Raw genomic sequence first — 144,179 nt, forward strand, 5'->3', positions numbered from 1 at the left:
TTCCCGGGTGTCTCGGAGACCATCTCGTCCACGACATGTCATCCCGGCCCCACCCCGTGCCGTGCTGCCACCACGCCACCGAACGCCACTGACCAGCCCTAAGGTGTCGGCGGGTGTGCCTCTTTTCTACGGCCATTTTCCAGCGGCCGGCCGGAGCCAGTCGCGGGAGGCGCTGCTGATTGGTCCGTGTGTAACGCGCGAGCCGCAGAAGCGTCTGTTGATTGGTCTGTGCGTAGCGCGCGTGCCGCAGATTCTTCTGCTGATTGGTCTGCGCGTGCCGCAGTGGCGTCTGCTGATTGGCCAGCTGCCTGGGCTGCGCCGTCTTCTGGCCGCCTTGGCCGGGTCGCTCCACCTCCTGGTCAGTGGACGCGGCGCCGGCCGAGCGTAGCCGCAGGACCAGTGGCGGCCTCTGGTCCTATCTGTCCGTATAGTTCTGAGACACCAATCCGTTTTTTGTTAGCAAATCACACTACTTTGTTTGTAAGAATTACTGTTTACTACAGCAATAAAGAGTAATTTTCGCATCATTCACTTTCGCTGATGATAGGTAGTCGGGTAGAAAAGTTCATGAATTTATTACTTTTTATTTATATTCTCATAGCTATGCTCTTTGCGAGGACGATAAGAAGAATGCCTAACTAATAAATTGGCGTTCATGAAATGCATACGGCTGTTCAGTATTGAGATAGCACCAATAAAAATATTTGCACCATCTAGGTGGATAATTGTTATAATACGCAGGGGGTGCTTTTCCAGCACCTGGCGAGTGGCAGAGTCAAATCATTGCGCAGTAAAGCACATATAAGCACGCTTTTCGACAGCATCACTATTCTCGCGACTAACGCAAATCAGCTTGTGTCTCAGATGAAATGCAAGCAACTATTGGAGCATTATTACGTGGTAACTTTTGAATTTCAGGGGCGTGCTCGAGCACCCCCAAAGCCCCTATTTCTCCACCCCTGGTATGCACAGATATGGCATTTATTCATATGACTCTTCTAAGGAAAGGCGTATCTTTAGAGGCTGCATTTTATTGTTCTTGGGACCCATCCATATGAAAACAAATCGATTTTTACATGAGCATAGACGTTCTTCAAATTGCAGTGTCATACCACAACTGCGCTGTGTATCATTATGCCACAGGCAATACAGTGGGCATGTCAACTACGATCAGACGTACCGGTGAGTCCATGTACCGCTCGCTAAGCCTGTTGTATGTGAGTGAGTGGTCAGTACGGGGAGGCCGATGGCACGCCGCCGCCGGCCCGGCCTGACCAGTGGAGCGTCTGGCTATCGTCCAGCCGTGCACGGTGTGTTCCGTTTCCGGCGGGCTGAGTCCCTCGGCCGGGCCGGGCCGGCCGTGGCGCGTCTCGCTGTGGCCGCCTGTCCGATCGGCCGCGTCCCCCTCACCGCCCCCTCCGGCCGAGACGGGTCCGTCTGGCGAGACGTTCCGAGCCGTGTGTCCATGTGGAGTGAATGCACTGCTAGCCACTGCAGCTGTTTGGTGCCCGGCTGCCGGAATAGAGTGTCGGAGCGGCGGCAGAGGAGTGACGGCAGCTGTTTGTGGTGGATTCTGACGGAGCTGACCACCGGCACAATAAGACTGCAGCGGCACCAGCCACGGGGAGGGGGCTGCAGCTGGGAGTGTCACCGGACCGCTCTCCGTGCCGGCAGCTGACACTGACCGGGGGCCGGTCTGACACTGTCAGGGGCTGCAGTGTCAGTGTGTCAGTTCAGCTGACAGTCGGAGCACCAGCAGCTGGACACAGCTGACACTGTATATATATATATATATATATATATATATATATATATAAATATATATATATATATATATATATATATATATATATATATATATATATAGACCACTGTCACTCGGACACTGACACGGACTGGGACGGCACGACGGTGTGACGTCACACTGGCCTCCAACACGGCCTCCAACAGCTGCACCCGGCTGTGGGCACGGACACACCGGCTGCAGCCAGTAACGCTCGCCCCTGTGCTGGAGCCGCCCGCTGGCCACAGCAGCGACGGGGGCTGACAATCGTCCCGCACGGCAACGGAAAGGCCACACGACGGCAACGGGGGTGACTGCTGTGGTGGGATTTTCCGATAAATACGGGAATGGTTGTGAGCTGGTATTTGAAGAGAGAAGACCGGTTGATTTTGCGAGTGGGTTGATGGGCAGGCGAGGGTAATTAGTTGATTTTGTGACTGCATTTATTGACAGGCGAGGGTGATTAGTTGATTTTGTGAGTGCGTTGATGGACAGTCGAGGGTGATTAGTTGATTTTGTGAGTGCGTTGATGGACAGGCGAGGGTGATTAGTTGATTTTGTGAGTGTGTTGATGGACAGGCGAGTGCCCGTGGTTGACAGCGAGACAAGCCGGCTGCTGGATGTGCTGTGACAGTGTGTCGGTGCTTGTTGTCGGTGTCGGGTGGTGCAGCTGGCGGCGGCCCGCTGCCATACGGGAGCGGTCGGTCGGCAGGCCGCTCGGCGGCTCGTCCAGCCGGTAGTTGGTGTCAGATCTCTGAGGCCGGTGGGTCAGAGCCGGTGAGCCCGGTCAGGGCACGGCCGGAGCACGGCCACGGCCCCGGCGGCGGCACGGCGTGCTTGTCAGTGGGCCGGCCGTGACCTGGCGGTGACCGGTCGGTCTGTCTGCCGACCGACCACCGGTCGAGCCCCGACCGACAACTGGGACGGCACCGGTGGATGATCAGGGGGCGGACGGGACATTTGAGACTATTGAGTTATGGAAGACCATCGTTATTCGTTTGTCACTGCTAACGCTGCTGGCCGGCCGTGGCGGCTGGAATGGAGGGCCGGGCACGGGCCGGCCGGCTCATCCGCCGGCGGTGGGAGGCCCGGTGTCAGCTGTGGGTCACTGACCAGCACCGAACACTGCAGTTGTGAGGGGGACGGGTGCAGGCCATACAACACACACAGAACTGCAACAGGGAACTACTTACATGACACCAGTCAGAGTGGTCAAAACACATGTGCAATGTGCAGGAATCTCAGAAAAGGTATATGTGTGATCTGATCCCACGTAGTTATCCTGATCTTGGATCCGATGGGATCCTAGATCCAGCCAAATGGCTCGAGACGGCAGCTGATTTACCCGAGGCGGCTCTCAGACCTGATCCCAAATGACGGCGGGTAAAACGGTGTGTCGTATACAGGTTATCGTCCGCCCGGCACCGGGGAAGGCGGTGAAATACGGCGAGTGGCGATCCAGCCAGTCAGTGTGTGGCCGCCGGTTAACGGTGAACTGCCACGCTGGGCCTGTATTATAGATATATACGACACCTGTTGATGATGTGCACGGAACAGAAGGACCAGGCCTCGACGGCCGACGGTGTGCTCTGGAGCCGGGACCGCAGCTCGGCAGGTCACAGCAGCGGCGGCACAGCGGCGCAGAAACACCCCCCCCCCCCCTCTCTGGTGGAGCCAAACTGTACTCAGGTCACCAGGACATTACCACAAATGAGGTAAGCTCCGAAGGTAGCTGTTTTCCAGGACAAAGACTGGACATGTGTAAAATGTATTAGTCAAAGCGCAGCCGATTATCAGTATCATGGCCAAGTGATAACTAAAATCTAAAAAGCCGTTCCGGAGTCGGAGTCAAGGCAGCTTGATCGACACGGACTCCGACTCCGACTCCCAATCGGTCGGTAGCCTTATTACCCCCCTGTACGAAGCAGAGGACACAAAACATGGCGGCGCGCTCCCGGGCCGTGACGGCGTGCTTCCGTGAACCGAGTCGGACAGACGCGAGGACACTCGTTATGACCGGTGCCGTAAGAGCTCTACACAATTCAGTAGCATCCAGCTGACTATATCCGACCGTTGGATAGCCGGCTATATCATACCCAGGGTTACATTATCCACAATACCCGACCGGTAATTACCCACTACATCGCATCACTTCATCCAATTACACACAATACTCGCCCGGTAACTAATTGCCCTAGGCTACAGATGGTACAGCTGAAGCGTCTCCTCTCGTGTATTTAGTAGACATCTGCCTGACCAATCTGACTGACTGAATGAACTGACTGACCAATCAGCTGACGGACCAATCAGCTGACGGACCAATGGTCAGCTGACTGACCAATGGTCAGCTGACGGACCAATCACCTGACTGACCAATCAGCTGACTGACCAATGGTCAGCTGACGGACCGGTCGCCGCCCCGGGCCGGGTGACGGCCGCCGGCCGGGACCGGAGCGGGCGGGCGCGGCGCGGCCGGCCGCCGTCTGAACTGGCACCGCGTGTATACTGCCAGCTCGGACGGCAGCTAGCCAGTAGTCGAGTAGAGCTGTCCGTGTGGGACGTGTCACAACACGCTCAGCACGGCGCTCAGCACCGCCGAGCCGAGGTGCAGCCAGACCCGGGGGACGGTCACGTGACCGAGCCGTCCGACTCCACCGGGGGACGGTCACGTGACCGAGGCCGGCCGTGCCGCCGGGACCAGGCGCGGTGAACCGAGTCGGACGATCAGAGACGTGTGTTCTACATACAGAATAGCGTAATGCCACGATCGGTTGTCTCTCCAGCACATCACTTTTCACTGTCCAATTACCCACAATACCTGCCCGGTTATTACCCACTGCATCACATACCACCGTCCAATTACCCACAATACCTGCCCGGAAATTACCCACTACATCACATCTCCCGTCCAGCCAATTACCCACAATACCCGCCGGGTAATTACCCACTACATCACATCCGTGGGCTACTACTACATCTACACTACTACTACACTGAGAAAAAAATTATTCCCCTGGAACACCTTTAAGGGTGTGTACCAAACTGCACCTCGCTGGGGTGTCAGACGGGTGTCACTTTTGACACCAATACAGGTGTCATTGGGAATGAAACACCGGGTGTCTGACACCCTTTTAGGTGTCTGACACCCTTTTGGGTGCATATCCAGGTGTCTGACACCCTTTTGGGTGCATACCCAAAAGGGTGTCAGACACCCGGTGTTTGATCCCCAATGACACCTGTATTGGTGTCAAAAGTGACACCCGTCTGACACCCCAGCGAGGTGCAATTTGGTACACACCCTTAAAGGTGTTCCTAGAGTGTCCATTGGATGCCAAAAAAGGTGTCGACACATTCTTACATTTATTGCAAAACAGGCATATAGCATACATGCATGGCATTCCTATCTTGTATACAGCAACAAACTATTAAGTACAAAAAATATGGGCTCTATATTTATGGAAAAATCCTATGAAAACTCACCGAAACACATCGAGTCCATTCACAGTGAGAAGTTGCTCGCATTTCAACAATGATAATTAACCGTCGATTATCTCCAACCAGATGTTATTCCGCAGTTCACTTGCTTTCGTTTCCATGGTGCAATGGGCTGTGTTGTCATCCTCACTCCAGACTTCAAATTTCACCGAGTAGGTACCGCCCGCCTCGTCATTTGAATAAACACGGAGCAAGCTACAAATAAAAGCTAAACATTATCATTAACGCACAATCACTTGAAGAAGTACACTGCGAACAACGTTCGGCGCCACTATATCCACATAAATTCAAAAAAGCCCTGCCATCCATCACTCACACCGCACACGCACCACGTGGCCACTCCGCCGCAAACTGATATCTAACGGCTTTCCCGCAAGGTGGCGCTTTTTTATCTTCGCATGGTTGACGCCGTGACCACCACACAAATGACGTCACACAATGCAGCTTGCTGATTGGGTAATGATTCAAACCACTGGACCTGCTGTGGTTTCTAGCAGTGCTACGGAGTCAGAGTCGGAGTCTGATGGAGTTGGCAGTTCTGGCCGGAATAGGAGTCCATTTTGGAAGACAGAGCGGGAGTCCGAGTCACTGAAAATCCGTTAGACGACGCATCCTTGGTTCCTAACACAAGTGACGTCAGAACAATTTATGTGATGATTTGGGCTCGAATACACGACAGCTTTCAAACATTTCATGACTCTGGAATGTTCCTCAACAAATAATGACAACACACGTGAAGGTATCACAAGGGTATCAGATAACTTTTAAGGAACATTTTTTTACACCTTTTGAAGTGTTGATGGTTTAGGGTGTTTGACACCCGAATGGATGTTGGTGTAGGACATCCATTAATGTGTCTTTCTGAATCCCATTATGGTGTGTTTAAAAGCGCGTTGCACTTGAAGGTTGTCATCGCGGTGTTGTACACCTCCATGATTCCCAAAACAACATTTTTGACACCAATCTGGGTGTTATGACACTGCAATGATGTCCGACACCCGTGAGACACCCCATGGGAATATTTTCCCTCATTTTTTCACGCTGTTTTTGGTGTCAGATCCTTTTGCAAGTGTCAATGTGACACCTCTAGCAGTGTCGGACACTTTTAACATTCCGCTTCAATAAATGGCAACACCTGTGAAGGCATCATAAGGGTGTCAGATGCTTTTAAAAGAACATTTTTGACACCTTTTAGGGTGTTTGATACCTTAGAGTGTTTGATACCCGGATGGGTGTGGGTGTCGGACACCTATTAAGGTGTCATGCTGAATCCCATTAAGGTATATCTAAACGCTCGCATGCGAACGAACACTTGAAAAGGTGTCATCGTGGTGTTGTACACCTTAATGATTCCCTAAACAGCATTTTTCAATACCAATCTGGGTGTTCGATGACACCTCCAATGGTGTCTGACACCCGTAAAACACCCCCGGGGAATAATTTTTTTTTTTCTCAGTGTACTACAACTCCATCACTACACTAGAGCGGACACCGGGGCCGTGTGCCGGCTGACCGGCGCCGCTCTCAGTGCCGGCTGGTGCAGCACACACGGCAGCAGTCAGCTGGCGGCCCCGGCCGACTGGCTCGGCCTCTCTGCAGTCAGCTCATCACTGCACGGTCGGTAGTGCAGCGCATCAATCCCTCCACCAATACACTTCGACCCCATCGCCTTCCTGGCTCAACAGCTGACGGTACAGCTCCTCTGTGGACAGAGCAGAGACACGTCTGAGGTGGACACCTCACACACAGACAGACACACAGACAGCGGTACAGCCATGTCCACACACCGCCGGCCAGTGACGTCACACACAGGACAGACGGCTGACGTGACGTCACCGTCGGCCGTGGTGGCCGTGACGCGTCACGTCACCGTCCGTGACGTGGCCTGCGGCGGTGGTCGAGTGTGTGTGTCTGAGAGGCCGGTGGCGCCGTGCAGCGTCTGTTGTGAGGGACTGACTGGTCAGAGGCGCGGCGCGCGGCGCCCTCTCACCTACCGGGGACATTGAGACAGATGATACGGGACCGGCCAAAACTGTCCCGGCCCAGGTCCGTCTCCTTCAGGGCGGTCAGCACGGCCCGGGTGGTGTCTGCCGTGCAGTGAAGGTACAGAACCCACAGCTTCCGACACGACTTCACCAGTCTGTAACAGAGCAGAGCAGCAGAGCCGTCACACACAAACACAGCGGCACCAGTCGGCCGGACGTACGAGTCAGTGTCAGTGTCAGTATTTCAGTGTCGGTGTGTTGGTGTCAGTGACAATGCGTCAGTGTCAGTGTGTCACTATCAGTGTATCAGTGTGTCAGTGTGTCAGTGTGTCAGTGTGTCAGTGTGTCAGTGTGTCAGCGTGTCAGTGTGTCAGTGTGTGTCAGTGTGTCAGTGTTAGTGTCAGTGTGTCAGTGTCAGTGTGTCAGTGTCAGTGTGTCAGTATCAGTGTGTCAGTATCAGTGTGTCAGTATCAGTGTGTCAGTGTCAGTGTGTCAGTGTGTCAGTGTCAGTGTGTCAGTGTGTCAGTGTCAGTGCGTCAGTGTGTCAGTGTCAGTGTGTCAGTGTCTGACAGGACACCCCTCGCCAGTGTCTGCTGACTGACCTGGTGACCGCTGCTGCTGTGAAGGCCGTCTCTGCCGGCCGCTGGCGGTCCCCCAGTGTAAGGTACTCCAGCCCGGGGCAGCTGCTGAGACTGTCCAGCACGGCGTCAGGGACGCCGCCGGACAGGGTGAGCCACCGCAGCTCAGGGCACCTGGTGAGAGGCTCCAGGCTCACGGCGTCAGGGACGCCGCCGGATAGGGTGAGACTCTCCAGCTCAGGGCACCTGGTGAGGGGCTCCAGGCTGCCGGTCGTGAGATCAGGCCATTCTGGAAAACACACAGACACACATACAGACAGGATCAGTCGGCAGGAATATATGTAAATATACGGAAAAAACGAAACAGCTATGAATTCGCATGGTTTTATGGACACAGACGATGATATAACAATGGTAATGTATGATATGCAGTCAGTTCAACCAATGCATTGAACTGCATTGAACATTGCATTACAATCATTATGTGTACGTTCAACTAAGTCTAAACGAATATGTCACCGATTCCCTTCCCTCACTGATTCACACCATGTTGGAGCTCAATTAGCTTCATTATTTCACAAATCACATTGGCTATGCATCCAGAGGCGGATCCAGCTCAGAGTTTGGGGGGGGGGGCAAACCATAACAATTTATCGATTCTTTCCATGCATCGTCCATAGGCGTAATGTTAAAATTATGCCGTTGGGAGGGGCAAATGCCCATTCCCCCCCCCCCCTGGATCCGCCACTGTATGCATCACACCTGTCTCAATGAGGTCCGACAACGACACACCTCAATTCGGTGTCCGCCATTCCCTGAGCTCGTACATCAGCGGCATGTCCGTGCTGCCGCTGCTCACCGTATATATACAGTATTCTGACCGTCCGTCCCAGGTCAGCCAGGTGACTGATGGTGTCGGCAGTCACCCCCTGGAGCGACACTGACAGATCACCCCTGTACCATTTCGGCCACCTCGGCTCCGTCACCTCCGGCCCTGTCGGACAGAGCTGTGTCAGCTGACTGCAGTCGGACAGAGCTGCCGCCAGCTCCCCGTTGCACCACTGACACCAGAGTGTCAGACACTGACACAGCCAGCACTGACATAGCCGAGCGGCCGCACAGCAATTTTTTAGCACCAGCAGTTATATGTAGAATGTAAATATGAACATAATATCATAATATGTATATGCGATAAGTATATGCATAATACAGTAGTCTATGAAACTACTTATACTACTCTTATTGGTTGCACTATGTCTATAATCATCCCTCATTGGAAATAACTGCTCAAGTGCATAGGCGCGGGAGCCGGGGGGGCAGTGGGGGCAGCTTGCCCCCCCAACTCTAGGGCCGTGGGGGCGGTGCCCCCACAACTTTGAGACGAAATACTGCACTTTTTTTGCAAATGTTTTTCTTTTTTTGTTGAAAAAGCCAAGGGATGAAAAATAAGTGGCCTAAAACCGGTGAGAAAACTAGATTTGGGGGTACCCTAGGTTCATCTCCATTATGGTGTGCCCCCCCAGTCTGAAAGTAGTTCCCGCGCCTATGCTCAAGTGTTTACTAATTGTAGCAATGCCCATGCATTCCTTGTTGGCCGCCTTCGATCGTGGCGCCACCTATACTCTGTATAACCGCCGCGCCAGGGCCGCGGCCAGTCAGTCTCGTCAGTCTGCTCAGACTCGTCGTCAGCGAGCTCTCTCTATGTAGTCAGTCAGTGTCAGTCGTCGACCCAGACTAATCAATTTTGTTCGGAAATTTGCTGCTTGTGATATTGCAACTATAACTAGTACCTTGACTTTCTAATCACCCCGCGACATTACACTAATATTCCATGCATGCGCCACAAGCATGTGACCCTATGCAAGTGCATGCATTGACCCCCCCCCCTCCCACCACAATAATGTACACGATCAATGGTGGAAATTGCTAGTTGAGGCTGATTGGTTCGTCCATATGCCATCTTCGCTGACCATTTGCATATACCGGCATTACATGTGTGATTTGCGGTATCTCACCTCTGACATTGAGGCGCCTGAGGCCCTCCGGCAGCTGCCCCCTCAGTAGCGGGAGGTCGGCAGCGGTGACTGATAGGTCCTGCAGCCCACGGCACCTGGTGAGGGGCTCCAGGCTCACGGTGTCAGGGATGCCGCCGGACAGGGTGAGACTCGTCAGCTCAGGGCACCTGGTGAGGGGCTCCAGGCTGCCGGCCGTGAGATCAGGACAGTCTGGAAAACACACAGACACACATACAGACAGAAACAGTTAGCTGTAATATATGTCGATATATGACAAAACGAAAAAACACCTAATAATTCTCATGGTTTTATGGACACAGTAGACAATGGTAAGACAGTGCTATTATATGATACTTATATGCAATGTTAAGCAAATACATTGAACTTCATTGAACAGTGCAACACAATTGTTATGAGTATGATCAACTAACTCTGAACGAATATGTCACTGAGTGAACAGTCCTCCATTTTGGAGCTCAATTGGCTTCATTATTTCGCAAAGCACATTGGCTATGTATCACTTCTGTCTCCATTAGGTGCGACACCGGCACACCGTTACTCGGTGTCCGCCATTCGCTGAGCTGGTATATCAGCGGCCTGTCCGTGCTGCCGCTGCTCACCGTATATCTCCAGTCGTGTGACCGTCCGTCCCAGGTCAGCCAGGTGACTGATGGTGTCGGCAGTCACCCCCTGGAGCGACACTGACAGACCATGAAACCACGGTTTCCATTCCGGCCACCTCGGCTCCGTCACATCCGGCCCTGTCGGACAGAGCTGTGTCAGCTGACTGCAGTCGGACAGAGCTGCCGCCAGCTCCCCGCTGCACCACTGACACCAGAGTGTCAGACACTGACACAGCCAGCACTAACACATCCGAGCGGCTGCACAACGATATTTTTAGCAACAGCATACATACGTAAATATGCAAATATGAGCAACATAAGTAGGGGAAGTTGGGGCAATGCCGGAGTTGGGGCAAAGCCGAAATTCGAGATATTTCGAAAACCGTATGACATGGATGCCACCTGTCAGTGATGCTCTGAAGCTTAAGTGACTACCAATTATCGCATGTTTGTTACCAGTCGTCATTCGGAATACTTCGGCTGTGAGGGCGCCAAGAGCGTTTTCAAGGTACGTTTCCTTTGTACTACATGCGTCTTCGAAGCTGCATTTCCTACTCATTATGCTACCGTTTGTCTGGTCAATTCGGTCAAGTAATCTTCAGCACGTCTTTGCATAAGTGTGCTGCCTATTTGAAATTTATACAGCACGTTGAAAAGTTATGGGCCTGCAAATGAAAGTATGGCTGGCTGGGGTAATGCCGAAAACGTGCAATTACGCGCGCTAAAGCACGCTACGTGAACTTTACCGCTGTAGAATAGCAACGCGTATTTTTAGTCACACAAATTACACTTTTAACCGACACAACGGCCTGTTACCATAAGGAATGATTTAGGTACCTGGCCTTTTCTTATTATATCACACAATTATAACTTCCAGTGTGCACCAAGCGTCCTCAATAGAGGTGGCAAAAGATGAAAATTTTGGGAACCAGACTCGAACCAGACCCGGCTGGACATTTCTGGAACCAGTCGGACCCGGTATTAGTTGGGATCGGAACCAGTTGGACCCGTTCCCCAAAAGTCAATTAAGTTAATACGAACTACTTGTAGGCATTATTAGTTGCATTATGTAAAACAGCTTATGTCCCACTGGCAATACCTACTCATGAGCTACTGTGTGCAAAGAAACATTCACTTCATTCACTCCATATTTTGCAATAATGTGTAGTGTGCAAGATAAGTTTGTGGTAGGACCCGGTTGGACCCGTCAGAAAATTTCCAGGAACCGGTCTGTACCCATATGGGTCGAGACTGGTTCTTTAGACCGGGTCCTCGGGTCCACATTTTGCCACCTCTAGTCCTCAAGCTCTAAACGCGTGTCAGCTTTGACGAATTCTGGATAAAATTTGAGATAAAATAGCAAAACATCAATTTCGGCATTCCCGTAGATCATTTCTCCCATTTTCGGCTTTCCCCGCAGTCCGGGGCAACGCCGAAAAAGTCACTTCTTTGATATTTTTAGTTTGTGCGCTTAACGGTATGCGAATTCATCAAATGCGCCTGGTGTGTTTGAAAGGCAAAAGACTGGTCTCTCGAATGACGCCAACAAGAATAGCTTATGTTGTCTACCTTGCGTGCTACGGGCGTCAGTAAAAAAGTATTCGGCGTTCCCCCAACTTCCCCTATTACGATTTTTGCAAGGCACATTGGCCTAGGCACTGGGCAGCCAGTCATGGTATAGTAACGGATCAGGTTGGTAGACAGCATAAATATATGGTTCGCAGTGGTTGCAATGAAACCATTTCAAATTACCATAATTGCTACAATAATATTTCATGCATGCACTTGATGCTCACACTATATGCAAATGCATGCATTGCATCACTCTAACAATACCATGTAACACAAACAAGGCTGTAAGATGTTGGCTGAATTTGATCGGTTCGTCCATTTTCCGTCTCCCTGTCCATTTGTTTATCTATATGCATTGTCCATTATACCGGCATTACATGCATGATCCGTGGTATCTCACCTCTGATATTGAGGCGCTTGAGGCCCTCCGGCAGCTGCCCCCTCAGTCGCGGGAGGTCGGCGGCGGAGACTGACAGGCGTTTCACAGTCTCCCGTGAGCTCCGCAGCTCCGTCAGTTCGCTGTCACCGACTCCGGCCGGAAGGATGACAGTGTTTGGCTCCACCCTGATGATGGCACCACGAAGTTGACTTGGAATAGTAGTTATTTGTGCTGGAAAGGTGATTGAACCAATGTCAGGCATTAGTCTAGCTCAAACATAGTACACTTACCTACAGGTGTAGAAAACACAAAGTGAAAACTGTTCGTGGCTACAATGCTGTGATAATTCCGTGTCTGAGTGAGTATGTACTTTATCAAAACGATGTGAATTTCATAAATTACGGCGACTTTCCATAACAGAATATTCAACAAATAAAATGATAATGGGTCTTTGACATATAAAATAAAAATCGCAATTAAATTAGTAGATTATATTCCGAACTAAGACATATTTTCATGATGTCAATTGATCAATCTGACAGCTTTTGAATCCTTTTCACTTAACCCTCGCCGGCCGAGGGGGGGGGGCGGGTGCCGCCCCCTATAGGGTTTTTTCGCGATAGCTCCGAACACGCTGGCGATAGAGAGCTGAAACTTGGCATACCTGACCTTTGATCCAAGCCGGATCTTTTGACACCAACCGCATTTTTGGGTCAGGTCAGGTCACTGACCTATGACGTCATAAGTGAACCTCTGCACGGTCTTCAGATGTCGCAACTTCGCAACGCCCTCACTGCCAGAGGAGATGTCACAGGGAAATGAAACTTGCAGGATCTAGTATCCATTATGAGTCCCACAACTTGTATATCTCGGATCTTTCCTAAAGGTCATATGAGGTCAGGTCATTTTCGTGACCTCACCATTATAAGTCAATGGGGAAAAATGAAAACTGCTATTCTGGCGCCGGGAACGATCTCCAACTATCTCAAGCACACAGAATCGTGATTTGATGCACTCCTTGCAAGGTTAGATGCGTCACTTTTGCAATGTTGACCTTGCGTGACGTCATTTATGACGTCATCAAGGTCATATTAGTTTTTCGTCAATAACTCTTGATCAAATTGAGCTAGCGAGTCGGGAAAGCCACCAATGGACTCAGGAAAACCTGCCGAATCGAATGATATGCGACATGACCTCTTTCGACCAACTTCGTGACCTGGGGGCGCTGACCTGACCTTGACCTGAGGTCAACACCCCAAGTTGACCTGACCCGGACAAAAAGTATATCATTCGACGCGCCTGAGCGAGACGAACACGATGCTGCCAAAATCGGCGCTCTGCGGCCGTTTTTTGCGAAGTTATTCACCAAAAACTGAACCGTACCTTGGGGCACTTGACCTGACCTCAGAGGTCACCGGTTGACCTAGGACCTTAAAATCGGGTACCAATCTCTGCGTCTCGTAACGGCGCACACGCTCGTTTTTTCCGCGACGCGCTAGCTCCACCAGGGGCGAAACGGCGAGGGGGGGGGGTCGTACCCGCCCCCCCCCCTCGGCCGGCGCGTATGTAGAAAACCAATAGGTCCGGCGAGGGTTAACCCTATTAGTGGCAGGCTCCTGGCTACCCCTATTAGTGGCAGGGGGGCTGTTTACGACCCCCCTTGATATCTCGAGATCTAACGGGCCGATTTTCGAAATTCAAACGGCATTCGATTTCGCTCAACGTGATCTACATTTCTAAAAAATAAAAAAATAAAAATGTTAATAGGGGGTAGAGGGGGGTAAAAACGTGCAAATTGCAGATACATTTTAGACTGTTTATCACGGCCAGGTTTCTGAACCAATCTTAACGCAACTTTTGCCGATCGATAGAGAATGAACCAGGAATTCACATGGATCCTAAAAATATGCATTTTCAAAAATCATAGGCGGATACAGATCATTGAGATTGGGGGTACACAAAAAGTATAGTAAATAAGGTTTTTGTTGGTACTGTTTCTAAAAAGGGTAGTAATGGTCTTGTTATGTTACAATTTTCTTATGAGAGAACGACTTCAATTGTATTGGTCATGCATAGGCGGTGTCAGGGCACCTATGTTGGGAGGTAAAACATAACCCCCCTTTTTGGACGCCTGGATCCGCCTATTATAGCAAAAACGTGTCAAAAGAGGATGCACAATAACTGTATATGTTATAACATAATACCTTTCATTCACTGTTCGTAAAACTGGTGCAGCATCGTGATCTTCGCCCAAATGACTCGCTTCACGAATAGGACCCCCCAATTCCCAGTGCTCTGGAGCCGCCCCTGGTAAAGTTATGAACTTGAAATTTTCAGGGAATGTGCCCAATTTAGTATTAGGAAAAGTCAAAAAATTTCAGCATCGTAGCTTTAGCGGTTTCGGAGATATTCCCGAAAAACCTGAGGGGTGGATAAAAACACCCCCCTGCCACTAATAGGGTTAAGTATTTTGTTCAGCTATTATGTGTAGCTAATTATTTCAACTTTCCATCGTTATAAATTTTATAGCGTAAATATTACGTCCATGGCAGGCCCAAATTATTGACCAGCACCATTCACCACACGAATTGTCATCCTACGGCTTACCAAATACCATGGCTTATGGCTTCCGTCTTACCTTAGGATGAGGGAGGCAGCATTACCTACAGTACATGTAATATGTGTTGTATCCAGTTATTCCTGGTTTGATTTAGGCTTCAGAGTGTCGGGGATAAACTGCTTCCCCACGTTATTTATAAACATTTGCTAGAAAAAAAATAGACAGTACCTTAGAGCAAAAATCACAAGCAAGGAACGGTGCCGCCGGCCTGTTTCTCCGTTCTTCGTGTCCCCGTGTCGCCCCCTGCCCCGTTCAGGAGCGCCCGGCAGCGCCACCTGCACCTGACCAGTCCGGCAGCGTTTGGGGTCGCCGCGCACCGCCGACAATCAGCTGACGCGGCCGGCAGCGCGTCTCAAGGTCACTGGAGGTCAGCCGGGCCGCGGCCCGCCGGGGTGGCCGTGACGTCACAGCCAGAGAACGCTGAGCGCCGGAAGTCGGAACAGCTACTGTTGTTTATCCCTTCCTAGCCATTCATATATGAGTAACTTCAATCGTTGCTCACCATCCGTGACTAGTAGCGTAATCCGTGACCCCAGCTCCGTGGCCAGGTGACTGATGGTGTCGGCAGCCACCCCCTGGAGAGATACCGACAGACCACTCCCGTACCGTCCAGGCCACCTCGGCTTCGTCACCTCCGGCCCTGTCGGACAGAGCTGTGTCAGCTGACAGCAGTCGGACGGAGCTGCTGCCGGGTCGGGAGGCGGCTGACACTGTGGTGTCAAACCCTGACACAGACGACACTGACAAAGCCAAGGTCGATCGGCACTGTTGGACAGTAATTGAACATTGTGCACAATGCATGCACTACGCTTATACATGCGTCAGTTAATACAGTTCAGTACATACAGGTCATATAGTCTCAGTACAGTCTGTCTTAAAAGTACTGCGCAAAGTGACGGTGGATCCATCATGCCTGACCGATGAAAGACTGCTAAATTTGAGTCACCCCGAAGCAATGGACATCCTCGTCCCTTCCCCAGGTCAATTGGTTCGGTGACTTTCAAATTATAGCAGGCCCTTCCTCGGTCAGGCTTGGTGGATCCACTGTCACTTTGCGCGGTACTTTTAAGACAGACTGTACATACCCGAACGTTGTTTCTTCATTAGACAAACACTATTCTTTTGAATGGTGTTTTTCTATTGAAAAACAAACTGAGGGTGGTTCCTTTTCGGGAAAGGACTCTCGTTTGGTGTGGGAGATCCGGACACCTTGATAGGCTTCCAAACGAACCGATAGGTTGAGCGTGTCACACGGAGTGGTCCAGGGTTCGATCCTGGGCCCGGTCCTATTTTTGGTATTTACCAACGACTTGGCAGCCACAACATGTACCTGCTGAGAAAATCGTTATGTATGCGGACGACGCCCAGTTCCTCCACTCTGACTTACCGAACAACCTCTCTGACATGAAAATACGTTTGGAAACCAGCATGTCTGCTGCTCTAAAATGGTTTACCCAGAACAGATTAAAAATCAACCTCTCTAAAACTGAGATGATCATGGTAAAATCGCAACGATTGAAAACCGAAACTGGCTTCCATATCCAGTGGCGTAGCCAGAAATCAGCGAAAGGGGGGGCCATGGTGCTCGAGGGGGCGACTTTTTCCCTTGAGAGGGGCGCCATAGTGAGCTAGTGACAGGGGGTCAGTCTAAAATGTAGCGTCATATATTCATGCATGATTTACTAGGTGTTCCTACGGAACCGGCACGAGTATCAGAACCAGGTTTCGCTGATTTTTCATGAAATCCAATTAATGCAATTTGCAGCTCAGTGTTTTTTATCAAAAGCGATAAAAAATCTTTATGCATATTTAGCACGATATAGGAAACGAACTCAGGCTACGGACATGTTATTCTCATAATACACACCCATTCGAATTCGAAACGGTAAAATATGCGTTGATCGATTGGCACAATCTTTATTCTTTGCAAAAAAAAAAAAACATACAGGTTCACTCACTGAACCAAAATGACCTGTGGACTGCAGCCTCTCAAATATCTTCATTGAGGGCCAGTTCAATTTTGCTACCTCTCTATAAGTACCTAAAAGTTACCGATTACCTATAAGTTAACCCGCGCCGTGCTGGTGGCCTGTGCTTTCCGTGTCGTGCTGGGGGGGGGGGTGTTTTCACGTCCCCCCTCTAACTCGGCTCCTGGGCCACGTAGCGACACGCGGTAAGGGGAAATCGAAAGAGCGTCAAAAATAATGACGGAAAGACTTCGTTTCAATTTTTAGGTCAGGTCAAAGGTCAGGTCACTAGAGGTCATCAAAGGTAAAATTGAGTCCATTTCAACAATTTTGGAAACTGCCAACGGCTAACTCGGGAACCAATAGAGCTACAGCGCCGCGGAAAAGCGTATTCGATAGCCCTTTTACAGGCTTTTCTGAATATTGCTCTCGGATTTGATCTCAGGTCAATGGTTAAGCCTCCAGCCAGAGGGAAAAAATTCCAAAAATAACAGTTTTTATGAAAAGCGTTTTTCTGCAGTAACATTTGGTTCAAGACAGTGACGATATTTCTTTTGCCTGCCTCGTGTTCCTCTCGTCGAGACGCGTCGAATGAACTATACGTTGACCTTGAAAGGTTATTTTAAAAATTTGACCGCAGGTCAAGGTCATGACCTGACCGTAAAGGGCCATTCTGCAGATCAGTCGATCCGTATCGTCGAGCTGACCACATCTGACGTGTTTTCACCGCTCTAGCACGTCTCCATTTAAAGATGAAGCCAAAAAAACCGTTTATGGTGATAAAATAGGTGACCGCTTATGACCTGAGATGACCTCAAGGGCACATAAAAGGACACATGTGCATTTTTACGATTCAGTGTGCTATGTTTACCTATGAACCGATGTTTAAGGGGTTTTAAACGACATTCGTCCAAAAGAGGCGCATTTCCTTTTCTCCCACTGACTTGAGGTCCCAAAATTGACCTGACCTTAGGTCACAGACATAAAAAGTCCGAGATGAACATTTTATGCATATTGTTAGTCTTATCAATCTCTAAAAGTTTCAAAAGTGATCGTTCTGTCGGTGTAGCTATAGCGGGTCTTTTAACTTTTTTTAGGTAAGGTCACTTGACGTGCCCTAGTGACCTGACCTTGAACGACCCTCATCTGAAATTTAACAAGCTGTGTAGAAAAGATGTATGAACAGGTGTACCAAAGACAGCGGAGGCGCTGCGCGACGCCGTTTTTGAGATGTTCGCGAGGAAAAAAACCTAAGGGGGTGTACCCCCCCCCCCCTCCAGCACGGCGCGGATCAATGGGAGACAGTTGAAATGCTCTTCTTCTGAACGAAAACAACCTCAACCATCGGGATGCAGGTAAATATGACACATTTAATCAGTAAATGTCAGTCGTGATGTGACCACTTTTATGTTACTGAGGTCATCTCAGGTCATGAAAGGTCTCCAGTAGATTTTGGACAATAACTTTTGATAGAGATATGGTAGAGCAATGAAACACCCTATATAATTATTTTCCTTCTCGAAAGTATGGATCGACTAATATGCAATATGACCTTTACCGGTTAGGTTATGACCTTTACCTTAGGTCAAATTCTCAAATGCCCTTTTAATGTCAAATTCTAGTTCATTTGACTTGTCTGTCTCGAAAAATGGAACACGATGCTGGTTGAACTAATCTCATGCAGGTCTGAGCAAAATGTAAACGTCCTCCGCGAAAACGTATATTTTGAGGCTAAAACGTTTACCTTAGGTCAAATCTGAGATAATCAATAAGAGAGAGCATAAAAAAGAGCTATCGAATATGCGCTTTGCTGCGGCGCTGTAGTTCAATCTCTTTCTGAATCCTGACTTATGCGCCGCTTTGTCAAAAAATGTCAACATCGGCGAAATTTGATTTTCGGTTGTCGCTGGTGACCTGACCTTCGACCAGTTCGACCTAGCCTTAAAATGATCTAAGTAGTTTTGTAATAGTTTTTGACGCTCTTTCGAACGCCGCCTACTGCGTGTCTCGACGTGGCCCACAAGCTGAGTTAGAAGTGGGTGTTCGAACACCCCCAGCAGGTTCAATAAAAAAACGCTTACGCTGGGGGCGGCACCCCACTGCTAGGCGCTGTCGGCATCGCAATAATGGGCGGCACAGCGCTGAGGGGCGCAACTTGCATTGAGGGGTGGCATTGTACGGTGAAGGGGCAGCGTCGCGTTGAGGGGCGGTATCGCAACGAGGGTGGCACTTACAAGGCTGCCTAATAAGGAACGCTTCGCTTGGCACATCCAAGCCCAGCTCGGCGCCGCCTAGCTGCTGCATCTTGAAAAGGGCCCTTGGTGTCGATGAGAAAGCCCCATTGTCAAAAAATTGCCTAGCGTCAGTGGTTTCGGGGGGGGGGGGGGGGCGACCGAAGTATCCAATTCAGTTTCGCGTCGTGACTACTGGAGGGCGTCAACGACCTCGGATAGGGCGAATGTGATCTTCAGAAGGGCACCGGGTGCTCTAGAGGGGTGCAATGCTTGGATGGGGTCACTGCTGCCTTCAGTAGGGCATCGGACGCTCTGGAGGGGCGCCATTGATCTCGGATGGTCCGACTGGGATTTTCAGAGGAGCATCAGTGGTTTCAGAGGGGCGCCATTGATCAAGGATGGGCCGACTGAAGCCCCGGTTCAGGTGAGCGCCAGTGGCTCTTGAGGGGCGCCAGCGACCTCGGATTGATGGGGCGACTGTGATCTTTAGAACGGCGTTGAGGGGCGCCATTGGGCATGGATTGGGCCACTGTTGCCTTCAGCAGGGCGCCGCAGGGAGGCTCTGGAGGGGCTTGAGCTTGGGTGGGCCGACTGTAGTCTCCAGGGGCGTTGTCTCGGATGGGGCGAATGTGATTTTCAGAGGGGTGCCGGGTAGTCTAGAAGGGCGCCATTGGTTTCAGAGGGCTGCCATCGATCTTAAGATGGGGCAGCTGTAACCTTCGTTTAGATGGGCGTGATCTTCAGAAGCGCGCCGGACGCTCTGGAGGGGCGTCATTGGGCTTGAATGGGGCGACTTTAGTCTCAAGCGGGACGACTTCAGTCTCAAGGGGGTGGGGCGCTAGTGGCTCTTGAGGGCGCTACTGATCTCGGATAGGGCGACTGTGATCTTGAGAAGAATGCGGGTGCTTTAGAGGGGCGCCAGTGGTTTCAGGGATCGATCTTGGATGGGTCGATTGGGGCAGCTGTGAACTTCAGAGGGGCGCCGGGTGCTCTAGAGGGGCGCCATCAAGCTTTAATGGGGCGACTGTTCCGTTTAGGTGGGTGCCAGCGGCTCTTCAGGGGCGCTATCGACCCTGGAGGTTCGGAATATTCTGGTTTCCGGAGGGGCGCCCTTCAACATTTGGGGGCTCAGGTCGTATTTGGGGGTGCCCTGGAGATTATTTAGGTGTCCAGGCACCCCCAAAGAGATATTGAGTTCGATCCCTGCCTGCACATCACTTTTTAATTCATGTTCTCTCTGTAAAACGGCATCAGCCTAGTCGGCGCTAATTGGGGCGCCATTTGGGCGGCTGGGCGGAAAGGGGGGGCCATGGCCCCCATGGCCCCCCCTGTCTACGCCACTGTCCATATCCATTTTGGAAACTCTCAAATTTTCCCGGTACAGTCGGTGAGGGTGCTGGGCGTCGCCGTGGACGACGCCATGACATGGGACAAAAACATATCATACATTTTGCGCCGGTGCTATAGTGTACTGATCGGTCTGTCAAGGATTCGACACCGCGTGCCGCGCGAGACCCGTAAGCTCCTGATTGAAGCGCTAGTCTTCCCGCTAATGACGTACTGCATGTCTGTATGGGGCGGTTGCACAGTCACACAGCTCAGGAGACTGCAGAAATGCATAAACTTCTGTGTCAGAATCGTAACGAACCTCAGGCGTTGCGACCGTGTGACAGCGTCCCGCAAGGAACTGGGATGGCCTGCTGTACAGGAGCTACTGCGTGAGCATGATCTGCATGTTATATTTAAACTGATGCATGACTCGCATGCCCCTGATTCGATCCGCAGCCGCATCGTCCACCGTACTGCGGTGTCGAGCCGCAGCACTAGGGCAACCAGTGACGGTCAGCTTCATGTCCCGCGCGTGCGAACTAGAGATGTCAATCGGATACCAACTTTTTGGTATACCGATACCAAACCGAAACCAACTTGGTATTTGGCATTTCAATGTGTTTGGTATTTTGTTGGTATCGTGAACCCTCACTAATGTATAAGAGGCTAAGAAATCGGTAAAAAGTTGGTATTTCTCTCATTTTCCCAAGTTGGTTTGGTTTCGGTATTTCCCCACCGTTTTGGTTGGTATTTGGTTTGGTATCGGTATTCCGATTTTCCGTTATTGACACCATTAGTGCGAACTGAGCTTGCCCGGCGCTCATTCATTTGTCGCGCAACTCGTTCATGGAATGAGTTGCCTGCGCCTGTTCGAAGCTGCACCGGTCTGGCGGCGTTCCGTAAAAAGGCTAAGAAACGGCATGTTTAATCCGGCTGGTCAATGTGGTCAGTTTATCATGTGTGGTGTGTTTTAACCTCTATAGAATATGTCCTGTATGTATAGGTATGAGTTTTGAACTACTGAATGTATGACGTGGTTTACTGAAAACCCAATTTCTTTGGATGTAACCGAAATATATGAGTATGAGTATGAGTATGAGTATATATTTTGATGAAATTTTCAGGGCAGCTGCCCCCGTAGATTATCTACCACGAAACACCCTCAGCTAAGAATGTAATTATTTTTCTTGCACGTGGCACGTGCACGTGTTTTGGGCCCATAGGCTTCAACATTAGGTGTATTTTCGGCATCGCATTTCTCGCAGAAGGGTGCTTGTAATGCGATGGTCTTCTATGTGCTGGGTGGCCGCCCCGACATCTGCCATTAGCCGGCGGCGCCGTTTCGGGCAGCCTCGGGAAGGGGGTGCAAATTGCACATGCAGCCGTCATTGGTTTAACCCTCGCCCCGTTGGGGGGGGGCATTTTGGCCCCCCCCCCTGTGGTTTTTCCTGAATAGCAAGAAAACGGCGGCGCGCAGCGCCGCCAAATTTTCAGTACCTTCCCAGGCATCAATTTGACACCTTCACACCAAATTTCAAGTCTTAGGTCACCTTAGGTCAGGATTTATTGAGGTCAAACTGAGGTCATGTTCGAGCAAAAATGAGCAAAAAACATGCAATCTTGAAACGCTCACCAAATCTACAGTTATCAAGCAATTTCAAAGTTCTTTATATGGTCTAGTAGACAAAAAACGGCGCTACAAAACGGCTATCTCGGATTTTCAAAATTATTGGTTTTTGACCAAAAAATTTCAAAAAATTGATTTTTTTAGAAAAACTTTGAAAAAATCCAAAATTTTCCCGAATTTCGAAAAAAAAACGGAATATATGTGATAGTCCCAGCGCTCTTCTATATACATACCAAATTTCAGATCGATATCTCGTTTTTTTGCCAAGTTATAGCGAAAAAATTGTTCAAAAATGATGACGTCAAATTTTTGAACTCAATTTTTAGCAATTCTAGACCACGTACGGCAAAACAAAGACCACCATTGAACTCCCCGTGACGAGCTGCATCGATTCAATACCCATTTTATGCAAAAATATTAACTTTGAAATTTGACCTAATTTGACCTGACCTTGACCTGACTATGACCTGACCTTGACCAAAACGTGATCTAAGCTGGCCCCAAAGGCTGCCTGACCCATATAATCGCATTTGCCATGTAAAATGGACCATAAAACATGTATCACACGACTCTTTCATATTGTGACCCCCCCGTGACCTGACCTCTGTGACCTGACCTGGTATCAGTGATCTCAAATAGCAAAATATGTGTTTGAAGAACATTTTCTCATCGATGATTTTCAGTGAAATGCATTTTACTCGATTTTACAACGCATTTCTTGAAGTGCCTGTAAACGGTGAAAATTGGACCTTTGACCTGACCTGTGACGTCATCGGTTTGACCTAGGTCAATAAAATTGGGTCACAAGGTAGTTCCCCGTTGGGGCTATCCAACACCTTTTACCGCTTGTCGCTATGTTGCGTGGTTCTCGAGATCTTAGGGGGGGGGGGCCAAAATGGCCCCCCCAACCGGGCGCGTTGCTCGGCAGAGCCCAACGGGGCGCGGGTTAAAGGGACTATCCCACCTTCTAAAATGTTGTTAAAACCAGTTAAATTGTGCCCGACTTTATAGATTGGATGACCAGGAACACGGTTCTGGCATTTATTTTTCATTAAACATCTTAGGCTTCCCATATTCCAAACACAAACTTTCAAATATGTGACGTCACATCCCAAAATTACCTCCTTCCCCAGGCCACATTACTGTCATAAAGCTGATTCTTTTTACTCTGTAGGCGCCACAACAAAGTTCAGACCAAGTTTTAAGCGATTTTTCAACGAACAAACCCATTTAAATCAGAATGACTAAACGAGGTGACGTCACACTAACGGTCGCTCCATGTTGAAGATAAGGCCTTGTACAAGGCCCATTTTCAAATGAAGGGAACGAATTTCTTCAACACCAAGAGGCCGCGGGGGTTGCAACCTAGATAGATAGTGGTTTCTGAACCTCGCCGCAAACTTGGCTATCTCAACTCAAACCCCATGTTAAAGGTGGGATAGTCCCTTTAAGTCAATGGGATTTCTTGAAGAAAAAATACTTCATTAAAATACAAAAAATACCCAAAATCAGTTTTGCTCAAAATTCCCACGCTAGATTTTGAAAATGTTTCAGTATGATATGCACCCACATGTCGCCTACTGCACGTGGCATAGGCCATATATGGGGCGATTGAAATGCACGTGCACGCTCCGGTCTTGTTTGAGGGGACCACCTCCGTGAAAATTTGACCACTGCTGGTATGATAGCCTGTGCCGCGAAAACAATGCGTGCCAGCGAAACCAATCGAGGTCAGTCGTCAAGGGGATGCTCTAGGGTAGTTGTACACCTCATCACGTGGTGCGCGTGTTTTCGCACGTGCGCCACGTGGGTGTAGCACTTTGGGGTAGGGAGCAATTGGTGCATAATTATGCTCAGATGATAACCTCACTGCATGGGTTTGAGCCAGAGTTCCAAGTCGGTTGCGACAATGACCAATGGTGTTGGGTCTACTACATGTCAAGCACGTGGCCGCCCGGGGTTCTCCATTCCGGAGATATTGTGACGGATAGTGAGGTAAGCCTCAATTCAAAGGTAGTGTGCCACCTTCGAATGATTTCACATTTTATTTTTCCTAGGATAAAAAGCTTCTGTTTTTACCTAATATCGCAAAGAAAATCCAAAATGGGCCTAAAATAGTGCTTTTTTCGCCTAAAGGTTTATCGGTTTTTCGATATGTATAACAACTGTAGTGGGCTGACCTGCAAACAGGCATCGGCAACAATCACGAATGCGGCACACATGTGACAATAAGCAAAGGTCATTATAGAGTTACGACGTACGGGAATGAGTTATCAGCTGTCTAATCGTAGACAACACAATGTCGAATTTGAACTGTAAGCCTGTATTGGTATTGTTTCTTTAGTCTGTCTGTCAAACATTAATTTATGGTTTGAAATATTATTTTATGTAAAATAATTGATATGAAACAGCCGTCTCTAAAGTTATGACCCCATCTCACCACATGAAAGTGGCAGAAATGACAATGATCAGCTGACGCATTTTTCTTGGCCGAAGTCAGAGCGCGCGGCCCGACGCACCACCACCGCACCACAAAGTATGAGCAGAAGCTGCGCCCAAAGCCAGGGCCCCGGTAACGTGAGGTAGCCGAGTCGGGGCAGCGTGCACTGAACCAAGCCGGGGCCGCGGCTTTGGGCGCGGTCTACCGCATCCCCGCGGGCAGCCCCGGGCTATCACATGACACCGGGAGGACGCGCGGCCCCGGCTTGGGTCAGCGCACGCTGCCCCGACTCGGCTACCTCACGTTACCGGGGCCCTGGCTTTGGGCGCGGTCTACCGCATCACCTAACAGGCGTGTTCGAAACCGCAGGAGATGATGATGAACGGGTTTATCGAAACTTGATTGGATGAGCCTATCGGTAATAGCGATTTCAGTGTGTGCATTTATTGTTCATAGTGGTGTGAAATGTGGTTGGGGTACGACCGACAACCCGTCGGGGCGAATTTCGCAGTGGGGTACTCAAAATTTGAAGAATTTAACCCTCGCATGTGTAGGGGGGGTCGGATGGACCCCCCCAATCCGACCCCCCCATGGTTTTTCGCGAATAACTCGCGTAAAAAGCGGCCGATCGCGACGAAACTTTAAGTACCCTCGCATTGATCAATTTGACACCTACCCTGAAAATTTCATGACCCTGACCCAAATGACCTTTGACCTGTGACCTCTTTTCCGAGACCATGTTTGGCCGGAATCGCGATTCGGCGTACGTCGGCTAGCATTAGCCGCGCGTTTGCAAGCTTTTCGTGGTTTCAAACGTTCAAACATGTGATTTGATGTTGCTCCCATGCATTAGGGTGGGTGTTAAGGTCACCTGAAGGTCAGGTCAGGTCATTGACCTTTGGTGACCTCGGGTGACCTCGGTTCACTTTTTCGAGTTTTACATGTTTCTAGGCTAGTTTTTTGAGCTGAATTCGAATTTAGCAACCATTTGAACATTTAGGAAGTAGTTTTGGTGCCTTCGTAACATGTTACGAAGCTGTCAGAGGCGGTTGACACGTACTACGAATACCCGTCACGACGCCTACTGATTGACCTCACCTGACCTGACCCGACCTGGTCTAAATGCTTAAAGACATCATCTGTGATCAAAACTAACACGATATTCGTGATCAGCACCCCGAAAAACCCCTTGGCAGCAACACATTACGACTTTCTAATAGGTCCCGATTTTCCCGACTTTGGGTCATTGACCTGACCTGGAAGGTCAACCAATGACCTAGGACCTTAAAATTGGGTATCATCGGCTTCCTCTCGTCACGGGCAACACGCTCGATTTTTCCGCGAAGCTCTAGCTCGATCAGGGGCCAAACGGCAAGGGGGGTCCAACCGACCCCCCCCCCCCTACACATTAGAAGCTGGAAAACGCCGCACACATGCGAGGGTTAAGACGTTTCCATGAGTTTTTAAGGTATGGATAAGTTCTAAAAATCCGGTTCTCCTTATCTGGGCCATTAACTCCATACGGTCCAGGAAAGCTGGCACTACCTTTAAAAATTGGCCCAGTTTGATCGGCCAATGGGATGCAATGATGGCGCGCCCAAAAGTTTGCCCATGAGCACTGACGACCAGGGGCGGATCCAGCCGATCCGTTTGGGGAGGGCAAGAGTTTCCGACCTATCCGACGGCCCCTATCCACCCCGCACTGGGAGGAATGCAAGATAAATTTGGAATGGGGATGCAAAATTTTCTCAAGGGGCCCCACTGAAGGTTTTGGGCCCCTTTACTTTTTCAAGCTGCCAATCATCGATTTATGAAAACCAAAAGTTAACCCGCGCCCTGCTGGGGGGGGGGGAATGTTTGCTTTCCCTTTTCAACCATCGGTGGACAAATTGGGAATCTTTTCTGACAATCGGTGGACATGGAAGCATAGGTGGACCTGTCAGGTCCACCTAAAATAAAAGGTGCCAGAGGCGTTATCAGGGGACACAACTTCATTTAACGCGTCATTTTGCATACGTGGACCTCAAATTATGTCCACCAAAACAATTTCAGATACCACCTTCACTTTTTTGGCGAAAGTTAGTTCCGAACGTCACCACCACGTGGCGATAGCGTCGCGAAATGGCAGTCAGCTGTTGCGCGCGGGCTGTGGCATTTTCTTGCTGGAGAGGAAATTGAAGGTGTCTGCGTTCTGCTGGGTGGCTTGTGTCGTGGCTTGTGTCCTGTTTGTTTTAATATTCAAGACACAAAAAGCAACCGAGATAAAGAAAAGGAGGAGAGAGGCAGCTAAGGAGGTAAGTAAGGATGCATGCATGCTGTACATAATTGCGTGTGACCTTTATAGGCCCCTGCTACGCTACAAAGTGCCTACCTATACATGCATAGTTCTAAACAATAACATTTATAACTACATTATACATGCATAAGTACCTGGGTAGTCACCTGCATTCGCAGATAGCAAACATCATGGCTCCGTGATAATTTGTTCGGTGGCTCCGCTTTAGTTCCCCTTTTCAGACTTGTCTAAGATTATAACAATTGTATAGTGCAAAATGTAATGGCTATATCTTGAAAAGCACAAGCTCCATTGCCCATTTTTGGAAGGACCTCTACGAAGTGGCAATGTGAAAATGCGAATAAAAATGTGGTTCCTGTGGGACTTGAAGTTTCCCCCCTCCCTCTAATGCGGCTACAATTCATCATGTTTGCTTTTCTTTTAATTGTAGATGAAAAGGAATCAAATAGGTTTAAGTTCTGAAATGTTTTATGTTTAAGTTTTGAAAATCGATTTATTAGGTAGTAAACTTTCCCTTTTTCATCGGTGGACAAATTGAGCATCTTTTCGGTAATAGGTGGACGTTAAAACATAGGTGGACCTAACGTGGACCTTCCAAGTTCACTTCAAATAAAAGATACCCCTTCCCCTAATGTGCCTGCAATTCATAATGTTTCCTTTTCTTTCAGTTGGTGATAAAATGAAATCAAATAATTTTGAAGTTTTGAAAATCAATTTCATAGGTAGTAGCAATTTGTCGCCCTTTTTAAACATCTGCATGGACAAATTGAGCGTCTTTTCCGTTAAACGGTGGACGTTAGAACCAGTGGCGGTCGCAGGGGGGGGGGCCATCAGGGCCATGCCCCCCCCAAAGGCAAATCAGGGGGGCCATCATATCATTTGGCCCCCCCAAACAACCGATGGGCCCCCATGGCCGTATGGGGCCCTGGCCCGTATTCGATTGTCACGAGGCTCGAGAAACCCACGCCAGCCATTAACAGCTCCCATACCAGTCTTTGAGGGTCCTACACTGACCTCTGAGGGCCCTTCAGTGGCGGTCAAGCGTCCACATTGACCGCTGAGGACCCACATTGACCTCTGAGGGCCCTCCACTGGCCTTTGAGGGCCCTAAACCGGCCTCAGGGGCCCAACCGGCCTCTGGTGGCCTCATTTCTGTCTCTCGAGTCCCAAGACTAACCTTTAAGTGTCTCTGAGGGCCCCGCACTGGATTCTGAAGACCCGATGTCGGCCTCTGAGAGCCCGCATCGGCCTCTGGGGCCATCTTGGCCGTTGAGGGCCCTCCGCTGGTCTCTGGGGTCTAACGCCGGCCCATGCCGGCCTTTTAGGGCCCCACACTGACCTCTAAGGGCCCCATGCTGGTCTCTAAGGACCCACATTAGCCTCTAAGGGCCCCCCGCACTGGATTCTGAAGACCCAATGCCGGCCTCTAAGGGTTCGCATCGGACTCTGAGGGCCCATCTTGGCCTTTGAGGGCCCTCTGCTGGCCTCTGGGGTCCAACGCCGGCCAATGCCAGTCTTTTAGGGTCCCATTCTGACCTTTGAGGGCCCCATGCTGGCCTGTAAAGGCCCACATTAGCCTCTGATGGCCCCCGCACTGGAATCTGAAGACCCGATGCCGGCCTCTAAGGGTCAGCATCGGCTTCTGAGGGCCCATATTGGCCTTTGAGGGCCTTCTGTTGGCCTCTGGAGACCAACGCCGGCCCATGCCGATCTTTTAGGGCCCCACACTGACTTCTGAGGGCCCGTGCTGTCATGTAAGGACCCACCTTAGCCTCTGAGGGCCCCGCACGGGCTTCTGAAGACCTGATGTCGGCCTCTAAGGGCCCGCATCGGCCTCTGAGGGCCCATCTTTGCCTTTGAGGGTCCTCTACTGGCCGCTGGGGTCCAACGCCGGCCCATGTCGATCTTTTATGGCCCCACGCTAACCTCTGAGGGCTCCATGCTGGCCTGTAAAGACCCACATTAGATTAGCCTTTGAGTGCCTGCCCAATTCGATCTCTGATGGTCTCAAACTGCCCTTTGGAGGCCCTGTACTGGTCTCTGAGGGCCCTAAACTGGCCCCTAAGGACCCAAACCAGCCTCTAAAGGTCCCACACCGGCCTCTGATGGTCCCATTTCTGTCTCTGGGACCCAAACTGACCCTTATGTGCCTCTGAGGGCCCCGTACTGGTTTCTGAAGGATCGATGCCGGTTTCTGAGGACCCATAACGGTCTTTAAGTGCCTCATACCGTCACCTGAGGCCCCACACTAGCCTCTGAGGGGGCCCAAAACTGGCCTATGAGGTCTCTACACCGGCCACTGATGGCCCTATTATGTTCTCTGGGGGCTCAAGCCTTACCTTTGGACGTCACGCACTTGCTTTTGAAGGCCCACATCAGCCTCTGGGGCCCTACCTGGGGCCTTTGAGGCCCTTCGCTGACCCTTGGATCCAACGCCGGCCTCTGGGGGTCTGACACCGTACTATAAGGGCCCCATTGCAGCCTCTAGGCGATAGGTATCGCTGAAGCGCTATCGATGGGCCGAAGTAAGTGTAGGAACCATGGGTGCAGTGGGCGCAGTTGCACCAACAATAATTCTGCATAGGGTGCAGACAATGTATTCTGCATCCACAATAATCTGGAACAAACCCCCTTTTCTCAGCAACACTACTTTCCATGCAGCACGACAAATTTAGGATATTTTGCCCACTATCCATCTTTCGAAGCATTTGCTACTGTAATGGTCTTCAAAACTTACATTTGTGCTCAAGTACATAAAAAACAAAAATGAAACGGAACACGTGTGATTGAACAGTGAACAGATACCGATGACCCACTGTCAAAAGTTTTAGCACGATGATCTCAGAAAATGGCAAAGTTAGCCGTCTTTACTTTTGCGGTAGTCCATTCACATTTGCGTGAGTTATTGGCATTATCAATGCTTTAAAATGCACTTATCGGTACCTTTTCGACATGGAACATCCTCAAAGCTGCTCGGGTGCCGCTCCCTACCCCCCCCCCCCGCCCCCCCCCCCCGCTTCACCGGCCATGGCCTGGATTTCTGCACCCGTGCACTACGCCCGTGGGCCCCTTCTAGCACCGGGCCCCCCGGGTCAGCGCAGGGGCCCCTTTGCCAAGTTGGCCCCCCCCCCCAAACTCCAAGTCTGCGACCGCCCCTGGTTAGAACATAGGTGGACCTAACGTGGACCTTCCAAGTCCACTTCAAATAAAAGATACCTATGATGCTTTGTGAGGACGTACCGTTTCTTACTCCGGAGCGTTGCATAATAGCCTGGGGGAGGAGGGGAGGAGTACGTTCATGCCCCCATGCTACTAATGGGGCGGTTAGGAGTACGTCATAGATAAAGCTAAAGGCCGATCGGATAATATCAGGGGCGTAGCCAGAATTTCCTCAAGGGGTGGGGGCAAACTTACAGGGGCTCAAGGTAACCCCTTTAAAATCAAAAAAGTCAGCGTATTTCATCCACTATTTTTTTGGAAGGGGCCTAAAAAATTGAAAAATGTGTATTTAAAAAAAATGTTAGAATTGAGGGGGCAATCAGTCCATGGGCCCCTGCTAGATAGGCCCACGAATAAATAGCTTCACAGAGTCGCTCAGCCGGTTCTGAAGGCGGACTGAGGAGTGAGGGCCCCGTAGGTCGGATGAGTGTCCTTCAGACCGTCAAAGGCCCCCCGCAGCCCATGAGAGCCTCGTAAGCCGTCTGAGGGTCATGTAAGCCGTCTAAGTGCCACTCAGACTGACAAAAGCCCCCCTTGCAATTGCAGAAGGCACTGTCGGACCGACGGAGGGCCCTCTCAGACAAAGTAAGGGCCCGTTCGGGTCATTTGAGGGTCTCCTCAAACCACTAGGGGCCCCTCGGATCGACCGTGGATCCGATCTTAGATGACCCCAAACCGACACGTGGTCACACCAACAGTCGGAAACCAACAGATCAAAAGAGGGCCCCTCAAGTGAACAGAGGGCTCTCTCAGGTCGATCGAGGGCCCCATAGACCGGCAGGGGCCATCAAAGCAGCGGACGGTCTCTCCCAGGTCAGGAGAGGGCCCCTGAGACTAACAGAGGCCCCTCATATCGATAGAGGACCTCCTCAGGTGGGGAAAGCCCCTCCAGTTGATACAGGCCCCTCGGATGAAGAAAAGGCCCATCAGGCCATCGAGTGTCCCTCAGACCGACAGAGGGCCCTCTCGGTCCAAAAAGGCTCCTAACGCAACTAACGGTTTATTTAACAGAGGGTCCGTCAGATGTTCTACAATCTACAATAAAATATGCATATTATTTACACCTTGATTTTGTGTACATACCGTTAGACCCATCCCATCAACCTGGGGGCCATCAGAGGCACATAATGGTCAGTCTTGGGTCCCAGACACAGAAAGAAATGGGACCATCAGAGGCCGGTGTGGGACCTTAAGATGCCGGTTTGGGCCCTCAGAGGCCAATTTAGGGCCCTCAGAGCCCAGTACAGGGCCTTCAAAGGGCAATTTGAGACCATCAGAGGCCGACTTGGGCCCTTAACTAGGAGAATTATGTGGGTACCTAGTCCTACAGGCCAGCATGGGGCCCTCAAAGGTCAGTGTGGGGCCCTAAAAGACCGGCATGGGCCAGCGTTGGACCCAGAGTCCAACAGAGGGCCCTCAAAGGCCAAGATAGGTCCTCAGGCCAATGCGGGCCCTTAGAAGCCGGCACCGGGTCTTCAGAAGTCGGGGCCCTCAGAGGCACCTAAGTGGAACCCAAGAAACAGAAATGAGGCCAACATAGGCCAGTTTGAGGCCCTCAGACGCCGGTTGGGGCCCCCTGAGGCTGGTTTAGGGGCCCTCAAAGGCCACTGGAGGGCCCTCAGATCGATGTGGTGAATGTGGGCGCCTTACCGCTACTGAAGGGCCCTCAGAGGTCAGTATAGGACCCCAAAGACCGGGATGGGAGCTGTTAATAGCTGGCGTGGGTTCCTTGAGCCTCGTGACAATCGAAGAAGGGTCACGGCCCCGGGGGCCCATCAGTTTCTTTGGGGGGGGTGCAGATGATATGATGGCCCGCCCTGATTTGCCTTTGGAGGGGTAATGAACCTGACCCCCTCCTCCGCAGCGACCGCCACTGAGTAGGTAACTAATGACGGTTCAATTTTGCACCATTGCATAGTTTGTTTTCATATTTCATTCTACTTACGCTATTTCATTATGCCCTTTACCGTACTTTTGACAATGCAATGGGGCCCTTTTGGGCTCAAGGGTGACCATTGCCCCTGTGCCCCCCCCCCCTTGGCTACGCCCCTGAATACTATTTAGCAGCAAATACTTTACGTTCTCTCTCATTCTCTCTCTCTCTCTCTCTCTCTCTCTCTCTCTCTCTCTCTCTCTCTCTCTCTCTCTCTCTCTCTCTCTCTCTCTCCCTCTCTCTCTCTCTCTCTCCACACTGGTAACCAACTGTTTTTTTTTTTTCAGAATATGAGGAGGACTATAGTGACGTTCGACCGCCTGCTGTACTTTGGTCCACACTGTGCGGAACTCCGCCGCAAAGTCAGGCCCAGGGTAGTCCAGCTCAGGAAGTTGACAGGACGCTCGTGGGGTCTGGAGGAGCGGCAACTAAGGACGGTAGCAAAGGTTACGTCAGGAGGGGGGGGGGGCGCTCTGCAGCCGCCTGGCTGCCGTCGATCCCCCCCCCCCCCCCAGCACACGTGGAGCTCATAGCAAGAGAGTTGCGCGCCGCGGCCCGTGCTGTGGGATGGCACCGAGGGATCGAGAGAGGTGGAACTGGCTGCGCTCTCAGCGGCGGGGGCCCGAGACGTCCCAGTGGAGGCCCGCCTTCATCACTCCCTGCCGCCGTGGACCGACAGCACTCGGATTCTACCTGGACCTCGGTCCGCGGGCCAGCCGCGCGGCACCTTAGAGACCCGCCGTGCCGTGGCGGAGGAGCGCATTCGAGACCTCCCACCCGAGGCCGTATGGGTCTGGTCGGACGGCTCGGCGGAGGGTGGCGTGGAGAACTTCAGCATGGCGACGCGCTGCTGGCGGCTCTGGAGGCGGCCGCCGAGCTGCCGGGCTGCAGAGGAGTGCCTGTAGTCGCCTGTCTTGACTCGAAGGCGGCTCTGCTGCTCCTGGCGCTGCGGCCCAGGCTTCGATACTGGGCGCTAGGCTGTGAACCCAGCTCCAGCGCGTGACGGCCGACGGCAGCACGGTTACGCTGCAATGGGTCCCGGCCCACTCTGGACTCGCCGGTAATGAAAGAGCGGACGCCCTGGCCAAGGAGGCCGCCGCTGTGCTCCAGCAGTCAACCCCGGTTGATGTCCGCACCCTCACGCGGGTTGTCCCGCGGTCCACCAGGAGGAAGTGGCGGGCGGATTGGCCAGCCGACTGGTACCGCACCGTCATGGGGGGCCGCGCCCCCGCCCCGGTCCGGACCGCCACCAGGGAGGAGGCCGTCGACTTACATTACCTCCACCGGATTGGACGAAGATCATCGCCTGAGTGCGCCCAATGCAAAGACAAAGAGTGTCCAGCGGGCCGCTGACTGGTCTGCTCTGAAGCAGCGGACACCCCGGCGCACGTGCTGCTGGTGTGCCCGTGCCTGTACGGCCCCCGGCTCCGTGCGCTGGGCAACATAATCGGCGCGGCCCACGACGTCCGCCGCGACGATGTGGTGGCGGCCTTGGCCGCTGGCTACATGGACCACAAGAGCTGATTACCGACTACGCTACCGCTCCGTCGGTAGCCGGGGGGAAACACAACAACAACAACAGCTGGTTGATGAGTTGAGAGCATTGACAGACCCAGTGTCTCCACTTTGGTTGATGCGGGACCTTTAGAGTTCTGGTAAACTCAAACAAGTCGTAGATCCGCGGCATGTGGGTCTTTTGTTTTGTTCCTGTGTTTCATGCTATTGAAATAAATGGCTGACGTTCACTTCAGGGTTTATATTTGCACACACAAAAAGTCGTTTGTTATTTTAACCCTGGCACTTGACGGGGGGGGGACTGAACCTTCCGCAGTTTTTCGCGAACAACTCGCGCAAAACGCGGCAGATCACCACGAAACCTTTGACCTGCAGTACCCTACACCATATAAAGTTCACTCAGGGTCAAGGTCACACAAGGTCTGGCTTCATAGGGGCAGGTTACTAGTTTTCTGAGCATATTTGAGGTCAATTAAATAGTTGTTATCAACTTCTTTGCGAGTTTGAGCATCAAGGTGATTATTTAGAGCAAAATGGTTGCCAGAAAACCCGCCATGTGTCAAGGTTATCCGAGGTCATTTGAGATAACTGATCTAGGATGATCTTAGATTGCCGTTTTTCGCTTAAGGTCAAGTTTAGGGCAATTTTTATTGTCCTAGCTCAGTTTGACCATGATTTACCCGTTTTTATTGGCTTATAGCGTCCGCAAGAGCTCCGTCTCCAGTGACTAAGATTGGCTCGGCTTCGAATGTTTGACCTGACCTCTGAGGTCACCGGTTCACCTAAGACCCTAACATTGGGTACCATTAGTTTTCTGTCCCATTGTGGGCTGCATGCTTGTTTTTTTTCTGTGAAGCTCTAGGTCCATCAGGGACATAATGGTTGGGGGGGGGGGTCCAACGCTTCCCCTCTTACACGTCAAGTGCTGTAAAAAGCCGCACACCGGCTAATGTCCACACTACAGTCCATCCTTGACCTGAACACACTCACCACTGCGAAGGACTGTAGCATTACCACCAGTGATCAGTTTTCCGGTAGGCCTAGGACGACACCCTCGCTGAGGCGCACTCAAGACACCGAACGGGGTGAGCCCCAATAGTGGTGCGACTAGAAGGAGAGCTGCGTAGTATAATACACAGCACTCGCAGTTGCGGTATTCAGCATTTATATAGTGGTCAATATACACGCATGATACTTAGGTATCCCTTTAAAGTATAAATTATAAATGCATGTAAGTATTTGTGATACAGTGCAAGGAGCACCAGCTTAAACACCGTAACACGTGGCACGTGAAGAGCAGGGGGCGTCGAAAATAGGCCTCTTACTATACCAAGGTAACGGCTGGGCCGATCGCCATTAAACTTGACATGCATCTACTGAGAGACCCGAGAGTTAACGGTTTGGCAATAGTCTGGATAGGGATAAATCCGCACGTGCAACGTGCACACAATACACATCCTGGTACCTTCCCTTTTCAAGCATAGGTGGACAAATTGGGAATCTTTTCTGACAATCGGTGGACCTGGAAGCATAGGTGGACCTGTCAGGTCCACCTAAAATAAAATGTACCTCGTTGCTGAGATAAGAAAATAAAAGTTTTCGGATGTGTATTGTGTGCACGTTGCATGTGCGGAGTTATCCCTATCCGGACTATTGCCAAACCGTTAGCTCTTGGGTCACTTCCAGGTGATGCATGTCACGTTTTTTTTTTGACGATCGGCCCATCCGCTGCCTTGATATAGTTAGAGATTTATTTTATGAATATTATCGATACGGGCGTATCCCAGAACGCCTGTGTTGATAATATTCATGGTAAGAGAGATGAAGCTATCCAGCAAAGGAAACTACCATGGCAATCGGTGGCACGGCTGCTGAAATATAAAATCCCGGCCTGCCGCTCATACAACTATCCCCCCCTCCCCATAAGATAACGAGGAACGAACGGTTGCGACAGCACGTATTCATATTAACAAGTCCACTTATATTATGTATAGCTCAACAAAAGGTGTCCATCCAAGAGACAATCGTTTCCTTGAAATTACGTCCACTGAAAATTGTCTGAAGACCACAGATATGTGTCCCCCCAAATGTCTGGTTCAGTCCTTGAAATGTCCACCTATAGCGATTTGGATACCATTTTTTAAACGCTTATATTTTCTGAAGCATTGCACCGATAGAAGAGGTCAAAACAATATTGGTAGATGTGGCTCAAGTCTATCACCAGGCAAGATTTCAAGGCCGTAGCTCAAGCCATTAAGAAGTCCACCAAAACACAACTAGATGAAATGTCCACCGATGCTTGTTTTGGGAATATGAGTGAACACCCCCCCTTGTGGTTTTTCGCGAATATCTCAAAAACGGCGGCGCGAAGCGCCGCCGTTTTTGGTACACCTTATTATACATCAATTCTACACATGTTGTGAAAATTTCAGACCAAGGTCATTTAAGGTCAGGTCACCAGGTCACTTGAAGTGACCTCACCTCATAAAAAGTTTCAATGTCTGTCATAGCTACACCGAGTGACCGATCGCTTTGAAACTTTCAGCGATTGCTAAGAGCAATAGCATGTACAAAATGTTTATCTCAGAATTTTGATATCGATGACCTAAGGTCAGGTCAATTTTGCGACCTCCCCATTATAAGTCAATGGGAGAAAATTGAAATGCGCCTCTTTTGGACAAAAGACATTATAAACACTCCCAAACACCGAATCACAAGTGGTTTAGACACACTGAACATGAAAATGGTGTCCGTGACCCTTGTTTATGCCCTGAGGTCATCTTAGGTCACGAATGGTATCTAACAGTTTTTCGCAAATAACTTTTGATAGAGGCGTGCTAGAGCGATGAAAACGCCTTAGATGTGTTCAGCTCGACGATACGGATCGACTGATATGCAACATGACCCTTTCCGGTCAGGTCATGACCTTGACCTGAGGTCAAATTTTCAAGTTGACCTTTCAAGGTCAACTTATAGTTCATTCGATGCGTCTCGACGAGAGGAACACAATGCCGGTAAAAGTAAACTCGTACAAGTCTTGGGTCAAAAGTTATTGCAGAAAAACTGTTTCCGAAAAAATCAGCTATTTTTGCAGTTTTTGCCCCCTGCAGGCAAAACCGTTGACGTTAGGTCAAATCTGAGAGAATTACTCAGAAAGGGCTTTAATAGGGCTATCGAATGCGCTTTTCCGCGGCGCTGTAGCTCTATTGGTTCTCGAGTTATGCGTTGGCTTCTTGGAAATTTTCGACATTCGACCTGGAAATCGGCGAAATTTTGCCTTCAATGACCTCTGGTGACCTGACCTTTGACCTGACCAAAAAATTGACCGAAGTGATTTCGTCATTATTTTTGACGCTCTTTCGAACGCCGCCTTCCGCGTATCGCTACGTGGCCCAGGAGCCGAGTTACAAGGGGGGGTGTTCAAACACCCCCCCCCCCCCCAGCAGGGCGTGGAAATCCAGGACCCCCAGCCGGGCGCGGGTTAAGGAAACAATCCATACAGGAAGTTATCCAAAATGTTTGCATATTTCAGTGAACCTCACAAAATCACAGCATACCTATATAAGTGAAATGCGACAAGTTTTTTTTTTTTTACTGGGTGATTTTTCTTATGCTAACCACCACCCGCAAGCCTCAAACCACTTTTCTGGATCCGCAGTGGACCTTTGAGAGCCCTACGGGTCCGCTCTTACTTACAAGCCGTAATCGCCACGCCATATGTGGAAGGCTTTTGGTGTCAATACATGCATACATACATACATACATACATACATACATACATACATACATACATACATACATACATACAAGACCGTCAAAAACCTCTGGAAACTGAATGACTCAATGGAGGCTCCTCCAGAGACCTTCACGACTTCTCAGATTGAATGAGCCCCGACCAGGGTCGGTTCCTCAGAAGGTGCTGAAGGGTTTCAGAAAGCAGCGTAGGCTCGAGTCTTGAAAGTTCTTCATAGGGTTCTTCATAGGCCACCGTGGGCCCTTGGAGCCTTCGTTACAGGACTCTCAGAGGTCAGCATGACCCCTGCAGTCTGCCTGCATTGAGGCCCGATCAGAGGCCGTCGTGGGGCCCTCAGATGCCAGCGTGGGCATTTGAAGCTTGCGTTGGGTCCTAGAGGTCGTCGTGAGGGCCCTCAGGGACAGTCCGTCTCGGGCGGAATCAGTGTGGAAGTCGTTGTGAGGGCCCTTAGAAGCCTTCAAGAGGACCATCAGAGGTCGTCATGAAGATCCTTGGCCATCATGACGGTTTTCATAGGCCCTGGGCCCTCAGATATCTTTGCAAGGCCCTCAGAGGCTGTGGTAAGGCCATCAGAGTCCATCGTTAGGGCCATCAAGAGACCGTCACAGGTTCCTCAGATGCCAGCATAGCTCCTGCAGCCTGGTTGTGTTGGGGCCCTCAGAGGCCGTCGTGGGTCATCTAAAGCCCATGGGCACTCAGACCTGAGATGGGTCTAGGACCGTGTCACGAGGGCCCTCAGAGACCGACGTGGGGGCCCTCAGAGGCAGCGTAACCCCTGGAGTCTCCGTGGGGTCCTCAGATGCCGTCATGGGGCACCAAACGCGGTTCGGGACACTCCTAGCCGGTGAGGGCCCCAAAGACCAGCATAGGGCGCTCCTGACCAACAACTGGACGTCTGATGATCGGTGATCCCACATGATCGTTCGTTTCCCGATCACTGGTCTTTGGGAGAAAATGTATTTGGTGGTGTGACAGGCCTCTTATACGGCTTTTGGGGGGTGCAAAAAGCTATGTTTGCACTCCAATGTTTTTCCATGGGTCTGGAGCTGAAACCCCTGCACCCTCTATCCGCGGATTTCCGCTGCCCTTGAGCACCGAGATGACCAAGCGACTTTACAACGCCACACTATCTACATGCAATCAGTTCAGGGAGTTTGATCTATTTACAGCATTCTGGCATAAGTCATCAGCAGCGAACGTCCAGCTCCTTCCTTCGGAATGGCCGTCACCGAAAGTCCTGCTTTACGTCCAGATAGCCCTCGACGCCATATTCAATTTTATCATCTCTACATGCTTTGGGAGGGGCAAAAGGACAGTCTTGCCCACATGATTTAGCTTTGGGGAGGGCAAATGCCCATTTTGCCCTCCCCTGAATCCGCCACTGCTGACGACCTCTTTCATGTGGTACAAAAGGGTGGTCGTTATTTGTCCCTAGGCCGCACGTGGCAGGTGGCACGTGGCACCCCACCTCGAGTGACCACGTGCACTCTCAATGTAAGGCGTTTTGGCCATAACTTTGCCTTTTATGGGCCGATTTAGACGAAACTTGTAACATTGATGCATTAAAATGACCTGCACCACATACGGCGCAACGAATACAACAAAATGTGCGTCATTTTTGTCTCTAGTGCGCTACTTTAGCTAAAGTGGCTAAAGTTAAGGAATATTACGTCTGTATATTTCGACTGGCCGATTTCTTCGAAACTTGCAACGGTAGTGCACAAAACCAGGGTGCGCCACATATGAATCGAGGCATAAAATAGGCTGTTGTGCGCCATTATTGTCTCTATTGCGCCATTAACACGCGCACCGACGGGGGGAGGCGAATATCGGCCCCCCTTGAGGTTTTTCGCGAATAGCGGGAAAACCGCGGCGCATAGCGCCGCAAAATTTGGTACGGCTATTCTCTCATCAATTTTACACATGGTGTGCAAGTTTGAACCTCCTAACTTTTAACCCTCGCCCCGTGGGGGGGGGGGCATTTTGGCCCCCCCCCTGTGGTAGCGCCGCCAAATTTTCAGTACCTTCCCGGGCATCAATTTGACACCTTCACACCAAATTTCAAGTCTTAGGTCACCTTAGGTCAGGAGTTATCCCTCGCGGGCCCGGGGGGGCGTTTTTCGCCCCCCTGGCGAATATTTGCGATAACTCCCGAACGCTTAGGGATAGGAAGGCGAAACTTTCAGTACATTTTCTCCCATCAATTTGACATCTTCTGAAGTAAAAAATTTGGACCTAGCCCCCTTGATGACGTCACAAGGTCCATTTTTCTAGACCCCTGCACGGCAAACTTCGGCGTCACAGACGCAAAATTCAAATAGCTGCTAAAAATAGAGTTTTAGAGATAAAGACAAATTACGAGCACGGCTGTGTAGCGTTTGACCTAGAAAAAAAATAGAAAAATAGTTTTGGTGACCTGAGGTCAGAGGTCAGGTCAACGACCCCGAAATGTGGTTTTAGTTTTTCGCAAATAACTTCGACAAAAATGGTCCTAGAGCTACGGCAGTGGTACCATCGCATTCGCCTTGTCAAGCCGCGTCGAATGATATATATTTTGTTCGGAAAAGGTCAAGTTTCATGTTGACCTCATGTGACCTCGAATGACCTCTGGTTGACCTTGACACATGAAAGGTCGTTTATGATGGATTTGTACCCGCTGATCACGAATCTGGCATCTATTTTCCTCTAAGGCTTCATTTAGAGCTTCCGGATGGCAAAATTGTCTTATTTATTATTACTAACTTGAATCAGTGAAATAGCCTCTAGCAGGGATACTCTTCTGTGACCTTGACCTTTGAGCAGCCTTGTATCGTAAGATGAACCACAAATAGGGAACTGATAAGCCTCAAAACATTTCAAAACATCTTGGAACTTAGCACGCAAGATGTGCGAAAAAGTGCCAAGTTTGAGGTCATTTTTGAGCGTGACCTTGACCTTGACCTTTAATTTAGAGCACATTTTCAGAATCCTTAGATTCTCTTCTTTCGTTTGACACTCAATTTGTTCGGTTTGATGCAGCCTGCCGTCCTCTAGAAGGCTTAATTTGATATCACTACACATGTGCCGGTTTTGGCCTTTGACCTTGACCTCTAACCTTGAAAATTGACCTGAGGTCAAAAATTTTAGGTGCATTAGAATCGTCTCGTAAGGACCTTTCGTTTGGTATCGCTTTTGTTTCCGTAGCTCCCTTATTTACGGAGTTAGACAGGGGGGGGGGCGAAAACGCCCCCCCCCCCCGGGCTGCGGTGGTTGGGATTACCCCCCGGGCCCGGCCGGGTTATTGAGGTCAAACTGAGGCCATGTTCGAGCAAAAATGAGCAAAGAACATGCAATCTTGAAACGCTCACCAAATCTACAGTTATCAAGCAATTTCAAAGTTCTTTTTATGGTCTAGTGCACAAAAAGCGGCGCTACAAAACTGCTATCTCGGATTTTCAAAATTTGGGTTTTTGACCCAAAAAAAAAATAAAAATTGAGAAAAAAACGGAAAAAACGAATTTAGAAAAAAACGGAAAATATGTAATAGTCCCTGCGCTCTTCTATATACATACCAAATTTCAGATCGATATCTCGTTTTTTGGCCAAGTTATAGCGAAAAAACTGTTCAAAAATGATGACGTCAAATTTTCGAACTCAATTTTTAGCGATTCTAGACGACGTACGGCAAAACAAAGACCACCATTGAACTCCCCGTGACGAGCTGCATCGATTCGATACCCATTTTTTGCAAAAATATTAACATTGAAATTTGACCTAATTTGAACTGACCTTGACCTGACCTTGACCTGACCTTGACCTGATCTTGACCAAAACTTGACCTAAGCTGGCCCCAAAGGCTGCCTGACCCACATAATCGCATTTGCCATGTAAAATGGGACATAAAACATGTATCACACGACACTTTCATATTGTGACCCCCAGTGACCTGACCTCTTAGACCTAACCTGGTATCAGTGACCTCAAATAGCAAAATATGTGTTTGAAGAATATTTCCCCATCGATGATTTTCAATAAAATGCATTTTACTCGATTTTACAACGCATTTCTTGAAATGCCTGTAAACGGTGAAAATTCGACCTTTGACCTGACCTGTGACGTCATCGGTTTGACCTGGGTCAATAAAATTGGGTCACAAGGTAGTTCCCTGATAGGGCTATCCAACACCGTTTGCCGTTTGTCGCTAGGTTGCGTGGTTCTCGAGATCTTAGGGGGGCCAAAATGCCCCCCCCCCCCCAACGGGGCGCGTTGCTTGGCAGATCCCAACGGGGCGCGGGTTAAGGTCAGGTCACCAGGTCACATTGAATGACCCAACCTCAAGTCGCTTTTTTGCAACTTTGTCACCGTGCCAGAGCTACAGTAGATGTCGGAGGCCTTTGAAGGTCGCAAGATGTTAACCCTCGCCCCGTTGGGGGGGGGGGCCATTTTGGCCCCCCCTGTGGTTTTTCCTGAATAGCAAGAAAACGGCGGCGCGCAGCGCCGCCAAATTTTCAGTACCTTCCCGGGCATCAATTTGACACCTTCACACCAAATTTCAAGTCTTAGGTCACCTTAGGTCAGGAGTTATTGAGGTCAAACTGAGGTCATGTTCGAGCAAAAATGAGCAAAAAACATGCAATCTTGAAACGCTCACCAAATCTACAGTTATCAAGCAATTTCAAAGTTCTTTATATGGTCTAGTAGACAAAAAACGGCGCTACAAAACTGCTATCTCGGATTTTCAAAATTTTTGGTTTTTGACCAAAAAAAATTCAAAAAATTGATTTTTTTAGAAAAACTTTGAAAAAATCCAAAAATTTTCCGAATTTCGAAAAAAACCGGAATATATGTGATAGTCCCAGCGCTCTTCTATATACATACCAAATTTCAGATCGATATCTCGTTTTTTGGCCAAGTTATAGCGAAAAAACTGTTCAAAAATGATGACGTCAAATTTTTGAACTCAATTTTTAGCAATTCTAGACCACGTACGGCAAAACAAAGACCACCATTGAACTCCCCGTGACGAGCTGCATCGATTCGATACCCATTTTATGCAAAAATATTAACTTTGAAATTTGACCTAATTTGACCTGACCTTGACCTGACCTCGACCTGACCTTGACCAAAACGTGATCTAAGCTGGCCCCAAAGGCTGCCTGACCCACATAATCGCATTTGCCATGTAAAATGGGACATAAAACATGTATCACACGACACTTTCATATTGTGACCCCCAGTGACCTGACCTCTTAGACCTGACCTGGTATCAGTGACCTCAAATAGCAAAATATGTGTTTGAAGAATATTTCCCCATCGATGATTTTCAATAAAATGCATTTTACTCGATTTTACAACGCATTTCTTGAAATGCCTGTAAACGGTGAAAATTCGACCTTTGACCTGACCTGTGACGTCATCGGTTTGACCTGGGTCAATAAAATTGGGTCACAAGGTAGTTCCCTGATAGGGCTATCCAACACCGTTTGCCGTTTGTCGCTAGGTTGCGTGGTTCTCGAGATCTTAGGGGGGCCAAAATGCCCCCCCCCCCAACGGGGCGCGTTGCTTGGCAGATCCCAACGGGGCGCGGGTTAAGGTCAGGTCACCAGGTCACATTGAATGACCCAACCTCAAGTCGCTTTTTTGCAACTTTGTCACCGTGCCAGAGCTACAGTAGATGTCGGAGGCCTTTGAAGGTCGCAGGATGTTAACCCTCGCCCCGTTGGGGGGGGGGCCATTTTGGCCCCCCCTGTGGTTTTTCCTGAATAGCAAGAAAACGGCGGCGCGCAGCGCCGCCAAATTTTCAGTACCTTCCCGGGCATCAATTTGACACCTTCACACCAAATTTCAAGTCTTAGGTCACCTTAGGTCAGGAGTTATTGAGGTCAAACTGAGGTCATGTTCGAGCAAAAATGAGCAAAAAACATGCAATCTTGAAACGCTCACCAAATCTACAGTTATCAAGCAATTTCAAAGTTCTTTATATGGTCTAGTAGACAAAAAACGGCGCTACAAAACTGCTATCTCGGATTTTCAAAATTTTTGGTTTTTGACCAAAAAAAAATCAAAAAATTGATTTTTTTAGAAAAACTTTGAAAAAATCCAAAAATTTTCCGAATTTCGAAAAAAACCGGAATATATGTGATAGTCCCAGCGCTCTTCTATATACATACCAAATTTCAGATCGATATCTCGTTTTTTGGCCAAGTTATAGCGAAAAAACTGTTCAAAAATGATGACGTCAAATTTTTGAACTCAATTTTTAGCAATTCTAGACCACGTACGGCAAAACAAAGACCACCATTGAACTCCCCGTGACGAGCTGCATCGATTCGATACCCATTTTATGCAAAAATATTAACTTTGAAATTTGACCTAATTTGACCTGACCTTGACCTGACCTCGACCTGACCTTGACCAAAACGTGATCTAAGCTGGCCCCAAAGGCTGCCTGACCCATATAATCGCATTTGTCATGTAAAATGGACCATAAAACATGTATCACACGACACTTTCATATTGTGACCCCCCCCCCCCGTGACCTGACCTATGTGACCTGACCTGGTATCAGTGACCTCAGATAGCAAAATATGTGTTTGAAGAACATTTCCCCATCGATGATTTTCAATGAAATGCATTTTACTCGATTTTACAACGCATTTCTTGAAGTGCCTGTAAACGGTGAAAATTGGACCTTTGACCTGACCTGTGACGTCATCGGTTTGACCTAGGTCAATAAAATTGGGTCACAAGGTAGTTCCCCGTTGGGGCTATCCAACGCCGTTTACCGCTTGTCGCTATGTTGCGTGGTTCTCGAGATCTTAGGGGGGGGCCAAAATGGCCCCCCCCCAACCGGGCGCGTTGCTCGGCAGAGCCCAACGGGGCGCGGGTTAATAGGTAAAGTAGTAGCTACAATTTTTTTATCTCGGAATTTTGATATCGGTGACCTAAGGTCAGTCAGGTCAATTTCTCGACCTCCCCATTATAAGTCAATGGGGGAAAATCAACTCCCTGTTTTTACCACTAAAACGGGTCGGAATGGCCCCATATACCATACATGACTTCATATACGATCAACCGACACTACCTTGAGGTCTGTTTTGCTATTGGGCAGCTGTAAGGTCATGTGACGTCATCAAAGGTCACCAAAGGTTTTTTGCCAATAACTCCGTACAGGAACAAGATACAGCCGCGCAGATGGTCTCATTGTGTTCAGCTGGTCAAGACGCATCAAATGATATACATGATGACCTCGAGGTCACGTGACCTGAGGTCAACCTTTGACCTTGACCTTTCGAGATCAACGTATATATCATTCGATGCGGATTGACGAGAGGATCACGATGGTGCCCTTCGATTGTTCCTATCTTGACTAATCCGAAAGTTATTCGAGAAAAACTCTCTCCATATCTAGCGCCGCCATTTTGACTTTTTGACCCCTGTGACGTCATCTTTGACATGACCTGAAAATGACCTCAGTAAAAATTGTAGACCATTTTTAAAAATGTAGACAGGCGGTCATCCGCCCCCCCCCCTGTGTTGGTACGAAGTTGGCGCAGACCCCCGTCGGTGCGCGGGTAAGTGCCTAAATGGGCTAAAATTAAGGAATCTTTTATTAGTTTCATGTATTAATAAATTACTGTCAGGTACGCATATACATACATGTAACGCTTCGCGTCACTTTGGTCTTAATTGCGTTGGCGTTTCGGGCGTGCGTTTTGCGCGCGTTGTTTGCGTTTTGCGACGGACGGGCGTTTTTGCTGTGTTTGTGCTTAGCGGCGGCCGGGCGGTTGATGCGGGCGTTTTTGCGTCCTTTTCTATGTGAGGTTTGTTTTCTGTTTGCGGCGGCCGGGCGTTTTTTTGCTGTGTTTGCGTTTGGGGGCTGGCGGGCGATTTTTAGGCGTTTTCGGTTGGTGGTTAGCGTGCGTGCGATGCGGGCGGTTTATTTTTTGCGGCGTTTTTTTGCGTTTTTTTGCGGTTTGCGTGGGCGATTTTTTCGACGTATGCGTTGGCGTTTCGGGCGTGCGTTTTGCACGTTTTGCGGTGTTTGCGTTCTGCGGCGGGCGGGCATTTTGTGCTTTTTGCAGTGTTTGTGTTTGGCGGCGGGCGTGCGGGCGATGCGGGCGTTTTTTTGCGTCGTTTGCGGTGTTCAATTTGTTGGCGGTTGGTGGCGGTTGGGCGCTTTATAAGCGTTTTCAGTTGGCGGTTAGCGTGCGTGCGATGCGGGTGGTTTTGCGTTTTTTTGCGGTTCGCGGCTGGCGGGCATTTATTTGTTTTTTCTTGCGATATTTGCGTTGGCGTTTCCGGCGTGCGTTTTGCACGTTTTGCGGTGTTGGCGTTTTGCGGCGGGCGGACGTTTTTCGCAATTCAAAGTCCCAACCTTCGGGCCGCAGCGCTGCTCGAAAAGCGCTGCCCTCGAGTACAGTGGCTAATGTTTGTGTAGCATGTAGGTAGCATGGCACATATATGTCGGCTGAATAGTTATCATTGAAGCTGATACGTTATGTGCTATGTTTCACCATTCACCAATCACCATTCAGAAGTAATAGTACGCGTTTCCTCAACATATTCTCACCGGTAACGTATAGCGTCCTCAGTGACGTCGGCAGCAGCTGCAGCCACCGCCCCGTTCCGAAGGACGGGACCCTGACGGTCAGCTCCTCCAAGCGGGGAAGACTCTGCAGGAGCGCCGTCAGCTGATCCTCGCCAAGGGCTGACGGAGCGTCGAGCTTCGTCATGGTTACAAGGCCGAGCGCCTCTCTAAGCGTTTTAAATACACTGGCGATCGATGGCTGGGGCTCCGTCTGTACTGTGACGTCATTGACTGTCGATGATTGGGGCTCCGTCTGTACTATGACGTCACTGACTGCCGATGGCTGGGGCTCCGTCTGTACTGTGACGTCATTGACTGTCGATGATTGGGGCTCCGTCTGTACTATGACGTCATCGGCCATTTTTCTAGCTCTACTGAAAAAAAGAACAGAAGTCGATAAATCTACTGATCAGGCATAACAATTCCGCATTTATTGTCGGCTCATTTGATATTTCGATATACATTTCCATATCATCGTCGTCAGTCATGGTATCGTCAAATCTACTCGGTTGCATAAAATCGTTCAAAGTTGATTTGATACGACTCTGAACGATTTGATACGACCGATTAGATTTTGTGACACGATTGCTGATGAAGACATGTAAATACGTGCGGGATATAATGCCCCAAACTAACCAACTGTATACAGATTGCAGGACGTCTGTCGAAAACTGGAACAATACGATCGAGACTAAACCGCTGACTTGCAAAAGATAGTACGAATTCAAGACATGTTTCTTTAATTGCGCGGAAATTACAAGAACAAGTTACTCGACCTTCAAAGACCTGGTGATGTTTTATTTCTTACACCTTCTACAATGAAAGTTTACTTCTCACCATGACAGCTCTCCGAAATCTCTCAGCCCCCACAGCCACCCCTGCTGCCTCCCAGTCTCACCCCTGGGGACGGCCGGATGGCGCCGCTCGCCGGCGGACCTCCTGCCGCAGATCCTCCACCACGGTCTGGCGAGTGGTCCGCTCTTCGATAACTGCCTGCTCCAGGCGGACCACCGCACCGGCCACCACTTTGCTCAGTGAGGCCATCTCCCGGCGAAGGGCGGCCAGGTCTTCACGCACATCTGTCATCTCCATCTGGAATGCAGAATTACAGTTTTTTTTTTCGTTTCTACTCATCATATAAAGGTGACATGGTGCGTAGTGTTACGTGGCACGCATTACGTCATGTCTTGCAGCTTTGTGTCTAATCACGTCACAAAACGACATGTCGTATCGTATTACGACATGTTTTGTCATGCAACCCGCATTGTTGCATATCAGGCAAACAAGCTTGGCAGGCAGGCAGACAGGTCTTAGGTAACAATGCAGAAATTTACGATCGTTTCTAGTGTTTTGCAAAAAAAAAAAGAGATAATAAAGAAACGTTATTACTACGTATGTTTACCCTTGGACGGGCATTTTTCATAACGCGGACGGTGAGGGTAGAGGGGCTGGTACGACCCCTGGCGATTACCTCCTAATGCACTTAGAAACACCAGCTGTATAGGGTGTTTAGGATGGATAGGATGTATAGGATACAGACAGTCACACAGCAGGACTGACACAGTCACACAGCAGTACCTCGGCTAAGGAATTTCGACTGGGGAGATGGGGACAAACCCGACTCCACAATGTCATATTATACCACCTAATATACACCGTATAAGCGGACCTTTACACCACACCTAACATACATACCATATACCGTAGGTAAAGGTATACCAAAATCCTGCCTAATCAGTTATGCATACCTAAACATGTCTAAACAAACTTCTACCAAAGGTTTGGAGGCCAGCGTAGGGCCCTCAGAAGCCGAAGTCGAGCCGTCGGAGGCTAGCATGGTCATTTAGAGTCCGCTTTGGGACCTTCGTGGGGCCCAAAGAAGTCAGTGCGTAGCCCTTTTAGACCAGCGTGGGGTAATATAAGGGCAGCGTGGGTTCCTCTAAGACGAGCGGCGTGGGGTCTTCTGAGGCCAGATTGGGGCCCACTGGGAACAGCTCAGCTTGGGGCTATCTAAGGACAATGTAGGCCCTCTTAGGTTAACGTGGGGCCCAGTGGCGTAGACAGGGGGGGGCCATGGGGGCCATGGCCCCCCCTTTCCGCCCAGCCGCCCAAATGGCGCCCCAATTAGCGCCGACTAGGCTGATGCCGTTTTACAGAGAGAACATGAATTAAAAAGTGATGTGCAGGCAGGGATCGAACTCAATATCTCTTTGGGGGTGCCTGGACACCTAAATAATCTCCAGGGCACCCCCAAATACGACCTGAGCCCCCAAATGTTGAAGGGCGCCCCTCCGGAAACCAGAATATTCCGAACCTCCAGGGTCGATAGCGCCCCTGAAGAGCCGCTGGCACCCACCTAAACGGAACAGTCGCCCCATTAAAGCTTGATGGCGCCCCTCTAGAGCACCCGGCGCCCCTCTGAAGTTCACAGCTGCCCCAATCGACCCATCCAAGATCGATCCCTGAAACCACTGGCGCCCCTCTAAAGCACCCGCATTCTTCTCAAGATCACAGTCGCCCTATCCGAGATCAGTAGCGCCCTCAAGAGCCACTAGCGCCCCACCCCCTTGAGACTGAAGTCGTCCCGCTTGAGACTAAAGTCGCCCCATTCAAGCCCAATGACGCCCCTCCAGAGCGTCCGGCGCGCTTCTGAAGATCACGCCCATCTAAACGAAGGTTACAGCTGCCCCATCTTAAGATCGATGGCAGCCCTCTGAAACCAATGGCGCCCTTCTAGACTACCCGGCACCCCTCTGAAAATCACATTCGCCCCATCCGAGACAACGCCCCTGGAGACTACAGTCGGCCCACCCAAGCTCAAGCCCCTCCAGAGCCTCCCTGCGGCGCCCTGCTGAAGGCAACAGTGGCCCAATCCATGCCCAATGGCGCCCCTCAACGCCGTTCTAAAGATCACAGTCGCCCCATCAATCCGAGGTCGCTGGCGCCCCTCAAGAGCCACTGGCGCTCACCTGAACCGGGGCTTCAGTCGGCCCATCCTTGATCAATGGCGCCCCTCTGAAACCACTGATGCTCCTCTGAAAATCCCAGTCGGACCATCCGAGATCAATGGCGCCCCTCCAGAGCGTCCGATGCCCTACTGAAGGCAGCAGTGACCCCATCCAAGCATTGCACCCCTCTAGAGCACCCGGTGCCCTTCTGAAGATCACATTCGCCCTATCCGAGGTCGTTGACGCCCTCCAGTAGTCACGACGCGAAACTGAATTGGATACTTCGGTCGCCCCCCCCCCCGAAACCACTGACGCTAGGCAATTTTTTGACAATGGGGCTTTCTCATCGACACCAAGGGCCCTTTTCAAGATGCAGCAGCTAGGCGGCGCCGAGCTGGGCTTGGATGTGCCAAGCGAAGCGTTCCTTATTAGGCAGCCTTGTAAGTGCCACCCTCGTTGCGATACCGCCCCTCAACGCGACGCTGCCCCTTCACCGTACAATGCCACCCCTCAATGCAAGTTGCGCCCCTCAGCGCTGTGCCGCCCATTATTGCGATGCCGACAGCGCCTAGCAGTGGGGTGCCGCCCCCAGCGTAAGCGTTTTTTTATTGAACCTGCTGGGGGTGTTCGAACACCCACTTCTAACTCAGCTTGTGGGCCACGTCGAGACACGCAGTAGGCGGCGTTCGAAAGAGCGTCAAAAACTATTACAAAACTACTTAGATCATTTTAAGGCTAGGTCGAACTGGTCGAAGGTCAGGTCACCAGCGACAACCGAAAATCAAATTTCGCCGATGTTGACATTTTTTGACAAAGCGGCGCATAAGTCAGGATTCAGAAAGAGATTGAACTACAGCGCCGCAGCAAAGCGCATATTCGATAGCTCTTTTTTATGCTCTCTCTTATTGATTATCTCAGATTTGACCTAAGGTAAACGTTTTAGCCTCAAAATATACGTTTTCGCGGAGGACGTTTACATTTTGCTCAGACCTGCATGAGATTAGTTCAACCAGCATCGTGTTCCATTTTTCGAGACAGACAAGTCAAATGAACTAGAATTTGACATTAAAAGGGCATTTGAGAATTTGACCTAAGGTAAAGGTCATAACCTAACCGGTAAAGGTCATATTGCATATTAGTCGATCCATACTTTCGAGAAGGAAAATAATTATATAGGGTGTTTCATTGCTCTACCATATCTCTATCAAAAGTTATTGTCCAAAATCTACTGGAGACCTTTCATGACCTGAGATGACCTGAGTAACATAAAAGTGGTCACATCACGACTGACATTTACTGATTAAATGTGTCATATTTACCTGCATCCCGATGGTTGAGGTTGTTTTCGTTCAGAAGAAGAGCATTTCAACTGTCTCCCATTGATCCGCGCCGTGCTGGAGGGGGGGGGGTACACCCCCTTAGGTTTTTTTCCTCGCGAACATCTCAAAAACGGCGTCGCGCAGCGCCTCCGCTGTCTTTGGTACACCTGTTCATACATCTTTTCTACACAGCTTGTTAAATTTCAGATGAGGGTCGTTCAAGGTCAGGTCACTAGGGCACGTCAAGTGACCTTACCTAAAAAAAGTTAAAAGACCCGCTATAGCTACACCGACAGAACGATCACTTTTGAAACTTTTAGAGATTGATAAGACTAACAATATGCATAAAATGTTCATCTCGGACTTTTTATGTCTGTGACCTAAGGTCAGGTCAATTTTGGGACCTCAAGTCAGTGGGAGAAAAGGAAATGCGCCTCTTTTGGACGAATGTCGTTTAAAACCCCTTAAACATCGGTTCATAGGTAAACATAGCACACTGAATCGTAAAAATGCACATGTGTCCTTTTATGTGCCCTTGAGGTCATCTCAGGTCATAAGCGGTCACCTATTTTATCACCATAAACGGTTTTTTGGCTTCATCTTTAACCCGCGCCGTGCTGGGGGGGGGCGTTTTTACGCCCCCCCCTCAGGTTTTTCGCGAATATCTCAAAAACGGCGGCGCGCAGCGCCGCCGTTTTTGGTACACGTGTTCCTACATCATTTCCGCACATGTTCTGAAAATTTCAGACCTAGGCCGTTCAAGGTCAGGTCACCAGGTCACGTCAAGTGACCTTACCTCAGAAAAAGTTCAAAGGCTCGCTATAGCTACACCGACTGAACGATCACTTTGAAACTTTCAGCGATTGATATGAGTAACAGTATGTATAAAATGTATATCTCGGATTTTTGATATCTGTGACCTAAGGTCAGGTCAATTTTGCGACCTCTCCATTATAAGTCAATGGGAGAAAATTGAAATGCGCCTCTTTTGGACGAATATCGTTCAAAACGCTCTCAAACATCGGTTCATAGGTAAACATGACACACTGAATAGGAAAAATGCACCTGTGACCCCTCTGTGTGCCCCTGAGGTCATCTCAGGTCATGAACGGTCGCCAGCAGTTTGTTGGCTATAACTTTTGATAGAGACGTGCTAGAGCGGTGAAAACACGTCAGATGTGTTCAGCTCGACGATACGGATCGACTGATATGCAACATGACCCTTTTCGGTCAGGTCATGACCTTGACCTGAGGTCAAATTTTCAAAATGACCTTTCAAGGTCAACAAATAGTTCATTCGACGCGTCTCGACGAGAGGAACACGATGCTGGCAAAAGTAATGTCATGGCGCTTATGAGTCAAAAGTTATTGACGAAAAAACGTTTTTCGTAAAAACGGCTATTTTTGGAGTTTTTGCCCTCTGGAGGCTAAACCGTTGACCTGAGGTCAAATCTGAGAACATTACTCAGAAAGGTCTGTAAAAGGGCTATCGAATGCGCTTTTCCGCGGCGCTGTAGCTCTATCGGTTCCCGAGATAGCCGTTGGCAGTTTCCAAAATGTTGAAATAGTCAACATTTTACCTTTGGTGACCTCTGGTGACCTGACCTTTGACCTGACCCAAAAAACGACCGAAGTGTTTTCGTCCTTATTTTTGACGCTCTTTCGATTGCCGCTTACCGCGTGTCGCTACGTGGCCCAGGAGCCGAGTTAGACGGGGGGGCGTGAAAACGCCCCCCCCCAGCACTCGGCGGAAAGTTCAGGCCACCAGCACGGCGCGGGTTAAATGGAGACGTGCTAGAGCGGTGAAAACACGTCAGATGTGGTCAGCTCGACGATACGGATCGACTGATCTGCAGAATGGCCCTTTACGGTCAGGTCATGACCTTGACCTGCGGTCAAATTTTTAAAATAACCTTTCAAGGTCAACGTATAGTTCATTCGACGCGTCTCGACGAGAGGAACACGAGGCAGGCAAAAGAAATATCGTCACTGTCTTGAACCAAATGTTACTGCAGAAAAACGCTTTTCATAAAAACTGTTATTTTTGGAATTTTTTCCCTCTGGCTGGAGGCTTAACCATTGACCTGAGATCAAATCCGAGAGCAATATTCAGAAAAGCCTGTAAAAGGGCTATCGAATACGCTTTTCCGCGGCGCTGTAGCTCTATTGGTTCCCGAGTTAGCCGTTGGCAGTTTCCAAAATTGTTGAAATGGACTCAATTTCACCTTTGATGACCTCTAGTGACCTGACCTTTGACCTGACCTAAAAATTGAAACGAAGTCTTTCCGTCATTATTTTTGACGCTCTTTCGATTTCCCCTTACCGCGTGTCGCTACGTGGCCCAGGAGCCGAGTTAGAGGGGGGACGTGAAAACACCGCCCCCCCCCCCCCAGCACGACACGGAAAGCACAGGCCACCAGCACGGCGCGGGTTAACTTATAGGTAATCGGTAACTTTTAGGTACTTATAGAGAGGTAGCAAAATTGAACTGGCCCTCAATGAAGATATTTGAGAGGCTGCAGTCCACAGGTCATTTTGGTTCAGTGAGTGAACCTGTATGTTTTTTTTTTTTTGCAAAGAATAAAGATTGTGCCAATCGATCAACGCATATTTTACCGTTTCGAATTCGAATGGGTGTGTATTATGAGAATAACATGTCCGTAGCCTGAGTTCGTTTCCTATATCGTGCTAAATATGCATAAAGATTTTTTATCGCTTTTGATAAAAAACACTGAGCTGCAAATTGCATTAATTGGATTTCATGAAAAATCAGCGAAACCTGGTTCTGATACTCGTGCCGGTTCCGTAGGAACACCTAGTAAATCATGCATGAATATATGACGCTACATTTTAGACTGACCCCCTGTCACTAGCTCACTATGGCGCCCCTCTCAAGGGAAAAAGTCGCCCCCTCGAGCACCATGGCCCCCCCTTTCGCTGATTTCTGGCTACGCCACTGGTGGGGCCCCCTGTCCTCTGAAGTTTAAGGTTGGAGCTGGGACCTCAGAGGCTGGCGTTGGGCCATCAGAGGCCACCTCGAGGGCCTCGACGGTCAGACTGTAGCTCTTATGCATGTTTAACCCACGAGCCGCTGGGGGGGCATAAAATTGCCCCCCCCCCTTTACGTTCTGTGGAATATCTCCGAAACCTGATAAGCTACTAATGTGAAACTCAACGTAGTTTCAAATGACTACCTAGGCAATGTTTGAGCAAATTCTGGTGGTTGTAGCACTTAAGATGACGTCACAGTGACTCATAAGATATTGTCGTTTTCCGATACGGACCGTTTCTGATGTCGCTGAGCATGAAACTCAACTGTAAATGAACTAGACAGCACCTGCTCTCATCCTGAAACACCTAAGTACACTTCCATCTAGTTCCTGACCAATAATCGGCCCTTTATATACGGTCCCATATTTCTGATATATCGTGAGGAAACTGAGAGTCGCAAATCTATAATTTTACTTATGACGTCACTGTGACGTCATTTCAGATGAGATCGACACTGTGCCGGCTGCTTAGATGTAGGCAGCCGGATAAGTGTCACGTGATTATGTCACGTTCTGTGTTATTTGTGTTGTGTGTGATAGTGAGTGAAAAATAGAGATTAGCATCACGCCACATGGTGTCAGAAGTGAAAGTATCTTATTTGTAAATATTTTGTATTTTTCACATAGACCTGAAATGATAAACTTTCGATTGGAACAAAATAACTGATATACTTTCATGCAATCACTGCTATGGCCAACTTGCCTCTGCCAGGTCCGTTAAAACTGAGACAAAACCACGATAATTTAGACACAACATGGAAGCTATGGCATCGACAGTGGAAAAACTACTCCATTGCCACAGGCTTACAAGAGAAGCCAGATGAGGTACAGGTTGCCACATTCCTGACGTGCATCGGTCCGGAGGCTCTGCTGATATTGGATGGTCTGTGCACAAGTGAAGAAGAACAGGCATCCGTGTCTTCGGTCGTAGCAAAGTTCCAAGCCTACTGCGTGGTCAAACCAAACGAAACGTACGAACGGTACAAGTTTAACATACGTAAGCAAGAAAACCAGGAGAAGGTGGACGAATACGTTACAAGCCTGAGACAACTAGCAAAAACATGCAACTTTGGATCCCTGGAGGAAAGTCTAATCCGAGACCGGGTGATTATCGGTATACAAGACGACAACGTCAGACGAAGGCTTCTACAAGAAAATGAGTTGACAAATACTTCAAGTACCAAAGACGAGACTAGTCTCCAGGTGGACGCGTCTCAAGAGGGGCTTGGTGCGTGTCTAATGCAATGCGGTCAGCCAGTCGCCTATGCCTCTCGAACGCTCACCAACGCTGAGAGACACTATGCCCAAATCGAAAAAGAAATGCTCGCGATTGTCTACGGACTGAACAAGTTCGAACGGTACACCTTGGGAAGAGAGGTGACAATACAGTCGGACCACAAGCCATTGGAACAGATCCAGCTCAAAAGCCTCGCTGAAACACCGAAACGCTTGCAACGGATGATGCTAGCGGTGCAGAAATTCGACTTCCATATAGAGTACAAAAGGGGAGTTGACATGCATCTAGCCGATACACTTAGCAGAGCTCAGCTCCCGGATACGAACACGGAACATCTGGATGAAATATACTATGCTTCACTTGGAAGATGCCAAGAAGAAGCTAACATAGAACAACTGGAGATAGAAGACTACCTGCCGATATCTGACAAAACGGCTATTTTCCTGAGAACAGAGTCAGAAAACGACATGGAAGCATGCACACTCGCAGAACTCATCAGCAAAGGATGGCCAAAACATAAAAGTGATGTACCGATGGAAGCACGCAGGTATTTCGATCTCAGGAGCACGTTATCTGTCAACAAGGGAGTAATATTTAAAGGTGATCGAATTTTCGTACCTGTCAGCGCAAGGCCCAGCATGCCCCGCTCAGAACTACCTGTATCAGGAACCCGTGTGCGCCGGCTGTCACCTCGGCGACCCTGTGTCTGATGGCGGAGAGGAGGGGTGTGCTGCGCCGTGAGGGGAGATCGCCGGCCTTCCGCGCACTTGACAGGAGGGTGAGGGCGGCGATCCGGCGCGACTGCCGGGCGGACATGGGGGCGAGACTGCGTGATAAAGGTAGCAGTTCTCTTTATCGCATTGTCCGCCCGCTGGTCGCCAGTAAGCGAAGTGACACCGCAACCCTCCCCACCGCCACACCTGATGAAATGAACTCATATTTTGTCGACGTCGGCCCACGTGTCGCGGCTAGCCTGGCTGGCTCCGGGGTGCCGCCCGACGTTCCGTGCCGCCTGCCGCGTGTTGGTGCGTGTGGTTTTCGGGTCGCCGAGGTGACATTGGCGGAGCTGCGGGGGGTGGTGTTCTCGATGAAGCGTTCCGGTGCGTGTGGACCTGACGGCGTCTGTATTCGCATCCTGCTCCTTTCTTTCGAAGCCATTGGTCCCATCCTGCTCCATGTTGTCAATGCCTGTCTTTCCACCTGTGACTATCCCGATTCTTGGAAGCACTCCCTTGTCCATCCCATTTTCAAGTCCGGTGATCCTGATCTGATCTCCAACTACCGTCCTATTTCGATCGTCCCCACCATAGCCAAAGTTGTCGAGCGCCTAGTGCACCGACAACTTTCCGCCTACATGTGTGACAATCACCTCCTTTCCTCATCCCAACACGGTTTCCGTTCTCTCCATTCCACCGAAACCGCTCTGCTCTCTGTAACCAACCGCACTTTTTCCAACATGGACCGTGGTCTCATCTCCCTCCTCTGCCTTCTGGACCTCAGTAAATGCTTTGACGTCATTCCGCACTCACTGCTAATTTCCAAGCTCCAGCTCTATGGTATCCACCCGACCTGGTTTTCGTCCTACCTTACCGGTCATACTCAGTCTGTCTGCATCTCTTCTCCTTCCGGTGGCAGAGTGGTTTCGAAGCCCCTTCCTAACACCATTGGTGTCTTCCAAGGATCAGCCCTCGGTCCTCTGTTATTCACCATTTTCGCCAACGACCTCAGTCTGCACGCGCCGGGCGCTCATGTGACCCAGTACGCTGACGATACCCAAATCCTTATCTCCGATACCAAACAAAACCTTCCTAACCTTATCCAACGCATGGAGTCTACTCTCACCTCCTTGGCATCGTGGTTCCATGCCCACGGACTTAAACTCAACACATCCAAAACGGAAATCCTCCTCCTTGGCACCCGACAGAATACCAGAGATCTCCCTCCTGTCAGCGTACGGGTCGGTGGCGGGACCGTTCAGGAGAGCCCACATGTTAAAAACCTGGGGGTCATTTTTGACCGCCACCTTACGTGGGATGCCCATGTCAATGACGTGGTGCGCAGATGTGTCGGCCTCCTGATCGGTCTCCGCCACCTGAGGCGCCTCCTCCCGCGGCGGGCGCTTCTTACAATCGTGCAGGGCCTGGTCGTCTCGCGCGTGAGATATTGTCTGTCTGTGTACGGGAACGGCTCCGCGGCTAACGACTTAACCCGCGCCCCGTAGGGCTATCGGCGGACCCTACCACCCGTAGGGGAGGGGCCGTTTCGGCCCCCCCCCCTAAGATCTCGGAAAGTTACCGGCCGATTTTCAAAATTCAAACGGCGTTCGATAGCCCCACCCGGGAACTACCTTGTGACCAAATTTCATTGACCTAGGTCAAACCGATGACGTCACAGGTCAGGTCAAAGGTCAGATTTTCACCGTTCACAGGCAATTCAAGAAATGTGCTGTGAAAGCGAGTAAATTGGTAATTTATTGAAAACCATCGATGGTACATTGTTCGTCAAACACATACTTTGCTATCTGAGGTCACTGATACCAGGTCAGGTCACAGCGAGGTCAGGTCACCGGGGGTCACAATATGAATGTGTCGTGTGATACATGTTTTATGGTCCATTTTACATGACAAATGCGATTATGTGGGTTAGGCAGCCTTTGGGGCCAGCCTAGGTCACGTTTTGGTGAAGGTCAGGTCAAGGTCAGGTCAAATTAGGTCAAATTTCAAAGTTGATATTTTTGCATAAAATGGGTATCGATTCGATGCAGCTCGTCACGGGGAATCTAATGGTGGTCTTCGTTTTGCTCTACGAGTTCTAGAATTGCCAAAAATTGAGTTTGAAAATTTGACGTCATCATTTTTGAACAGTTTTTTTCGCTATAACTTGGCCAAAAAACGAGGTATCGATCTGAAATTTGGTATGTAGATAGAAGATGGTAGGCACTATCACATATATTCCGATTTTTTCGAAACTCAAAAAACTTTTTGGATTTTTTGGCGAATATATCCAAAAATATGCTTTTTTGATTTTTGGGGGTCAAAACTCAAAAATTTCAGAAATTCGAGATAGCAGTTTTGTAGCCCTGTCAATTCTACACCTTTTATGTCTTGATCATTTTTCTGTATCTTCAAAGCTGTAGTCCTGACTGGTCTTCTCGCGAAGGTCTTTTTTCGGTCGAAAATGACAGAACATGACGTCACTCTGACGTCATTTGTGGCCAACCTATCATAGCCTCTGGAAAAATTTTTGGTCACAATGTGTAAAATTGATGCCCGGAGGGGTCCTGAAAGTTTGGTGGCGATATCTCCAGCCGTTTAGGAGATATCGACCGAAAAGGACAGAGGGGGGCCGTTTCGGCCCCCCCCCCCTACGGGGCGCGGGTTAAGACTGTTAAAGGTTGTGAATTTTGCCACCAGAGTAGTAGCCGGTCTCCGCAGATACGATCATGTGTCTCGCGCGCGGGGCGACCTGGGCCTGCACACACCGCGCCAGATGTGTGACGCGCAGACTGCGATTGTGGCACACAGGGTGCGTGCCCTGGGGGAGCCCGAGGAGCTCGCCTCACTGTTCGTTTCATTCGCTGATGCACGACAGTGTGATCGCTCTACCAGACAGGACGGGGACCTGCGTCCGCCAGCCACCAGAACAGCGGCCGGGCGGCGAGGTTTTGCCTACCGAGCTGCATCGCTTTTAAACTCTCTACCTAATGATGTGACACGGCTCGAGCCATCAGCTTTTAAGCAGGCTGCAAAACGTATATTTTATTCGGAGTGAGTGTGCGTGGGTTTGGTGTTACTGGTGTGTGTATGTGTGGGTGTGAGTGTGTTGCTGAGCCAGACGATTGTTATGTTCTACCTTGTACCATTTTGACTCTCCCAACCGTTTTATTGATTGACAATGGACACGTAATAGCCACTCTGTTGTGGAGTGTCTGCTGAAGTGAATATAATACATGCTGGAACGCGTGCACTTGTCGCATGCTGGAGTGCAAACGTGCATGCGTAGAGCAAGAGAAGCCCTGTACTGGCCAAACATGAACGATGACATAAAAGACTATGTCTCCAAATGTGCAGCATGTGCGGCTTATCAGCCAGCCCAACAGAAAGAGACACTCATATCCTACAAAGTACCAGCAAGACCATGGGAGAGGATCGGCTGTGACCTCATGGAGTTTGCAGGCTGGTCATATCTAGTCACTGTAGATTACTATTCCGACTTCATAGAATGCGACAGAGTGCACAACAAGACCACGAAAGAAATCATCAGACTGCTAAAAGGACATATGGCACGCTATGGTATTCCAATGGAGCTCGTCAGCGACAATGGCCCTCCCTTCAACTCAAGGGATTTCAGGGAGTTCGCTGAGATGTACGAATTCAAACACACGACGAGTTCTCCCGGATATCCACAGTCTAACGGAAAGGCTGAAAACGCGGTGAAGCAAATGAAGAGAATGATGACAAGAACATGCGAGACAAAATCAGATCCATATCTAGCATTACTAGAAATGCGAAACCTACCGTCAGAAAATGTCGGCAGTTCCCCGGCGCAACGACTCATGGGACGGCGTACTCGAACTATGCTACCCATCCATGGAAAACTGCTCAATCCCGAAGTACCGCTTGGTGCAGAAAGGCGCCTTCAGGAAAGAAAAGAAAAGCAGCAGAAATATTATAACAGAACTGCAAAAGATCTCCCCCCATGCAGACCAGCACGCCGGTGCTGATGGCACCGAGACCCGGCCAGCAAAAATGGAGACCCGCCGTAGTTGTAAGTCGAGACAGCAACCGATCCTATGCAGTCAAAACAGAGGATGGACGAGTGTACCGAAGAAATCGACGTCATCTGCGGAAGTACAGCCCCTGTCAGGACACAACGGACTCGACAAAGAGAAGAGAAACCAGCGACGGAAGCTTGTACCTAAGAGTGCCACCACGCCAAGAGGCAGCAGCACCACCTCAGGTTTCCCGGAGAGGACCGGAACCTCAGATCACTGGGAACCAGAGATCTCGGTCACCGTATATGCTGAGGAGTAGGTCACGTCAGAAATGAAAAACGGAGGATGTGCCGGCTGCTTAGATGTAGGCAGCCGGATAAGTGTCACGTGATTATGTCACGTTCTGTGTTATTTGTGTTGTGTGTGATAGTGAGTGAAAAATAGATATTAGCATCACGCCACAGACACCAAATTTGGACACAACCTCGGCTAGGTATTCAGGAAGATATGTGCTTCTCTATCTCGTCGCGTTGCAATGATATCGTCGCAGAACTAAAGGGGGCAGCTACATGCCCCCCCCCCACAGTGGCCGGCGGGTGGCGCGGAGGCCCAGTGGCCGCCGGGTCCTTTAACCCGCGCCCCGTTGGGCTCTGCCGAGCAACGCGCCCGGTTGGGGGGGCCATTTTGGCCCCCCCCCCTAAGATCTCGAGAACCACGCAACCTAGCGACAAGCGGTAAACGGCGTTGGATAGCCCCAACGGGGAACTACCTTGTGACCCAATTTTATTGATCTAGGTCAAAGCGATGACGTCACAGGTCAGGTCAAAGGTCCAATTTTCACCGTTTACAGGCACTTCAAGAAATGCGTTGTAAAATCGAGTAAAATGCATTTCATTGAAAATCATCGATGGGGAAATGTTCTTCAAACACATATTTTGCTATTTGAGGTCACTGATACCAGGTCAGGTCACAGAGGTCAGGTCACGGGGGGGGGGGTCACAATATGAAAGTGTCGTGTGATACATGTTTTATGGTCCATTTTACATGACAAATGCGATTATATGGGTCAGGCAGCCTTTGGGGCCAGCTTAGATCACGTTTTGGTCAAGGTCAGGTCAAGGTCAGGTCAAAGTCAGGTCAAATTAGGTCAAATTTCAAAGTTGATATTTTTGCATAAAATGGGTATCGAATCGATGCAGCTCGTCACGGGGAGTTCAATGGTGGTCTTTGTTTTGCCGTAAGTGGTCTAGAAGTGCTAAAAAGTGAGTTCAAAAATTTGACGTCATCATTTTTGAACAGTTTTTTCGCTATAACTTGGCCAAAAAACGAGATATCGATCTGAAATTTGGTATGTATATAGAAGAGCACTGGGACTATCACATATATTCCGGTTTTTTCGAAATTCGGAAAAATTTTGGATTTTTTCAAAGTTTTTCTAAAAAAATCAATTTTTTGATTTTTTTTTTGGTCAAAAACCAAAAAATTTGAAAATCCGAGATAGCAGTTTTGTAGCGCCGCTTTTTATCTACTAGACCATATAAAGAACTTTGAAATTGCTTGATAACTGTAGATTTGGTGAGCGTTTCAAGATTGCATGTTTTTTGCTCATTTTTGCTCGAACATGACCTCAGTTTGACCTCAATAACTCCTGACCTAAGGTGACCTAAGACTTGAAATTTGGTGTGAAGGTGTGAAATTGATGCCCGGGAAGGTACTGAAAATTTGGCGGCGCTGCGCGCCGCCGTTTTCTTGCTATTTAGGAAAAACCACAGGGGGGCCAAAATGGCCCCCCCCCAATGGGGCGAGGGTTAAACATGGATTACACGACACTTTTATATTGTGGTCCTCAGTGACCTGACCTCTGTTACCTGACCTGGTATCAGTGTCCTCAAATAGCAAAATATGTGTTTGACGCGCAATTCTTGCGCCCCTTCGGGGCGAGGGCCTTCGCCACAGTGGGGGTGCATATTAGAGTTGCAAAGTTTTCCCTATGGGCTGCTACCGGCACCGCCCCGCCCCACAAAAATTTTCTGGGATACCGGCATGCTACCACGCCCCAAGCAAAAACACCGCCAAATTACCGGCATACTAAAAACCTGCATTCTTGATTCTGGCTTACCCCTACATGAGATGCCACATTTTGGCAATTTCAGTTACCGCCCCACCCAGCAGCCACCCATTGTCCAACCAAAACTCCAGCAGCCTGATTTTGGCTGAGTTGCCCCCACAAATACCACAATTTTGAAACTCAATTCCAGTTTACAGCTGTTAAAATATCACCTGTAATCAAAGAGGTATTGCCTACAAAAAGCCTACACACATTCATCAAAAAAGCAAGGTCAAAAAGAGCTTGAATTACTGAAATGTGTTCCTGAAGACTGCACAGTGAGCAGCAATCAGATTTACCACAAGCGTTCTTATTTTCCACATTACCCTAAAATGAACTATAGCTAGTCATAAATCACAATATAAAAAACTACAGATTTGGCCATGTTCCTAACTGAGGAAGCGAGATCAACATCTGCTTTTTCCTATCCGCCATGGCTTGGCTCGTGAGTAAGATACGAATCATGTAAAAATATGTGTTAATAACTCACTTGTCCTGAGAAGTCACCAAATAATATGTATAAAAACGATATAATATCCTCTCCCATCTCAAACGCGGGAACAAACACAAGGATATAAAGGATCGAAACAGATGCGCCATAACACAGTTTTTAACCAGCTGGTTAAAACACTGCAAAAAAAAAGTTTTAGGACTGCAAACTACTGCCTCGTGAATGATTTTTTGATAAAAATCATCCAACACGATATTAAAATTCAATAAAATCAACACTGTGAGTGTTATTCACTACTAGAAAATCCACTTCTCTTGAGTAATTCAACCAAAAGGGCATATAAATAAATATTACGTCATCAGCTTACATCTTTTTTTAGGGGACAGAGGATCTTAAAAGTCAATCCTTGGTTGCTTGATCAGCTGATCATATTGCGCCACTTTGTATTCATTTGGTGTGCATGTTGTGTTTTCTTGTAAAGATAAGACAAAATGCCAGTTTAATTCATTTTCATTTCATTTTGGGACTGAAGTTAGGATCAGGGCTTCCTAACACCTGCCTTTTCAGCTGGATTTTCAGTGTCAAATTCTTTGTAGAGTATCTCAGACCACATCTCAGGACTCAAGGCCAGTTTCCAAACAATGTGTTTTGTGTTGTTTTGATTCTGCCTTTTGCCTAGGGAATGTTGCCATTAACATTAATTTATTTTATTGTATTATACCTATTACCTACCATTAGACTTACTAATTGGTTGTGCTTTTGCAACATGAATGAGCATTCTTCCTTTGATAGACCAAAGTAGATTGACAATTCTTATTAGAGCCAAACCTGTGAAATGCTGAGGCTCATGTATTGTGTACAAATACCCTTACCAATGAAACTTCTACCACAAAATGTATTTTGCAGTGGCTAAGATTGCTGTTATTACAATTCAATAGCCTCTTAGTGTCCAAAGTTTGAATCATATGCTGATAATTTTTTTGTGCAAAATAAAAAATACCGGCATGCTACCGGCAGGATATGCCAAATACCACGAAAAAACCTGCGGTAGTGAAAAATTACCGGCATGCCGGTAGTGCGGTAGGGAAATTTTGCAACTCTAGCCCGCGAGTTGCTGGGGGGGGGGGGGGCGTTAAACGCCCCCACTTTTTTTCGCCGGGCCATAGCATAAAAACGGCGCGCCGCAGGCGCGCCAAATTTTGGGTACCTGTAGGGAATTGATTGAAGTTTATTGTGACAAAGTTTCAAAAAAATCGGTCGGAAAATTTTTGAGATATCGAGGTTTTAGTGACGTCATGATTTCTGAGTTCTCGACCAAAAACGGCATATGTTCAAAAATCATATAAAATCACAGAATAGACATACAGACATGCCGTAAACGCCATTAGACTACCAATACCATGATCAATCAAATGGCTATCTTCGATTATTGATTATCGTTCCGCATTTTCCATAATCTTGAACTGAATCTTGGCAATTTTTCGTGACTACTTCACGACCATGATACATGAATTTCTTAAATTGAACTTTTTGAGCCAAACACGTACACATATGATAAAATGAATGTCACCATCGTGTTCTACGCCCCAAATTACCTATAAAACATGTGTCACAGGCTGCGAATATCAGTTTTGATTTTCGGGGATATGTGCCTACCCGGTTGACATGACCTTGACCCTGACCTATGCTTGACTGACCCCTACATGGAGCTGACACTCTTGTAGGCCTTATAAGATGGATTGTGCACCGTTTTGACAGAGTTTATGGCGAGAGGCGCCCATTGCGAAGTCCTGAAGTCCATGCTACTGAAAGCCCGATTTTAGGTGTTTGACCTGACCTTGACCCGACCCGTGACCTCAAAATTCAATTTTAAAGTACTCATCTGAAGCGTCTCGTCGCGCTCTTTCGTTTGCCGCCTCGTGCGTTTCGCTGCGCCTGTTGGTTCTCGAGTTATCGGCTGGGGGCGTTTAACGCCCCCCCCCCCCCAGCAAACGGTGGGTGGCGAAATACCCCAGCAACTGCCGGGCTAGTGCATATGTTACCACCCTGTCGCGTTTTTTGCGTGTGAATAAAAAAACCGCGGCGCGTAGCGCCGCGCCGCTTAGGGTAGCTTTTAGTACATCAATTTTGAACAATGTGTGAAATTTTTGACCCCAGGTCATGTCAGGTCAGGTCACCAGGTCAAGTTCTAAAAAAAGTTTGCAATCATGTCCAGCCTGCAGTGTTTGTCAGAAAGGTTTTAACCCTATTCCTGGCGGAGGGGGGGGGGGCCTCAGGAGCCCCCCCTGAGGTTTTTTGGTTATTTCTCCCAAACGCTTTGAGCTAGGAAGCTCAAATTTTCTGACTTTTCCTAAAAGGCTTTTACGCAACATTTCTGAAAATTCTGAGTTGATCTGACCTCAGGTCAGGTCACCAGAGGCGGTTTGGTGACCCTACCTGAGAAAAGTTTGCAATCACGCCAGAACTAGAGTTTTTGACCGATCAATTTCTTCTCTTCAGGCTTTAGTTAGGGTACCAGTATGTGCAATTTGTTTATCTCAGAATTTTCATATCTGTGACCTGAGGTCAGGCCAGACTCGTGACCTTTACATTGCAAGCCTATGGGAAAATATTGAAACGCCTCCTGCTTCGTGTAACCGAGTCAAAACCACCCAATTCTTTCAGTATTATGGAAGATTATCTCATCGGTGATGATCCTGGTGCCGCTAATTGACAGGGGCACCGGCAAAGGTCATCTGAGGTCATGTGACGTCATAAATCGTTTTTCTGTCAATAAATCACGACATGATGGTGCAAAAGACTTGTAAGTGGTACCAAACTGCTCGCCTGGTCAAGGCGCGTCGTTTGGTATGCAGCATGACCATACCCCACAACCTCATTGATGAATGACCTGACCTTGACCTCAGGTCAAATTTCAAATTGACCTGTGAAGGTCATCACATACTTATTTCGCATCGCCTCGGCGAGAGCAACAAAAATGTATTGGTTTTATGTCTCTATGTTTCTTAGTTTAAAAGTTATATAGGTAACTAATTCCAAAACATTTTATCGTTGATGACCTCTGGTGACCTCAATATTGACCTGACCTGAAAATGTTTTATGTAAAAGTTGTAGATCTTTAAACGACCTATCAAACGCCGTTCGCTGTTTGTCGCTGCGATGTGTAGTTTTTGAGATCTGAAGGGGGGCCGAATCGCCCCCCCCCCGCCAGTTTCTTGTCCCGGCGGAGCCCGCCAGGAATAGGGTTAAAGGGACTGTCCCACCTTAACATTAAAATTGAGTTGAGATAGCCATCTTGATGGGCGTTCTTTGAAAATCAGAGCCGTGAAAACCGTTTCTCCAGCAATTACTTCATCGCAAATAAAATTGTGTTTGATTTTGACATCTGTGCAAATAAGTGCCACAATGTATTGGTATTGGCACTTAAAACCTGTGACGTCACCGCCTTTTCCGAAGTTTCTGTATCTGTCGACTTGTTTTTTATTGAAACCTTGAAAAATAACAACGCCTCTTGGAACAGCGCCCATTCGTTCCGGTGCCACGAGGTGGAGAAATAAATTGATATGCCAAACTGATTCTAATAGTCTTCTAATTCTTGTAGTATTTTTATTTTTGTATTTAAATAGTTAAGAGGCCGTCCTAAATGTGACTGAAGAATGCAAGAGCCATGAACTTATCAATGGCAGGTGTCAAGTTCAAGTGTGCAACTCTCTCAAATTAATCATAGTATCAAAATGATAAATGATTTGCTCACTTTCAACTCCATAATCAAGACATGCTCTGAGGAGTCCACAATCTATTGATGGTGACAACTAAGGAAGAGACAATGAATGTTCACCTTTTTATTTCTGAGCATCCAAGACGACTAACCTTGAGCCGTTAAACATTGATAATACCCTGTATGCTGAAGTGTGGGTGGCCTGAGGTCGACCATGCCTAGTAAAGAACTGTTGTTTGTGTAAACACCATGCAGAGGCGTTTTGAAATAAATTTTAGTGATGTAATGTATCATTCTTTGAACTGAGTTGCTGATGGCGGATGAAAGCGGAAGTGCTGCATGTTGAATCAGAAATGCTCTGTTGCGCTTTTAAGCTTATGTTAGATTTTATAGATGGCTTAGTTTTCCTGCAGATTTCATCTTAAAGCTGTCAAAAGTGTTTTACCTTTGTTTCCTGGGAGCAGATCCAGCTACTAACATGAGCATGGGTATGGGCCTTTGTACCACAGTCGCTGCGCTGCTTGTCAAAACCTAGGTAATGTGCTTTGTTAGGCCATGCTGTGCATTTTTTAAACCTTTAGAGTACTTTGTGATCATTGACACACATATTGCACCTGACAAACAGCAGCAAAATCACACCCCATCCTTACCTCTGTGCAGTGTCACCCAACAGACAACAGGGCTTCAAAACAGGCAGGTTCCGCATTCAAGTCTCTTCTTGCAACTATGTGACTAATGTTAGGAGTAGGACAATAGACGTGCTGTACAGGGAAGGTGTGTTCTGTGTAGCTCTTGAAAAATGAAGTCATGCCTAAAATTCAGTTTAGAATATTACAATTACAAATAACTTGGATAAAAGTTGCAAAACATGAACTCTGACTGGTCAGTTGAAAAGTCTTGAGTCAGTGAACCACGCCTGGGCTGGAGGTGGTCAGTTCTCTGGCATGCGCGACCTCGGACAGGAGCTGTGGGACTTGTACATGGACAAATTGAATAGATGCTAGCCTAGATCATGTCGTGGCTGCAGTCCAAGACATGTTCACTAGTTGCCGTTGCTGCCGCCGCCTGCTGCTGCCCTGCGTGCCGGCTGGCAGCTCACTGCTGGACTGTTTGCGCGCCAGGCATCTTACTGGACGAGTGGGGTAGGTCGCAGATCTTTGAGAGTGAAACGTTTGGTCTAAATGTAGCTGAAACTCTTACAAATAATCTAACAAAAAGGCAAAATTTCAGAGGACTCCATTGGTGTCTCAGTGGTGACTGGTGACAATCAGAACTTGATCAGAACTGTTATCATGCTGAATGCTGAAACTGAGAATAGGGCTGAGCTGGTGGGCTAGAATTTAATATGCATGCTTACAAGGTCCCCAGTTAATCCACAAATTTGTCAGACTTGCCTGTAGGCAAATTTATGCAGATGAAATGTTTCTGGCAGATAGCCCTGAAGCAAAATGCTATTCAAGCTTGTTCCGCAGCTCGTTGCGTTCCACATGAGCCACTAAATCAGAGTCACACAGCTCTGCCAAATGTGCTGAAAGGCCACGATTCTTCCAATAGGTAGGTATATTTATTATTTTTCACAGACACAACAAAAATACAAATGCAGGTCACTACAATTCATTCTGATTCAATTACAATTGCTGGAATGTGTTTTGCAGACTTATTATATTGAATCTTAAACAGACTATATTTAATTACTTTGCTCATGGGCCCAGGCTAGTACTGCAGAGTATGGCTCGCAGGTCGCCAAGGAGCACAGGCCCAACTCCCAAGTTCAAAATTGACACAAACCCTTCAAACAGAGCCCGAAAATTCACACCAAAGGGGGCTGAGAGAACACAAAAAATGCACCAAACCCCAAAATGGCCAGTCAAAATCTGCACTGACATCAAATCCCCACAATGCTACACATCTGCACCACAGCAAGCCAAATTCGCACCCCGCTACGCTAAATCTGCACCACACTAAACCAAATCCGCACCGCACCACACTCAAATCCGCACCAGACGAAGGAGTCCACACTGACAAAATCTAGACAAAATTGCCATACTCTGCAGTCTGGCTCATGGCTATATCCATTGTGATTCTTAGGTCTGATTATTGAAGTTGAGCTCACTTCCATCATCCATGTGCCCAAGACATTGTGGGCAGCATCAATAATCAAGCATCAAATATCTTGCTTTTGCTTATTTAGGAGCATTCTATAATCTTTTAAAAATGATAAATAAGGCCTTGTTGATATTCTTTAAAGTTTGCGACCTTCTTCTTGACAAAGTTCAAGCTTCAATTTTCCAATTTTCATTTCAATCCTTTCCATGAACATTGAACATGTTACTAAAATACCAAGTTTGATTTCATGCACAATGTTTGTACTATACGCGGCAGAAGCGTAACAAAACTTTGTGCCACCGATTTGGCAGCTAGGAAAAAAACTTTGCATGATAAAAAACAATCATATGACGTAATCGATCCAAAAGCTTTAAATTGGAATTTTTAAACAATTAGCCAACTATGGGCCGAATATTTGCCAATTTCGTGTAAAGGGGTCCCTAATCTATGTCTTGCAACACAAGAACAGTATATCAAAGCAATTTTTTGAAGGTGGGACAGTCCCTTTAACCCTCTCATGTGTAGGAGGGGTCGAATGGACCCCCCATGTTTTTTCGCGAATAACTCGCGTAAAAAGCGGCCGATCGCAACGAAACTTTCAGTACCCTCGCATTGATCAATTTTACACCTACCCTGAAAATTTCATGACCCTGACCCAAATGACCTTTGACCTGTGACCTCTTTTTTCGAGACCATGTATGGCCGCAATCGCGATTCCGCGTATGTCGGCTCGCATTAGCCGCGCGTTTGCAAGCTTTTCGTGGTTTCAAACGTTCAAACATGTGATTTGATGCTGCTCCCATGCATTAGGGTGGGTGTCAAGGTCACCTGAAGGTCAGGTCAGGTCATTGACCTTTGGTGACCCCGGGTGACCTCGGTTCACTTTTTCGAGTTTTACATGTTTCTAGGCTAGTTTTTGGAGCTGAATTCGAATTTAGCAACCATTTTAACATTTACGAAGTAGTTTTGGTGCCTTCGTAACATGTTACGAAGCTGGCAGAGGCGGTTGACACGTACTACGAATACCCGTCACAACCCCTGCTGGTTGACCTGACCTGACCTGACCCGACCTGGCCTAAATGCTTAAAGACATCATCTGTGATCAAAACTAACACGATATTTGTGATCAGCACCCCGAAAACCCCTTAGCAGCCACACTTTACGACTTTCTAATAGGTCCCGATTTTCCCGACTTTGGGTCATTGACCTGACCTGGAAGGTCAACCAATGACCTAGGACCTTAAAATTGGGTATCATCGGCTTCCTCTCGTCACGTGCAACACGCTTGTTTTTCCGCGAAGCTCTAGCTCGATCAGGGGCCAAACGGCAAGGGGGGGTCCAACCGACCCCCCGGCCCCTACATATTAGAAGCTGGCAAACGCCGCACACATGCGAGGGTTAAACTTGGTGGATTGCATGCTGTTATGGGCGCCTACAATTTGTATATCTCGGATTTTTTATATCCGTGACCTAAGGTCAGGTCAGTGGCGTGACCTTTCCATTACAAGTCAATGGAGAAAAATGAAAATGCCGAGCTAATCCGTGTGTACGTATAGAAACAGTCCAAATATTTCAGAATCACAATGATTTAGAACACTCGTGATGACCAAGGTGTCATTTTTGCTGATAGCCTCTAGAAAGGTCATCCGAGGTCATTTGAGGCCACAAACAGTTTTTTTTTGCCAATAACTCGCGTTTGGAACGAGATAGAACGCTGGGGATGGTCTCATTGTGTTCGTCTTGTTGAGACGCATCGACTGATATGCAACATGACCTTTTCTGGTCAGGTCATGACCTTGACCTGAGGCCAAGTTTTCAAGTTGACCTTTCTAGGTCAAATTATAGTTCATTCGACGCGTCTCGGCGAGGGGAACACGATTCTGGCAATCGAAATGTCGTGACTTTTGTAGTCGAAAGTTATTGTCGAAAAACACTTTTCGTAAAAACAGCTATTTTTGGAGATTTGCCCTCTGGAGGCTAAACCGTTGACCTGAGGTCAATTTTGATAAAAAACGTTATCAAAAGAAGAGTTCAAAAGCTATCGATTGCTTTTCCATGCGTTTTTGTAGCTACGATAGTTCCTGAGATAGCGGCATGTTTTCTGAAAAATATAATGACAATTGGCAAATTTTGACTTTTGATGACCTCTGGTGACCCCAATACTGCTCTAAGGTGAAAAATAACCGAAATACTTTCAAACGTACGCATTGAGAGCTATCGACTGCTTTTTACCGCGTCTTTCTAGCCCTCTTAGGTTTTGAGTTAGAGGTGGGTGGTAACATATGCCCCCCCCCCCCACCCCCCACCCCCCACTAGGGCAAAGTTGGCTGAGACCGCCACTGGGGCGCGGGTTATAGGTATTCACTCCAACAGGATGTGCAAAATCTCGTCACTGCCGGGGCAACTGGCAGCCACTGCGGGACATTTGCCCCCTTGCAATAGCGCGGAACACCTTCAATTAAGGTGGGGGGGGGGGGGCATTGCCGACTTTTGGTCCCATTCTTTCCATGCAACGCCCGTAGGCCTAATGCCGATATCAAGGGTGCACGGTTCCCCGGTGCCCCCTCCCCTCCCCGTTCCGCCACCCATGCCCTCTCCCCCGTTAAAGGGACCCTCCCACCTTATCCCGCGCACCGACGGGGGGGGGCGGATATCCGCCCCCTCCCCCTGAGATTTTTCGCGAATAGCGGGAAAACCGCGGCGCGTAGCGCCGCGAAATTTACTACGACTATTCCTTCATCAATTTTACACATGGCGTGCAAGTTTGAACCTCCTACCTTTTAAGGTCAGGTCACCAGGTCACTTTGAATGACCCAACCTCAAGTCACTTTTTTGCAACTTTGTCACCGTGCCAGAGCTACAGTAAATGTCGGAGGCCTTTGAAAGTCGCAGGATGTGATAAGATCATTAGTAGCTACAATTTGTCAATCTCGGAATTTTGATATCGGTGACCTAAGGTCAGGTCAATTTCGCGACATTCCCATTATAAGTCAATGGGGGAAAATCAACTCCCCATTTTTACCACTAAAACGGGTCTGAATGGCCCCATATACCATACATGACTTCATATACGATCAACCTTCACTATCTTGAGGTCTGCTTTGCTGTTGGGCAGCTGTGAGGTCATGTGACGTCATCAAAGTTAACCAAAGGTTTTTGGCAAATAACTCCGTACAGGAACAAGATACAGCCGCGCAGATGGTCTCATTGTGTTCAGCTCGTCAAGACGCATCGACTGATATACATGATGACCTCGAGGTCACGTGACCTGAGGTCAACCTTTGACCTTGACCTTTCGAGGCCAACATATATATCATTCGATGCGGATTGACGGGAGGATCACGATGATGCCCTTAGTTTGTTCCTATCTTGACTAATTCGAAAGTTATTCGAGAAAAACTCTCTCCATATCTAGCGCCGCCATTTGGACTTTTTCGACCCCTGTGACGTCATCTTTGACCTGACCTATAAATAACCTTTGTAAAAATTGTAGATCTTGACCGTGCGTATCCGATGCCGTCTACCGCTTGTCGCTATCTTGCTTCGTTCTCGAGATCTCAGGGGGGGGGGCGGTCATCCGCCCCCCCCCCCCGTCGATGCGAAGTTGGCGCGTCGGTGCGCGGGTTAACCCGCGCACCGACGGGGGTCTGCGCCAACTTCGCACCAAAATTTCGTGCCACTTTTCGTACCAAATTTCGCGGCGCTACGCGCCGCGGTTTTCCCGCTATTCGCGAAAAACCTCAGGGGGGCGGATATCCGCCCCCCCCCGTCGCGTCGGTGCGCGGGTTAACATTAGATTTGAGCTGAGATAGCCAAAATGGGGTCCCTGGCTCACAATTACCGGTTTCGGCACTCACAACATCGAGAAATGCCTTAAATCGGAAATATTGAATGTCAAAATTGCAGCATTTTGATTCAGAGCATAGGAATACCCCTCTGAATGTGTGACGTCAGTGCAGATATCTAACGAATTTAAATGTTTGACAAAAACGTTTTGTAGCACGCGGTGGTATATGCTACTTTGCGCGCAACAAGTGCCGCCCTTTCAGCTGCCAAACTATTGCTTTCAAATAAAGTCGCTAGGAACAGCGGAGATCCCAAAAATTAACAAAAGTAAACGTCTAATATCTTGAAAACCGGTGAATATTTTTTGGTGAAATTTGGTAGATATTCGTTTTCGCTCTTACTGAACCGAGCGACATCACTTTCAAGCCAATTCATAAACTTTTTTGAAGGTGGGAGCCGGGAGGGTCCCTTTAACCCTCGCCCGCACATGGGGGGAAGGGTTGCCACCCCCCAGGTAGTCTCTCTGCTCTGCACTCGACACTTTTAGAGCTAGAAGGCTGATTTTTCGTATAGCTAGCTGCTCCTCTATCCTTTCTTGATGTCAACTAAAAATTTCAGGTTTCTGTGATTTTCGGTTTCGGAGATATGACCTTGTTTTTCAGGTCATATCATGACCCAAATGGCCAATTCTCAACATCTTGCGTTTGCTATGGGCCTTGTGAGCTTTTGACCCCTTGATTTCGGTCTTTTTTTGCCAGTCTTACCGCCCACCTATCATGGAACATGTTGTTCGACGATGTACAGGTGTCAAGGTCAGGGTCAAGGTCAACCTAGGTCATCTAAGGTAATTGCGTTTTAGGCAAGCTGAATTTACTTTTTGTGAAGTTTTTTGACTGCATTTTTGGTAAAAGCTTCTCAGATCATGATTTCATGTAATATGGACACATAAACAATCGTTCCACACATCAGTATACACACAGACACACACAGACATACAAACACATATAATTGACCTTGACCTAGCTTGACCTGAAATATCCTCAGCAGCAAAAATATGGTCGGGTAGTGTGATAACCCGCGAGTTGCTGGGGGGCGTTAAACGCCCCCACTTTTTTTGCCGGGCCATAGCATAAAAACGGCGCGCCGCAGGCGCGCAAAATTTTGGGTACCTGTAGGGAATTGATTGAAGTTTATTGTGACGAAGTTTAAAAAAAAAATCGGTCAAAATTTTTTTAGATTTTGAGGTTTTAGTGACGTCATTATTTCTGAGTTTTCGACCAAAAATGGCATATGTTTAAAAAAAATCATATAAAATCACAAAATAGACATAAAGACATGCCGTAAACGCCATTAGACTGCCAATACCATGATAAATCAAATGGCTGTCTTCGATTATTGATTATCGCTCCGCATTTTCCATAATCTTGAATTGAATCTTGGCAATTTTTCGTGACTGCTTCACGACCATGATACATGCATTTCTTAAATTGAACTTTTTGAGCCAAACACGTACACATATGATATAATGAATGTCACCAGGCACGTACCCAGGATTTCGCCCAGGAGGGGGCCACCTTCTTCCGAAGGGGCCCTTAGGTCACCCGGGGGGCCCCAGGCCGCCCAGGCGACCAGGGGCCCCATGCGACCAGGCCCCGCTACCAGGGGCCCCCTTGGCGACTAGGGGCCCCAGGCGATCAGGGGCCCATGCGACCAGAGGCCAGTGGCGGTCGCAGGGGGGGGCCATCAGGGCCATGGCCCCCCCAAAGGCAAATCAGGGGGGGCCATCATATCATTTGGCCCCCCCCAAACAACCGATGGGCCCCCATGGCCGTATGGGGCCCTGGCCCGTATTCGATTGTCACGAGGCTCGAGAAACCCACGCCAGCTATTAACAGCTCCCATACCAGTCTTTGAGGGTCCTACACTGACCTCTGAGGGCCCTTCAGTGGCGGTCAAGCGTCCACATTGACCGCTGAGGACCCGTATTGACCTCTGAGGGCCCTCCACTGGCCTTTGAGGGCCCCTAAACCGGCCTCAGGGGCCCAACCGGCGTCTGAGAGCCTCACACCGGCCTCTGGTGGCCTCATTTCTGTCTCTCGAGTCCCAAGACTAGCCTTTAAGTGTCTCTGAGGGCCCCGCACTGGATTCTGAAGACCCGATGTCGAGCCAGCATCGGCCTCTGGGGGCCCATCTTGGCCTTTGAGGGCCCTCCGCCGGTCTCTGGGGTCCAACGCCGCCCATACCGGCCTTTTAGGGCCCCACACTGACCTCTAAGGGCCCATGCTGGCCTGTAAGGACCCACATTAGCCTCTAAGGGCCCCCCGCACTGGATTCTGATGACCCAATGCCGGCCGCTCAGGGCCCGCATCGGCGTCTGAGGGCCCATCTTGGCCTTTGAGGGCCCTCCGCTGGCCTCTGGGGTCCAACGCCGGCCCATGCCGGTCTTTTAGGGCCCCACACTGACCTCTGAGGGCCCATGCTGGCCTGTAAGGATACACATTAGCCTCTATGGGCCCCACACTGGATTCTGAAGACCCGATGCCGGCCTCTAAGGGTCAGCATCGGCTTCTGCGGGCCCATCTTGGCCTTTGAGGGCCTTCTGTTGGCCTCTGGGGTCCAACGCCGGCCCATGCCGGTCTTTTAGGGCCCCACACTGACCTCTGAGGGCCCGTGCTGGCCTGTAAGGACCCACCTTAGCCTCTGAGGGCCCCGCACGGGCTTCTGAAGACCTGATGCCGGCCTCTAAGGGCCCGCATCGGCTTAGTCTGAGGGCCCATCTTGGCCTTTGAGGGCCCTCTTCTGGCCTCTGGGGTCCAAAGCCGGCCCATGTCGGTCTTTTAGGGCCCCACCCTAACCTCTGAGGGCTCCATGCTGGCCTGTAAGGACCCATATTAGCCTCTGAGTGCCCAATTCGGTCTCTGATGGTCTCAAACTGCCCTTTGCAGGCCCTGTACTGGTCTCTGAGAGCTCTAAACTGGCCCCTAAGAGCCCAAACTAGCCTCTAAAGGTCCCACGACCCACACCGGCCTTTGATGGTCCCATTTCTGTCTCTGGGACCGAAACTGCCCTTATGTGCCTCTGAGGGCCCCGTACTGGCTTCTGAAGGATCGATGCCGGCTTCTGAGGACCCATACCGGTCTTTAAGTGCCTCATAGCGACACCTGAGGCCCCACACTAGCCTCTGAGGGGCCCGCAAACTGGCCTATGAGGTCTCTACACCGGCCACTGATGGCCCTATTATGTTCTCTGGGGGGCTCAAGCCTTACCTTTGGGCGTCACGCACTTGCTTATGAAGGCCCACATTAGCCTCTGGGGCCCTACCTGGGGCCTTTGAGGCCCTTCGCAGATCCTTGGGTCCAACGCCGGCCTCTGGGGGTCTGACACCGTACTCTAAGGGCCCCATTGCAGCCTCTAGGCGATAGGTATCGCCGAAGCGCTATCGATGGGCCCATAAGTGTAGGAACCATGGGTGCAGTGGGCGCAGTTGCACCAACAATAATTCTGCAGTGAGTGCAGACAATGTATTCTGCATCCACAATAATCTGGAACAAAACCCCCTTTCCTCAGCAACACTACTTTCCATGCAGCACGACAAATTTAGGATATTTTGCCCACTATCCGTCTTTCGAAGCATTTGCTACTGTAATGGTCTTCAAAATTTGCATTTGTGCTCAAGTGAAAAAAAGATTAAACGGGAGTCGGAACACATGTGTGAACAGATACCGATGAGCCACTGATAAAAGTTTTAGCACGATGATCTTAAAAAATGGCAAAGTTTTTTTTTTTTGCAAAGAAAATTGCAAAGTTAGCCGGCTTTATTTTTGCGGTAGTCCATTCACAGTTGCGTGAATTATTGGCATAATCAATGCTTCAAAATGCACTTTTCGGTACCTTTTCGACATGGTGCACCCTCAAAGCTCTCAATGAGCCTCCGCTCGGGTGCCGCTGCCTACCCCCCCCCCCCCCCGCTTCACCGGCCATGGCCTAGGTTTCTGCACCCGTGCACTACGCCCGTGGGCCCCTTTAAGCTAGCACCGGGCCCCCCGGGTCAGCGCAGGGGCCCCTTTGCCAAGTTGGCCCCCCCCAAACTCCAAGTCTGCGACCGCCCCTGCCAGAGGCCCCCATGCGACCAGGCCCCGGCTACCAGGGGCCCCCAAGGCGACCAGGGGCCAGGAAACCGGAGGCCCTCGGATGACTGCAGGGGCCCATTGGGTCATCAGGGGCCCCTCGGGTAACCAGGGGCACATAAATGAAACTTTGATATCATTTTTTCTTCCTAGTAAAAGACGTTTTATCTAGTGTTTGAAAAAATATACCGGGGCCTGAGGGGCCCCCTGAGCGCCTTCGGCGCTCAGGAGGGGGCCATGGCCCCCGTGCCCCCCCCCTTGGGTACGTCACTGAATGTCACCATCGTGTTCTACGCCCCAAATTACCTATAAAACATGTGTCACAGGCTGCGAATATCAGTTTTGATTTTCGGGGATATGTGCCTACCCGGTTGACCTGACCTTGACCCTGACCTATGCTTGACTGACCCCTACATGGAGCTGACACTCTTGTAGGCCTTATATGATGGATTGTGCACCGTGTGGACAGAGTTTATGACGAGAGGCGCCCATTGCGAAGTCCTGAAGTCCATGCTACTGAAAGCCCGATTTCAGGTGTTTGACCTGACCTTGACCCGACCTGTGACCTCAAAATTCAACTTTAAAGTACTCATCTGAAGCGTCTCGTCGCGCTCTTTCGTTTGCCGCCTCGTGCGTTTCGCTGCGCCTATTGGTTCTCGAGTTATCGGCTGGGGGCGTTTAACGCCCCCCCCCCCCCCCCAGCAAACGGTGGGTGGCGAAATACCCCAGCAAGTAGCAACTTCCGGGATAAAGAGGTTCTAGCTGGATTGGCACCAGAAAACGGCATCGTCATCGGTATATGATAAGCAGCGCACTTGATATCCAAGGGTGACCCAAAACAGCAACATTTTTTAGTTTGACCTGACCAGGAAGGTCAATGACTGACCTGAGAAGGTAAAACTGGGTATCATTGGATTTGTCTCTTCCCAAAGAATCTTTTTGGTCTTACCGCTAAGCTCTATCTCCAACAGGAGCGAAATGGCGCAGGGGGGTGGCAACCCCCCCCCCCATGTGCGTTCTAGGATGGGAAAATAGCATGTGCGGGCGAGGGTGCATGTTGATGTAAGCACAGACATCCAAACACTCAGACGGGTATCTAGCACGCAGAGAAGACACACAAAGAATCACAGAATCACATACAAACCGTTACAAAAACACATGTTGTCTGACTATAGACACAGACGCACAAAACACACTCAACAACAGACACAGGGACACACAGACCCCCCCCCCCCCCTCACACACAGGTCGGTCCTGCTCACCTGATATTCGCCGCCTCCGCCGTGGTCGGCTCCGGTGGACAGAGCTCAGTACCGTCCACACACTGTTGGACCACCCGCTCTGTCGACTGAACCGGCCGGTGGACGCAGTGCAGCTCGTGCTCCTCCGTCGGCCTTTGTCCCGGTCTGGACCGCTGCAACTGCGCAGTATGTAATTACCCCGGGGCGGGGCGCCGCTGAGTCATGGTACCGGTTAGGGGAGAGCGGGGCCAGTTGAAACACGGGGTCAGATGAAACATGGCTTTATTTTCAACAGTATGCAACATATGGCGTTGCCGACACCACTGCGCATCCGCGCTCGACCACTTCATTTGTTAACGGCGTTTGGGCGGCAAACGGACGGTAATTTTGATTTGACACTTGTTTTTGTGTTTTTGAGGGGCGTTTGGGAGAAATCGTTTTCATGAATATTTTGTGATATCTCATATACCTTTGTTTGCTGAAAGAAGAACTCCTGGCTCCGGAATAACACCTTATTTGGCCCTTCATTCAGTATGATGCCGTCCCTCCAGCTCGTTTGACATGTGCTTTACGGCGCGTGCGAGATGGCGGGAGCGGATGGGGTCAATTGAAACGCTTTTCTGAGGGTCAGTTGAAACAGGGCCACAGGCCGTTTCAATGGACCCCGGTGACCTTTGCAATGGTTATTGTTCAGGGGCTGTAAACATTAAGGGAAATAGTCCACATTTAAAATGAGCTTTTAAACTGAAATAGTAGTTTAATAGATCTCGATTTTTGACCCCATTTTCTCCAGTCTTTTGCTTGAAAGCACACTATAGCCTGAGATATTTCTCATTTTCCTCATCCGCCCATTTTGCCACAGTCTATGTACTTTATGTCACCTATTATGAGGAACTTTGCACTTTTAGCTTTCCAACGACCTATTGAATCTAGCATTTGGAAAAGTAAACCGGACAAAATATCTCCTTAAGAAAGTGGCCTTAAAGAGGAAAACATCCCATTGTTAAGGATAGGTGCAATTGACCCCATGGGCTGGTTCAATTGACCCTCGCATCGGGGTCATTTGAAACGGGCGTAGAGCTGTTTTATAAGCATGCGTTTGGCAGCAAAATATGTTTGAAACATAATTTTACATATCTTAAAATAAAGCCAAAAGAGCATATTTTTTCATAGCATTGTGCATTTTTCGATATGAAGACTAGATCTCGCTGTGCATGTCAATATATAAAAAGTGGTTCAACTGGCCCCGCTCTCCCCTACGGCCGACCTCGGGCCGCTGGGCGACTGCAGCGCCCCTACCGGTCACCGGCGTCGTACTGTAACTAATGGCGAGCCGGGGCGTTCATGGAACACTGTTGATGTAAGTGGACTGTTGCCTCGTAAAGGCTAGTCAGCAACAACAATAAAATAAAATGGGAACTCTCTACATTCGTCAAGTACTTGGATGTCCGGGTTCCAATGGGCCTTGTCCCGTAGCGAGGAGACTCTAGCGTGTCCAGTGAGCTGGCGGCGCGGCGTTCCAGACTGATGACGTCAGCGGAAAGCCACCATGGTTTCGTGATAACACGGGCCGGATGGCGGTGCAGCAGCCTCCCCCCCTTCACCCCTCCCCGGCCGTCTGGAACTCCCCCATCCCTCCGGACACCCCGTGCAGCTCGGTAGTATAAACCATAGTGAGCAGCAGACATGTGCACTGTGCAGGGATGTAAGAGGCGGATTTATGATCTCAGTGGATATCTCGACAAAATGGAGAGTTCAGACCTACATCTCATCCCTCGCCCGGTCAGGGGTTGGGGAGGGGGAGATTGATTAAGCCTCGCCCGCACATGGGGGGTGGTACCCAACCTCCACCCCCCCCCCCCCCAGGTAGTCTTTCTGCTCTGCACTCCACATTGTTAGAGCTAGAAGCCTGAATTTCGTACAGCTGCTCCTCTATCCTCTCTTCATGTCAAAATGTCACCAGCGGTTTTTTTGCCCATAACTCCGTACAGGAACAAGATACAGCCGCGCGGATGGTCTCATGGTGTTCAGCTCGTCAAGACGCATCGAATGATAAACATGATGACCTCGAGGTCACGTGACCTGAGGTAAACCTTTGACCTTGACCTTTTCGAGGTCAACATATATATCATTCGATGCGGATTGACGAGAGGATCACGATGATGCACTTAGTTTGTTCCTACCTTGACTAATCTAATTCGAAAGTTATTCGAGAACAACTCTCTCCATATCAAGCGCCGCCATTTTGACTTTTTCGACCCCTGTGACGTCATCTTTGACCTGACCTGAAAATGACCATTGTAAAAATTGTAGACATTGACCGTGCGTATCCGATGCCGTTTACCGCTTGTCGCTATCTTGCTCCGTTCTCGAGATCTCAGGGGGGGGGGGCGGTCATCCGCCCCCCCGTCGGTACGAAGTTGGCGCAGACCCCCGTCGGTGCGCGGGTTAAGCGGGAGGGGGGGAATGAAAAGCTTTCATACATAAATAAGTAAAATTCTTTTCTTGAATGAAATGGAAGGGTTAAAATGCACAAAATACGGCGGTCACAAATGCCGTTCACTGAATCGTTCTCGTAGGGCCACGTCGGCCGCGTCGTACGTAAGGCCACGTCGGCCACGTCGTGCACCGGCCGTCGCGCACCGGTGGAGTCCCGTCGAAGACTGTCGGGCCCCCGTCCCGTCTCAGCCCTCGTGGTAGCACAACACGTGGGCCTGAGAACCAGGACAGGGGCCAGATGACACATATGTGCCCGGCGCGGCGCGGCGGACCGACCGCCGCGCTCCGAGCGCCGGCCGTCTTTGCGAAAATACCTAAAAATACCAACGTATTTGCATGCTAACACCTAGGTTTACCAATGTTGTACAGGAGGGACATTTTTATTGGTCCACCTAGTACCTACCCTTTAAATATCGTGTTTCTAGATGTCATATAAGTCAATCGCCAGGGGGTCATACCCCCCACCTCCTGGCCGCTCGCATTAGGAAAAAAAAAAACGCTCTGGCATTGAAAAGAATCTAACACACCTACAGCGTTATGTCGGACTTACAGCGAAGTGATACTGTGTATTGCAGGGACCGTGACATTTTACACCGAATCATGTCATCTTGCATATCAAAACAGTGTAGTTATTTCCAAACGAACAAAAAAGTAGCTGTTCAAACTACCTTTGTATCAATGGGAAACGTACCGGCTGGGGACGTACCGGCTGGGGACGGCTGGGGACGTATTGGCTGGGGACGTACCGGCTGGGGACGGCTGGGTCGTCAGATTTCCCGGGTGTCTCGGAGACCGTCTCATCCACGACATGTCATCACGGCCCCACCCCGTGCCGTGCGGCCACCACACCACCTGACCACACCACCACGGCCACTGACAAGCCCTAAGGTGTCGGCGGGTGTGCCTCTTTTCTACGGCCATTTTCCAGCGGCCGGCCGGAGCCAGTCGCGGGAGGCGCTGCTGATTGGTCCGTGCGTAACGCGCGTGCCGCAGAAGCGTCTGCTGATTGGTCCGTGCGTGGTGCGCGTGCCGCAGAGACGTCTGTTGATTGGTCTGTGCGTGGCGCGCGTGCCGCAGAGGCGTCTGCTGATTGGTCTGTGCGTAACGCGTGTGCCGCAGTTGCGTCTGCTGATTGGTCTGTGCTTGGCGCGTGTGCCACAGAGGCGTCTGCTGGTTGGCTTCGGCTGCGCCGTTTTCTGGCCGCCTTCGCCGCGCCCCCCCCCCCCCCCCTCACCCCCCCTCCGGCCGAGACGGGTCGGTCTGGCGAGACGTTCCGAGCGGTGTGTCCATGTGGAGTGAATGCACTGCTAGCCACTGCAGCTATCTGGTGCCCGGCTGCCGGAATAGAGTGTCGGAGCGGCGGCAGAGGAGTGGCGGCAGCTGTTTGTGGTGGATTCTGCCGGAGCTGACCACCGGCACAATAAGACTGCAGCGGCACCAGCCACGGGGAGGGGGCTGCAGCTGGGAGTGTCACCGGACCGCTCTCCGTGCCGGCAGCTGACACTGACCGGGGGCCGGTCTGACACTGTCAGGGGCTGCAGTGTCAGTGTGTCAGTTCAGCTGCCAGTCGGAGCACCAGCAGCTGGACACAGCTGACACTGTATATATATATAGACCACTGTCACTCGGACACTGACACGGACTGGGACGGCACGACGGTGTGACGTCACACTGGCCTCCAACACGGCCTCCAACAGCTGCACCCGGCTGTGGGCACGGACACACCGGCTGCAGCCAGTAACGCTCGCCGCTGTGCTGGAGCCGCCCGCTGGCCACAGCAGCGACGGGGGCTGACAATCGTCCCGCACTGCAACGGAAAGGCCACACGACGGCAACGGGGGTGACTGCTGTGGTGGGATTTTCCGATAAATACGGGAATGGCTGTGAGCTCGGTATTATTTTGTGTGTATTTGACGAGAGGTGACCGGTTGATTTTGTGAGTGTGTTGATGGACAGGCGGGGGTGATAAGTTGATTTTGTGAGTGCGTTGATGGACAGGCGAGTGCCCGTGGTTGACAGCGAGACAAGCCGGCTGCTGGATGTGCTGTGACAGTGTGTCGGTGCTTGTTGTCGGTGTCGGGTGGTGCAGCTGGCGGCGGCCCGCTGCCATACGGGAGCGGTCGGTCGGCAGGCCGCTCGGCGGCTCGTCCAGCCCGTAGTTGGTGTCAGATCTCTGAGGCCGGTGGGTCAGAGCCGGTGAGCCCGGTCAGGGCACGGCCGGAGCACGGCCACGGCCCCGGCGGCGGCACGGCGTGCTTGTCTGTGGGCCGGCCGTGACCTGGCGGTGACCGGTCGGTCTGTCTGCCGACCGACCACCGGTCGAGCCCTGACCGACCACTGCACAGTGGGGATTTTTCCGATCTAGCGCCTATTAATTCAAAGAATATTTTTTTGGATTTTGGTTTATTTTTTGTGTCAGTAGGGCTAAGAAATGTCTGAATTTTTCATATATGGCATTGTTTTATCTGTATGTCCACAGCAAAACTAGGAAAAATGCGCCCAAAGTTCACACTCATGCGTGATTACTCAATGGGCTCAGCAAGGCCCCAAAGTATAGCTCAATTTCATTGTCCTGTCCTGTTGGTTTTAATCTTGCGAGGTCTTAAAGTTGCATATCGTCTGAAAGGCACCTTATTAGGAATGGAATGGCAAACAGAAAGTATGCCACAACCTTACTAAGGTCACAAAAATGCCCTTTACAAAAAACTCTTACAGACACCATATTGAAGGAATGGTATTCTAAATAAATGTAGGAAATCACCAATGTTCTCCACACTTTTCCACTCCGAAATATATCCTATCGAATTCGCCACTTTCTTCTGCACAAGACAACGCCTAGTTTGGCTGCCGAAACTTGCCTGAACACGGAATATTCACATTAGAGTATCTTAACACCCCACTCGAGGAGCGCTAGGGCAAACAGCACGATATGTATGTTCCGGACATAGGCGAATAATTTTACTTCGTGATTTATATGATGCATATTTTCTGAGACACATTCATTAGGAATAGGATGACAAGCGTAAATTATACATACCGTAACCTTATCAACCATCGCACTTGTGGGGAGGGGGAGGGGGAAGGGGTCGGATAAAACCCCATGGTTTTCCGCAAATTACTCGCGCAAAAAGCGGCCGATCGCGCCGAAACTTTCGGTACCCTCGAGATCATCAATTTTACATCTAATCTAAAAATTTCATGACTCTGACCCAACTGACCTTTGACCTGTGGCATATTTCTCGAGACCATGGTTGGCCGGAATCGCGATTCGGCGTATGCCAGCTCACATTATCCGCGGTTTCCAGTCTTTTTGTGGTTTTAAACGTTCAAATATGTGAAATGATGTTGGTGCCATGCATAATGGTGGATGTCAAGGTCACGTGAAGGTCAAGTCAAGGTCATTGACCTTTTGATGACCTTTGTTCACTTTTTCGAGTTTTACTTGTTTTTAGGGTAGTTTTTGGTGCTGATTTCGATTTTAGCAGCCATTTGAATATTTACGAAGTAGTTCTAGTGCCTTCGTTCCATGTTACGAAGCTATCAGTAGTAGGTGACACTTCTATGGATGGCCGGCAGGACGCCTACTAATTGATCTAACCTGACCTGACCCGACCTGGCCTAAATGCATAAAGACATCGTCTGTGATCAAAACTTACATGAAATTCGTGATCAGCACCCCAAAATACCCCGTAACACCCTAACTTTGCGAAGTTTCAAGAGGTCTCGATTTCCCAACTTTAGTTGGGTCATTAAACTGACTTGGAAAGTCAGCTTATGACCTTGGACTTTGAAATTGGATAAATTCGGCCTAATTTCGTCATAGGCAGCACGTTTGACTTTTCCGCAAAGCTCTAGCTTGATCAGGGGCCAAACGGCTGAGCGGGGGGTCCAATTGAACCCCCTATACTATGTTGATTATGCACATTTACAGGTAAAATTCTCGCCAGGACACACCAGCCAACATCTGTGCACAATCTGGCTACAATTCTACCTATGGTTTGCCCTCTACGAATAAATACGTGCTAGATCGGAAAAATCCCCACTGTGCACTGGGACGGCACCGGTGGATGATCAGGGGGCGGGCGGGACATTTGAGACTATTGAGTTATGGAAGACCATCGTTATTCGTTCGTGACTGCTGATTACATAGTTCAGAGCGTATGTTGTGTATGTTTCTCGAGAAACAGGGGTGTGTGTTGTATGTGAGTGAGTGGTCAGTACGGGGAGGCCGGCTGGCCGGCGGCCGATGGCACGCCGCCGCCGGCCCGGCCTGACCAGTGTAGCGTACTGGGAGCAGCGAGGTCTGAGGCTGTCACCTCGGCGCCGCGGGCAGCGTCGGCCGGCCGCCGCCTGCCCTGTCCTCTCCGGTGTGGACGGAGACGAACATCGGACATAGGAGCGTCCCCGGCGGCCGTTTGTCCCAGTTGTGGGGCCATGCCGGCGCGTCGGACGGCACGGAGGGGAGTCGGGTCGTAGCCATGTGACTGCACGGTGGTGTGTAAGGTCGACCGACGAATACAAGGTGCATTGGAGGAAGACACCCAGTTGACCACGTGACCTCGAGCGACCCTGCACACAGACTGGTGTTTGATTCATCTGTGATTGAATCGATTGCACAGTGGGGATTTTTCCGATCTAGCACGTATTTATTCGTAGAGGGCAAACCATAGGTAGAATTGTAGCCAGATTGTGCACAGATGTTGGCTGGTGTGTCCTGGCGAGAATTTTACCTGTAAATGTGCATAATCAACATAGTATAGGGGGTTCAATTGGACCCCCCGCTCAGCCGTTTGGCCCCTGATCAAGCTAGAGCTTTGCGGAAAAGTCAAACGTGCTGCCTATGACGAAATTAGGCCGAATTTATCCAATTTCAAAGTCCAAGGTCATAAGCTGACTTTCCAAGTCAGTTTAATGACCCAACTAAAGTTGGGAAATCGAGACCTCTTGAAACTTCGCAAAGTTAGGGTGTTACGGGGTATTTTGGGGTGCTGATCACGAATTTCATGTAAGTTTTGATCACAGACGATGTCTTTATGCATTTAGGCCAGGTCGGGTCAGGTCAGGTTAGATCAATTAGTAGGCGTCCTGCCGGCCATCCATAGAAGTGTCACCTACTACTGATAGCTTCGTAACATGGAACGAAGGCACTAGAACTACTTCGTAAATATTCAAATGGCTGCTAAAATCGAAATCAGCACCAAAAACTACCCTAAAAACAAGTAAAACTCGAAAAAGTGAACAAAGGTCATCAAAAGGTCAATGACCTTGACTTGACCTTCACGTGACCTTGACATCCACCATTATGCATGGCACCAACATCATTTCACATATTTGAACGTTTAAAACCACAAAAAGACTGGAAACCGCGGATAATGTGAGCTGGCATACGCCGAATCGCGATTCCGGCCAAACATGGTCTCGAGAAATATGCCACAGGTCAAAGGTCAGTTGGGTCAGAGTCATGAAATTTTTAGATTAGATGTAAAATTGATGATCTCGAGGGTACCGAAAGTTTCGGCGCGATCGGCCGCTTTTTGCGCGAGTAATTTGCGGAAAACCATGGGGTTTTATCCGACCCCTTCCCCCTCCCCCTCCCCACAAGTGCGATGGTTGATAAGGTTACGGTATGTATAATTTACGCTTGTCATCCTATTCCTAATGAATGTGTCTCAGAAAATATGCATCATATAAATCACGAAGTAAAATTATTCGCCTATGTCCGGAACATACATATCGTGCTGTTTGCCCTAGCGCTCCTCGAGTGGGGTGTTAAGATACTCTAATGTGAATATTCCGTGTTCAGGCAAGTTTCGGCAGCCAAACTAGGCGTTGTCTTGTGCAGAAGAAAGTGGCGAATTCGATAGGATATATTTCGGAGTGGAAAAGTGTGGAGAACATTGTTGATTTCCTACATTTATTTAGAATACCATTCCTTCAATATGGTGTCTGTAAGAGTTTTTTGTAAAGGGCATTTTTGTGACCTTAGTAAGGTTGTGGCATACTTTCTGTTTGCCATTCCATTCCTAATAAGGTGCCTTTCAGACGATATGCAACTTTAAGACCTCGCAAGATTAAAACCAACAGGACAGGACAATGAAATTGAGCTATACTTTGGGGCCTTGCTGAGCCCATTGAGTAATCACGCATGAGTGTGAACTTTGGGCGCATTTTTCCTAGTTTTGCTGTGGACATACAGATAAAACAATGCCATATATGAAAAATTCAGACATTTCTTAGCCCTACTGACACAAAAATAAACCAAAATCCAAAAAATATTCTTTGAATTAATAGGCGCTAGATCGGAAAAATCCCCACTGTGGATTGGATTGAATCAAACAAAATTTGTCGAATCAAAAAGGTTTGATTCACCGTCAGGATTGTTTGATTCACAAGCCATGATTGAATCAAACGCATTGGGAATCAGGGTTGATTGAATCAAAAAAAAAATAATGATTCATGAACTTAAAAAAAATTGAAGTGAACGAACATAGTTCATTATCAACAAATATTAACACTAGGTACTGCCATTACATGACAACAAAAAGAACACAACAAATACAATACTATCCCTGATATTTTGTATATTTTATTTTTTAACTGAATCAAAAAGAATCATTCAAAAAAAAATTGGCTGAATCAAACGTGAATCATTCCTTTTATTGTTTTTTGATTCTTTGAATCAAAAGGAATCGATTCACCAAATTTTTTGAAGGAATCAAGCGGTGATTGAATCAAACAAAAATCAAATGAATCAATGATTGAATCGATCCAAAAAAGGTGAATCAAAAACCAGTCTGCCTGCACAGCGGACTGGGGAGCGGAGAAGGACAGGGTTGGGGGCTCAGCGGCCGCCGCAGAAACGGACACTCACATATAGGGTAGGGACAGTCGGCAGAGACAGTCCCACCGGTCCCACTCATGGGGTAGGGACAGTCGGCAGAGACAGTCCCACCGGTCCCACTCCTGGGGTAGGGACAGTCGGCAGAGACAGTCCCACCGGTCCCACTCATGGGGTAGGAACAGTCGGCAGAGACAGTCCCACCGGTCCCACTCATGGGGTAGGGACAGTCGGCAGGGACAGTCCCACCGGTCCCACTCATGGGGTAGGGACAGTCGGCAGAGACAGTCCCACCGGTCCCACTCATGGGATGGGGACAGTCGGCAGAGACAGTCCCACCGGTCCCACTCATAGGGTAGGGACAGTCGGCAGAGACAGTCCCACCGGTCCCACTCATGGGGTAGGGACAGTCGGCAGGGACAGTCCCACCGGTCCCACTCATGGGGTAGGGACAGTCGGCAGAGACAGTCCCACCGGTCCCACTCATGGAGTAGGGACAGTCGGCAGAGACAGTCCCACTGGTCCCACTCATGGGGAAGGGACAGTCGACAGAGACAGTCCCACCGGTCCCACTCATGGGGTAGGGACAGTCGGCAGAGACAGTCCCATCGGTCCCACTCATGGGGTAGGGACAGTCGGCAGAGACAGTCCCACCGGTCCCACTCATGGGGTAGGGACAGTCGGCAGAGACAGTCCCATCGGTCCCACTCATGGGGTAGGGACAGTCGGCAGAGACAGTCCCACCGGTCCCACTCATGGGGTAGGGACAGTCGGCAGAGACAGTCCCATCGGTCCCACTCATGGGGTAGGGACAGTCGGCAGAGACAGTCCCACCGGTCCCACTCATGGGGTAGGGACAGTCGGCAGAGACAGTCCCATCGGTCCCACTCATGGGGTAGGGACAGTCGGCAGAGACAGTCCCACCGGTCCCACTCATGGGGTAGGGACAGTCGGCAGAGACAGTCCCATCGGTCCCACTCATGGGGTAGGGACAGTCGGCAGAGACAGTCCCACCGGTCCCACTCATGGGGTAGGGACAGTCGGCAGAGACAGTCCCACCGGTCCCACTCATGGGGTAGGGACAGTCGACAGAGACAGTCCCACCGGTCCCATTCATGGGGTAGGGACAGTCGGCAGGGACAGTCCCACCGGTCCCACTCCTGGGGTAGGGACAGTCGGCAGAGACAGTCCCACCGGTCCCACTCATGGGGTAGGGACAGTCGACAGAGACAGTCCCACCGGTCCCACTCATGGGGTAGGGACAGTCGGCAGGGACAGTCCCACCGGTCCCACTCATGGGGTAGGGACAGTCGGCAGAGACAGCCCCACCGGTCCCACTCATGGGATAGGGACAGTCGGCAGAGACAGTCCCACTGGTCCCACTCCTGGGGTAGGGACAGTCGGCAGGGACAGTCCCACCGGTCCCGCCCTCAGAGGCTGATGGGCGACTCCCACCACCAGTCCCCGGTGGGTGATGGGACCGGTGGGCGACTCCCACCACGAGTCCCCGGTGGGTGATGGGACCGGTGGACGACTCCCACCACCAGTCCCCGGTGGGTGATGGGACCGGTGGGCGACTCCCACCACGAGTCCCCGGTGGGTGATGGGACCGGTGGACGACTCCCACCACGAGTCCCCGGTGGGTGATGGGACCGGTGGGCGACTCCCACCACCAGTCCCCGGTGGGTGATGGGACCGGTGGGCGACTCCCACCACGAGTCCCCGGTGGGTGATGGGACCGGTGGGCGACTCCCACCACGAGTCCCCGGTGGGTGATGGGACCGGTGGGCGACTCCCACCACCAGTCCCCGGTGGGTGATGGGACCAGTGGACGACTCCCACCACGAGTCCCCGGTGAGTGATGGGACCGGTGGCGACTCCCACCACCAGTCCCCGGTGGGTGATGGGACCGTCGGTGACCCGCCGGTCCGACGGCTGTTCCCGCTGCCCTCTGCTACCGCCGGCCGACAGCCAGCCGGCAGCTCTCTTGTGGCGGCCGTCGGCGCCGCTCAGTGACCCACGGGGCCGGCGCTGAGGTGCCGCGGCGCGCCGCCCCCCCCAGCTACCCAGTGGCGGCCCGTGGACACGCGTCTGGTGCCGCACCGCCCCGCCGCGCACCACCTGGGCCGTGACCTGGCCGGCGGCGGCGGTGGCGGCTGCGGCGGCGCGCCGGACGGTCACCAGTAGAGCTCCGACAGAGTCTCGGACCGACCGGACCGTGCAGCGAGCAGCGAGCCGGGCAGCCGCGCCGAGGGGCGGGCCGGGCGGCCGAGCCGGTCCGCACCTCTGACCAGTCGGAGGGGCGGGCGGTACGTCCGGTCCGCACCTCTGACCAGTCGGAGGGGCGGGCGGTACGTCCGGTCCGCACCTCTGACCAGTCGGAGGGCGGGCGGTACGTCCGGTCCGCACCTCTGACCAGTCGGAGGGGCGGGCGGTACGTCCGGTCCGCACCTCTGCCCAGTCGGAGGGGCGGGCGGTACGTCCGGTCCGCACCTCTGACCAGTCGGAGGGGCGGGCGGTACGTCCGGTCCGCACCTCTGCCCAGTCGGAGGGGCGGGCGGTACGTCCGGTCCGCACCTCTGACCAGTTGGAAGGGCGGGCGGTATGTCCGGTCAGCACCTCTGACCAGTCGGAGGGGCGGGCGGTACGTCCGGTCCGCACCTCTGCCCAGTCGGAGGGGCGGGCGGTACGTCCGGTCCGCACCTCTGACCAGTTGGAAGGGCGGGCGGTACGTCCGGTCAGCACCTCTGACCAGTCGGAGGGGCGGGCGGTACGTCCGGTCCGCACCTCTGCCCAGTCGGAGGGGCGGGCGGTACGTCCGGTCCGCACCTCTGCCCAGTCGGAGGGGCGGGCGGTACGTCCGGTCCGCACCTCTGACCAGTTGGAAGGGCGGGCGGTACGTCCGGTCAGCACCTCTGACCAGTCGGAGGGGCGGGCGGTACGTCCGGTCCGCACCTCTGCCCAGTCGGAGGGGCGGGCGGTACGTCCGGTCCGCACCTCTGCCCAGTCGGAGGGGCGGGCGGTACGTCCGGTCCGCACCTCTGCCCAGTCGGAGGGGCGTCCAAACCGGTCCGCACCTCTGACCAGTCGGAGGGGCGGGCGGTACAGTATGTCTAAAAAGAATGTACCGTCGCCACTACGTGGCGCTGGTGTCGCGAGCCGGTAGTTGGCTGAATCCGCACCAGACCACACATTCCCAAGCGCTAGGTGACAGCTGCGCAGCGGCCGGTAGTAGCGTAAGCCCGAACCTTCGTGACACGACCCCGGGGGGGGGGGGAAGGGAGAGAGGGAGGGGAGCGGGCGGGGCAGCGCGTGCTGGGAGGGGTGCTCCGGCAAGCTGGCAGTTGTCGCGGCCAAAGGTCAAGGGGTCACACACCAAGCGAACGGACGCTGATGTGGGTTCGTGGGGATCGTGAACTTGTGTGTGGTAGGTGCGTCTTGCGATCAGCGATGCACGGGTGATACGCCAGGTGTAAGCCAAATGATTCGGGGGAGAGCTGAATAAAAATACCTGGTTAACTACGGCGAATAATGGTGCTGAAAAATGGAAAGTATGGGCCAATGCAAGCCTTCATGACTATAAACTTCTCTGAGGGCGCAAAGGCCAGCATTGAATAACGACATCCGGATCGAAATTAGCAATGATTTATAATTACATGCCGAAGTAATAGCGTTGCAAAACCCACCTAGTAAATTGTCAAGTCGGATTCATACCGACTTGAATTAAACTATCCTAAATTAAATTGTATATAAGATCTCTATGCTTTGACCAGCTTCGTGACCTGACGGGCTGTGACCTGACCTTGACCCGAGGTTAACACCTTAACTTGATCTCACCCGAAGAAAAAGTATACCATTCGACACGCCTGAGCTAGACAAACACGATGCTGCTAAAATCGCGGATCTGCGATCATGTTTAGCGAAGTAATTTACCAAAAACCGAACCTGTGCCTTGGGCCACTTGACCTAACCTCAGAAGTCATCGGCTGATCCTGGTCCTTAAAATCGGAGACCAATCGCTGCATTTCGTAACGACGCGCACGATCGTTTCTTTCGTGAGGCTCTAGCTCATTAAGGGGCGAATCGGCAAAGGGGGTTGTTCCCTCACTTCCAACCCCCCAACGCCCCCTCGGTATTCAGAAAACCTGAAGGTCCGGTGAGGGTTAAAACGTTGCTCCTGAACGAGGAAGAAATGTAAAAGTCAAAGCTCTATAGAGGTCCTGTAAAAGTGGCCATAATAAATAAATTGGTTAGAGATAAGATACTTTTTAAACGACTTCCTCATATAAAATCGGGTGCTGGGACCAATCTTATAAACGCTTTAGAATGGACAGGGCGTCACTGGCTAAAGTTTGGGTGCAGGAAACGGCTATTAAATGCAAAATGGTTTTCATGCATTTCAGTCAATTGTATATTGACGGTCCCAGTGGCCGAGCTAAAAAAGTTTGGTAGTGTTTTGCATCTTATACGCCCTAAGAATTGAAACTACACCATCTATTGAAGTGGACGGGCTTATTTGAATGGGAGGGCGCATTATGCGTCAATCGTGTGCTTTCGTTTGTTTTGGACTGTATTTTACGACATCCACTGCTGGTATCACTATTAATATCATAGGCGTAGGAACAGGGGGGGCCAGGTGGGCAAGTGCCCACCCACTTTTCGAGGTGGGGGGGCCAACCATGTGTTTTGGCCCACCCACTTTTTACTCGAGGCCCCTCGTCTCGATTTGAGAGGACGTCGTCACCTTCCAGAATAAACAAACTCGGTAAAAATAAGCTCCACGAATCCCCACGCACGGACTCCAAGGGGCCGTGATGGATCCAAGGAGGCCCTCTGTTCATACTTGTCAGTCGAAGCCCCTGAGACTGATGGCCTGAGAGGCCCTAGTGGATCTGAGGAGGCCCCAATATCCACACTGGTCGGGGAGGCCCCTGACACTGGCGGTCTGGGAGGCCCCTCAATCCACACTAGTCAGAGGTCTGAGACTGGTGGTCTGGGAGGCCCCTCCATCCACACTAGTCAGAATAGGCCCCTGACACTGGCGGTCTAGCCGAGGCCCCCTACCCTCACTAGTCAGAGGAGGCCCCTCTATCCTCAATAGTCAGAAGAGGCCTATCCATCTACACTGTAGTCAGAGGAGGCCCCTGAGACTGATGACCTGAGAGGCCCTTATAATCACACCAGGCAGAAGAGGCCCCTGAGACTGATGGTATGAGAGGCCCTTATATTCACACCAGTCAGAAGAGGCCCCCGAGGCTGATGGCTGTGAGGCCCTTCTGTTCATATAACTGGCCACTGGAGGCCCCTGAAACCGGTGGTCTGGGAGGGCCCTCTATCCAAACTAGTCAGAAGAGGCCCCTGAGACCGATGGTCTGAGAGGCTCTTATATTCATACTGGCCACAAGAGGCCCCTGAGACTGATAGTCAGAGAGGTCCACTCCTAATGAATCTGAGGGGGCCCTCTATCCACATTTACACTTTTCGAGGGAGGCCCCCGAGACTGATGGTCTGAGAGGCCCTTTTATTTATACTGTCCACAGGAGCCCCCTGAGATTTATAGTCTAAGAGGTTCTCTATTTATACTAAGCAGAGGCCCTAGGACTGATGGTCTAACAGGCCCTTCTATTTATACTAGCCAGAGGAGGCCCATGATACTGATTGTCTGAGAGGCCCTTCTATTCAAACTAGGCAGATGAGGCCCCTGAGAATGATAGTCCGAAGAGCCATGCGGCGGCAACTGGCCGTGGCCATATTTCGGCTCGGTAGGGCCCCACAGAGCTCATGAGAGCACCTCAAGGGCTCCTAAGTAGATACGCTTATCCCCATAAGGGTGCCACGCCGGCTTCTGAAGGCTCCTTGTAGGCATCTAAAGGGCCCTTTCCGGCCTCTAACGGCTCCACCCGCCTGTGATGGCTCCACACCAGTGTTAATGAGCGCCACACAGCGGCGCCTTTGAGGGTCATACTAGTGTCTCTTAGGGCCCTATATCGGTGGCTCTGGGGGCCCCACACCGGCGCCTCTGTGGGCCACCACACCTGTGTATCTCAAGGCTCTATAGCTATATCTGAAGGACCCACACCGACACCTCTGAGGGTCCCACACCAGTATCTCGGAGCTCTGAAGGCCCCACACCGGTGACTCTGAGGACTCACCGGCTCCTGAGAGCACCATGTTGAATGTTGATGTCTAACGGCTCCACAAGGCCACTGAAGGCACCACACAAGCTCTCACTGAGCTCTAATGTCCATGTACCGGCCTCTGAGGGATTTAAGCCAGCGCATTCATAGCTCCACACCAGCAATTGTAAGGGCTCCACACTGAAGTATCTGAGGGTTCCACACCGGTGTCTCTAAGGGCCACATACCGGCATCTCTGAGGGCCCCATACCGGCGTCTCAGAGGGTCCACATCTGGCGGGCACCCATCAGCGACTGAAGGTCCCACACTGTCGACTCCGAGAGCCCCATCTGCGTCTGGGAGCAACATGCCGTCTCTAAGAACCACAGCGGCCCCTCTGTCGAAAGATGGGCGTCTGCATGCCAAATGGGAGCGGTTCTGAGACAGTAGGGCACCTACGTGCAATAGAGGGGCGCCTATGAAGCCCATAGGGGCGCCTCAATGCGAAAGAGGGGTGCCTCTGAGGCCTGCATATATGGGCGTCCACATGCAATAGAGGTCTGCGACTGCAATTGATCAATGCCATGGGGGTGCATTCATAAGAAACAGGGGCGCCGGCATGGCAAATAGAGACGCCTTCAAGTGTCCATAAAAGAGAGACGCCTATGATAAGCGCACATTGTATGCGACAACGGGGCGACTGTGGGACATAGGGATGTCTCTGATGACTATACATAGGGCGCTTATATGCCAAAGAGGGCGCCTATGAAGCTAATGGGGGCACCTGGGAAACGAGGAAGACATTTGCGTAAGGGTTTTCAGGGGTCATGTGCCGTTTGCGGCAAATAGATTCTAAAAAAATCGGAGGGGGAATAAGTTTTAAAAATGGTGCGGACTTTCCGCACTGTTCGCTTAAGCGGTTACGCCCCTGGGTACATCTGACCGATCTCAGAAGCTAGATTTGGAGGTCATACTTGAAAGCAGCCAGCAGGACGAGGTAAAAGTTGGAGGCCTCTGTAAATAGGAGGCCCCCTGGAAAAGGAGGCCCCTTGACAGGGTGGCCCACCCACTTTTCATGACGTTCCTACGCCCGTGATTAATATTATTTAATGCCGTGAATACGACAGCATTCCATTTATAAGATTGGGCCAATGGAGTCGCGCCCTGCGAGCTCGGTTTTCCGCTCGGCCGCTACGGGCCGAGGAAGTCGGTCTTCGCCTGAGGGCAGGACGGAGGTCAGCGAGGGAGCGCGGGGTCAGCCAGGTATCGCCCAGTGCCGCGCAGATGCCGCTCCCTCCCCTCTCTTCCCCTCTTCTCCCCTCCCCACCTCTGTATAGATGGGGAGGGACCGAACTGCCAATGACATGCGAGCGGTCAAGGCCGCTCGCCCGGCAGCGACCCTGGCGGCCGGGTGCCGCAACTGGGATTCAGCCAAGTTACCGATTCGCCTCCTGTGGGAGAGCCAAACCAGGGGACATACTTTTTAGACATACTGTACGTCCGGTCCGCACCTCTGCCCAGTCAGAGGGGCGGGCGGTACGTCCGGTCCGCACCTCTGACCAGTCGGAGGGGCGGACGGTACGTCCGGTCCGCACCTCTGCCCAGTCGGAGGGGCGGGCGGTACGTCCGGTCCGCACCTCTGCCCAGTCGGAGGGGCGTCCAAACCGGTCCGCACCTCTGACCAGTCGGAGGGGCGGGCGGTACGTCCGGTCCGCACCTCTGCCCAGTCAGAGGGGCGGGCGGTACGTCCGGTCCGCACCTCTGACCAGTCGGAGGGGCGGGCGGTACGTCCGGTCCGCACCTCTGCCCAGTCGGAGGGGCGGGCGGTACGTCCGGTCCGCACCTCTGACCAGTTGGAGGGGCGGGCGGTACGTCCGGTCCGCACCTCTGCCCAGTCGGAGGGGCGGCCGGTACGTCCGGTCCGCACCTCTGACCAGTCGGAGGGGCGGGCGGTACGTCCGGTCCGCACCTCTGACCAGTCGGAGGGGCGGGCGGTACGTCCGGTCCGCACCTCTGCCCAGTGGCCACTGCAGTGTCCGTGTATGGCCCCAGAACACGCCACGGGTGTCTCCCGAGCCGTGTGTGTCTCCGAGTCGGTAGTGTGTCCAGCCGGTGTTGGACAAGTGCCGCTGGCCGGCCGTGGCGGCTGGAATGGAGGGCCGGGCACGGGCCGGCCGGCTCATCCGCCGGCGGTGGGAGGCCCGGTGTCAGCTGTGGGTCACTGACCAGCACCGAACACTGCAGTTGTGACGGGGACGGGTGCAGGCCATACAACACACACAGAACTGCAACAGGAAACTACTCACATGACACCAGCCAGAGTGGCCAAAACACATGTGCAATGTGCAGGGATCTCAGAAAAGGTATATGTGTGATCTGATCCCACGGAGTTATCCTGATCTTGGATCCGATGGGATCCTAGATCCAGCCAAATGGCTCGAGACGGCAGCTGATTTACCAGAGGTGGCTCTCAGACCTGATCCCAAATGACGGCGGGTAAAACGGTGTGTCGTATACAGGTTATCGTTCGCCCGGCACCGGGGAAGGCGGTGAAATACGGCGAGTGGCGATCCAGCCAGTCAGTGTGTGGCCGCCGGTTAACGGTGAACTGCCACGCTGGGCCCGTATTATAGATATATACGACACCTGTTGATGATGTGCACGGAACAGAAGGACCAGGCCTCGACGGCCGACGGTGTGCTCTGGAGCCGGGACCGCAGCTCGGCAGGTCACAGCAGCGGCGGCACAGCGGCGCAGAAACACCCCCCCCCCTTCCTCTGGTGGAGCCAAACTGTACTCAGGTCACCAGGACATTAGCACAAATGATGAGGTAAGCTCCGAAGGTAACTGTTTTCCAGGACAAAGACTGGGCATGTGTAAAATGTATTAGTCAAAGCGCAGCCGATTATCAGTAGCATGGCCAAGTGATAACTAAAATCTAAAAAGCCGTTCCGGAGTCGGAGTCAAGGCAGCTTGATCGACACGGACTCCGACTCCGACTCCCAATCGGTCGGTAGCCCAATTACCCCCCTGTACGAAGCAGAGGACACAAAACATGGCGGCGCGCACCCGGGCCGTGACGGCGTGCTTCCGTGAACCGAGTCGGACAGACGCGAGGACACTCGTTATGACCGGTGCCGTCAGAGCTCTACACAATTCAGTAGCATCCAGCTGACTATATCCGACCGTTGGATAGCCGGCTATATCATACCCAGGGTTACATTATCCACAATACCTGACCGGTAATTACACACTACATCGCATCACTTCACCCAATTGCCCACAATACTCGCCCGGTAACTAATTGCCCTAGGCTACAGATGGTACAGCTGAAGCGTCTCCTCTCGTGTATAAAGTAGACATGTGTTTGACGTCTCGAGTCTCGGCGTGCGCCGCGCTCCGCCGGTGGAGACTGATTGGCTGACGGACCAATCAGCAGACGGACCAATCAGCTGACGGACCAACCAGCTGACTGACCAATCAGCTGACGGACCAATCAGCTGACGGACCAACCAGCTGACTGACCAATCAGCTGACGGACCAATCAGCTGACTGACCAATGGTCAGCTGACGGACCAATGGTCAGCTGACTGGCCAATGGTCAGCTGACGGACCGGTCCCCGCCCCGGGCCGGATGACGGCCGCCGGCCGGGACCGGAGCGGGCGGGCGCGGCGCGGCCGGCCGCCGTCTGAACTGGCACCGCGTGTATACTGCCAGCTCGGACGGCAGCTAGCCAGTAGTCGAGTAGAGCTGTCCGTGTGGGACGTGTCACAACACGCTCAGCACGGCGCTCAGCACCGCCGAGCCGAGGTGCAGCCAGACCCGGGGGGAGCGGTCACGTGACCGAGCCGTCCGACTCCACCGGGGGACGGTCACGTGACCGAGGCCGGCCGTGCCGCCGGGACCAGGCGCGGTGAACCGAGTCGGACGATCAGAGACGTGTGTTCTACATACAGAATAGCGTAATGCCACGATCGGTAGTCTCTCCAGCACATCACTTTTCACTGTCCAATTACCCACAATACCTGCCCGGTTATTACCCACTGCATCACATACCACCGTCCAATTACCCACAATACCTGCCCGGAAATTACCCACTACATCACATCTCCCGTCCAGCCAATTACCCACAATACCCGCCGGGTAATTACCCACTACATCACATCCGTGGGCTACTACTACATCTACACTACTACTACAACTACATGACTACACTAGAGCGGACACGGGGGCCGTGTGCCGGCTGACCGGCGCCGCTCTCAGTGCCGGCTGGTGCAGCACACACGGCAGCAGTCAGCTGGCTGCCCCGGCCGACTGGCTCGGCCTCTCTGCAGTCAGCTCATCACTGCACGGTCGGTAGTGCAGCGCATCAATCCCTCCACCAATACACTTCGACCCCATCGCCTTCCTGGCTCAACAGCTGACGGTACAGCTCCTCTGTGGACAGAGCAGAGACACGTCTGAGGTGGACACCTCACACACAGACAGACACACAGACAGCGGTACAGCCATGTCCACACACCGCCGGCCAGTGACGTCACACACAGGACAGACGGCTGACGTGACGTCACCGTCGGCCGTGGTGGCCGTGACGCGTCACGTCACCGTCCGTGACGTGGCCTGCGGCGGTGGTCGAGTGTGTGTGTCTGAGAGGCCGGTGGCGCCGTGCAGCGTCTGTTGTGAGGGACTGACTGGTCAGAGGCGCGGCGCGCGGCGCCCTCTCACCTACCGGGGACATTGAGACAGATGATACGGGACCGGCCAAAACTGTCCCGGCCCAGGTCCGTCTCCTTCAGGGCGGTCAGCACGGCCCGGGTGGTGTCTGCCGTGCAGTGAAGGTACAGAACCCACAGCTTCCGACACGACTTCACCAGTCTGTAACAGAGCAGAGCAGCAGAGCCGTCACACACAAACACAGCGGCACCAGTCGGCCGGACGTACGAGTCAGTGTCAGTGTCAGTATTTCAGTGTCGGTGTGTTGGTGTCAGTGACAATGCGTCAGTGTCAGTGTGTCACTATCAGTGTATCAGTGTGTCAGTGTGTCAGTGTGTCAGTGTGTCAGTGTGTCAGTGTGTCAGCGTGTCAGTGTGTCAGCGTGTCAGTGTGTCAGTGTGTGTCAGTGTGTCAGTGTTAGTGTCAGTGTGTCAGTGTCAGTGTGTCAGTGTCAGTGTGTCAGTATCAGTGTGTCAGTATCAGTGTGTCAGTATCGGTGTGTCAGTGTCAGTGTGTCAGTGTGTCAGTGTCAGTGTGTCAGTGTGTCAGTGTCAGTGCGTCAGTGTGTCAGTGTCAGTGTGTCAGTGTCTGACAGGACACCCCTCGCCAGTGTCTGCTGACTGACCTGGTGTACGCTGCTGCTGTGAAGGCCGTCTCTGCCGGCCGCTGGCGGTCCCCCAGTGTAAGGTACTCCAGCCCGGGGCAGCTGCTGAGACTGTCCAGCACGGCGTCAGGGACGCCGCCGGACAGGGTGAGCCACCGCAGCTCAGGGCACCTGGTGAGAGGCTCCAGGCTCACGGCGTCAGGGACGCCGCCGGATAGGGTGAGACTCTCCAGCTCAGGGCACCTGGTGAGGGGCTCCAGGCTGCCGGTCGTGAGATCAGGCCATTCTGGAAAACACACAGACACACATACAGACAGGATCAGTCGGCAGGAATATATGTAAATATACGGAAAAAAACGAAACAGCTATGAATTCGCATGGTTTTATGGACACAGACGATGATATAACAATGGTAATGTATGATATGCAGTCAGTTCAACCAATGCATTGAACTGCATTGAACATTGCATTACAATCATTATGTGTACGTTCAACTAAGTCTAAACGAATATGTCACCGATTCCCTTCCCTCACTGATTCACACCATGTTGGAGCTCAATTAGCTTCATTATTTCACAAATCACATTGGCTATGCATCCAGAGGCGGATCCAGCTCAGAGTTTGGGGGGGGGGGGCAAACCATAACAATTTATCGATTCTTTCCATGCATCGTCCATAGGCGTAATGTTAAAATTATGCCGTTGGGAGGGGCAAATGCCCATTCCCCCCCCTGGATCCGCCACTGTATGCATCACACCTGTCTCAATGAGGTCCGACAACGACACACCTCAATTCGGTGTCCGCCATTCCCTGAGCTCGTACATCAGCGGCATGTCCGTGCTGCCGCTGCTCACCGTATATATACAGTATTCTGACCGTCCGTCCCAGGTCAGCCAGGTGACTGATGGTGTCGGCAGTCACCCCCTGGAGCGACACTGACAGATCACCCCTGTACCATTTCGGCCACCTCGGCTCCGTCACCTCCGGCCCTGTCGGACAGAGCTGTGTCAGCTGACTGCAGTCGGACAGAGCTGCCGCCAGCTCCCCGTTGCACCACTGACACCAGAGTGTCAGACACTGACACAGCCAGCACTGACATAGCCGAGCGGCCGCACAGCAATTTTTTAGCACCAGCAGTTATATGTAGAATGTAAATATGAACATAATATCATAATATGTATATGCGATAAGTATATGCATAATACAGTAGTCTATGAAACTACTTATACTACTCTTATTGGTTGCACTATGTCTATAATCATCCCTCATTGGAAATAACTGCTCAAGTGTTTACTAATTGTAGCAATGCCCATGCATTCCTTGTTGGCCGCCTTCGATCGTGGCGCCACCTATACTCTGTATAACCGCCGCGCCAGGGCCGCGGCCAGTCAGTCTCGTCAGTCTGCTCAGACTCGTCGTCAGCGAGCTCTCTCTATGTAGTCAGTCAGTGTCAGTCGTCGACCCAGACTAATCAATTTTGTTCGGAAATTTGCTGCTTGTGATATTGCAACTATAACTAGTACCTTGACTTTCTAATCAACCCGCGACATTACACTAATATTCCATGCATGCGCCACAAGCATGTGACCCTATGCAAGTGCATGCATTGACCCCCCCCCCCCTCCCACCACAATAATGTACACGATCAATGGTGGAAATTGCTAGTTGAGGCTGATTGGTTCGTCCATATGCCATCTTCGCTGACCATTTGCATATACCGGCATTACATGTGTGATTTGCGGTATCTCACCTCTGACATTGAGGCGCCTGAGGCCCTCCGGCAGCTGCCCCCTCAGTAGCGGGAGGTCGGCAGCGGTGACTGATAGGTCCTGCAGCCCACGGCACCTGGTGAGGGGCTCCAGGCTCACGGTGTCAGGGATGCCGCCGGACAGGGTGAGACTCGTCAGCTCAGGGCACCTGGTGAGGGGCTCCAGGCTGCCGGCCGTGAGATCAGGACAGTCTGGAAAACACACAGACACACATACAGACAGAAACAGTTAGCTGTAATATATGTCGATATATGACAAAACGAAAAAAACACCTAATAATTCTCATGGTTTTATGGACACAGTAGACAATGGTAAGACAGTGCTATTATATGATACTTATATGCAATGTTAAGCAAATACATTGAACTTCATTGAACAGTGCAACACAATTGTTATGAGTATGATCAACTAACTCTGAACGAATATGTCACTGAGTGAACAGTCCTCCATTTTGGAGCTCAATTGGCTTCATTATTTCGCAAAGCACATTGGCTATGTATCACTTCTGTCTCCATTAGGTGCGACACCGGCACACCGTTACTCGGTGTCCGCCATTCGCTGAGCTGGTATATCAGCGGCCTGTCCGTGCTGCCGCTGCTCACCGTATATCTCCAGTCGTGTGACCGTCCGTCCCAGGTCAGCCAGGTGACTGATGGTGTCGGCAGTCACCCCCTGGAGCGACACTGACAGACCATGAAACCACGGTTTCCATTCCGGCCACCTCGGCTCCGTCACATCCGGCCCTGTCGGACAGAGCTGTGTCAGTTGACTGCAGTCGGACAGAGCTGCCGCCAGCTCCCCGCTGCACCACTGACACCAGAGTGTCAGACACTGACACAGCCAGCACTAACACATCCGAGCGGCTGCACAACGATATTTTTAGCAACAGCATACATACGTAAATATGCAAATATGAGCAACATAAGTAGGGGAAGTTGGGGCAATGCCGGAGTTGGGGCAAAGCCGAAATTCGAGATATTTCGAAAACCGTATGACATGGATGCCACCTGTCAGTGATGCTCTGAAGCTTAAGTGACTACCAATTATCGCATGTTTGTTACCAGTCGTCATTCGGAATACTTCGGCTGTGAGGGCGCCAAGAGCGTTTTCAAGGTACGTTTCCTTTGTACTACATGCGTCTTCGAAGCTGCATTTCCTACTCATTATGCTACCGTTTGTCTGGTCAATTCGGTCAAGTAATCTTCAGCACGTCTTTGCATAAGTGTGCTGCCTATTTGAAATTTATACAGCACGTTGAAAAGTTATGGGCCTGCAAATGAAAGTATGGCTGGCTGGGGTAATGCCGAAAACGTGCAATTACGCGCGCTAAAGCACGCTACGTGAACTTTACCGCTGTAGAATAGCAACGCGTATTTTTAGTCACACAAATTACACTTTTTACTGTATGCCTGGCCTATTCAAATACATTAGCCAGAGGGGTGTGGTAATAACTGGTGTAAGCAAATTGACCACGGTCAAAAATGCATTACCAGAATGCACTTAAGCCAACATTTTGGGATGGTCTCGTTCCTAAGTCGGCTAAGAGCTTCGGTCCAGAAAATAAATTTATCGGTGGCATACAGTAAAATACATACCAAACTCGGCCGGTGATAAATTTTCAAGACCTCAGTCCTTACTGATTTTTGAACTCGGCCTTCGGCCTCGTTCAAAAATCCAGTAAGGACCTCGGTCTTGAAAATTTATTTACACCGGCCTCGTTCAGTATTATATATAACCGACCCAACGGCCTGTTACCATAAGGAATGATTTAGGTACCTGGCCTTTTCTTATTATATCACACAATTATAACTTCCAGTGTGCACCAAGCGTCCTCAATAGAGGTGGCAAAAGATGAAAATTTTGGGAACCAGACTCGAACCAGACCCGGCTGGACATTTCTGGAACCAGTCGGACCCGGTATTAGTTGGGATCGGAACCAGTTGGACCCGTTCCCCAAAAGTCAATTAAGTTAATACGAACTACTTGTAGGCATTATTAGTTGCATTATGTAAAACAGCTTATGTCCCACTGGCAATACCTACTCATGAGCAGTGGCGTAGCCAGAAATCAGCGAAAGGGGGGGCCATGGTGCTCGAGGGGGCGACTTTTTCCCTTGAGAGGGGCGCCATAGTGAGCTAGTGACAGGGGGTCAGTCTAAAATGTAGCGTCATATATTCATGCATGATTTACTAGGTGTTCCTACGGAACCGGCACGAGTATCAGAACCAGGTTTCGCTGATTTTTCATGAAATCCAATTAATGCAATTTGCAGCTCAGTGTTTTTTATCAAAAGCGATAAAAAATCTTTATGCATATTTAGCACGATATAGGAAACGAACTCAGGCTACGGACATGTTATTCTCATAATACACACCCATTCGAATTCGAAACGGTAAAATATGCGTTGATCGATTGGCACAATCTTTATTCTTTGCAAAAAAAAAACATACAGGTTCACTCACTGAACCAAAATGACCTGTGGACTGCAGCCTCTCAAATATCTTCATTGAGGGCCAGTTCAATTTTGCTACCTCTCTATAAGTACCTAAAAGTTACCGATTACCTATAAGTTAACCCGCGCCGTGCTGGTGGCCTGTGCTTTCCGTGTCGTGCTGGGGGGGGGGGGTGTTTTCACGTCCCCCCTCTAACTCGGCTCCTGGGCCACGTAGCGACACGCGGTAAGGGGAAATCGAAAGAGCGTCAAAAATAATGACGGAAAGACTTCGTTTCAATTTTTAGGTCAGGTCAAAGGTCAGGTCACTAGAGGTCATCAAAGGTAAAATTGAGTCCATTTCAACAATTTTGGAAACTGCCAACGGCTAACTCGGGAACCAATAGAGCTACAGCGCCGCGGAAAAGCGTATTCGATAGCCCTTTTACAGGCTTTTCTAAATATTGCTCTCGGATTTGATCTCAGGTCAATGGTTAAGCCTCCAGCCAGAGGGAAAAAATTCCAAAAATAACAGTTTTTATGAAAAGCGTTTTTCTGCAGTAACATTTGGTTCAAGACAGTGACGATATTTCTTTTGCCTGCCTCGTGTTCCTCTCGTCGAGACGCGTCGAATGAACTATACGTTGACCTTGAAAGGTTATTTTAAAAATTTGACCGCAGGTCAAGGTCATGACCTGACCGTAAAGGGCCATTCTGCAGATCAGTCGATCCGTATCGTCGAGCTGACCACATCTGACGTGTTTTCACCGCTCTAGCACGTCTCCATTTAAAGATGAAGCCAAAAAACCGTTTATGGTGATAAAATAGGTGACCGCTTATGACCTGAGATGACCTCAAGGGCACATAAAAGGACACATGTGCATTTTTACGATTCAGTGTGCTATGTTTACCTATGAACCGATGTTTAAGGGGTTTTAAACGACATTCGTCCAAAAGAGGCGCATTTCCTTTCTCCCACTGACTTGAGGTCCCAAAATTGACCTGACCTTAGGTCACAGACATAAAAAGTCCGAGATGAACATTTTATGCATATTGTTAGTCTTATCAATCTCTAAAAGTTTCAAAAGTGATCGTTCTGTCGGTGTAGCTATAGCGGGTCTTTTAACTTTTTTTAGGTAAGGTCACTTGACGTGCCCTAGTGACCTGACCTTGAACGACCCTCATCTGAAATTTAACAAGCTGTGTAGAAAAGATGTATGAACAGGTGTACCAAAGACAGCGGAGGCGCTGCGCGACGCCGTTTTTGAGATGTTCGCGAGGAAAAAAACCTAAGGGGGTGTACCCCCCCCCCCCCCTCCAGCACGGCGCGGATCAATGGGAGACAGTTGAAATGCTCTTCTTCTGAACGAAAACAACCTCAACCATCGGGATGCAGGTAAATATGACACATTTAACCCTCGCCCTGGCAGGGCATTTTTCATAACACGGCCTGGCAGGGGGGGGGTCGATGCGACCCCCCCCTCGCGATTGGCTCCTATGGCACCTAGAAACACCAAATTTGGTAGGTAGGTGGGCCCCCAGGAGTTCTCGCCCCTGTGCAAATTTGGTTGCTCTAGGTCAATATTTAGGGGGGTTTTGGGGGGTATAAATGTAAAAATTTCGCTAAAAACAGGTCAAAAGTTTTTCGCTTATAACTTTTGATCTAATTAAGATAGAGCAAAAAGAAAAGCACCAGTGAACTCAGCACGTCAAGGCGCGTCGAATGATATACTTTTTAGCTTGTTTAAGTGTACTTAAAGTTTTTCTTAAATTTTAAGTAAACTTAAATTTATAAATTAAGTTCAAGTTAACCAAATTGCGTCATATCGTATATCATTCGATTCGGCTGATCACCAGGAACACAATGATACCATTTTTTAAGCTCTAGCGTCATTATGTGCCAAGTTATTGACAAAAACGTCATTTGACCTCAGTTGACCTCATTTGACCTGACCCATGGATAAGTACACCAAACAAAGAGGCACCAAGTGACCTGCTGTTAAGTACTGTGATTTCAAAGCACAAAAATGATAGAACGAAGCGGATAACTCCAGTATTTTCCGAATTTAGTATTTTCCCATAGGCTTAACATTACGACGTAATGACCTCTAACTGACCTCAGGTCAGTGACCTCAAAAAACCCGAACTATATGTTATACAACTCGGTGAACTTAGCACATCCTGAAAGTTTGAAGGAAATCAGTGCAAAACTGTGAGTTGGACAGGTGCAAAAAGAAAATTGAAATTTGACCATGACCTTGTACCGGTTTTTCTGACCTGGTGACCTGACCCAAGGTCACCCGGACCTGAAATTTTCAGGTCATATGTAAAAAGGTTGCCCCATAGGCTATGCCAAATTTGGCGGCGCTGCGCGCCGCCGTTTTTACGCTATCTTCGAAAAACCTTAGGGGGGGGGGTCGCATCGACCCCCCCCCTGCCAGGGCGAGGGTTAATCAGTAAATGTCAGTCGTGATGTGACCACTTTTATGTTACTGAGGTCATCTCAGGTCATGAAAGGTCTCCAGTAGATTTTGGACAATAACTTTTGATAGAGATATGGTAGAGCAATGAAACACCCTATATAATTATTTTCCTTCTCGAAAGTATGGATCGACTAATATGCAATATGACCTTTACCGGTTAGGTTATGACCTTTACCTTAGGTCAAATTCTCAAATGCCCTTTTAATGTCAAATTCTAGTTCATTTGACTTGTCTGTCTCGAAAAATGGAACACGATGCTGGTTGAACTAATCTCATGCAGGTCTGAGCAAAATGTAAACGTCCTCCGCGAAAACGTATATTTTGAGGCTAAAACGTTTACCTTAGGTCAAATCTGAGATAATCAATAAGAGAGAGCATAAAAAAGAGCTATCGAATATGCGCTTTGCTGCGGCGCTGTAGTTCAATCTCTTTCTGAATCCTGACTTATGCGCCGCTTTGTCAAAAAATGTCAACATCGGCGAAATTTGATTTTCGGTTGTCGCTGGTGACCTGACCTTCGACCAGTTCGACCTAGCCTTAAAATGATCTAAGTAGTTTTGTAATAGTTTTTGACGCTCTTTCGAACGCCGCCTACTGCGTGTCTCGACGTGGCCCACAAGCTGAGTTAGAAGTGGGTGTTCGAACACCCCCAGCAGGTTCAATAAAAAAACGCTTACGCTGGGGGCGGCACCCCACTGCTAGGCGCTGTCGGCATCGCAATAATGGGCGGCACAGCGCTGAGGGGCGCAACTTGCATTGAGGGGTGGCATTGTACGGTGAAGGGGCAGCGTCGCGTTGAGGGGCGGTATCGCAACGAGGGTGGCACTTACAAGGCTGCCTAATAAGGAACGCTTCGCTTGGCACATCCAAGCCCAGCTCGGCGCCGCCTAGCTGCTGCATCTTGAAAAGGGCCCTTGGTGTCGATGAGAAAGCCCCATTGTCAAAAAATTGCCTAGCGTCAGTGGTTTCGGGGGGGGGGGCGACCGAAGTATCCAATTCAGTTTCGCGTCGTGACTACTGGAGGGCGTCAACGACCTCGGATAGGGCGAATGTGATCTTCAGAAGGGCACCGGGTGCTCTAGAGGGGTGCAATGCTTGGATGGGGTCACTGCTGCCTTCAGTAGGGCATCGGACGCTCTGGAGGGGCGCCATTGATCTCGGATGGTCCGACTGGGATTTTCAGAGGAGCATCAGTGGTTTCAGAGGGGCGCCATTGATCAAGGATGGGCCGACTGAAGCCCCGGTTCAGGTGAGCGCCAGTGGCTCTTGAGGGGCGCCAGCGACCTCGGATTGATGGGGCGACTGTGATCTTTAGCCCTCGCACGACCAGGCCATTTCTCATAACACGAACGACCAGGGGGGGGGTTGTTACGACCCCCCCCTGGCGTTTCGAAACGGAAGGTCGTAGAACTTAGCGGAAAAAACCAACGGATTGCTCTCAACGAGATCTCGCGATTGGTGGTATATTTTTTGGTCCTAGGTCAACATTTGACCTACTTATGACCGGTCAAAGGTCAAATTTTCCGGAAAAATCAAACTTTTCAACTTTCCGCGGCGATTCCGGCAAAACGGTGGGAGATATCGACTTGAAACCTTCACTATCGTGTTCCTTGATCAATTCTCTATCGTTTGGTATGTATTTCGTTTCCCTAGCTCTAAAAATGGCGCGTTGGGAGTGCCGGAAGTCGGCAAGGTCACAGTCGGCGGCAGAAATTCGAAAAATCAAAATTTTAATTTTTGAAATCTGATTGTATTTTTGGATTTGGGAGATCCATTTGCTCCCTATAGAAGCTAATATTGCTGCATATTCCCATTGAGGTGACAAGAATTAGCAAAATAGTGGTTCGGGCGCTTTTCAAAAATAGTACCGGACGCTGTTCCTCTTGTGACGTCATAGCTCCGTGACCTGACCTGACCCGGTCAATTTTCTTGCACCACACGATAGCCAATGCTTGCCCCAACATGCATGGGAAGTTGCATCATGATCCATCAAACAATGTGGGTATCACCGGCAGAAAACCTAGGGATTCGGCGCACACGTTTGGTAACTGTCGGCCGGAGGCTGTACCTCTTATGACGTCATAACTCCGTGACCTGACATGACCCGATCAATTTTTTTCGGCAAAAGATGCGCAAAGGTTGCCCCAGAGGGTATTGAAAATTTCAGCCCGCTACGACAAGCCGTTTAGCGTGCACTTCGAAAAAACCTCAGGGGGGGGGGTTGATACAACCCCCCCCCCCTAGGCGTTCTAGGGTTAGAACGGCGTTGAGGGGCGCCATTGGGCATGGATTGGGCCACTGTTGCCTTCAGCAGGGCGCCGCAGGGAGGCTCTGGAGGGGCTTGAGCTTGGGTGGGCCGACTGTAGTCTCCAGGGGCGTTGTCTCGGATGGGGCGAATGTGATTTTCAGAGGGGTGCCGGGTAGTCTAGAAGGGCGCCATTGGTTTCAGAGGGCTGCCATCGATCTTAAGATGGGGCAGCTGTAACCTTCGTTTAGATGGGCGTGATCTTCAGAAGCGCGCCGGACGCTCTGGAGGGGCGTCATTGGGCTTGAATGGGGCGACTTTAGTCTCAAGCGGGACGACTTCAGTCTCAAGGGGGTGGGGCGCTAGTGGCTCTTGAGGGCGCTACTGATCTCGGATAGGGCGACTGTGATCTTGAGAAGAATGCGGGTGCTTTAGAGGGGCGCCAGTGGTTTCAGGGATCGATCTTGGATGGGTCGATTGGGGCAGCTGTGAACTTCAGAGGGGCGCCGGGTGCTCTAGAGGGGCGCCATCAAGCTTTAATGGGGCGACTGTTCCGTTTAGGTGGGTGCCAGCGGCTCTTCAGGGGCGCTATCGACCCTGGAGGTTCGGAATATTCTGGTTTCCGGAGGGGCGCCCTTCAACATTTGGGGGCTCAGGTCGTATTTGGGGGTGCCCTGGAGATTATTTAGGTGTCCAGGCACCCCCAAAGAGATATTGAGTTCGATCCCTGCCTGCACATCACTTTTTAATTCATGTTCTCTCTGTAAAACGGCATCAGCCTAGTCGGCGCTAATTGGGGCGCCATTTGGGCGGCTGGGCGGAAAGGGGGGGGCCATGGCCCCCATGGCCCCCCCCCTGTCTACGCCACTGCTCATGAGCTACTGTGTGCAAAGAAACATTCACTTCATTCACTCCATATTTTGCAATAATGTGTAGTGTGCAAGATAAGTTTGTGGTAGGACCCGGTTGGACCCGTCAGAAAATTTCCAGGAACCGGTCTGTACCCATATGGGTCGAGACTGGTTCTTTAGACCGGGTCCTCGGGTCCACATTTTGCCACCTCTAGTCCTCAAGCTCTAAACGCGTGTCAGCTTTGACGAATTCTGGATAAAATTTGAGATAAAATAGCAAAACATCAATTTCGGCATTCCCGTAGATCATTTCTCCCATTTTCGGCTTTCCCCGCAGTCCGGGGCAACGCCGAAAAAGTCACTTCTTTGATATTTTTAGTTTGTGCGCTTAACGGTATGCGAATTCATCAAATGCGCCTGGTGTGTTTGAAAGGCAAAAGACTGGTCTCTCGAATGACGCCAACAAGAATAGCTTATGTTGTCTACCTTGCGTGCTACGGGCGTCAGTAAAAAAGTATTCGGCGTTCCCCCAACTTCCCCTATTACGATTTTTGCAAGGCACATTGGCCTAGGCACTGGGCAGCCAGTCATGGTATAGTAACGGATCAGGTTGGTAGACAGCATAAATATATGGTTCGCAGTGGTTGCAATGAAACCATTTCAAATTACCATAATTGCTACAATAATATTTCATGCATGCACTTGATGCTCACACTATATGCAAATGCATGCATTGCATCACTCTAACAATACCATGTAACACAAACAAGGCTGTAAGATGTTCGCTGAATTTGATCGGTTCGTCCATTTTCCGTCTCCCTGTCCATTTGTTTATCTATATGCATTGTCCATTATACCGGCATTACATGCATGATCCGTGGTATCTCACCTCTGATATTGAGGCGCTTGAGGCCCTCCGGCAGCTGCCCCCTCAGTCGCGGGAGGTCGGCGGCGGAGACTGACAGGCGTTTCACAGTCTCCCGTGAGCTCCGCAGCTCCGTCAGTTCGCTGTCACCGACTCCGGCCGGAAGGATGACAGTGTTTGGCTCCACCCTGATGATGGCACCACGAAGTTGACTTGGAATAGTAGTTATTTGTGCTGGAAAGGTGATTGAACCAATGTCAGGCATTAGTCTAGCTCAAACATAGTACACTTACCTACAGGTGTAGAAAACACAAAGTGAAAACTGTTTGTGGCTACAATGCTGTGATAATTCCGTGTCTGAGTGAGTATGTACTTTATCAAAACGATGTGAATTTCATAAATTACGGCGACTTTCCATAACAGAATATTCAACAAATAAAATGATAATGGGTCTTTGACATATAAAATAAAAATCGCAATTAAATTAGTAGATTATATTCCGAACTAAGACATATTTTCATGATGTCAATTGATCAATCTGACAGCTTTTGAATCCTTTTCACTTAACCCTCGCCGGCCGAGGGGGGGCGGGCGGGTGCCGCCCCCCATAGGGTTTTTTCGCGATAGCTCCGAACACGCTGGCGATAGAGAGCTGAAACTTGGCATACCTGACCTTTGATCCAAGCCGGATCTTTTGACACCAACCGCATTTTTGGGTCAGGTCAGGTCACTGACCTATGACGTCATAAGTGAACCTCTGCACGGTCTTCAGATGTCGCAACTTCGCAACGCCCTCACTGCCAGAGGAGATGTCACAGGGAAATGAAACTTGCAGGATCTAGTATCCATTATGAGTCCCACAACTTGTATATCTCGGATCTTTCCTAAAGGTCATATGAGGTCAGGTCATTTTCGTGACCTCACCATTATAAGTCAATGGGGAAAAATGAAAACTGCTATTCTGGCGCCGGGAACGATCTCCAACTATCTCAAGCACACAGAATCGTGATTTGATGCACTCCTTGCAAGGTTAGATGCGTCACTTTTGCAATGTTGACCTTGCGTGACGTCATTTATGACGTCATCAAGGTCATATTAGTTTTTCGTCAATAACTCTTGATCAAATTGAGCTAGCGAGTCGGGAAAGCCACCAATGGACTCAGGAAAACCTGCCGAATCGAAAGATATGCGACATGACCTCTTTCGACCAACTTCGTGACCTGGGGGCGCTGACCTGACCTTGACCTGAGGTCAACACCCCAAGTTGACCTGACCCGGACAAAAAGTATATCATTCGACGCGCCTGAGCGAGACGAACACGATGCTGCCAAAATCGGCGCTCTGCGGTCGTTTTTTTGCGAAGTTATTCACCAAAAACTGAACCGTACCTTGGGGCACTTGACCTGACCTCAGAGGTCACCGGTTGACCTAGGACCTTAAAATCGGGTACCAATCTCTGCGTCTCGTAACGGCGCACACGCTCGTTTTTTCCGCGACGCGCTAGCTCCACCAGGGGCGAAACGGCGAGGGGGGGGGTCGTACCCGCCCCCCCCCCCCCTCGGCCGGCGCGTATGTAGAAAACCAATAGGTCCGGCGAGGGTTAACCCTATTAGTGGCAGGCTCCTGGCTACCCCTATTAGTGGCAGGGGGGGCTGTTTACGACCCCCCTTGATATCTCGAGATCTAACGGGCCGATTTTCGAAATTCAAACGGCATTCGATTTCGCTCAACGTGATCTACATTTCTAAAAAATAAAAAAATAAAAATGTTAATAGGGGGTAGAGGGGGGTAAAAACGTGCAAATTGCAGATACATTTTAGACTGTTTATCACGGCCAGGTTTCTGAACCAATCTTAACGCAACTTTTGCCGATCGATAGAGAATGAACCAGGAATTCACATGGATCCTAAAAATATGCATTTTCAAAAATCATAGGCGGATACAGATCATTGAGATTGGGGGTACACAAAAAGTATAGTAAATAAGGTTTTTGTTGGTACTGTTTCTAAAAAGGGTAGTAATGGTCTTGTTATGTTACAATTTTCTTATGAGAGAACGACTTCAATTGTATTGGTCATGCATAGGCGGTGTCAGGGCACCTATGTTGGGAGGTAAAACATAACCCCCCTTTTTGGACGCCTGGATCCGCCTATTATAGCAAAAACGTGTCAAAAGAGGATGCACAATAACTGTATATGTTATAACATAATACCTTTCATTCACTGTTCGTAAAACTGGTGCAGCATCGTGATCTTCGCCCAAATGACTCGCTTCACGAATAGGACCCCCCCAATTCCCAGTGCTCTGGAGCCGCCCCTGGTAAAGTTATGAACTTGAAATTTTCAGGGAATGTGCCCAATTTAGTATTAGGAAAAGTCAAAAAATTTCAGCATCGTAGCTTTAGCGGTTTCGGAGATATTCCCGAAAAACCTGAGGGGTGGATAAAAACACCCCCCTGCCACTAATAGGGTTAAGTATTTTGTTCAGCTATTATGTGTAGCTAATTATTTCAACTTTCCATCGTTATAAATTTTATAGCGTAAATATTACGTCCATGGCAGGCCCAAATTATTGACCAGCACCATTCACCACACGAATTGTCATCCTACGGCTTACCAAATACCATGGCTTATGGCTTCCGTCTTACCTTAGGATGAGGGAGGCAGCATTACCTACAGTACATGTAATATGTGTTGTATCCAGTTATTCCTGGTTTGATTTAGGCTTCAGAGTGTCGGGGATAAACTGCTTCCCCACGTTATTTATAAACATTTGCTAGAAAAAAAATAGACAGTACCTTAGAGCAAAAATCACAAGCAAGGAACGGTGCCGCCGGCCTGTTTCTCCGTTCTTCGTGTCCCCGTGTCGCCCCCTGCCCCGTTCAGGAGCGCCCGGCAGCGCCACCTGCACCTGACCAGTCCGGCAGCGTTTGGGGTCGCCGCGCACCGCCGACAATCAGCTGACGCGGCCGGCAGCGCGTCTCAAGGTCACTGGAGGTCAGCCGGGCCGCGGCCCGCCGGGGTGGCCGTGACGTCACAGCCAGAGAACGCTGAGCGCCGGAAGTCGGAACAGCTACTGTTGTTTATCCCTTCCTAGCCATTCATATATGAGTAACTTCAATCGTTGCTCACCATCCGTGACTAGTAGCGTAATCCGTGACCCCAGCTCCGTGGCCAGGTGACTGATGGTGTCGGCAGCCACCCCCTGGAGAGATACCGACAGACCACTCCCGTACCGTCCAGGCCACCTCGGCTTCGTCACCTCCGGCCCTGTCGGACAGAGCTGTGTCAGCTGACAGCAGTCGGACGGAGCTGCTGCCGGGTCGGGAGGCGGCTGACACTGTGGTGTCAAACCCTGACACAGACGACACTGACAAAGCCAAGGTCGATCGGCACTGTTGGACAGTAATTGAACATTGTGCACAATGCATGCACTACGCTTATACATGCGTCAGTTAATACAGTTCAGTACATACAGGTCATATAGTCTCAGTACAGTCTGTCTTAAAAGTACTGCGCAAAGTGACGGTGGATCCATCATGCCTGACCGATGAAAGACTGCTAAATTTGAGTCACCCCGAAGCAATGGACATCCTCGTCCCTTCCCCAGGTCAATTGGTTCGGTGACTTTCAAATTATAGCAGGCCCTTCCTCGGTCAGGCTTGGTGGATCCACTGTCACTTTGCGCGGTACTTTTAAGACAGACTGTACATACCCGAACGTTGTTTCTTCATTAGACAAACACTATTCTTTTGAATGGTGTTTTTCTATTGAAAAACAAACTGAGGGTGGTTCCTTTTCGGGAAAGGACTCTCGTTTGGTGTGGGAGATCCGGACACCTTGATAGGCTTCCAAACGAACCGATAGGTTGAGCGTGTCACACGGAGTGGTCCAGGGTTCGATCCTGGGCCCGGTCCTATTTTTGGTATTTACCAACGACTTGGCACCAGGGTTGTATACGACTCAATCAATAGCAATCAATTCAATCACGACAAATTTGGGAAACCAATCAAATCAATCAAGTCAGAGCAGTTTTCGGGAATTGATTCAATCGACTCAAACGCGACAATGAAAGGAATCAATCAACTCAATCAAACGACTCAAACCAAGATATACATTAGGTTTTTTGCCCCACCAACTTGGAAAAGTGTCCATAGCAGTCTGGTGTGCCTACCTACCTACCTACCTACCTACCTACCTACCTACCTACCTACCTACAGAAGAAACATAAAAATATTGCCATTTAAAATTATAAATTGCCATGCCATTCAAAGTTTCTATGTAATAAGGAAGGATACCTAGTGATGGACAGGTGGATCATGATATTGAGGTTCAATGGGTAGAATTGGAGCAGAAGTTTCATTTAATGGGTGCAAAATAGCCCAGTAGTTGACTTCAACAAACGCCCCTTAACCCAAATCACCACCTTTCACCTAAAAGTTGTCAATTTAATTTTGGCCATATTCCAGCTAAGTCATCAGGCCATCTACCCCATGTAAAACCCCCGTCTGTCTCTTATGTGAGTTATGCGGAGCTCTTCTGAATTGAACCGTGAACATAATGAACCTAGCTAGGTTTCATGCCACACTGACACCATATGAAAGTGTTGAAAATGTGCTACAAATTTGACAACTTCATTAGGTATGCTTTATGAAGACAGCAGGAAAGCAGGTAGGTACCTACTTACCTGCCTAGATGTGTCACTGGCTACCAACAGTACCAACGAAGGAAGATAGGTTATATGTGAAGAATTCAAAACATTTTATTGCAATACAATTTGAAACTGTTAGGACTGGGGGATAGGGATGAGCATTAAAAATATATTTAAAAGGAAATGGAAAGGACAGGGACTCTGGAACCACAGGATAAGTTAAGGACAAAGGAAGTAGAAACAAGGAAAATTAAAAAGAAAAAACAAAGAAAACGTTTTGCCGATAAGTATGCTAAGCTTTTATAAATCCTTATTCTACGTCTTTTGATTTTTTGGTAAGATGACGTCATTGATTTTCCTACATGCCGGGGTATGTCTTAAGCACAGCACGAGCCGGGCAGTAAAACTATGACCAAGAAACTGTCGGTGTCAAAATGCCATGTTATTTGATAGGCCGGGCAGTAAACAAAAGTTTACTGCCCGGGTTTACTGCCCAGGGCAATGACCTCTTAACTACAGTTTATCGCATTAGCCCAGAAGTATAATTGACAGGAAATGTGTAATTGACATTATTGCATGATATTTGCCGCGTAAAATTAGAAAACCAGCATTTTTTGGTAAAAAATAAAAGCTCTGCTTATCAAGGGTTTTGAAATATTTTGCATTGGTTACAAAGCCGAAATTATGTTAAGATATGCGCCTAATAATCGAAATCCGTTATCGCTTGTTATCTTATCTTCGTTTGATATGTCCACTGAGACCTTGGGCCTAAGTTATTGCGTTATCATTTGACAGTTGTAGTCCTTTCCCCGAAACAAACATGTAAAATATGGAAAATATAATGTATTTCACGAAAGTTTACCCATAGGGCATCAACAAAGTACGATTACATAAATAAAGAAAAGATTCTTGCAAGAGCACTGGAAAATTTACGTTTAATCACTAGGATTATTATACCTTCTTCTTGTTCTTATGTCGTGGCAAATTATTCATGTATTATGTTCCTTGGATATCCAGTTGTTGTGCCATTCTGAGTTGATATTTTCAGTCGCGATTCTTTTTGAAGTAAGGTGGTTTGATGCATTTTCTTCTATAAATTTCCTTTAAAGCTTTATCCACAGCAGTAGCGCAATCACTGCTAGGAAATTATGGACAAAACACAGCAGTAGCGCAATCACTGTTAGGAAATTATGGACAAAACAATTTAATAAAAGTAGCACCAAAACCTGTCGAAACTACTTAGCAGGTATGCGGCATCAAGGCCTGCGGCATGTAGGAAAAATCTTACTGACCTCAGCCTTACGAAATTATTTGGAAACTCGGTTTGCAAAATTTAACTCCGGCCCTCGTGCTTCGCACTCGGGCCTACGTCAATTTTGCAAACCTCGTTTCCAAATAATTTCGTCGGCCCGGTCAGTAATTACGGAGCGAGCGAAGCGAGCGTAGTCTTTCCTTAGATTAACGGAAATTTCTGAGTATGAGCGGCCGGCCGGCCGGCCGGCCGGCCGGCCGGCCGGCCGTGCGGACGCTTTTGCGAGGCTTATCCCGCGCCCTGCTGGGGGGGGGGGGTGTTTGAACACCCCCCCTTGTGGTTTTTCGCGAATATCTCAAAAACGGCGGCGCGGAGCGCCGCCGTTTTTGGTACACCTTATCATACATCAATTCTACACATGTTGTGAAAATTTCAGACCAAGGTCATTCAAGGTCAGGTCACCAGGTCACTTGAAGTGACCTCACCTCATAAAAAGTTTCAATGTCTGTCATAGCTACACCGAGTGACCGATCGCTTTGAAACTTTCAGCGATTGATAAGGGTAACAGTATCTATAAAATGTATATCTCGGAATTTTGATATCGGTGACCTAAGGTCAGGTCAATTTTGCGACCTCCCCATTATAAGTCAATGGGAGAAAATTGAAATGCGCCTCTTTTAAACGAAAGACATTATAAACACTCCCAAACACTGAATTACAAGTGGTTTAGACACACTGAACATGAAAATGGTGTCCGTGACCCTTGTTTATGCCCTGAGGTCATCTTAGGTCACGAATGGTATCTAACAGTTTTTCGCAAATAACTTTTGATAGAGGCATGCTAGAGCGATGAAAACGCCTTAGATGTGTTCAGCTCGACGATACGGATCGACTGATATGCAACATGACCTTTTCCGGTCAGGTCATGACCTTGACCTGAGGTCAAATTTTCAAATTGACCTTTCAAGGTCAAGTTATAGTTCATTCGATGCGTCTTGACGAGAGGAACACGATGCCGGTAAAAGTAAGGTCGTACAAGGCTTGGGTCAAAAGTTATTGCCGAAAAACTGTTTCCGAAAAAATCGGCTATTTTTGCAGTTTTTGCCCCCTGCAGGCAAAACCGTTGACGTTAGGTCAAATCTGAGAGAATTACTCAGAAAGGGCGTTAATAGGGCTATCAAATGCGCTTTTCCGCAGCGCTGTAGCTCTATTGGTTCCCGAGTTATGCGTTGGCTTCTTGGAAGTTTTCGATATTAGACCTGGAAATCGGCGAAATTTTGCCTTAAATGACCTCTGGTGACCTGACCTTTGACCTGACCAAAAAATTGACCGAAGTGATTTCGTCATTATTTTTGACGCTCTTTCGAACGCCGCCTTCCGCGTATCGCTACGTGGCCCAGGAGCCGAGTTACAAGGGGGGGTGTTCAAACACCCCCCCCCCAGCAGGGCGTGGAAATCCAGGACCCCCAGCCGGGCGCGGGTTAAATCTCAGCAACCACTTGACCGATTTACATGCGGTAATTTTTGTAGGGTAGCTTCATTCCTTCTACCAAGTATTGGACTATTCCCGATGCATGTGGGTGACCCCTTATGCACGTGCCACGTGCAAAACGAAGAGGTGTCAGTTTTGTAATTGTTGCAATATCTCGGTAACTACTGGGCCGATTATGCTGAAAGTTGGCATGTAGGTAGGCACCCACTAGGCACTGCATATCCATGTGCCAGAGTTGGGGTGCTGCTGCACGTGCGCACGTGCAGGGGTCGTTTCCAGATCTCGAGAACGGCTGGACCGATGGCGCTCAAATTTGGCACATCGCTAGAGACCGGTTAGTAGGGTGCCGTGCACAAGTCAGTTGGAGGTACCCCCTCGAAATTTCGCACGTGCAAGGCCCACCCTCTCGCTCGCTCCGTTAGTCGCCCCATAAGGCGTTATACTGGTATATAATCATGTAGTATGGTAGAATGGTAGATCATCATAAAATAAATCGGTTGTACAGCACCAATTTCGTTTTAATTATTATTTCATTTGAAATTCAACCACTTAATAATATTCAGTAAAATATTTTAAGGAAAATGAATTGCTTAGGCTCACAGGAGAAAAGGATCAACAAACGTTCTGCTGCAAATTAAACAATGCAGCAAATTAGCTATTAATTTACGTAAACGTAATTAGCGAGACGAAAACGGCGCTTTTGTTTCAGTTATTTTTGTAGGGGTTTCAGATATTTATAGAGTTCAGTGGGTTGTTTCTGAGGAGATGTGGAGATGTGAATTATTAATTAATCACACTTTATTAGTATATAGGGCCTTGCACTTTATCATCTGGATTAAAAAAAAGTTTCCTGCTGAGTGCAGAAAGGTAGGTAGGTGCATCGCCAGGTTCTATCACAGGATTGGAGCAGTTATTGCAGTTGAAAGTCAAAGTTGGCTGTTCATGTTTACTTTGTTTAGGCCTGTTCTTTATTTGGCCATCTACCCCATATTGCAGTTGTGATGACAAGCAGTTTTCAGTGTAGTTTTGTGATCTTTGTTGTCATCAATTGGTGTCATTATTTTTCGTCAACTAAAACTTATTTGAACTTTCCATTCAATCGACTCAATCATACGAGTCACTCTAATTTTCAGGAATCAAATCAGTCAACCAGTCGCTAAAGTCAAACGAGTCAGTCAACCAGTCATCTCGAAAAGTCAATCGACTCAATCCAATCAACTCAAAATACGCGTTGAATCAAATCAATCAATTCAATCGACTTGATTGGTATACAACCCTGTGCCACAACATGTACCTGCTGAGAAAATCGTTATGTATGCGGACGACGCCCAGTTCCTCCACTCTGACTTACCGAACAACCTCTCTGACATGAAAATACGTTTGGAAACCAGCATGTCTGCTGCTCTAAAATGGTTTACCCAGAACAGATTAAAAATCAACCCCTCTAAAACTGAGATGATCATGGTAAAATCGCAACGATTGAAAACCGAAACTGGCTTCCATATCATATCCATTTTGGAAACTCTCAAATTTTCCCGGTACAGTCGGTGAGGGTGCTGGGCGTCGCCGTGGACGACGCCATGACATGGGACAAAAACATATCATACATTTTGCGCCGGTGCTATAGTGTACTGATCGGTCTGTCAAGGATTCGACACCGCGTGCCGCGCGAGACCCGTAAGCTCCTGATTGAAGCGCTAGTCTTCCCGCTAATGACGTACTGCATGTCTGTATGGGGCGGTTGCACAGTCACACAGCTCAGGAGACTGCAGAAATGCATAAACTTCTGTGTCAGAATCGTAACGAACCTCAGGCGTTGCGACCGTGTGACAGCGTCCCGCAAGGAACTGGGATGGCCTGCTGTACAGGAGCTACTGCGTGAGCATGATCTGCATGTTATATTCAAACTGATGCATGACTCGCATGCCCCTGATTCGATCCGCAGCCGCATCGTCCACCGTACTGCGGTGTCGAGCCGCAGCACTAGGGCAACCAGTGACGGTCAGCTTCATGTCCCGCGCGTGCGAACTAGAGATGTCAATCGGATACCAACTTTTTGGTATACCGATACCAAACCGAAACCAACTTGGTATTTGGCATTTCAATCGTAATGTGTTTGGTATTTTGTTGGTATCGTGAACCCTCACTAATGTATAAGAGGCTAAGAAATCGGTAAAAAGTTGGTATTTCTCTCATTTTCCCAAGTTGGTTTGGTTTCGGTATTTCCCCACCGTTTTGGTTGGTATTTGGTTTGGTATCGGTATTCCGATTTTCCGTTATTGACACCATTAGTGCGAACTGAGCTTGCCCGGCGCTCATTCATCTGTCGCGCAACTCGTTCATGGAATGAGTTGCCTGCGCCTGTTCGAAGCTGCACCGGTCTGGCGGCGTTCCGTAAAAAGGCTAAGAAACGGCATGTTTAATCCGGCTGGTCAATGTGGTCAGTTTATCATGTGTGGTGTGTTTTAACCCGCGCCCTGCTGGGGGGGGGGGGTGTTTGAACACCCCCCCCCTGTGGTTTTTCGCGAATATCTCAAAAACGGCGGCGCGGAGCGCCGCCGTTTTTGGTACACCTTATCATACATCAATTCTACACATGTTGTGAAAATTTCAGACCAAGGTCATTCAAGGTCAGGTCACCAGGTCACTCGAAGTGACCTCACCTCATAAAAAGTTTCAATGTCTGTCATAGCTACACCGAGTGACCGATCGCTTTGAAACTTTCAGCGATTGCTAAGAGCATTAGCATGTACAAAATGTATATCTCAGAATTTTGATATCGATGACCTAAGGTCAGGTCAATTTTGCGACCTCACCATTATAAGTCAATGGGAGAAAATTGAAATGCGCCTGTTTTGGACGAAATACATTATAAACACTCCCAAACACTGAATTACAAGTGGTTTAGACACACTGAACATGAAAATGGTGTCTGTGACCCCTGTTTATGCCCTGAGGTCATCTTAGGTCACGAATGGTATCTAACAGTTTTTCGCAAATAACTTTTGATAGAGGCATGCTAGAGCGATGAAAACGCCTTAGATGTGTTCAGCTCGACGATACGGATCGACTGATATGCAACATGACCCTTTCCGGTCAGGTCATGACCTTGACCTGAGGTCAAATTTTCAAGTTGACCTTTCAAGGTCAAATTATAGTTCGTTCGATGCGTCTTGACGAGAGGAACACGATGCCGGTAAAAGTAAGCTCGTACAATGCTTGGGTCAAAAGTTATTGCAGAAAAACTGTTTCCGAAAAAATCGGCTATTTTTGCAGTTTTTGCCCCCTGCAGGCAAAACCGTTGACGTTAGGTCAAATCTGAGAAAATTACTCAGAAAGGGCGTTAATAGGGCTATCGAATGCACTTTTCCGCGGCGCTGTAGCTCTATTGGTTCCCGAGTTATGCGTTGGCTTCTTGGAAATTTTCGACATTCGACCTGGAAATCGGCGAAAATTTGCCTTCAATGACCTCTGGTGACCTGACCTTTGACCTGACCAAAAAATTGACCGAAGTGATTTCCTCATTATTTTTGACGCTCTTTCGAACGCCGCCTTCCGCGTATCGCTACGTGGCCCAGGAGCCGAGTTAGAAGGGGGGTGTTCAAACACCCCCCCCCCCCCAGCAGGGCGTGGAAATCCAGGACCCCCAGCCGGGCGCGGGTTAACCTCTATAGAATATGTCCTGTATGTATAGGTATGAGTTTTGAACTACTGAATGTATGACGTGGTTTACTGAAAACCCAATTTCTTTGGATGTAACCGAAATATATGAGTATGAGTATGAGTATGAGTATATATTTTGATGAAATTTTCAGGGCAGCTGCCCCCGTAGATTATCTACCACGAAACACCCTCAGCTAAGAATGTAATTATTTTTCTTGCACGTGGCACGTGCACGTGTTTTGGGCCCATAGGCTTCAACATTAGGTGTATTTTCGGCATCGCATTTCTCGCAGAAGGGTGCTTGTAATGCGATGGTCTTCTATGTGCTGGGTGGCCGCCCCGACATCTGCCATTAGCCGGCGGCGCCGTTTCGGGCAGCCTCGGGAAGGGGGTGCAAATTGCACATGCAGCCGTCATTGGTTTAACCCTCGCCCCGTTGGGGGGGGCATTTTGGCCCCCCCCCCTGTGGTTTTTCCTGAATAGCAAGAAAACGGCGGCGCGCAGCGCCGCCAAATTTTCAGTACCTTCCCGGGCATCAATTTGACACCTTCACACCAAATTTCAAGTCTTAGGTCACCTTAGGTCAGGAGTTATTGAGGTCAAACTGAGGTCATGTTCGAGCAAAAATGAGCAAAAAACATGCAATCTTGAAACGCTCACCAAATCTACAGTTATCAAGCAATTTCAAAGTTCTTTATATGGTCTAGTAGACAAAAAACGTCGCTACAAAACTGCTATCTCGGATTTTCAAAATTATTGGTTTTTGACCAAAAAATTTCAAAAAATTGATTTTTTTAGAAAAACTTTGAAAAAATCCAAAATTTTCCCGAATTTCGAAAAAAACGGAATATATATGATAGTCCCAGCGCTCTTCTATATACATACCAAATTTCAGATCGATATCTCGTTTTTTTGCCAAGTTATAGCGAAAAAATTGTTCAAAAATGATGACGTCAAATTTTTGAACTCAATTTTTAGCAATTCTAGACCACGTACGGCAAAACAAAGACCACCATTGAACTCCCCGTGACGAGCTGCATCGATTCAATACCCATTTTATGCAAAAATATTAACTTTGAAATTTGACCTAATTTGACCTGACCTTGACCTGACTATGACCTGACCTTGACCAAAACGTGATCTAAGCTGGCCCCAAAGGCTGCCTGACCCATATAATCGCATTTGCCATGTAAAATGGACCATAAAACATGTATCACACGACTCTTTCATATTGTGACCCCCCCGTGACCTGACCTCTGTGACCTGACCTGGTATCAGTGATCTCAAATAGCAAAATATGTGTTTGAAGAACATTTTCCCATCGATGATTTTCAGTGAAATGCATTTTACTCGATTTTACAACGCATTTCTTGAAGTGCCTGTAAACGGTGAAAATTGGACCTTTGACCTGACCTGTGACGTCATCGGTTTGACCTAGGTCAATAAAATTGGGTCACAAGGTAGTTCCCCGTTGGGGCTATCCAACACCGTTTACCGCTTGTCGCTATGTTGCGTGGTTCTCGAGATCTTAGGGGGGGGGGCCAAAATGGCCCCCCCCCCAACCGGGCGCGTTGCTCGGCAGAGCCCAACGGGGCGCGGGTTAAAGGGACTATCCCACCTTCTAAAATGTTGTTAAAACCAGTTAAATTGTGCCCGACTTTATAGATTGGATGACCAGGAACACGGTTCTGGCATTTATTTTTCATTAAACATCTTAGGCTTCCCATATTCCAAACACAAACTTTCAAATATGTGACGTCACAGCCCAAAATTACCTCCTTCCCCAGGCCACATTACTGTCATAAAGCTGATTCTTTTTACTCTGTAGGCGCCACAACAAAGTTCAGACCAAGTTTTAAGCGATTTTTCAACGAACAAACCCATTTAAATCAGAATGACTAAACGAGGTGACGTCATACTAACGGTCGCTCCATGTTGAAGATAAGGCCTTGTACAAGGCCCATTTTCAAATGAAGGGAACGAATTTCTTCAACACCAAGAGGCCGCGGGGGTTGCAACCTAGATAGATAGTGGTTTCTGAATCTCGCCGCAAACTTGGCTATCTCAACTCAAACCCCATGTTAACCTTCGCCCCAGTGAGGGGGGGCATATGTTACCACCCTGTCGCGTTTTTCGCGTGTGAATAAAAAACCGCGGCGCGTAGCGCCGCGCCGCTTGGGGTAGCTTTTGGTACATCAATTTTGGACAATGTGTGAAATTTTTGACCCCAGGTCATGTCAGGTCAGGTCACCAGGTCAAGTTAACTGACCAAGCCTTAAAAAAAGTTTGCAATCATGTCCAGCCTGCAGTGTTAGTCAGAAACGTTTTAAACATGGTGGATTGCATGCTGTTATGGGAGCCTACAATTTGTATATCTCGGATATTTTATATCCGTGACCTAAGGTCAGGTCAGTGGCATGACCTTTCCATTACAAGTCAATGGAGAAAAATGAAAATGCCTCTAGATCCGTGTGTACGCATAGGAACAGTCCAAATATTTCAGAATCACAATGATTTAGTCCACTCGTGATGACCAAGGTGTCATTTTTGCTGATAGCCTCTAGAAAGGTCATCCGAGGTCATTTGAGGCTACAAACAGTTTTTTGCCAATAACTCGCGATTGGAAAGAGATAGAACGCTGGGGATGGTCTCATTGTGTTTGTCTTGTTGAGACGCATCGACTGATATGCAACATGACCTTTTCCGGTCAGGTCATGACCTTGACCTGAGGTCAAATTTTTAAGTTGACCTTTCAAGGTCAAATTATAGTTCATTCGACGCGTCTCGAAGAGGGGAACACGATTCTGGCAATAGAAATGTCGTGGCTTTTTGTAGTCGAAAGTTATTGTCGAAAAACACTTTTCGTAAAAACAGCTGTTTTTTTAGTTTTTGCCCTCTGGAGGCTAAACCGTTGACCTGAGGACAATATTGATAATGACCTTTTCAAAAGAAAAATCTATAAGCTATCGATTGCTTTTCCATGCGTTTTTCTAGCTACCATAGTTCCTGAGAGAGCGGCATGTTTTCTGAAAAATATAAAGACAATTGGCAAATTTTGACCTTTGATGACCTCTGGTGACCCCAATATTGCTCTAAGGTGAAAAATGACCGAAATACTTTCAAACGTACGTATTGAGAGCTATCGACTGCTTTTTACCGCGTCTTGCTAGCCCTCTTAGTTTTTGAGTTAGAGGTGGGTGGTAACATATGCCCCCCCCTCACTGGGGCGAAGTTGGCCGAGACCGCCACTGGGGCGCGGGTTAAAGGTGGGATAGTCCCTTTAAGTCAATGGGATTTCTTGAAGAAAAAATACTTCATTAAAATACAAAAAATACCCAAAATCAATTTTGCTCAAAATTCCCACGCTAGATTTTGAAAATGTTTCAGTATGATATGCACCCACATGTCGCCTACTGCACGTGGCATAGGCCATATATGGGGCGATTGAAATGCACGTGCACGCTCCGGTCTTGTTTGAGGGGACCACCTCCGTGAAAATTTGACCACTGCTGGTATGATAGCCTGTGCCGCGAAAACAATGCGTGCCAGCGAAACCAATCGAGGTCAGTCGTCAAGGGGATGCTCTAGGGTAGTTGTACACCTCATCACGTGGTGCGCGTGTTTTCGCACGTGCGCCACGTGGGTGTAGCACTTTGGGGTAGGGAGCAATTGGTGCATAATTATGCTCAGATGATAGCCTCACTGCATGGGTTTGAGCCAGAGTTCCAAGTCGGTTGCGACAATGACCAATGGTGTTGGGTCTACTACATGTCAAGCACGTGGCCGCCCGGGGTTCTCCATTCCGGAGATATTGTGACGGATAGTGAGGTAAGCCTCAATTCAAAGGTAGTGTGCCACCTTCGAATGATTTCACATTTTATTTTTCCTAGGATAAGAAGCTTCTGTTTTTACCTAATATCGCAAAGAAAATCCAAAATGGGCCTAAAATAGTGCTTTTTTCGCCTAAAGGTTTATCGGTTTTTCGATATGTATAACAACTGTAGTGGGCTGACCTGCAAACAGGCATCGGCAACAATCACGAATGCGGCACACATGTGACAATAAGCAAAGGTCATTATAGAGTTACGACGTACGGGAATGAGTTATCAGCTGTCTAATCGTAGACAACACAATGTCGAATTTGAACTGTAAGCCTGTATTGGTATTGTTTCTTTAGTCTGTCTGTCAAACATTAATTTATGGTTTGAAATATTATTTTATGTAAAATAATTGATATGAAACAGCCGTCTCTAAAGTTATGACCCCATCTCACCACATGAAAGTGGCAGAAATGACAATGATCAGCTGACGCATTTTTCTTGGCCGAAGTCAGAGCGCGCGGCCCGACGCACCACCACCGCACCACAAAGTATGAGCAGAAGCTGCGCCCAAAGCCAGGGCCCCGGTAACGTGAGGTAGCCGAGTCGGGGCAGCGTGCACTGAACCAAGCCGGGGCCGCGGCTTTGGGCGCGGTCTACCGCATCCCCGCGGGCAGCCCCGGGCTATCACATGACACCGGGAGGACGCGCGGCCCCGGCTTGGGTCAGCGCACGCTGCCCCGACTCGGCTACCTCACGTTACCGGGGCCCTGGCTTTGGGCGCGGTCTACCGCATCACCTAACAGGCGTGTTCGAAACCGCAGGAGATGATGATGAACGGGTTTATCGAAACTTGATTGGATGAGCCTATCGGTAATAGCGATTTCAGTGTGTGCATTTATTGTTCATAGTGGTGTGAAATGTGGTTGGGGTACGACCGACAACCCGTCGGGGCGAATTTCGCAGTGGGGTACTCAAAATTTGAAGAATTTAACCCTCGCATGTGTAGGGGGGGTCGGATGGACCCCCCCATGGTTTTTCGCGAATAACTCGCGTAAAAAGCCGCCGATCGCGACGAAACTTTAAGTACCCTCGCATTGATCAATTTGACACCTACCCTGAAAATTTCATGACCCTGACCCAAATGACCTTTGACCTGTGACCTCTTTTCCGAGACCATGTTTGGCCGGAATCGCGATTCGGCGTACGTCGGCTAGCATTAGCCGCGCGTTTGCAAGCTTTTCGTGGTTTCAAACGTTCAAACATGTGATTTGATGTTGCTCCCATGCATTAGGGTGGGTGTTAAGGTCACCTGAAGGTCAGGTCAGGTCATTGACCTTTGGTGACCTCGGGTGACCTCGGTTCACTTTTTCGAGTTTTACATGTTTCTAGGCTAGTTTTTTGAGCTGAATTCGAATTTAGCAACCATTTGAACATTTAGGAAGTAGTTTTGGTGCCTTCGTAACATGTTACGAAGCTGGCAGAGGCGGTTGACACGTACTACGAATACCCGTCACGACGCCTACTGATTGACCTCACCTGACCTGACCCGACCTGGTCTAAATGCTTAAAGACATCATCTGTGATCAAAACTAACACGATATTCGTGATCAGCACCCCGAAAAACCCCTTGGCAGCAACACATTACGACTTTCTAATAGGTCCCGATTTTCCCGACTTTGGGTCATTGACCTGACCTGGAAGGTCAACCAATGACCTAGGACCTTAAAATTGGGTATCATCGGCTTCCTCTCGTCACGGGCAACACGCTCGATTTTTCCGCGAAGCTCTAGCTCGATCAGGGGCCAAACGGCAAGGGGGGTCCAACCGACCCCCCCCCCCCCCCCCCTACACATTAGAAGCTGGAAAACGCCGCACACATGCGAGGGTTAAGACGTTTCCATGAGTTTTTAAGGTATGGATAAGTTCTAAAAATCCGGTTCTCCTTATCTGGGCCATTAACTCCATACGGTCCAGGAAAGCTGGCACTACCTTTAAAAATTGGCCCAGTTTGATCGGCCAATGGGATGCAATGATGGCGCGCCCAAAAGTTTGCCCATGAGCACTGACGACCTCTTTCATGTGGTACAAAAGGGTGGTCGTTATTTGTCCCTAGGCCGCACGTGGCAGGTGGCACGTGGCACCCCACCTCGAGTGACCACGTGCACTCTCAATGTAAGGCGTTTTGGCCATAACTTTGCCTTTTATGGGCCGATTTAGACGAAACTTGTAACATTGATGCATTAAAATGACCTGCACCACATACGGCGCAACGAATACAACAAAATGTGCGTCATTTTTGTCTCTAGTGCGCTACTTTAGCTAAAGTGGCTAAAGTTAAGGAATATTACGTCTGTATATTTCGACTGGCCGATTTCTTCGAAACTTGCAACGGTAGTGCACAAAACCAGGGTGCGCCACATATGAATCGAGGCATAAAATAGGCTGTTGTGCGCCATTATTGTCTCTATTGCGCCATTAACACGCGCACCGACGGGGGGAGGCGAATATCGGCCCCCCTTGAGGTTTTTCGCGAATAGCGGGAAAACCGCGGCGCATAGCGCCGCAAAATTTGGTACGGCTATTCTCTCATCAATTTTACACATGGTGTGCAAGTTTGAACCTCCTAACTTTTAACCCTCGCCCCGTGGGGGGGGGGGGCATTTTGGCCCCCCCCCCTGTGGTAGCGCCGCCAAATTTTCAGTACCTTCCCGGGCATCAATTTGACACCTTCACACCAAATTTCAAGTCTTAGGTCACCTTAGGTCAGGAGTTATCCCTCGCGGGCCCGGGGGGGGCGTTTTTCGCCCCCCTGGCGAATATTTGCGATAACTCCCGAACGCTTAGGGATAGGAAGGCGAAACTTTCAGTACATTTTCTCCCATCAATTTGACATCTTCTGAAGTAAAAAATTTGGACCTAGCCCCCTTGATGACGTCACAAGGTCCATTTTTCTAGACCCCTGCACGGCAAACTTCGGCGTCACAGACGCAAACTTCAAATAGCTGCTAAAAATAGAGTTTTAGAGATAAAGACAAATTACGAGCACGGCTGTGTAGCGTTTGACCTAGAAAAAAAATAGAAAAATAGTTTTGGTGACCTGAGGTCAGAGGTCAGGTCAACGACCCCGAAATGTGGTTTTAGTTTTTCGCAAATAACTTCGACAAAAATGGTCCTAGAGCTACGGCAGTGGTACCATCGCATTCGCCTTGTCAAGCCGCGTCGAATGATATATATTTTGTTCGGAAAAGGTCAAGTTTCATGTTGACCTCATGTGACCTCGAATGACCTCTGGTTGACCTTGACACATGAAAGGTCGTTTATGATGGATTTGTACCCGCTGATCACGAATCTGGCATCTATTTTCCTCTAAGGCTTCATTTAGAGCTTCCGGATGGCAAAATTGTCTTATTTATTATTACTAACTTGAATCAGTGAAATAGCCTCTAGCAGGGATACTCTTCTGTGACCTTGACCTTTGAGCAGCCTTGTATTGTAAGATGAACCACAAATAGGGAACTGATAAGCCTCAAAACATTTCAAAACATCTTGGAACTTAGCACGCAAGATGTGCGAAAAAGTGCCAAGTTTGAGGTCATTTTTGAGCGTGACCTTGACCTTGACCTTTAATTTAGAGCACATTTTCAGAATCCTTAGATTCTCTTCTTTCGTTTGACACTCAATTTGTTCGGTTTGATGCAGCCTGCCGTCCTCTAGAAGGCTTAATTTGATATCACTACACATGTGCCGGTTTTGGCCTTTGACCTTGACCTCTAACCTTGAAAATTGACCTGAGGTCAAAAATTTTAGGTGCATTAGAATCGTCTCGTAAGGACCTTTCGTTTGGTATCGCTTTTGTTTCCGTAGCTCCCTTATTTACGGAGTTAGACAGGGGGGGCGAAAACGCCCCCCCCCCGGGCTGCGGTGGTTGGGATTACCCCCCGGGGCCGGCCGGGTTATTGAGGTCAAACTGAGGTCATGTTCGAGCAAAAATGAGCAAAAAACATGCAATCTTGAAACGCTCACCAAATCTACAGTTATCAAGCAATTTCAAAGTTCTTTTTATGGTCTAGTGCACAAAAAGCGGCGCTACAAAACTGCTATCTCGGATTTTCAAAATTTGGGTTTTTGACCCAAAAAAAAATAAAAATTGAGAAAAAAAACGGAAAAACGAATTTAGAAAAAAAAAACGGAAAATATGTAATAGTCCCTGCGCTCTTCTATATACATACCAAATTTCAGATCGATATCTCGTTTTTTGGCCAAGTTATAGCGAAAAAACTGTTCAAAAATGATGACGTCAAATTTTCGAACTCAATTTTTAGCGATTCTAGACGACGTACGGCAAAACAAAGACCACCATTGAACTCCCCGTGACGAGCTGCATCGATTCGATACCCATTTTTTGCAAAAATATTAACATTGAAATTTGACCTAATTTGACCTGACCTTGACCTGACCTTGACCTGACCTTGACCTGATCTTGACCAAAACTTGACCTAAGCTGGCCCCAAAGGCTGCCTGACCCACATAATCGCATTTGCCATGTAAAATGGGACATAAAACATGTATCACACGACACTTTCATATTGTGACCCCCAGTGACCTGACCTCTTAGACCTGACCTGGTATCAGTGACCTCAAATAGCAAAATATGTGTTTGAAGAATATTTCCCCATCGATGATTTTCAATAAAATGCATTTTACTCGATTTTACAACGCATTTCTTGAAATGCCTGTAAACGGTGAAAATTCGACCTTTGACCTGACCTGTGACGTCATCGGTTTGACCTGGGTCAATAAAATTGGGTCACAAGGTAGTTCCCTGATAGGGCTATCCAACACCGTTTGCCGTTTGTCGCTAGGTTGCGTGGTTCTCGAGATCTTAGGGGGGCCAAAATGCCCCCCCCCCAACGGGGCGCGTTGCTTGGCAGATCCCAACGGGGCGCGGGTTAAGGTCAGGTCACCAGGTCACATTGAATGACCCAACCTCAAGTCGCTTTTTTGCAACTTTGTCACCGTGCCAGAGCTACAGTAGATGTCGGAGGCCTTTGAAGGTCGCAGGATGTTAATAGGTAAAGTAGTAGCTACAATTTTTTTATCTCGGAATTTTGATATCGGTGACCTAAGGTCAGTCAGGTCAATTTCTCGACCTCCCCATTATAAGTCAATGGGGGAAAATCAACTCCCTGTTTTTACCACTAAAACGGGTCGGAATGGCCCCATATACCATACATGACTTCATATACGATCAACCGACACTACCTTGAGGTCTGTTTTGCTATTGGACAGCTGTAAGGTCATGTGACGTCATCAAAGGTCACCAAAGGTTTTTTGCCAATAACTCCGTACAGGAACAAGATACAGCCGCGCAGATGGTCTCATTGTGTTCAGCTGGTCAAGACGCATCAAATGATATACATGATGACCTCGAGGTCACGTGACCTGAGGTCAACCTTTGACCTTGACGTTTCGAGATCAACGTATATATCATTCGATGCGGATTGACGAGAGGATCACGATGGTGCCCTTCGATTGTTCCTATCTTGACTAATCCGAAAGTTATTCGAGAAAAACTCTCTCCATATCTAGCGCCGCCATTTTGACTTTTTGACCCCTGTGACGTCATCTTTGACATGACCTGAAAATGACCTCAGTAAAAATTGTAGACCATTTTTAAAAATGTAGACAGGCGGTCATCCGCCCCCCCCCCCTGTGTTGGTACGAAGTTGGCGCAGACCCCCGTCGGTGCGCGGGTAAGTGCCTAAATGGGCTAAAATTAAGGAATCTTTTATCAGTTTCATGTATTAATAAATTACTGTCAGGTACGCATATACATACATGTAACGCCTCGCGTCACTTTGGTCTTAATTGCGTTGGCGTTTCGGGCGTGCGTTTTGCGCGCGTTGTTTGCGTTTTGCGGCGGACGGGCGTTTTTGCTGTGTTTGTGCTTAGCGGCGGCCGGGCGGTTGATGCGGGCGTTTTTGCGTCCTTTTCTATGTGAGGTTTGTTTTCTGTTTGCGGCGGCCGGGCGTTTTTTTGCTGTGTTTGCGTTTGGGGGCTGGCGGGCGATTTTTAGGCGTTTTCGGTTGGTGGTTAGCGTGCGTGCGATGCGGGCGGTTTATTTTTTTGCGGCGTTTTTTTGCGTTTTTTTGCGGTTTGCGTGGGCGATTTTTTCGACGTATGCGTTGGCGTTTCGGGCGTGCGTTTTGCACGTTTTGCGGTGTTTGCGTTCTGCGGCGGGCGGGCATTTTGTGCTTTTTGCAGTGTTTGTGTTTGGCGGCGGGCGTGCGGGCGATGCGGGCGTTTTTTTGCGTCGTTTGCGGTGTTCAATTTGTTGGCGGTTGGTGGCGGTTGGGCGCTTTATAGGCGTTTTCAGTTGGCGGTTAGCGTGCGTGCGATGCGGGTGGTTTTGCGTTTTTTTGCGGTTCGCGGCTGGCGGGCATTTATTTGTTTTTTCTTGCGATATTTGCGTTGGCGTTTCCGGCGTGCGTTTTGCACGTTTTGCGGTGTTGGCGTTTTGCGGCGGGCGGACGTTTTTCGCAATTCAAAGTCCCAACCTTCGGGCCGCAGCGCTGCTCGAAAAGCGCTGCCCTCGAGTACAGTGGCTAATGTTTGTGTAGCATGTAGGTAGCATGGCACATATATGTCGGCTGAATAGTTATCATTGAAGCTGATACGTTATGTGCTATGTTTCACCATTCACCAATCACCATTCAGAAGTAATAGTACGCGTTTCCTCAACATATTCTCACCGGTAACGTATAGCGTCCTCAGTGACGTCGGCAGCAGCTGCAGCCACCGCCCCGTTCCGAAGGACGGGACCCTGACGGTCAGCTCCTCCAAGCGGGGAAGACTCTGCAGGAGCGCCGTCAGCTGATCCTCGCCAAGGGCTGACGGAGCGTCGAGCTTCGTCATGGTTACAAGGCCGAGCGCCTCTCTAAGCGTTTTAAATACACTGGCGATCGATGGCTGGGGCTCCGTCTGTACTGTGACGTCATTGACTGTCGATGATTGGGGCTCCGTCTGTACTATGACGTCATCGGCCATTTTTCTAGCTCTACTGAAAAAAAGAACAGAAGTCGATAAATCTACTGATCAGGCATAACAATTCCGCATTTATTGTCGGCTCATTTGATATTTCGATATACATTTCCATATCATCGTCGTCAGTCATGGTATCGTCAAATCTAATCGGTTGCATAAAATCGTTCAAAGTTGATTTGATACGACTCTGAACGATTTGATACGACCGATTAGATTTTGTGACACGATTGCTGATGAAGACATGTAAATACGTGCGGGATATAATGCCCCAAACTAACCAACTGTATACAGATTGCAGGACGTCTGTCGAAAACTGGAACAATACGATCGAGACTAAACCGCTGACTTGCAAAAGATAGTACGAATTCAAGACATGTTTCTTTAATTGCGCGGAAATTACAAGAACAAGTTACTCGACCTTCAAAGACCTGGTGATGTTTTATTTCTTACACCTTCTACAATGAAAGTTTACTTCTCACCATGACAGCTCTCCGAAATCTCTCAGCCCCCACAGCCACCCCTGCTGCCTCCCAGTCTCACCCCTGGGGACGGCCGGATGGCGCCGCTCGCCGGCGGACCTCCTGCCGCAGATCCTCCACCACGGTCTGGCGAGTGGTCCGCTCTTCGATAACTGCCTGCTCCAGGCGGACCACCGCACCGGCCACCACTTTGCTCAGTGAGGCCATCTCCCGGCGAAGGGCGGCCAGGTCTTCACGCACATCTGTCATCTCCATCTGGAATGCAGAATTACAGTTTTTTTTTCGTTTCTACTCATCATATAAAGGTGACATGGTGCGTAGTGTTACGTGGCACGCATTACGTCATGTCTTGCAGCTTTGTGTCTAATCACGTCACAAAACGACATGTCGTATCGTATTACGACATGTTTTGTCATGCAACCCGCATTGTTGCATATCAGGCAAACAAGCTTGGCAGGCAGGCAGACAGGTCTTAGGTAACAATGCAGAAATTTACGATCGTTTCTAGTGTTTTGCAAAAAAAAGAGATAATAAAGAAACGTTATTACTACGTATGTTTACCCTTGGCCGGGCATTTTTCATAACGCGGACGGTGAGGGTAGAGGGGCTGGTACGACCCCTGGCGATTACCTCCTAATGCACTTAGAAACACCAGCTGTATAGGGTGTTTAGGATGGATAGGATGTATAAGATACAGACAGTCACACAGCAGGACTGACACAGTCACACAGCAGTACCTCGGCTAAGGAATTTCGACTGGGGAGATGGGGACAAACCCGACTCCACAATGTCATATTATACCACCTAATATACACCGTATAAGCGGACCTTCACACCACACCTAACATACATACCATATACCGTAGGTAAAGGTATACCAAAATCCTGCCTAATCAGTTATGCATACCTAAACATGTCTAAACAAACTTCTACCAAAGGTTTGGAGGCCAGCGTAGGGCCCTCAGAAGCCGAAGTCGAGCCGTCGGAGGCTAGCATGGTCATTTAGAGTCCGCTTTGGGACCTTCGTGGGGCCCAAAGAAGTCAGTGCGTAGCCCTTTTAGACCAGCGTGGGGTAATATAAGGGCAGCGTGGGTTCCTCTAAGACGAGCGGCGTGGGGTCTTCTGAGGCCAGATTGGGGCCCACTGGGAACAGCTCAGCTTGGGGCTATCTAAGGACAATGTAGGCCCTCTTAGGTTAACGTGGGGCCCCCTGTCCTCTGAAGTTTAAGGTTGGAGCTGGGACCTCAGAGGCTGGCGTTGGGCCATCAGAGGCCACCTCGAGGGCCTCGACGGTCAGACTGTAGCTCTTATGCATGTTTAACCCACGAGCCGCTGGGGGGGGGGGGGGGGGCATAAAATTGCCCCCCCCCCTTTACGTTCTGTGGAATATCTCCGAAACCTGATAAGCTACTAATGTGAAACTCAACGTAGTTTCAAATGACTACCTAGGCAATGTTTGAGCAAATTCTGGTGGTTGTAGCACTTAAGATGACGTCACAGTGACTCATAAGATATTGTCGTTTTCCGATACGGACCGTTTCTGATGTCGCTGAGCATGAAACTCAACTGTAAATGAACTAGACAGCACCTGCTCTCATCCTGAAACACCTAAGTACACTTCCATCTAGTTCCTGACCAATAATCGGCCCTTTATATACGGTCCCATATTTCTGATATATCGTGAGGAAACTGAGAGTCGCAAATCTATAATTTTACTTATGACGTCACTGTGACGTCATTTCAGATGAGATCGACACTGTGCCGGCTGCTTAGATGTAGGCAGCCGGATAAGTGTCACGTGATTATGTCACGTTCTGTGTTATTTGTGTTGTGTGTGATAGTGAGTGAAAAATAGAGATTAGCATCACGCCACATGGTGTCAGAAGTGAAAGTATCTTATTTGTAAATATTTTGTATTTTTCACATAGACCTGAAATGATAAACTTTCGATTGGAACAAAATAACTGATATACTTTCATGCAATCACTGCTATGGCCAACTTGCCTCTGCCAGGTCCGTTAAAACTGAGACAAAACCACGATAATTTAGACACAACATGGAAGCTATGGCATCGACAGTGGAAAAACTACTCCATTGCCACAGGCTTACAAGAGAAGCCAGATGAGGTACAGGTTGCCACATTCCTGACGTGCATCGGTCCGGAGGCTCTGCTGATATTGGATGGTCTGTGCACAAGTGAAGAAGAACAGGCATCCGTGTCTTCGGTCGTAGCAAAGTTCCAAGCCTACTGCGTGGTCAAACCAAACGAAACGTACGAACGGTACAAGTTTAACATACGTAAGCAAGAAAACCAGGAGAAGGTGGACGAATACGTTACAAGCCTGAGACAACTAGCAAAAACATGCAACTTTGGATCCCTGGAGGAAAGTCTAATCCGAGACCGGGTGATTATCGGTATACAAGACGACAACGTCAGACGAAGGCTTCTACAAGAAAATGAGTTGACAAATACTTCAAGTACCAAAGACGAGACTAGTCTCCAGGTGGACGCGTCTCAAGAGGGGCTTGGTGCGTGTCTAATGCAATGCGGTCAGCCAGTCGCCTATGCCTCTCGAACGCTCACCAACGCTGAGAGACACTATGCCCAAATCGAAAAAGAAATGCTCGCGATTGTCTACGGACTGAACAAGTTCGAACGGTACACCTTGGGAAGAGAGGTGACAATACAGTCGGACCACAAGCCATTGGAACAGATCCAGCTCAAAAGCCTCGCTGAAACACCGAAACGCTTGCAACGGATGATGCTAGCGGTGCAGAAATTCGACTTCCATATAGAGTACAAAAGGGGAGTTGACATGCATCTAGCCGATACACTTAGCAGAGCTCAGCTCCCGGATACGAACACGGAACATCTGGATGAAATATACTATGCTTCACTTGGAAGATGCCAAGAAGAAGCTAACATAGAACAACTGGAGATAGAAGACTACCTGCCGATATCTGACAAAACGGCTATTTTCCTGAGAACAGAGTCAGAAAACGACATGGAAGCATGCACACTCGCAGAACTCATCAGCAAAGGATGGCCAAAACATAAAAGTGATGTACCGATGGAAGCACGCAGGTATTTCGATCTCAGGAGCACGTTATCTGTCAACAAGGGAGTAATATTTAAAGGTGATCGAATTTTCGTACCTGTCAGCGCAAGGCCCAGCATGCCCCGCTCAGAACTACCTGTATCAGGAACCCGTGTGCGCCGGCTGTCACCTCGGCGACCCTGTGTCTGATGGCGGAGAGGAGGGGTGTGCTGCGCCGTGAGGGGAGATCGCCGGCCTTCCGCGCACTTGACAGGAGGGTGAGGGCGGCGATCCGGCGCGACTGCCGGGCGGACATGGGGGCGAGACTGCGTGATAAAGGTAGCAGTTCTCTTTATCGCATTGTCCGCCCGCTGGTCGCCAGTAAGCGAAGTGACACCGCAACCCTCCCCACCGCCACACCTGATGAAATGAACTCATATTTTGTCGACGTCGGCCCACGTGTCGCGGCTAGCCTGGCTGGCTCCGGGGTGCCGCCCGACGTTCCGTGCCGCCTGCCGCGTGTTGATGCGTGTGGTTTTCGGGTCGCCGAGGTGACATTGGCGGAGCTGCGGGGGGTGGTGTTCTCGATGAAGCGTTCCGGTGCGTGTGGACCTGACGGCGTCTGTATTCGCATCCTGCTCCTTTCTTTCGAAGCCATTGGTCCCATCCTGCTCCATGTTGTCAATGCCTGTCTTTCCACCTGTGACTATCCCGATTCTTGGAAGCACTCCCTTGTCCATCCCATTTTCAAGTCCGGTGATCCTGATCTGATCTCCAACTACCGTCCTATTTCGATCGTCCCCACCATAGCCAAAGTTGTCGAGCGCCTAGTGCACCGACAACTTTCCGCCTACATGTGTGACAATCACCTCCTTTCCTCATCCCAACACGGTTTCCGTTCTCTCCATTCCACCGAAACCGCTCTGCTCTCTGTAACCAACCGCACTTTTTCCAACATGGACCGTGGTCTCATCTCCCTCCTCTGCCTTCTGGACCTCAGTAAATGCTTTGACGTCATTCCGCACTCACTGCTAATTTCCAAGCTCCAGCTCTATGGTATCCACCCGACCTGGTTTTCGTCCTACCTTACCGGTCATACTCAGTCTGTCTGCATCTCTTCTCCTTCCGGTGGCAGAGTGGTTTCGAAGCCCCTTCCTAACACCATTGGTGTCTTCCAAGGATCAGCCCTCGGTCCTCTGTTATTCACCATTTTCGCCAACGACCTCAGTCTGCACGCGCCGGGCGCTCATGTGACCCAGTACGCTGACGATACCCAAATCTATCTCCGATACCAAACAAAACCTTCCTAACCTTATCCAACGCATGGAGTCTACTCTCACCTCCTTGGCATCGTGGTTCCATGCCCACGGACTTAAACTCAACACATCCAAAACGGAAATCCTCCTCCTTGGCACCCGACAGAATACCAGAGATCTCCCTCCTGTCAGCGTACGGGTCGGTGGCGGGACCGTTCAGGAGAGCCCACATGTTAAAAACCTGGGGGTCATTTTTGACCGCCACCTTACGTGGGATGCCCATGTCAATGACGTGGTGCGCAGATGTGTCGGCCTCCTGATCGGTCTCCGCCACCTGAGGCGCCTCCTCCCGCGGCGGGCGCTTCTTACAATCGTGCAGGGCCTGGTCGTCTCGCGCGTGAGATATTGTCTGTCTGTGTACGGGAACGGCTCCGCGGCTAACGACTTAAGACTGTTAAAGGTTGTGAATTTTGCCACCAGAGTAGTAGCCGGTCTCCGCAGATACGATCATGTGTCTCGCGCGCGGGGCGACCTGGGCCTGCACACACCGCGCCAGATGTGTGACGCGCAGACTGCGATTGTGGCACACAGGGTGCGTGCCCTGGGGGAGCCCGAGGAGCTCGCCTCACTGTTCGTTTCATTCGCTGATGCACGACAGTGTGATCGTTCTACCAGACAGGACGGGGACCTGCGTCCGCCAGCCACCAGAACAGCGGCCGGGCGGCGAGGTTTTGCCTACCGAGCTGCATCGCTTTTAAACTCTCTACCTAATGATGTGACACGGCTCGAGCCATCAGCTTTTAAGCAGGCTGCAAAACGTATATTTTATTCGGAGTGAGTGTGCGTGGGTTTGGTGTTACGGGTGTGTGTATGTGTGGGTGTGAGTGTGTTGCTGAGCCAGACGATTGTTATGTTCTACCTTGTACCATTTTGACTCTCCCAACCGTTTTATTGATTGACAATGGACACGTAATAGCCACTCTGTTGTGGAGTGTCTGCTGAAGTGAATATAATACATGCTGGAACGCGTGCACTTGTCGCATGCTGGAGTGCAAACGTGCATGCGTAGAGCAAGAGAAGCCCTGTACTGGCCAAACATGAACGATGACATAAAAGACTATGTCTCCAAATGTGCAGCATGTGCGGCTTATCAGCCAGCCCAACAGAAAGAGACACTCATATCCTACAAAGTACCAGCAAGACCATGGGAGAGGATCGGCTGTGACCTCATGGAGTTTGCAGGCTGGTCATATCTAGTCACTGTAGATTACTATTCCGACTTCATAGAATGCGACAGAGTGCACAACAAGACCACGAAAGAAATCATCAGACTGCTAAAAGGACATATGGCACGCTATGGTATTCCAATGGAGCTCGTCAGCGACAATGGCCCTCCCTTCAACTCAAGGGATTTCAGGGAGTTCGCTGAGATGTACGAATTCAAACACACGACGAGTTCTCCCGGATATCCACAGTCTAACGGAAAGGCTGAAAACGCGGTGAAGCAAATGAAGAGAATGATGACAAGAACATGCGAGACAAAATCAGATCCATATCTAGCATTACTAGAAATGCGAAACCTACCGTCAGAAAATGTCGGCAGTTCCCCGGCGCAACGACTCATGGGACGGCGTACTCGAACTATGCTACCCATCCATGGAAAACTGCTCAATCCCGAAGTACCGCTTGGTGCAGAAAGGCGCCTTCAGGAAAGAAAAGAAAAGCAGCAGAAATATTATAACAGAACTGCAAAAGATCTCCCCCCCCCCATGCAGACCAGCACGCCGGTGCTGATGGCACCGAGACCCGGCCAGCAAAAATGGAGACCCGCCGTAGTTGTAAGTCGAGACAGCAACCGATCCTATGCAGTCAAAACAGAGGATGGACGAGTGTACCGAAGAAATCGACGTCATCTGCGGAAGTACAGCCCCTGTCAGGACACAACGGACTCGACAAAGAGAAGAGAAACCAGCGACGGAAGCTTGTACCTAAGAGTGCCACCACGCAAAGAGGCAGCAGCACCACCTCAGGTTTCCCGGAGAGGACCGGAACCTCAGATCACTGGGAACCAGAGATCTCGGTCACCGTATATGCTGAGGAGTAGGTCACATCAGAAATGAAAAACGGAGGATGTGCCGGCTGCTTAGATGTAGGCAGCCGGATAAGTGTCACGTGATTATGTCACGTTCTGTGTTATTTGTGTTGTGTGTGATAGTGAGTGAAAAATAGAGATTAGCATCACGCCACAGACACCAAATTTGGACACAACCTCGGCTAGGTATTCAGGAAGATATGTGCTTCTCTATCTCGTCGCGTTGCAATGATATCGTCGCAGAAGTAAAGGGGGCAGCTATATGCCCCCCCCCCCACAGTGGCCGGCGGGTGGCGCGGAGGCCCAGTGGCCGCCGGGTCCTTTAACCCGCGCCCCGTTGGGCTCTGCCGAGCAACGCGCCCGGTTGGGGGGGCCATTTTGGCCCCCCCCCCTAAGATCTCGAGAACCACGCAACCTAGCGACAAGCGGTAAACGGCGTTGGATAGCCCCAACGGGGAACTACCTTGTGACCCAATTTTATTGACCTAGGTCAAAGCGATGACGTCACAGGTCAGGTCAAAGGTCCAATTTTCACCGTTTACAGGCACTTCAAGAAATGCGTTGTAAAATCGAGTAAAATGCATTTCATTGAAAATCATCGATGGGGAAATGTTCTTCAAACACATATTTTGCTATTTGAGGTCACTGATACCAGGTCAGGTCACAGAGGTCAGGTCACGGGGGGGGGTCACAATATGAAAGTGTCGTGTGATACATGTTTTATGGTCCATTTTACATGACAAATGCGATTATATGGGTCAGGCAGCCTTTGGGGCCAGCTTAGATCACGTTTTGGTCAAGGTCAGGTCAAGGTCAGGTCAAAGTCAGGTCAAATTAGGTCAAATTTCAAAGTTGATATTTTTGCATAAAATGGGTATCGAATCGATGCAGCTCGTCACGGGGAGTTCAATGGTGGTCTTTGTTTTGCCGTACGTGGTCTAGAAGTGCTAAAAAGTGAGTTCAAAAATTTGACGTCATCATTTTTGAACAGTTTTTTCGCTATAACTTGGCCAAAAAACGAGATATCGATCTGAAATTTGGTATGTATATAGAAGAGCACTGGGACTATCACATATATTCCGGTTTTTTCGAAATTCGGAAAAATTTTGGATTTTTTCAAAGTTTTTCTAAAAAAATCAATTTTTTGATTTTTTTTTGTCAAAAACCAAAAAATTTGAAAATCCGAGATAGCAGTTTTGTAGCGCCGCTTTTTATCTACTAGACCATATAAAGAACTTTGAAATTGCTTGATAACTGTAGATTTGGTGAGCGTTTCAAGATTGCATGTTTTTTGCTCATTTTTGCTCGAACATGACCTCAGTTTGACCTCAATAACTCCTGACCTAAGGTGACCTAAGACTTGAAATTTGGTGTGAAGGTGTCAAATTGATGCCCGGGAAGGTACTGAAAATTTGGCGGCGCTGCGCGCCGCCGTTTTCTTGCTATTTAGGAAAAACCACAGGGGGGGCCAAAATGCCCCCCCCAATGGGGCGAGGGTTAAACATGGATTACACGACACTTTTATATTGTGGTCCTCAGTGACCTGACCTCTGTTACCTGACCTGGTATCAGTGTCCTCAAATAGCAAAATATGTGTTTGACGCGCAATTCTTGCGCCCCTTCGGGGCGAGGGCCTTCGCCACAGTGGGGGTGCATATTAGAGTTGCAAAGTTTTCCCTATGGGCTGCTACCGGCACCGCCCCGCCCCACAAAAATTTTCTGGGATACCGGCATGCTACCACGCCCCAAGCAAAAACACCGCCAAATTACCGGCATACTAAAAACCTGCATTCTTGATTCTGGCTTACCCCTACATGAGATGCCACATTTTGGCAATTTCAGTTACCGCCCCACCCAGCAGCCACCCATTGTCCAACCAAAACTCCAGCAGCCTGATTTTGGCTGAGTTGCCCCCACAAATACCACAATTTTGAAACTCAATTCCAGTTTACAGCTGTTAAAATATCACCTGTAATCAAAGAGGTATTGCCTACAAAAAGCCTACACACATTCATCAAAAAAGCAAGGTCAAAAAGAGCTTGAATTACTGAAATGTGTTCCTGAAGACTGCACAGTGAGCAGCAATCAGATTTACCACAAGCGTTCTTATTTTCCACATTACCCTAAAATGAACTATAGCTAGTCATAAATCACAATATAAAAAACTACAGATTTGGCCATGTTCCTAACTGAGGAAGCGAGATCAACATCTGCTTTTTCCTATCCGCCATGGCTTGGCTCGTGAGTAAGATACGAATCATGTAAAAATATGTGTTAATAACTCACTTGTCCTGAGAAGTCACCAAATAATATGTATAAAAACGATATAATATCCTCTCCCATCTCAAACGCGGGAACAAACACAAGGATATAAAGGATCGAAACAGATGCGCCATAACACAGTTTTTAACCAGCTGGTTAAAACACTGCAAAAAAAAGTTTTAGGACTGCAAACTACTGCCTCGTGAATGATTTTTTGATAAAAATCATCCAACACGATATTAAAATTCAATAAAATCAACACTGTGAGTGTTATTCACTACTAGAAAATCCACTTCTCTTGAGTAATTCAACCAAAAGGGCATATGAATAAATATTACGTCATCAGCTTACATCTTTTTTTAGGGGACAGAGGATCTTAAAAGTCAACCCTTGGTTGCTTGATCAGCTGATCATATTGCGCCACTTTGTATTCATTTGGTGTGCATGTTGTGTTTTCTTGTAAAGATAAGACAAAATGCCAGTTTAATTCATTTTCATTTCATTTTGGGACTGAAGTTAGGATCAGGGCTTCCTAACACCTGCCTTTTCAGCTGGATTTTCAGTGTCAAATTCTTTGTAGAGTATCTCAGACCACATCTCAGGACTCAAGGCCAGTTTCCAAACAATGTGTTTTGTGTTGTTTTGATTCTGCCTTTTGCCTAGGGAATGTTGCCATTAACATTAATTTATTTTATTGTATTATACCTATTACCTACCATTAGACTTACTAATTGGTTGTGCTTTTGCAACATGAATGAGCATTCTTCCTTTGATAGACCAAAGTAGATTCTTGACAATTCTTATTAGAGCCAAACCTGTGAAATGCTGAGGCTCATGTATTGTGTACAAATACCCTTACCAATGAAACTTCTACCACAAAATGTATTTTGCAGTGGCTAAGATTGCTGTTATTACAATTCAATAGCCTCTTAGTGTCCAAAGTTTGAATCATATGCTGATAATTTTTTTGTGCAAAATAAAAAATACCGGCATGCTACCGGCAGGATATGCCAAATACCACGAAAAAACCTGCGGTAGTGAAAAATTACCGGCATGCCGGTAGTGCGGTAGGGAAATTTTGCAACTCTAGCCCGCGAGTTGCTGGGGGGGGGGGGCGTTAAACGCCCCCACTTTTTTCGCCGGGCCATAGCATAAAAACGGCGCGCCGCAGGCGCGCCAAATTTTGGGTACCTGTAGGGAATTGATTGAAGTTTATTGTGACAAAGTTTCAAAAAAATCGGTCGGAAAATTTTTGAGATATCGAGGTTTTAGTGACGTCATGATTTCTGAGTTCTCGACCAAAAACGGCATATGTTCAAAAATCATATAAAATCACAGAATAGACATACAGACATGCCGTAAACGCCATTAGACTACCAATACCATGATCAATCAAATGGCTATCTTCGATTATTGATTATCGTTCCGCATTTTCCATAATCTTGAACTGAATCTTGGCAATTTTTCGTGACTACTTCACGACCATGATACATGAATTTCTTAAATTGAACTTTTTGAGCCAAACACGTACACATATGATAAAATGAATGTCACCATCGTGTTCTACGCCCCAAATTACCTATAAAACATGTGTCACAGGCTGCGAATATCAGTTTTGATTTTCGGGGATATGTGCCTACCCGGTTGACATGACCTTGACCCTGACCTATGCTTGACTGACCCCTACATGGAGCTGACACTCTTGTAGGCCTTATAAGATGGATTGTGCACCGTTTTGACAGAGTTTATGGCGAGAGGCGCCCATTGCGAAGTCCTGAAGTCCATGCTACTGAAAGCCCGATTTTAGGTGTTTGACCTGACCTTGACCCGACCCGTGACCTCAAAATTCAATTTTAAAGTACTCATCTGAAGCGTCTCGTCGCGCTCTTTCGTTTGCCGCCTCGTGCGTTTCGCTGCGCCTATTGGTTCTCGAGTTATCGGCTGGGGGCGTTTAACGCCCCCCCCCCCCCCCCCAGCAAACGGTGGGTGGCGAAATACCCCAGCAACTGCCGGGCTAGTGCATATGTTACCACCCTGTCGCGGTTTTTGCGTGTGAATAAAAAAACCGCGGCGCGTAGCGCCGCGCCGCTTAGGGTAGCTTTTAGTACATCAATTTTGAACAATGTGTGAAATTTTTGACCCCAGGTCATGTCAGGTCAGGTCACCAGGTCAAGTTCTAAAAAAAGTTTGCAATCATGTCCAGCCTGCAGTGTTTGTCAGAAAGGTTTTAACCCTATTCCTGGCGGAGGGGGGGGGGGGCCTCAGGAGCCCCCCCTGAGGTTTTTTGGTTATTTCTCCCAAACGCTTTGAGCTAGGAAGCTCAAATTTTCTGACTTTTCCTAAAAGGCTTTTACGCAACATTTCTGAAAATTCTGAGTTGATCTGACCTCAGGTCAGGTCACCAGAGGCGGTTTGGTGACCCTACCTGAGAAAAGTTTGCAATCACGCCAGAACTAGAGTTTTTGACCGATCAATTTCTTCTCTTCAGGCTTTAGTTAGGGTACCAGTATGTGCAATTTGTTTATCTCAGAATTTTCATATCTGTGACCTGAGGTCAGGCCAGACTCGTGACCTTTACATTGCAAGCCTATGGGAAAATATTGAAACGCCTCCTGCTTCGTGTAACCGAGTCAAAACCACCCAATTCTTTCAGTATTATGGAAGATTATCTCATCGGTGATGATCCTGGTGCCGCTAATTGACAGGGGCACCGGCAAAGGTCATCTGAGGTCATGTGACGTCATAAATCGTTTTTCTGTCAATAAATCACGACATGATGGTGCAAAAGACTTGTAAGTGGTACCAAACTGCTCGCCTGGTCAAGGCGCGTCGTTTGGTATGCAGCATGACCATACCCCACAACCTCATTGATGAATGACCTGACCTTGACCTCAGGTCAAATTTCAAATTGACCTGTGAAGGTCATCACATACTTATTTCGCATCGCCTCGGCGAGAGCAACAAAAATGTATTGGTTTTATGTCTCTATGTTTCTTAGTTTAAAAGTTATATAGGTAACTAATTCCAAAACATTTTATCGTTGATGACCTCTGGTGACCTCAATATTGACCTGACCTGAAAATGTTTTATGTAAAAGTTGTAGATCTTTAAACGACCTATCAAACGCCGTTCGCTGTTTGTCGCTGCGATGTGTAGTTTTTGAGATCTGAAGGGGGGCCGAATCGCCCCCCCCCCCCGCCAGTTTCTTGTCCCGGCGGAGCCCGCCAGGAATAGGGTTAAAGGGACTGTCCCACCTTAACATTAAAATTGAGTTGAGATAGCCATCTTGATGGGCGTTCTTTGAAAATCAGAGCCGTGAAAACCGTTTCTCCAGCAATTACTTCATCGCAAATAAAATTGTGTTTGATTTTGACATCTGTGCAAATAAGTGCCACAATGTATTGGTATTGGCACTTAAAACCTGTGACGTCACCGCCTTTTCCGAAGTTTCTGTATCTGTCGACTTGTTTTTTATTGAAACCTTGAAAAATAACAACGCCTCTTGGAACAGCGCCCATTCGTTCCGGTGCCACGAGGTGGAGAAATAAATTGATATGCCAAACTGATTCTAATAGTCTTCTAATTCTTGTAGTATTTTTATTTTTGTATTTAAATAGTTAAGAGGCCGTCCTAAATGTGACTGAAGAATGCAAGAGCCATGAACTTATCAATGGCAGGTGTCAAGTTCAAGTGTGCAACTCTCTCAAATTAATCATAGTATCAAAATGATAAATGATTTGCTCACTTTCAACTCCATAATCAAGACATGCTCTGAGGAGTCCACAATCTATTGATGGTGACAACTAAGGAAGAGACAATGAATGTTCACCTTTTTATTTCTGAGCATCCAAGACGACTAACCTTGAGCCGTTAAACATTGATAATACCCTGTATGCTGAAGTGTGGGTGGCCTGAGGTCGACCATGCCTAGTAAAGAACTGTTGTTTGTGTAAACACCATGCAGAGGCGTTTTGAAATAAATTTTAGTGATGTAATGTATCATTCTTTGAACTGAGTTGCTGATGGCGGATGAAAGCGGAAGTGCTGCATGTTGAATCAGAAATGCTCTGTTGCGCTTTTAAGCTTATGTTAGATTTTATAGATGGCTTAGTTTTCCTGCAGATTTCATCTTAAAGCTGTCAAAAGTGTTTTACCTTTGTTTCCTGGGAGCAGATCCAGCTACTAACATGAGCATGGGTATGGGCCTTTGTACCACAGTCGCTGCGCTGCTTGTCAAAACCTAGGTAATGTGCTTTGTTAGGCCATGCTGTGCATTTTTTAAACCTTTAGAGTACTTTGTGATCATTGACACACATATTGCACCTGACAAACAGCAGCAAAATCACACCCCATCCTTACCTCTGTGCAGTGTCACCCAACAGACAACAGGGCTTCAAAACAGGCAGGTTCCGCATTCAAGTCGCTTCTTGCAACTATGTGACTAATGTTAGGACAATAGACGTGCTGTACAGGGAAGGTGTGTTCTGTGTAGCTCTTGAAAAATGAAGTCATGCCTAAAATTCAGTTTAGAATATTACAATTACAAATAACTTGGATAAAAGTTGCAAAACATGAACTCTGACTGGTCAGTTGAAAAGTCTTGAGTCAGTGAACCACGCCTGGGCTGGAGGTGGTCAGTTCTCTGGCATGCGCGACCTCGGACAGGAGCTGTGGGACTTGTACATGGACAAATTGAATAGATGCTAGCCTAGATCATGTCGTGGCTGCAGTCCAAGACATGTTCACTAGTTGCCGTTGCTGCCGCCGCCTGCTGCTGCCCTGCGTGCCGGCTGGCAGCTCACTGCTGGACTGTTTGCGCGCCAGGCATCTTACTGGACGAGTGGGGTAGGTCGCAGATCTTTGAGAGTGAAACGTTTGGTCTAAACGTAGCTGAAACTCTTACAAATAATCTAACAAAAAGGCAAAATTTCAGAGGACTCCATTGGTGTCTCAGTGGTGACTGGTGACAATCAGAACT

At 49.3% G+C, this 144,179-nt stretch overlaps 2 protein-coding genes and 2 long non-coding RNA genes across 4 annotated transcripts in view; all 4 read right to left on the reverse strand.

Annotated features, from left to right (window-relative positions):
* Positions 1-6,776: 6,776 nt before the first annotated feature.
* LOC122369760 lies at positions 6,777-8,063 on the reverse strand. Its single transcript, XR_006254469.1, has 3 exons — positions 7,866-8,063; positions 7,273-7,418; positions 6,777-6,980 (listed from the first exon to the last, which is right to left on the reverse strand). It is a non-coding gene; the product is annotated as an uncharacterized LOC122369760 (long non-coding RNA).
* A 2,040-nt stretch (positions 8,064-10,103) lies between these two features.
* LOC122369758 lies at positions 10,104-78,409 on the reverse strand. Its single transcript, XM_043344723.1, has 7 exons — positions 78,342-78,409; positions 76,759-76,952; positions 45,916-46,053; positions 15,553-15,690; positions 12,452-12,661; positions 10,563-10,617; positions 10,104-10,107 (listed from the first exon to the last, which is right to left on the reverse strand). Exons 1-7 carry the CDS (start codon positions 78,407-78,409, stop codon positions 10,104-10,106), a joined length of 807 nt encoding a protein of 268 aa, XP_043200658.1.
* Positions 78,410-95,061: 16,652 nt separating this feature from the next.
* Positions 95,062-97,794, reverse strand: LOC122369755. The gene is made up of 3 exons (XR_006254466.1): positions 97,530-97,794; positions 96,921-97,066; positions 95,062-96,628 (listed from the first exon to the last, which is right to left on the reverse strand). It is a non-coding gene; the product is annotated as an uncharacterized LOC122369755 (long non-coding RNA).
* Positions 97,795-99,681: 1,887 nt separating this feature from the next.
* The window catches only part of LOC122369759, a 54,483-nt gene continuing 9,985 nt past the window's right edge, over positions 99,682-144,179 (reverse strand). Inside the window, exons 2-7 of the mRNA XM_043344724.1 lie at positions 130,615-130,808; positions 129,783-130,087; positions 111,284-111,421; positions 108,177-108,386; positions 99,966-100,020; positions 99,682-99,691 (exon numbers count right to left, since the gene is read on the reverse strand). Of these exons, the coding sequence (XP_043200659.1) occupies positions 99,682-99,691; positions 99,966-100,020; positions 108,177-108,386; positions 111,284-111,421; positions 129,783-130,087; positions 130,615-130,808 (912 nt within the window). The remainder of the gene's footprint in view (positions 99,692-99,965; positions 100,021-108,176; positions 108,387-111,283; positions 111,422-129,782; positions 130,088-130,614; positions 130,809-144,179) is intronic.

The sequence above is a fragment of the Amphibalanus amphitrite genome, unplaced genomic scaffold (assembly GCF_019059575.1).
Source record: "Amphibalanus amphitrite isolate SeventyFive unplaced genomic scaffold, NRLGWU_Aamphi_draft 001069F_arrow, whole genome shotgun sequence".
In the NCBI taxonomy this organism is placed as follows: domain Eukaryota; kingdom Metazoa; phylum Arthropoda; class Thecostraca; order Balanomorpha; family Balanidae; genus Amphibalanus; species Amphibalanus amphitrite.

Excerpts from the sequence above, each read along its gene's own strand:
- LOC122369758 (XM_043344723.1), bottom strand. The coding sequence starts at position 78,409 with ATGGTTTATACTACCGAGCTGCACGGGGTGTCCGGAGGGATGGGGGAG. Across the intron at positions 46,054-76,758 it reads GCGGAGGCGGCGAATATCAG|CCCTTGGCGAGGATCAGCTG; the intron begins GTGAGCAGGACC and ends ACGCTCCGTCAG. Across the intron at positions 12,662-15,552 it reads TACGCTACTAGTCACGGATG|CACAAATAACTACTATTCCA; the intron begins GTGAGCAACGAT and ends TCACCTTTCCAG.